The sequence below is a fragment of the Camarhynchus parvulus genome, chromosome 1, assembly GCF_901933205.1.
Source record: "Camarhynchus parvulus chromosome 1, STF_HiC, whole genome shotgun sequence".
Lineage (NCBI taxonomy): Eukaryota > Metazoa > Chordata > Aves > Passeriformes > Thraupidae > Camarhynchus > Camarhynchus parvulus.
In genome coordinates this window covers 90,921,917-91,065,354 of record NC_044571.1, presented here as the reverse complement: position 1 = coordinate 91,065,354, position 143,438 = coordinate 90,921,917, and the positions used below count along the sequence as shown (strand labels likewise).

Below are 143,438 nucleotides of genomic sequence, written 5' to 3'. Positions count from 1 at the left end.
TCAGGGCCCCGGCCCCGCGATACTGGGGCAAGGCGGGGAGCAGGGACACGGGCAGAGACACGAGGGACATGCCGGTCCCCGCGCCCTACCCCCGGCGCCGGTACCGCCCGACCGGGGCGGGGGGAGAGCCGGGGGGACGAGTTGCGGCTCCTTCAGAGAGTACTAATGAGAGCAATATCGGGGATAAACGATACCCTCATTTATCCATCCCTTCTCTAGCGTTTGACGGCAGCTTCAGCGCAATATACTTCCTGCCGTTATTCCCTGCGCTTCCTTGGGTCTCGAAACAGGCCCAGAGAGCAATAGATTTTTTTTCCAAGCAAGGTAATATCCAATGTTCCGATAATATGGTGATTCCCCGCCCCCCTCCCCGTCCAGGCCCCCAATTTTAATATTGTCCTTTCTAGCCTGCCAGTTTCTACGTAACTGTTTCTCTTTCGGAAACACTCTATGGGATCCAGGCTACAGACATGATACTTTTAAATACACAGCTCAAGGCTCCACAAATATAACAAGGCCAGTGGGGAGATTTATTTCCCCAATCCCTGCGGGATCCGATGTATCTGCTAGGCTCTTCCCTCTGCTCTTTCCTCTGTGCTCCTTCTTTTTTTTCTTTTTCTTTCTTTCCTTTCCTGATGCTAATCGTGCAGATAGCGATTTGCTAGTGATCAAATGGGAATGTTTGGAGAGTTTCCGTTTCCTAAGCATCGGATTCAAAAAGAAACAAAACCTCAAAGCAGAGGCCGAACTTTTACATCCCTTTAAATTTTCCCTCCTCTCCCCTCCCTGCGCGAAAAGAGGGGGAGGCTAAATAAATAAATAAATAAATGCGGACGTGCCTTTCAAAAGAAAATTGAATCGTATCTTCTTGCGGCCTCACAGAGCACCATCTGTCATGTAGACAGCAATACAAATCCGAAGCGCGTCCGTGGACATGCCGGCATGTAATAAAACAATACATCAGGCAACTAGTGAATAACCTTGGACACAAATGTGTGTGTGTGTGTGTGTGTGCGTGTGTGCAGCTGGGGTGTTGAGCGAGGTGGGGAGCGAGCCTGATGGAGGAGGGAACATCGCATCCTCCCTTCCCCCGAATTAAGATTGCAAACTATTTCCTCATAAAGTTTCCAGGGAAAGTCCCAGTCGGGCCTCAGACCCGGTTCGGAAAAATAAACTATTATTATTATTGTGGCAATAATAATAACAGCATCCACATGGGCAGAAGGAGTTCTCCCCAGGCAGGGATAGAGCCAAGCTGCCCCAACGGGGCGAGACGCGGGGCACGCGTGGCGGGGCAGAGGGGCTCCGCCGTGGGGGCCAGGCTCAGCTCTCCCCGGGGTGCGCAGGGAGCCAGGACTGGGGAGTGGGAGAGAAGAGCTCTTCCTTCTCTGGGAAAGGGCCGTCTCTTGCCAGGGCCGTCGGAAACGCTTCCTCTTCGATTTTTAATAAGGAGCGTTAATCAGGCCCACAAGGCAGTGGTAGGGGAAAAAACCCCATTAGCGCGCAAGTCAGGTATCAGTGATCTCGTGGGGCAAAAAGATACAGAGGAAAGGTTTAAAATCACCTTTCAACTGGCACCCAAGCGAGGGGGCTTATGCAAAAAGCAGGTTAGAGAGGCAGGATTTGCAGGGCGATTGTACGAACACGGGCAATTAAAGCGGTGATTCCTGAAGAAAGTTGCTTAGAGGTTTCTCTAACAGTGTGTGTTGAATTTTTCGCTTTGATTTGGATTTATCTGTACGGTGAGGTTTGGCGAGCTGATCTGGAAAGAGGCTCTTTCCCCCTTCCCCCTTCTCTATTTTTAAAAAATTATTTATTATTATTATTATTATTATTATTACAGTAAACCCATGCTCCCTGCTACCTGCAAAAGGGAAAGATATTGTTAAGGCTGCTTACCTCGGCGGAGTCGTTTGGATAGCCTCTCTCTCCAGGTCCCCTCGCCCCCTCGGCGATTTCTTTACAGTTCAAATGAACCTTCGGGAGCGGAGCATGGAAAAATTAAAAAATCAAAATCAAATAAAATTAATTACGAGCGAAAAAGTGTCCTGCTCGAATGGGGAAAGGAAGATCTCATCCCTCGCCGCGGCCTCCAGCGCTCCAGAGATGAGAGATGTTATACTGTCGTGTTTGTTTGCGGAGTATAAATATCAACTTAAGTTACTTACGATGCATCAGGGGAGAAAAAGCGTTTCTCCATCAAAGTCCTCCTCCGCCCGTTTGCCCGGGGCAGCGGCTTCAGCGCACCGGCGGCTTCGGCCGGTCGGTTTTAGAGGAGGAAAGTGCCCTCTCCCCCGCTTTTCTTCCTCCTCTTCCCCGACCGCGATAAATAACAAAAGGGATGCGGCGACAGCACCGGCACCGTCCGGGATTATTCCCTCTCTGCCGCCCCCTGAGCCTCTCCTTCCCTGCGGCAGCCCCGCCGCTCCCGGGCCGGGCCGGTGGCGGGGCCCGGGGCGCGGAGCCCGGAGCCCGGGGCGCGGAGCCCGGCGCGGCGCTGCCGGCTTTGTTCCGCCGCGGCCCGGCGCACAGGCACGCCGCGGGTCGGGGTAACAATGCGTCGCTCCCTCCTTTCTTCTCTATTCTTTTTTTTTTTTTTTTTTTTTGGGGGGTGGGGGTTGTAACGTGAGGTTTTGTTAATTCACCGGTCCGGCGGAGAGGGGCAGGACCGGGGAGACGCCGTCGGAAAATGAATGTTTGGTTTAGTTCTTCTTCTGGTCCTTCAAGAACTGGCGAGGGGAGAAAAAAAAGGATAAACGAAACCCCCATCCGTCCCTGAGCTTCCTAACTCCTCCTGCATCTTTCGAGTGAAAAATAAAGGAAAATATGCGAACGCTGAAAAAGAAAAACAAAACGAAATAAACGAAAATCTCGGCGCGGGTTCGGAGCGGCTGTGAGAGATAACGGCGGTGCAGGACAAGATACGCTCACATGCATAAAAAGAAAGTGCAGTTCCTCCTCCCACCCCTCCCGGAGTGGCAAAGAAGCCAAGGAGGGGTGCGGAAGGTGGCAGGGGCGAGACAGACAGACGGAGCAGAGATGCGTGTGGCTCCACTTCTGGTACCAAAGGGTTTCGCCTAGAGATGGTCGGAAGAGATAAAGGCTCGGAGAAAAGGGGGCGGCATTTTTTCCCTCTTAAATTGGTATTTAATGGGAAAGCCTATTGGACAGAAACCTGGACACGAGTCACTTAATTGGACTTGACATCTGTCACAGTGTGGGAGTTTTCACAGCCCAAATATTTTCAGCAGATCAGATTCTCACTGAATCTGTGCCACAAATTATAACAGTCGAGAGCAGCCCATGATATAAACCCTAGCCTCTGGATATACAGTCTCTAGCCATGCTCGCTCCCACTGCCGCCGTCTCCCCCCGCCCAAATATTGGATACCCACTGATCTAGAAAAACACCGCTGGCATTTCACATGTAAGCTAATAAATAAGCTTTAAACATCAATTTGCATCACGTATACCAAGCTTGTGGAGAATCATCAGACTGGTTTCTTAGTTCGTTTATTTTGGCGGTCCCCCTGCCCTGTCTCCCACCCACCCCCAATCCCAGTGCGTGGCAGGCATGGACCTGTCAGAGCCAGAGGGACAGAAGGGCTCCCTCACTCCCTCTGCCTCCTGCCCTCCCTGCTCCAGTGCACAGACAATGAGGCGAGGGAGTCAGCCATGAGTCTGTGGCTTTTCTGCTCTCAAGAGACTGGATGGAGCCAGGCCCCTTTGTGCCTGAGTCAGGGGATGCCTGTGACCAAAGTGACTCCTCTTGCTGTCACCCTGCTCCAGCCCCTGCCAGATGGCAGTGCCTTCTCTGCTCTGATTCCCATTACCCTCTCTGCAGATCCCTTCAAATGGGTGCCATAGCCACTTTTCTGGTGTAATCATCTTCTTCCATGGGGACTTTTCTGTGCCAGGGGCCTGTACTGGTAGGCTCCCTTTGGAGCCCCCAAAAAGGGACAGCAGGAGGGGTGGGTAAGACAGAGCAAAACTGATTCTGCTGCTCACCAGCAGCTCAGTCGGTGGTTCTGGGTCTCATCAGCAGGAAGCATGGGGGAGAGGTGGCAGGAAGACACTTGCAGGGATCCCTGAGGGTCATCCATAAGCAACAGGCTGGAAGATCTCGGAAAGGGGAGAGATTCTGCACTTGATAGGATTTACAGGACCTTAACAAGAATGAGTAACATACCTGAGCAATTTTGGGTTTTGTCTATTTTTTTTTAAATGGTGGATACTGTTGCACAGAATATACCCCTTGCATGACACCTGGCCCACAAGGGAAAGAAATGTCTGAAAGTGGATCCTAGTGAGCACTTCTCCCAGGGAAATTTGGGGATTTATCTCTCTTCCCCTACCCATAACAAGTCTCCAAGGCAGCAGGAGGCTATCACTTGCTCTGACCCCACATACTGGCACTGGTTCCATGGATATCCAACATGATCTCAGCAGGGCTTCTGGAAATTCTTGGCTAATCTATTCTTGTCTGCAGTGGGACATTCCAGGAAGATTCAGATGCAAGTCACTGGGGCTGTGGCACATCCCCAATCAGCCCACCTTACTGGTAACCTTCACAGGTGCTCTTTGGAGATCAGGATCTGAGCTGTTCAAGGTCACTGTGCTCCACATTCCAAGACCCAAGATCCTATTCCATCAAATGACCATGATCCCAGACTTCAATGAGAAAGCTGTGGAGAAGACCTTCTCCAGCTCTTTTTTGACTGTGGCTCAGTGCTGGGGGCTTTGGCTTGCAGTGCTCCCCAAGGTGTAAGTCTGAGGCCTCAGCCCACAGAAGCTGCAGGTGATGGAATAAGTAGCTGGCTAAGGCTGCCACAGATAACAGCCAGGAAGCTGCTAATTCATGCAAGCCACCCTGCTCTCTGCTACAGATGCTGTCATCATATGGCTTGCTTTTTAGTTTGAATTTTCAGGAAAAGACCACACACTTCCTTCACAAGGCTGTTCGGTTATGATGGACATTTTCGACACCTCGTAAAGCACCGGTTACTGCCCCTGGGATTCTATTACCCCACTGCTCCACTACCAGATATGTTAAATCTAGAGGATCCCAGTTTGCCCTGGGCATGCCAGGCCTGGGGTGTCTTCCTCTTTGCTGGGATACTGCAAATCTTCTCACATCAACTGCAAGATCCAGGGTGTAGTCTGTATCTTTAGCCTTAAAATGCCAGTCAGAAATGCTGGAGCTGACAGCCTGGCTCTTCTTTGCCCGATTAAAGCCCCAAAGCCCAGAAGCAGGACCAAATTCTCCCAGCAGAGAGCTCTCCTGATTCTCACCATTCACACCTGGAGCAAGAGGCTGGTTTTGAGAGCTCAACATACATGAGGCCAACTGGCCCAGGCATGGAAGTCACCTGAAACAATCAGAAATTGAGGGACAAAAGTGCATTTGATGGAAATGAAAAGTTCCACTTTGACAAAGGAAGAATGGCTATAGCTCTCCCTCAACCATTTTTTGTCTTTTCCCTTGGAAATAGCTCACAGCAAGTGGAGACCTACATGCTGGCAATCAGTATGGTCCCAAAGGAAGCTGCATAGATGCAAAGTCACCTTATGATTGATATCCCCAAATACACACAGAGCCAACCACAAGTCTATGCTTGGCCTCTTCACTAAGCAAGCACCTCACTGGCATCAAGGCAAGCTAAGATTCCCGCACGGTTTCAAAGATGCCCTCAATGGCATGAACAGCATTGATTTGGCTTCTCCGTAAAAGGTGGAACTGCAACCTACAAGCTGCACCTGCTGAAGAGAAGGTGAATAGGAAAAACAGTCTCACAACAAGGGTCTCCAGTCTGTACAATGAGCATCCAGGGGTATTGTATGGCTGTGGCCTTACTGCAGACTAAATCCAGGATAGTGAGCCTTGCAGCACAGGTGGACATGAATCTCCTGAAGGAGAATTTGGGATTTCATTTTACCATGCTGGAAGGCTGTAAGGGAGTCATTAACATCTCTTCTTCTTTACCTGGCTTGAGATGTTGCCTGGCTGGAGGTACAGGAGAAGGGGAAGTGGTTTCCTGTGGATGGCACTGCAGCTCACACTGCTCCTTCCCAGCGACCTCTTAAGTTTAATGAGAATGAAAGATGTCCAGAGAAAGACTCAGTATGAACAAAGCCACACCCAACCTTTGTTGGGGCCATCTCACTGAAAAGCAAGACGAGGATCATTCTATTTTGACTTCCAGTGCTTGCTGACAAGCCAGTAAAACCTTATGAACTAGACTGCTCCCTAGGTAAGTCCTAACACAGAACTAATATTAGTTAATTCATTAATGATAGCCAATAAAAGTTGCTCACTCCTGTGAGACTTACAGTAAAGTGTCACAGGCCACCAAAGAATATCAAGTCATAGGTGGTACTGAATTTGTGACAGAGACTCACAACTCACGGTTTTTCAGGCTTCAGTGGAATCAGACTTTGGAAAGGCAAGATTCAGAAGAGGATTGTCTTCAGGATGTAGTACAAAGAGACAAGACTGAAAATAGTGCTACCACGTGATGGTATTTTATGAAAAGAGAGCACTTTCTTTTGTGAACATCTCATATTCACATCAGACAATGATTTGAAGGTGATGTCATTTGTGAGAGCAGCCTGGTTTGGTGTGTAGCCTCTGAAAGTCTAAAAGGGTGAAGCACTGACACCCTGAAGTGGCCATATGTCCCAAGTAGATGTCCTTCTGGCCCAGAAAAGTAGAACAATGAAAGAGTCCAACTGCTCTCTTCAGCACTGGGCCAGATATTAGGTAATAATTTTTCACTTTCAGCTTGAGCAAGTCTCTCAGGTCTGTCATGGGGAGACATCAAACATGAGAAGCCAGGATGCTGCTTTTATGGTGTTGCTTGTCAGAGCAGAGCTGCACTTCCATTACCTCCATGTCCTCTGTCTGCTGAAAGGACAGCTTTCCAGGATGCTTGAGAACATCCATTCTCTTTTATAGCGTACGCCATTCACGTTGCTGGCATATGCTGCCCATTGAAATAAATAGAGCTTGTCACTCTTGGATGTGTTCCTTGGAAATAAACGGTCAAACAAATTAGAACACTGAGCCATGAAAATCCTTGTCCTTTTGAAAAATCTGTGCTGGATGTAGCTCATGGTTTCCTTAGACATTTGGGTGATATTTTTTGTTTTTCCATTGGTCATTTTTACTTTCTCTGAGGCTGTTTTAATAACAGGTCGGGAGCTTTGAGGCTGCTGGCAGGAACAGCCTGCAGCTGGGTAAGGGGAACAAAATAGAGTGTCCCATGAACAGAGGTACTAGGGCCACCAGGTCTGGATGTGAGTTCACCCTGGCTGAGGTCTGCCAGTGTCTCTGGGACAGGCAGGACCCTCAGCTGCTCCATCACAAATACAAGTGTGACTTCCCTGGGAGCGGCTGCTATGTTTAAACCAGTACTCTCCTGTTGAGATGCATGGCTTTTGGACAAAACCCTATTCTTTTTTGTCTGATTGCAGCTTTGGCTTATGTCTCTTGGTCTCCACTTCCAGTCTTTTCCTGTGCTTGTTGGACTAGAGGAGACATGGCATTAAGATCCAGGTGCCACTGTAAAGAGCCAGGTATGCTCATGAGGGTGGTCATGCCCCTTCACTGTCACATTGTCTTGACCTCTCCAAAGAGGTCCTTGTGATGTCTGTGAGTATTCACAGCTCTTCTGAGAGAAGGGTATTTTGAGAAATGGAGGATGATGAGGAGTTTTTAAAGGCAGAAAGAACCACTGTAGCCTTCAACCACTTCACCGCAGGTTGAAGGCTACAGGACTTCCCTATTCATTTCCTTTTGGAGCATTTTTCAGAAATAATACCCATTCATGGTTTAAATATTGATGGTGGAGGATTCCCAATGATGCCTGGAAAGTTACTCCACCAGATGTTTCTCCCCACTGTTGAAAACACTAATGTGAAAAATGAGTATGCACACCTGCAGCGTCCACCTGTAGGATTTTCTTGGCCCCTGGATTAAGAGTTATCTTTTATTATGTTATCAGATTTAGGTGGGATTTTGTAAACAGGTATATGCATGTGTGCTGTACTGCTGATATGTCTGCATATACTAGTTATTAGCTTGGACTTTCTGGTCATGCAGAGCATAGCTACAGTTATTGCTGCTGCTCAGGTCAAATGTCTGGGAATTTTGGACAAATGGGAAAATTCCACCTGGGCAAACATTTCAGACAGAAAGACAAGACATGCCTGAGTGAACCCAGACATCTGTTGGTCCTTCCTAGGTCAGTATTCATTAGTAGTGGTCATATCAATTCTGCAGCCTTCTTTTTGTTAAACTGAACAAGATTCAATGCCTTGTCATTATGCAGAAGAGACCAAGTCTCTTCTATTTCTAAGGCTGTTCTGATAATGGGACCTTTTCCATTCTTCCTGTCCATCTTCCTGGACCAAAAATGTGATGCTTAGCATGCCAAGCTCTGAATGTAGAACAAGAAATACTTACTGTGCTCTACAGAGTGTCTGCAAGACCCTAATGCAGTCTGGATGCTCCTAGAACAGATTTATTAGGAAATCATATCACACTAAAGTCATGGAAAACACATGTAAAAACCTAAGAATGTCCACAGTGGCTTAGATCAAAGGTATCTTGTTTTCAGCATTACCAAAAGAGGGAAACCTGTAAGAATAACATAAATCTACAGTGATACTGCCCTCAAATAGTGCCCTGACATCCAGTTAATTAAAGTTTAATGCACTGGATGAATTTTCCTTTTTTGGATTTGTCAAGTTGTGGTTTGAATGCAGGTGATTTTTCAGCATCCATAATTTTCCATGGAAAGGACTTCTCTGTGAACCATGTGATTTAGGTAAATGCATAAAGGGATGCTTGTAAACATGTTTGCAAATAAAATAGCCAAATTTGCTGAATTACTGTGGCTTCTACTGCTGATGAGCACATGAAGACTAGCATTGAGTATGTGGGCAGTAGTGCCTTATGTTTTCATTGAATGAATTTGGTTGGAAGCATAAACAGTGGGTGGATTAATGCCAGTGAAGAAAAAGAGGAGAAATCTCCTGCAGTCTGGGTAAGAGGAAGGAAGCAAGACCAAGACCTGTTCCTTGAAATTGATCAACTTTAACTGACCTGGGCCAGGGTCTGAAAGTGAGACCAGTCATGTGCGAGCACACACAATCATTATATAGGTTGGAGCCATGGAAAGTGTCCATGTGGATCAAGCACTAAAAGAGTTAACAAAACAAGCCAGAAACAGAGATGTGTTAACCTTTGCAATGAACTCGATAGCAATCCCCACACATAAATGACTAGTGAGGAATTTGTGAATTAAGTAGGAGAAATAGGAGGAACTTGGTGATTTTTACACATGCCTGATGCACTGAATGGGGAGTGTGGGTTTATGTGGCTCCCAGACACACACAGCTGGCAGGCAGCAGTCAGTGAATTGAGGGGGAGGCAGACACTGTGTGCTTTGCCACTGAGGACCTTACCTGTGCACATGTGTGCAACTGCTGGCTGCCAGGGTGAGGAAAGAAAAAGTAGATGTCAAGTCTAGCTGGCAGCCAATGCATCTGTCTTCTGTCTTTCACTCACCCACAGTCGAGGTGGAACTTGGCTATTTTTAAATCTGATGTCTGTGTGTGTAGCCATGGGGAATGCTCTTTCCTATGAAAAAGAAAAAAAAATAGAAAAAAGAAAAAAAATAAGATTTTGCAGCCACCTGCATTCCATAAGCAGATGTTTCTCCCTCTGTTGATGCCAAGCACCCCAGCCCACAGGATTCCTTTCTTCACTTGGAAGCAGAACTTGTAGAACAAAACCCAGTGATCATTACTGGACTGCTTAGGACAGTAGACCAGGGAAGTAAAGCTGCCATGCTTTTCTTACCTTACATTCAGGGTAAGAAGGGCCTCACAGGAGGTTCCTCACAGGTACTCTGCCCAGTTCGGTGTCTTTTCCCCAGACATGGCCAGCATCAGCATCTCCTGGAATGAGCAGGAAGGTTTTCACCAGCATGTGGAGTGTTCAAGACCATTTTATTTCTACTTGTATAGCTTAGGCCAGCTGTAACTGGCTTTATGCTGGCTTCTGTGAGTTGTATGGTCATTCCTGGTAAAGGAGGAAAATTGATTTATTCCAAGAAGTCATTCAGGCCTAACAAATTATTTTTCCTATCAAAATGTTTCCAGGGAATACAATCAAGTGTCTGAAAAGCCACTCGTTTCCCACAGAGGCATACACCATATCCTAGGCTCCATCCCTGTGCAGCTTAATGCCCTCCAACAGCTGCTTCTCCCTTAACTTCCAGAGCTCTGGTTCTCTGGTCCTGAGCATGTGGAAGGTGGTGTTGGGTTTTCTGTGTTTTCAGTCATTTCCACTGACCACCTTCTCCATTTCACTGAGGCTATGTAGCACTGGTGTCCTGATTTTTGAGATTCTCTCTGAACTTAAACCAACTAGGTCACTAACTGCTGGATGTTCCTCTCCTTCTATTCCCATAATTTTGAACTCTGTCTTTTGGTGTGGGCTCTAGAGTGGTTTTGCATCGTCTTCTTGGACAGGTTTCCTCGTATCTTTCTCAATATGAAATTTGTCCATTGGCCACTGTTATCCTTCCTGCCTGGACCCACTATTTTTCCTTTTGTTTCCCCGTGCTGCTATTTGTTATTGTTCATCATAAACTCTTCTCAAACTACCTGGTTGAGTGGTCCCTTGTTTGAAGGGGAGAAGTCTTAACAAGAAGACTGGCTGGTGAGAACTCAGTCCAAGCAAAGAACACAGCCTCCCTGAAGGATAAAATAACCTCTGCTATCTTTTCAGGATTTCCTCATGAACTGAGACCATTTCTATTTGTATGTATGACAATGCTTGATGCTTATAGGAGCTCTACTGAAACATCCTAGTGCAGTAACTCATTATATATATGAATACATATGAATTCAGATAGGCACATTTGTAAGGCAGCTTCTTTAGATTCTTCTCAGGTTCCAGATTTTCTGCTTGTCTTCTCAAGAAAAGTCCACTTTAGGGCTTCAGTTAAAGATAAAATAAAGCAAAGCAATTGCATGTCTAGGAAATTTCATGTTTTAATTCACATTCTAATTTACTCATTCTTCTGCGGCCTCTCTGTTCATGTCTGCAGGGTTAGTGTGAGACATATCTGGTTAGGGAGTCTGGATTTTTTCTGGAGTCATGATTATGTAAAATTACAGCATCCCCTTAGAAAAGTGCTTCTAGCCCTCATGGTGTTGAGATGAATTTGAAACTGTGCCTGGAGAGGGTTAGACGCAGAGAAGTATGAATGTGTATGAAGAGTACTGAGGTCAAAATTCTATGCGATATGAACTATCTTGCATCATTGTGATGGGGCACAATTTCATCGTTCACAGTTACTGACAAGATTTTTAATAAGACTAGAGTTGTAGTAGGATGCTGTAAAGCACTTGAAAGCCCATATGGCTTAGCAAGTGTATGAATTTCTAGGAGGTGAAGAGTGCCTGATGTTGAAGGCTGTGAGATGGAAGATGTTTCCATTTCTGCATATTGTAATGAAATGTTCAGCTCTGTGTAGCTCCACTTCAGCAGTCTTTCTTATCCCTGCCGGGGCTGTGCCTGTTGCCCCAAGAAACTCTCACTAAATGACTGGAAAGGGACTTTTTACAGGTGTAGTGACAGGACAAGGAGGAATGGCTTCAAAATGAAAGAGGGTAGGTTTAGATATTAGGAAGCAATTCTTTACTCTGAGAGTGGTGAGGCACTGGCCCAGGTTGCCCAGAGAAGCTGTGGATGCCCCATCCCTATAAATGTTCAGGGTCAGGTTGGATGGGGCTTTGAGCAGCCCGGTCCAGTGGAAGGTGTTCCTGTCCATGGTGGGGGCATTGGAACTAGGAGATCTTTAAGGTCCCTTCCAACCCAAACCATTCTATGATTCTATGAGCCAATTCAAACCTGTCTTCACCAAGACTCAGATATCAGGAGCTTTTACACAGAAGAACAGTCCCCTGCTTACCTCCATGAAGTGGCTTAGGATAGAGCAATAACTAATGGTGCTCTGCTAAACCAAATAAGCTCACACTCTCAGGTCTGCTGATGTTGTCATTCTGTTATCCCAGTGTTCGGAGAAATTTCCAAGGGAATTATTCCACGGACTGGTGGTACTTAAAGTCTCCATAGGGTCATTTACAAAGCATCACATCTCTGAGTCCTTGGTTCCAGAAAAAAATGAAACCTCTGAGCTGGTTTTAGTCTGCAAACAACCTTGCTTGCTATTGACCATAGTTTGCTTGTATTCAGGGTCCAGGTTTAAAGAAATAAAGTTAAACTTTCGACTGTCTTGAAGTCCTTTTCTGGTTTTCTCAGGTAAGGTCTCTCCACTGCTCACTTTCTCCAGAGTCTCTTACGATGAGGACTTAGTTCTGAGTTGTCCCCCTCTGTGTAGTGAGCATGAGGTTCCTGACAACTGCTGCTCTTCAGTATTGAGCAGAAGATAATGCAGTTTGATTCACCACTCAGGGTTGACAGATGAACTGGCCAATCTTTTTGTGGCAGTTTAGGCTACTTTCATATCCAGCTGTCTGCCCCCTCCACCAGCCAGAAGTTATTGCCTCTGTGACAGAAAGTCTCAGCAGCTCCAGTTCATCATCTGGTACCTCAGTGCTTTTAAGCTAATGCACCAAACTTCACCATGGCAGAGCCACAGGAGGATGCACATTCCCATCTGCCAATTCTGCAAAGGGAGTAATGGGAGGAGGGTCACCAGGAAGTTCTTAAACTGCTGCTGTGGGGCTCATCAAAGCTCATCTGTTGGAACACTAGAGTGAATCAAGTTACTGGTAATTGAGATCAGTATCACTGCTCTGTGCCTGAGCAGACTGCAGCTTGCAGGGTATGGAGGCTCCAGCCCAGCCCTGGGTCCTTAGAGCCTTAGGTCCTAAAAGGAAAGGTCTTTGCTGTTTTTGATGGATTCAAGATTTCATGACCATATCCATATTTTATATGCTATAGCTGGAAAATGAGTACACTGTTCATTCAGAGCTTGTCATCTCAAGGAAAATTACAAGATGGGTCACAGAAGGAAGCAAATTATGGACTGCAGCTAATAAATGGCCATTTACTAAGGCTGCAAAGACTCGAGAGATGGAGGGTCTTCCAAGGCTGCAGTTTCACAAGCAAAATTAACATTGCTGCATGGAGTTTGACAAGTTTATTCAGGCTCTTTATGTAAATCCCTCAAGAGAAGAGAGATCTCCCTTTTTGTGAAATGGGGGAGCATGGGCAGGTAGCTGGGGACGAGAGAAAGATTAGAGGCTACCAATTGAGTCAGGCAAGGCTTGGTTTTGTCCCTGCTCAGAAAGTTTGGAGGGAGACTACATTAAGGAATGTGGCCTGGCTCTGGAATCATGCCCTCCTAAAAAGCTCAGCCTGGCTCACAGTCCATTTGCAGGAAAGCAGGAGGTGGGCCTGCACCCGCTGCAAGCATCAGCACCAGTGTGGCAGGTGGCTCCAGTCCCTCTTATGGCTGCTTGGCCATTTCCCTGTGACATATCCCTATAAAACCCAGAGGCATCCCAGAGCCTCAGCAAAGACTGAGACTTTGCCATAGTGCAGACATTGGTGCTGGGCTCCCCCTCACCAGCTGGACTGCTCTTCCAGCAGCCAGGAAAAGCAATCATTGGCAAAGGTAATGAGATGGAGTCAGGCACACTATGTAAATACTGTTTGGGCTACATTCATAATCCCACACCATGAGCCACATTTCCATGAGAGAGGCAGTCTGGCCCCCTTGGATAAGTTTAATCATCTCTGACATGAAGACTTCTTCTCCTATTTCATGACTTATTTCCCCAGTATCATTTAAATGTATTAAAACACTGTTAGTGTAGAAAGTAGGCATCATGTTAGCATAATATCTAATCAGAACTAGTCTGCCTGTCCCCGCAGGGTTTATTTATTTATTTATTTAGTGTCTGTTTGTGCTGTTTTCTTGTTAGATTGGAAAGCCCTTCCTTGACATACTCATTTGTTCTGCTGTGTAATAGAATAGGATCCTTCAGAGCTGCTGACATCTGCTTTATTTTTGAGATCTGCAACTCTCAGCCCACAAAGCAACAATGATAATAATAATAGCGATAATAATAATCATAGTGCTAGGAAGCCTGAAAAGTGAAGTTAAGCATGAAGAGGAGAAGACAAAAAAATGGATGAGGAAAAGAATGGTGTGGCAAAGAATGTTTCGATCACTGGGGGTGTATTTTTATCGGCCCTGATTCTCCCCTGATCCACTCATGCTTTATGATTGCACCGCCCTGTGGACTGCAATTAATTTCTTTGTGACTTGCAATATTGCAAGAGAGAGGGGATCAGGCACCGTGGTGTGTGTGATCAGGACACTTGTTCATGGGTATATTCAGCTCTGCTCTCACTCAAGTGCATTGCTTTGATTTCTCAATGGCATTGCAGTATTGATTTTGAAGGGAATTAGTTTCTTCAGAGCTCCTGAAGATCTGGCCACTGTGATTTCTCAGGGACTTATTCAGCCTCCTCCCCCACAACTTTATCCTCACATGTCACAGCTGAAATAATTGGCATTGCACTATATCAAACTGGCAGGATGCAGTCCTGAAGGCTGGGGGAATCAAATCCAGAGCAAGCCTTGACAAAAAGCTTCATAAGGAAGAGAGTTGTTGGGCTAAGCACTGTCCAAAATAGTGCCTGACTGCCCACTCCAGGTCATCTTGTCTGAATCCTGCTCTGTACAAAGCTTGCTACTAAGGAGAGGTGACTGTACTGCAAGGAGTAAATGGCAAGGAAAGATATGAAAAGGAAGAAAAGAAGAAAGGAGTAGGAAAAGAGGAAGGAGAAATTACTAAAAAAAAAAGGGAAAAAATGGAAAAAAAAAAAAGAAATACTCTTAGCAGTAAGATCCGGTCACGTTGAGCTTTGAGCATCCTTGAGGGTGGTGAACTTATTTGAGTGTGTTAATCTAAGTGGTTGCCACACCATCCCCTAATGTAAATTATTCACACTTAGGAGTTCTGCATGATTTTTGACTTGAGAAGGAAACAAAACTTAGGACTTGTGGTATTGAAAAGTTAGGTTCTAAAGACAAGTTTCAAGGCTGATCTCAATAGTTGTGGCCAGTCGATAGGCAGACAAACCTATTGCTTGAAATTGGTGAATTTACCTCATCCTGAGCAGCTGAGAGGAAATGGCTCCCTTGCTCTTTAGCCTAAGGCCTTCTGTAGTAAAAACAGGGTGGCTGAGCAAGCACAGAGACCTAAAGAAGCCTAAATAGCTTCATTAGCAAAGGCACAAACCCCCCAGGCCCAGAAGCAAAACTCAGGCTCGAACATTTTTTGCCCTCCACCTTTCAGAGCAACAGTCTGGCCTGAAGACTCTCACTAATAATGGTTTTACTCAGTCCTACTTCTTCTGGCCCAGAGCTTGGGTATCCTCAGAGCCCCCAATGCACACTATTACTAGCACTGGTGGCATTATTTTTTACACCAGACATAGGTGTGACATCTTGCAAATATTGGTAGGTTCACCCTTCTGCTGAGTTCCTTATGAATATGACATGGAGACATAGGGTACAACAAAATAGGAAATGGGCTTATAAAACTAGAGATGGAAAAGATTTATGAGGTCCTGCCTGCTCCCTTCTTCTCCTGTCATATGCTTATAAAGGATCATGCCTCTCTTACTGTTTTGCCTGGTTTTAAATACTCTAGCCACAGGATTTCTGTGTCCCATGGAAGGCTTTTCCATCTACCAGCAGCTCTCACATGTACAAAAGGTGCTTCAGGAGACCTTCTCCAGCACCTCACCCTGTGTCAGACCCACAGAGAAGATGCATGTTCTACAGCTTGTCTGATTTGCCACAATTTGAGCTACATCAACCTGTGGCATCTCTCAGACACTCAGAAGCATTTTAGTACCATTCCATTCCATTCCATTCCATTCCATTCCATTCCATTCCATTCCATTCCATTCCATTCCATTCCATTCGTGACCATTTTCTTTCAGGAAGCACTAGCAGGAGTGGTTTTCCCAGGAAGCTGATGGATTCTTACACTTCTCATGAGTGACTCTGTGCCACCAAGCTGTATGGGCCAGCAGAGTCCTTCACTGGCATCGGACTGTGCTCACCACTCTTTCACACATCATGATTCTGGCCTGTGGGAGTGGCAGCCTCTGGCAGCCTCTGTCTTTACAGGTCCAGATCATGTTTTCCTTCTGCTATGTCCTGTATGACTTCTTGTTTTGCTCCTTAATGCAGTCCTACAATACTTTCCTTGTTCTTGTGAATAATCACTGTCTCTGCTCTCTACTGGTTGCTGCCAAGAGCTGCTGGTCCCATGCTCTTTCTTCAAAATAAAACTGTTCTTCCCAAATTTAGAGTTATTTCTATTGTTCATCAGTTTCTCATTGCTCTTGTGTCTGTGCAAATCAGGCATTTACAATTAGTTCACTAGGCAAAAAGGCCATTTTGAAGATATTTAAATTGTATCTGTGCTTGTATTCCTTAGTGAGACAATGCTTCTGAGTTTGAGAGCCAGAAGATGAAGTAATAATACTTTTCTTCTCCTGTTCGTTAAATAAGACTTAGAAAAGCTCTAAGAAATTTGAATATGCCAGTGGTTCTTGGCATAGGAGAGTCTGGAGTGGGCCACAGTCTCTTGAGGCAGGTGGGCTAAGTGTGCAGACAGAAAATGAGCTGCAAGATCAGGATACAAATTTATGGCAAAACATCGAGTTTGGCTGAAATGGAAAAAAAAAAAAAGAAAAAAGAAAAAAAGAAATAAAAGTGGAAGGTATATTACCTCCACTGAAGGGAGGAGAAGCCTTATGGTTACAGGCTGGCTGATAGTCAGCAGGAAACGAGGGCAGTTGATAACAGGCTGTAGGAAAGTACTTTCTTGTAAGAGAAATCTGCTACCTTTCCCAGTTTAACCAAATGGGAAAATATTATCTAAAGAGCAAGAACAGAGAGCTCTGTTTGATGAGAGCCATAATGGGTGTCATTTCAAGAAGAATCCTCACAAGCACTGTTAATTACCTATCCAAGCACAGTGGCTCATATTTTTATACCTGAGTGAATAAAATTAATCTCAGATCTTAACATCTAAATAAAAGTGTCATTTATCTCCCACAGCAGCTAAGGCTAGAGAATTTATGGATGTACAGGAGCTCTGAAGATAAGGCCCTATTTGTTTCAGTGTGTCTTCATTTTTGGGAACTTAACTATGGTCACCCAAACCAAGATGTTCTGTGCTCTGTTCCTATGGATGTGCTCATGTAATCCACAGCAATTTAGCCAAAACAGCTACTCAGAATTTCTCTCAGACACCAAACATGCCGGTTTTCTTGTACTCCTGTGTCACATCATTATGGGATATTGATTTCCATTACCGTGTATTTCAGAAAATTCCCTGGGTAATGCTGTGGTGATTTGCTCCAAACAGGGCACCTCAGTAATATTTTGGCAGGCAGGAGAAACTGTCAAGCAAAACCCTGTCAACCCAACAGACCAAACTGAGCCCACTGCCCAGTTCCTGTTCCTCTTGCAAAATCTCTGAGGTGGAATTGAGCTGGTTTTCATATTTGTTCAGAAATCAAGTGAGATTTGGGATAATTTGCTTAAAAATGCTGTATCACATGTTGCCACCTCTCGGTGTGATAGCTCAGTGAGAAAACACTGCAGTAATAATGGTGCCCTCCAGCCCTGAGGATAACAAATACCCAGTTCTGCTGGGAGATAGATACATTGGTAATTAGCAAATGTTTGAGCATGCTGTGCCCTGCCAGCTTATACCCAACCTGATGCTAGGCTTCCCATTTATGTTTTACATCTATCCTTGCTGCTGGTGAGGAGCCCTTAAGCATCTCTTACTGTATGATCAATGTCAGTAAAGCCCTGGTACTTCTCTTAAGCTACATCAGTTGACATAACATGGGGAAGGTAGTGGAGAGCTAGGAAGTTTGATATGAGCTCCAGGTGGACTCTTAACAGAGCCAGAACCATCAGTTCTGTCATAGGTTTTGGTCTTGTTATCCCAGAAAAAAATGTCATGGGAGCTGGCCATGAGTACCAAACTTGTTTAAACACCAAACACTATTGAAACTCTTGCAGGAGAGCAGGAAGACTGAAAAGTAGACAAAGACATGAATGTTTATGGGGGTTGTCATTCTGGTCATATAAGGTCAGAGAACATTCTGCTTCTAATCGAGTAAATGGAACAAATTTTATCTGAGACAATACTTGCCTTTAGACATGACACTACTCTAACAGTCCTGGAACTCAGCTCTTTCTACATGTGTGATCCAGTTTCTGTTCAACAATCCCACACATGATAGCTGCACTCTTAGCCTTCTTAGGGCAATTTTGTCCCTCAGCTAGTGACACTAATCCAGTGTCACTGCCTTATACTCAGAGAGATGCAGGACACTCCTGGTGAATGACAAGGCTTCAGAGGAATAACCAGTGTGGTCAGGGGGATTACATTAGACCTGATCAGACTGCCATGAGATGACTTATGTTGCCTTTTCAGTTTCTTCATTGCAAATCAGAGCAACTTTATTGTTGCAGAAATATTCCATGTGACTTTTTACAGGGGTGGCTGAGAATAGAAGATGACTTTGTGCCTTCATCTTCCTTGAAGGCATCTAGAAAAAAATACTTGCAGAGCAGTAGTTCACCGTCTCCAGCATCTTCTTGGCTTTCTGATTTACTTCCCTTCTATGCTTCCTTGAGGAGAGGTAAATAAACCTTTCTTTTAAAAGGACTTATTCGGAGAAGAAACCAGGAAATCTGACATTTCTGAAAATAAGGATTTGGGCTGCAGGCCATCTTCAGGATTTGCAGAACTATTCTCTGAGTTTGATAATGCTCACGGCTATTTTTCTTTGCTGAAGTTTGGATTGTTGTGTCAACTAGAGCAAAGGTCAATCTATGAAGTAATGCTGGATATCAGTGGGGTCAATATCCTGTTTCGAATGTTCCACAAAACTCCAGGAAAGAGAGATCATGCACATGACTAATCTTTATGAAGCATGAATACAGATCTGGTCCTCTCTATCCACTCCTTAAAGTAGAGGCAGATTAACACCTTCTAGAAAGCTGGTCTTTAAGAAGCCCTACTTCAGACAACCATCAGTCCCCTGCCCTCTCCTGCCTCCCCTGACATCAGACAGGTACCGTATTTAGGAAAGGATGATTGTCATTTCGGTATTTCAACTAGATATGGTTAACTTCAGGCACTGGCAGTTACCAAATTTTCAAGTTGTCCACTGTTCCTGAGAGCAATTTTCAAGGTCACCTGAGTCCCCATGTTCTGAACATAAGCCATTTTCCTCACCTGACAATGTCTTCATAATGAAGGTATCATCCTCACTATTGTTGACAAGCATCCTGGGAAGGGATCCCTAGGGACCAACTCCCATTTGCTGAGATGTGAATTCATTTGTGTCTGTAGAAGAACAATGGAAGGGATAAAGATGAGCTATTTAGCAGGAGTCTTGGTGCCACTGACATGCCTGGAGTGGGGTTTATCCCTGCTAACTTCTTATGTCCCCACTTCATCTGAGATAGTTCCTCCTGGCTCACTTTATCCTCACTGGAGAAAAGACATGATGAAGATGTGATACATCTTGCCTATTTTAGATGTTTGTGGTAGAGGGATGTGAAATACTCACCAGAAGGACCTGTTTCTCCCCAGTAAGATTAGTTCAGACTGATGACTGGAGATGCTCAGCACTGATCACATAAATCCCACCCCCAGCTTCCAAAAGTGGCCCATGCAAGTCACACACATAGGTCTGGCCTTCTCCCCAGCTGTGATTTTGCACCTTGCACCTCCACGCTGAGCCTATTCATTCTCAAATCAGTTCATACTGGAACTGGAAGTCCATTTCTTCTACAACTGACAACAGCAGAAAAAATGCACACCCTTGCTGCAAGATTTCAGAGAGGCTCTAACCTGTCTCATTTGGTATCTCCCTACCAAAGTGATGGTACAAACACCAATATTTTTTGAGACGCTGTTGGGATCTTAATCCAATCCTTTGTCCTACAGTTCCAAGACCCCTTTGCAATTTCTTTGGTTATTTGGCATTTCCACAGGGGCCTTGGAGAGACCCAGTTTTTGTAAGTGTTGTATAGACACAGGAGTTCCTGCTGGGAAGGATTTCACCAGTTTTGCTTGTGCCAGTCACCTCCAGCCTAGTGAGAATGTCCAGACATGCACAGGTCCTCAGAGGTAAGCTGCAGGTGAGGCAGCTCCTCTGGCTCCATCTCTCACATCCCTATAGGATGTCCAGAGGGTAGCTGCAATCCTCTTGGTGGCATGGAGCTGGTGCTGGAATTCTCAGATTGTACCCACTCTGTCCTGGGGAGGGGTGAGAAGCTCTGAGTTCTGTTTAGAGCCCTTCTCACATCCTTACAGAGACACCTTGTTTGGCTGGACCAATTGCAAGGAGGGGTCAGCTGTCACAGGGGCAGAAGCACGCAAAGGCGCATTTACTGCACTTCTGTGGGCTTTCCCTTGGTATTTTTATACTTCTATTCCTTGATCTCTCTCAGCCTCAATCTTCACCCTCAGAACAAGACAGACTTGCAGGCAGTGTAAATGATTGCTGGATTGCTGCTCCACACAAGGCGGTCCCCCAGCAATCAAAGCAGCTGCGGACCCTCTTCTCACCTCTCCCTCTTTCCTTTCTTTCTCCTGATCTCTCCACTTCTTTGTCTCCCTCCTCCCCACTTTTTCTGTCTTTGTTTTTTTTACCCTGTTCCCTCATGATCTCCCTCTGCCTGTGTCTCTCAGTCCCTCTCCCCAGCTCGCTCTCTCTGGAGACAGGTCTAGTGGCCTGGTTGCCATCTGCTGCCTGGGCTGTTTTTTGTGTGAGTGCGTGCGCGTATGCGCGCGCGCGGGTGCACGTGGGGCTTTTTTTATGAGGTTGAGATCAGATGGCATCTAATCGATCGTCATGGTCTCCATGGTTACCTGGGTGACAGAGTAGTTGGGAGAGACACATACTCCAGCCTGGGGCTGTCAGACCATTCCTGAGAGAAATAATAAAAAAAAAAAAAAAAAAAAAAAGAAAGAGGAGAAAAAAAGAAAAAAAAAAGAAAAAAAGAAAGAATAAAAATCAAAGCTCTTCCATCACATTTTACGCATTTACATCTTCCTCGGATCCAGGAAAACGTAGCCTGTGCTTCTGTTTTACATCATCACCCTTTGACTTGGCTCAAGGAGGAACAAAGCAGACTTGTTTTTCTTTCTGCATGGCACAGGCACAAAAGTGAACCACATCTTTGGGAGAAGCTTCCCTTTCCCCTTCTGCTTGTCTGAAAGGTTTGATTTTTTACCTTTTTTTTATCCCCCCCAGTCACTGTTGTAACCATAATGATTATTTTTATTCTTCTAAATTGGTTAGTCTCTTGAATTGACTAAAGGCAATTTCCCAGGTATTCTGGGAAAAGAATTACAGTTCATTAGTATGTACAGTATCTTTTTCTCCCTGGCCTCAGCCCCTAACACTACACCATCTTCAGCACTTGTAAAAGATCAATCAATCTGTATATTTTTTTTTTGTTTGGAAGCAAGTGGAGTGTGATCCTAAGGATGAATTATGGTATTAGGCGAGTTTCTTGTCTTTAAAAGCAGATTGAGTTGGGCATGGAAACATCTTGGACCATGGCAATTAGTGTGTCAGGAGCATGGGAACTAAAACCACACAGTGCAGAATATGAACCTGCATGAATCAGGGGAGGAGAAGGATACTGCTGCCTTTCATACAATCCCATTGTGGCAGACACCCCTCAATAATTCAAGAATTTCACATAGTTTGCCTATAGTGCACCACCCAGGTACACCCTGTCTGGCTCCTTGATAGACATATTCTGCCTGGTCCAACACAAATTGTGCTTGATTTGACCTCAGCATGGCCCCCAAAAGGCAATCAGGTTACATCTTCTGTTGTCTGGCTGCAGCCAAGGCGTTAGTTCTCATCAAAGCTCACCCATTGCAGTGCTGGGGCAGCTGCTGCCTGGCCATGTTCCTGCTCATGGTAGCACACAGGGCTTTGGAAAAGGCAAATGTAAACACAGCCAAAGGGAGATAATAGCAGCAATGAGCACGGCTGTGATGGGCTGAGAGGCTGGTGACCCATCAGAGTTCTCCAGAGATCCAGAAGTGCTGACTTAATGCTGCTAACTATGGAATGCATCTGATCAGAGCACTTCTGGACGAACAAAGATTTGAGAGCTGGATATGCCTTTACTTTTCTCTTTCCCAGTTCTGAATTAAACTGACTTTTAGTTGGAGCCTGTGGTCTTGCTTTGCTTTTTTGCCTTCCTGGTAGAAGCACAAGGTGCCCAAGTTGGGTCGCTCAGTTCAGGCTGCAGATAGGCACTGAGGATGGTATTAAGTTGTCTAAGGGGTGTCATTGCTGGTGACATCCTATCCAGTGTGCATGCACCACCCCCAAAAGGCACAGGTCTTAAACTGTGCTTATGTGTGATCTGCCAAACTCCTTTGTTTAAAAAAAAATCCACGATCATGCCCATTTGAATTCTGATTCTGCTCCCTCCCAGCAGCATAACATCCCTGCTTATAACCAGCAGGGTGGGAAATCCTCTGCTCTTCAATATTCCCTAATGTTAAATAACATGAGCCTCCTAGATTTTCATACTGTACAAACACAAACTAATTAAGGTCGTACAAACACATCCTAGGCAGAGAATGAGAATCTGCTCACTTGAGGGAAGACCGCTGGCTTCCATGTCCCAGGGAAAGCTCCCTCACAGTTTACATTGTTCTTTTTGCAAGGGATAATTTATGGTAAAGCCAGTTTCCACTGAAACAGCAGACATGCACAGAGAGGGGAAAAAATGTAAACACAACAGCATCTTTGTGAATGCAGCAAGGTGCTGGTGCCTGCCTCTGCATGCTCCATAATATATTAATACACACTGGCTGGCCAATCCCACTGGAGCATTCAATCATGCCACATTATAATAGAATTTAATGGAGTTGACAGCTAAGACCTAGTTGCTGGAGACATGTGAAAGACCTTTGCAATGAGGATAACAATTAATAAAGGAAAGTGCCATAGATTTTTGGAGAACCTCATAAAAAAGTAAAATATCGACATTGATCACGGCATGCAAGGATATTAGACACGTAAATCGAGCTATTGCCTTTATTTATTTATTTGCACATCTTTAATATTATAGGCACAGGTTTCCCCAAGGCCAAAATGCAATTTCTCTCTCCATTTCTCAGCAGGAGCTTTTCATCTCCCTATTCACCAGGTTTTGAATTGCACATTTAATAAGCGATAAAGAATTCCTGTCTCTTTTCCTTGGGCTTTCAGCCCACAGTTTTTCCCTCCCTTCTGTCCTGTGATGGAAACAACAATCCCCTTTACCTGGCAGTATGTTGCTTGGGGATGTGGGGGTGGTGTAAAAGGGGACCTGGAGCCCACAGGGAGTGTCTGGACTTCAGTGCCTGCTGATGTGCTTTGTATGCCAGGTTGCACTGGATATGGTAAAGAGTGCATGGGATCAACATAAAAAGAGGGAGAAAGAGTCTACAACACTGTCTGTAAACCAGCATTTCCCCATCTGCCTCACCAGAAATTTTTGGTAGGAGGAACAGCTCATCCCTGTTTGGGAAGAGACACTCTTCACCCTTCATGGGATATTGTGGTAATTTTAAAGAATCAATCCTGTGGGTAAACTGCACCTAGCTCAATCCTCTCACTAATGGAGGTGGCAAAAATTTCATCAGCCTGCAGCTGGGAGCATTGCTGGGCTCCCACAGGCTCAAATCTCTCTGGATTTCCTTGGCTGTGCTCAGTTAACACACTCCTGAATCAGGGCTGGCTCCTTGCCTCGGAGAAGTCCTGAACAGCATTTCCAAGAGTATTTAGGTGTGAATTGGTACCTGGTGGGATATTTAGAAACACACAGGCTCCCCCCTGCCCAGAGGGGCTGCCCAAGCCCCTGATGCTCACAGTCCCTGCATCTGTAAATGCCCATGTAGCTCTGGAGAACTGCCCTCACAGAATGACAGGCTTCAGCTCCTCCTGGCTTCAACTTTACACCACTACAAGCCCACTCATCTCACTGGGCTTCCTCTTAACCTCCCCTGATGAACACCAAGGACAGGATCAGCCCCAAATGAACCCAAGCTTCTGCTAATGTAAAGGTAAAGCTTTCTTAAGTTAGACTCAGTGGGATCCTTGTGGGATCTTTCCAACTCACGATTGCTTCATATGATTCTACGAGTCCAGCTGTGCAACCTCAGCTGCCCTGCAGCTTGGGCCATTGACCTCACATCAAAGCCCTTTGGAGCAATCAGGAAAAAAACTCAGGGGTCAAATCCATCCCTGGTTTAGGACTGTAGAGGCTGATGGTGTTATAAAAGGGATGACTTCAGCATTGTCTTAAGAAATTTAAAACAACTGAACAGGTACTTCAGTAGGCATGGTGCAATTGTAAAAAAGGGACTAAATAATTAGATACTTCCGTTTTACAACCAGCTGCAGTAGGTTAATTTCTTGTCAGGTAAATCAACCTTGTTTTTCTTTCACTTACCTATGCACAGATGCACTTCCTCAGGACAGGTGACGTCTTGCTTGGAACAAGAGGCCATTTGTCCATATCACAGCAGCAGCGACTGCACCATGTCATCTCATGCTCTCTTCCAGCAAATTGAGTTTGTCAGTGCTCAGCCACGCAGCTGAGTGGAGTGCTGCATGATGCCTCACCTCTCCTGGGAGAGAGAAGTTGGCATAAGCCATATCGTAATGGGATCCAGAAACAAAGAAGCGTGAATGAAGTGCTAATTGCATTCATAAAGATATTAACAAAGGAATTAAAATGGCAGAAGCTTCCTTTCCCCCTCAAGGTTCATATAAACAACCAAAATTATATTAATAATCACTGAGGTTTACACTACTTTGAAGGGATTATACCCAGATAGGGCATCAGGGCTTGGAAAGCCCATTTCAGGGGTCTTTTTTATGGGATTCTGTATCAGAGATGAGACATTCCACTGCTTCTGTTTATCCAAATTTGTTCTTTTCTTTCTGTCTTTTCTCTTGTCCTTATGCTCCCTTTAAAGAACAGGAAGACTGCTCATTTTCCCCTGAAACTTTGAATATGCTGTAAAAATAATGACATCATACTAAAACCTGTAAATTTTCCTAAAAATTCCCCAAAACAAAATGACCCCAGAAGTTTGACCAATGGCACAATGGAAGTTTCTTGTATAAACAGCCTGAAACATCCTACCTGGGTTTTTAATCTCATTCAGTTCTGCTTACTTTTCCATGGAAAAAGGAAAAAAATGTCATGCTTTCTGCTTTTTTCTCAGTGACTTTCTACATGATTTAATCCTTCCATTACCAAACTCTAGCACTCTATTCTTATTTGCATTGCTACTACTGAGAAAAAACATTTCCTGTTAGAATTCTCTCCAATCAATGGGGTCTTCCCCCCCCTGCCCCCCACCATGAGAATAGTACTATTAACCTTAAACATGGAAAGAGCTCATTTCACAGATCCTAAATTCTGAGGCTACTTTAAATCGCTTGTATCAGCAAAATGATAGCTCTTGCTTTTTCAACTACTTAGCTGTATTTATCACACCTCTCCGGCTCCTGCACTCACCTCCTTTCCACCTGCTGATGTGGGTGTTGTGCTAGTGACAGCTACAGCTAAAGTCAGCGAAACAGTTTGTTCTGTTCACTAATCTTCAGTCACTCATAACTTTCTAAAATGTTTGTTCTGGAGGCTGCAATCTGCCCATTTTTCATGACCACTCAAAGGTGGATTTCTCTAGGAAAGATGACTGCAAGCCATTCAGCAGTTCTGTAGAAGGAAGCACTTCTATCACCTCAGTACTGAGGCCGAAGCGCCTGAAGAGGCACCATGCATGGAGAAGAGGACCCTGAACCAACACAGGGAGGTTGTCAGCCCTGTGTCTCTATGTTTGTTCCATCCCCAGCTGAGACTCAGGACTTGTAAGTGCCAGGGTTGGTGTTTCCAGCTCTGGAGGGCAGAAGGCAGGGAGAATTAGGGAGCACATCAAGGGAGATGAGATGGGATATGCTACAAACACCTGGAGGAACGAAGCTCAGACCTTCATGCATGTGGGAGGTGTATGGGAACATGGGCATGGGGTCCAGGATGGGGTTATGCACCTGCTAATACCCCAGCCCCTTTAAAGGATCTGAACCATTCAGGGAAGTGTCCTTGTTTCATGAGCATTCCTCTTTCCATGGTGTGCACCGTTCTTTCCATGAAAGCCAGATTTGGGGTCATTAGGACAATGAGTACTATTGGAGCTCAAGCAGAAACAATGGTGCGGTAGTTGGTATTAAATCCTAATTCTGAGGTGGATTTAAAGCCTGTAGACCCTCCCACACTAACATGATATTTCCCACTCCTCACTTCCCCCTCTTTGCCTCCCTTCTTTACTCCTGAACACAACAAAATCCCTCAGAAATAGACTCATAGCCCATCCTTTCTCCTTTGCCCCTGTCCTGTCCCCCACAAGGTCCTGCCAACACCACCAAATGGAACCTCCATTTCTGGGGCTCTCCTGGCACCCTACTGCACTGCATCAAGAGCTCCTGAGGTCATGTGCTAAAAGCATCATGGAAGGAGTGATAAAAAGAGCTGGTGCTAGGATGAAGAATGAGCAATGCTCCCACATTAAATGCAAAAACTGAAATTAAAGCAATTTTCCACGTTTCAGACAGCTACAGAAAAACTGGTTACCAGTTAGCAGCAGCAGGAATTTTCAGGAGGTGCTGGGAGTCAGGATGGGGCTCAGCTATTCTCATCTCAGTACCTCCAGCTCAGGAAGGAAACATACCCCTGGCTTTGACTTCAGTGCAGGTAAATGGAGTGCAAGCCTCAGCCCAAGTCTTGTTTCTGAATAAATGAAATGTGTATCTTCCACATTTTCAGCTGGGAGGGAGAAGGCTATCTCAGGAGTGATGGCAGGTGCTGCTGAGCTATTTCCATTTTCCAGCTCTGCAACCTCAGGAACCTCTTTAATCCAAACCACCCACCAAGCTCCTTTCACTGGCCCTGAAGATCAGCCAGTGGATTTGGATTCATTTTTAGGGCTGTCTTTAATTTTTTTTGAAGTATCTTGCCGGCGGATTTTTGGTCTCACCTGTAACTCAAGAAGAGATTTGCAAATCTCATTCTCACATTTTCAGCCACTTAAAGGGGCACATCACACCAAGAATTTAGGTTCTGCTTTCAATGGAGGAAACACAGGGGTAAAGGTATATGAAAAGAAAACCAGGAGGTACAGAAATACTTTGACAGATTTGTTAGAGATAAAAACATTCTTTATTTGATTTCTGCATTCCCTGGGGCAGTGAGGGGAACCCATATGCAATTGCATTGAACTAAAGTATAAAAATCAGAGAGCGAATTTGACAAGAAGCTCCACCAAACCCACCCAGAAGCTCAGTGAAGTGCAAAATGCAAAGCTAACAGAGGAAAGAGTGGTGTAGCTCAGGGGTAGGATTTTGGTTACTGTGTTCTAAGGCGTTGGTAACAGGAGCAGAGATAGGAAAATACACAGAAGGTACAACCCAGTGTGATCTTACCTGGGGTTATGCTCCACGGGGTTGACAGCTATTGAGAGATGTCAAAGGTAGAGAGCAATCTTTTAGTCATTCAGGCAATTTTTTTAGAGAATAATGCAATTTTTTAGTCAATTCTCAGAAGGAAATATGCACACATGGACATGTGTGTGCTGCTACTGCCCAAGTGCCTTTTGGTGTCTCGCTTACTGAAATGCTTTCAATTAGGGTTTGGAAGCAGTTGACTCAGTCAGCCTATGTGACACTTGCCAAAGACAAAATTAGTTTCAGTCATTGATGTTTTCCTTCCAAAAAACCAAAGCATCACTCTCCCCTTCTCTCTTTCCCTTTTATTGTGGGAGACTATTTCTCAGGTAGGTGTTTAGCTGATTTTTAATGTCATGGAAACTTCATCTGCAAATTCGTTAGAAACTCTGTAGTAAAGCAGCCTAGTAAAACAGATGATTAATATTGGTAAGCTCCTCATTTGCATATTAATTAGTCTCTGTACTCAACTAATTAAAACAGGCCTGCCTGTTTGTAGACTTTCTGAATTCCAGATTGTTGCTATTGCTCCCATGTAAGTGCATTTAGTGCAGCTAAGGCAGGCCATTGATACTACAAACAAGGCACCCCAAGCAGCAGTAGCAATATTTAAGGCAGTTAAATCTATAAAGGAAGTACTTTCAGTGTTTTCTTAAAAAAAAAAAACCAAAAAAAAACCCCAAAACCCAAGACTGATGCTTGAAATGGCAGGATATCATGACTAAGCAGTGCTTCTACTTCCTTGTTATGCTCTTGCAGAGCAGAACAATTCCAGAAACCAGACAAATCCAAGGCCAGAGGGAGAACAGCACTGCAGGGCACAAAGAAGCCCAGGCTAAGCTGCCCTTAAGCCTTGCAATACTCACTTTTCTCCAGAGATGCAGCCTAAAATTAAGGTCAGGCTGATGACTCAAGATACGAAAATTCGAGGTTAATTCTGACCTGCATTGCTCTGGCAGAATTCTGTTCAGTCCTCCAAGGCCAGGGATGGAACTGGGGCTTGGAGTCCTTGCATGTCAGCTGGATTTGCCCTTGCAAGCCTAGTTCATGGCCCCACATGCTCTGCAGAGATGCTGCAGGGGCCAGGCACTGGCTGAACTTTTATAGGTAAAGAGCTGCATTTTCCCCATCCCACATTTCACTGCTGGCTGTGTGGATGGAACAGCAAAGAAATTCCCCTGTCGATTCCTTGCTTTCAAGCTTTAGCACACAAAATACAGCCCTCCCATCAGCCACAAAGTCCTCCTCCAACCTAGAGCCAGACAGTGCTGCCCTCTCCAACAGGATCCTGCCTCCTCCTCCCTTTGCCTGCCTTGAGTACACACCATTTCCTCCTCTGCCATCCAGGCCAACAGGCAGCCCCCTCGTGTTTCTCAGCCAACACACCAGCTGGTGCCATGACACTCCTCTGTCTTCCTACTACCCCTTCTAACTCCTCCTGCTGCTCTTGCTTCTGGACTTTGGCTCTTCATCTTCTTCACCTTCTTGTGTGCCTGCTTTTTGTTCCTCCCAGCTGTTAGCATTCCCCTCTTTGCTATCCCCACAGTTGTGCTGGACTCCTGTAGAACTTCAGGGACTGAGGATAAAACACGCAGGGCTGAGAGGTGCTTTATGATGTGTATTTACTGCCATAAAATATTTTGCATGGCAGTGACAAGTAGGTTTTCTCAAACTGTCTGTGCACTGAGACTTTTCCTCACCCTAGCTGCCAATAGCAGTTTGACAGGTTTTATTATACTCCATTATTCACAACAAGCCAGGTCGCTGTGCCATATGCTGTCCAGTCCTGCTAAAGCTAACCATGTGCCCATGTTGGCTGCAGACCAAGGCTGGTTAAAACCTGCTCCTTTTTTGCATGCTATTTGTTTTGAAAGAATTGGAGACGGGCTTCATGTCAGATGTTCCAGTGTGTCTTATCACACACTTTGCTCACTCTCAGCAGCCTAAACATCAAAACAATTGGAAAATCAGGGATCCTGGTATGGTTTGGACCTGGGGTTCTTCTAGACACATGCACTGTTCTGGAGCTGATGGAGTATAAGGCAGGAAAAGAGCCTTAAATGTCTCTGGGGGCACCGGCAGAGTGTTCAGCTTGGACTGTAGCTTTAGATATGGCTTCATGCACTGCTTAGTAGGACCCACAGCACAGAAAAGTGCAATGTTTTTAAGAGTAAACCTGTGCTTCACCAACACCAGCTGTTTCAGAGGCATTGTAGCAACAGCAGTCATTGTGTCTGCATGTGGCTGGACAGAGTTCCTAGTGCATTCTTCAAAGACCAGTCTGCTCCATGCCTGCACTCACAGCTCCATGGCCCACACAACTTGCTGTTTCTTGCTTTTTAGCTGCTTTTGTTGGTCTGTTTTGTTTGAATGTTTGCTGCCTTGCCAAACCCTGCAGTTACCAACACACAGACCCATCTAGAAGAACATTTATTGCTGCCTTTCAAAGCTGCCAGACTTTGGATCCCTCTCCTACTCACTGTTTGCACTGTTCCTGTTCTCAGATGGATGTTTTCCTTCCTCTTGCTGCATCCATTTAGCTGATTCTTCTTGCTGTTCCTTTTTCTTCCTAACTGCCCATCAAGTAAGCTGATGGCAGAGACTACTTACAACTGCACCCATTTCTGGACATGGCTCTTGTCTCTTTGGGTGTGCTGTCTGCTGGTTCTCTTGCATTGCCTTTGATAGTGTTTCTTGTTTTGGGAACTGAGCAAAAAATGGAAAGGTTTTGCAAAGTGGTGCATTCCTTTCACCCTGCTCCATGTCCACCACCAGCCTATGATTTCTCTGATCACAATTACCAGGGACCCTTGGGGTGTGTGGCACTTTGAGGATCAGAGGTCTCTTCTGCCCAACACTGTCCATATAGTGTCACTGCGATGGTACAGGTGAATCGTGGTGGCAGCTTCAGGCTGGAAAGTGTGTGTCCCCCATTGCCCCCAGTGAAGGCACACTTAGGTCTGTACTGATGACATGAAGTATGTTTGATTTAATTATATACCCAGATTTGCACTTGAAACTGAGTGTGAGGCCTGATTCTTGCATCTTCTCATAAGGTCCTTGATTTCCATCACATCCTTAATGTATCTCGGTTTCTAAGAGTCCAGCCATTTGCAGAAATTATAATTTTAATCCTGTGTACGAACATGAATCGTAACAGACTGCATACTTCATTTTTGTCATACAGCCAGGAATCTTCTTGCCACTGTATTTTTCTCTTCATGTTGTCAGAAAACATCTACAGATGTTCTTCATTGTTTTCTGGCTTTATAGTCAAGGCCAGCAAAACTCTCAGCTTCATTAGTCTCACACATGGCACAAAGGTGTTACTATCTAACTTTACCTTAGTGTTGAAGGGCTTTCACCTTCTTGAAGTATTTTGGTACAGAGCTAGATAAGATCTACAATAACCTCTTCATCCTCACATATGACAAGGATGTTCTGACATTCCCCCATGATCTCATACTGAGTACCAGCATGTCACACAGCCTTTGTTAGGCTGTCTACCACAGACCCAAGGTAAGCTCAGGGCACAGATGCCCAGATCTAGACTGAGCTGTACCTCTGCCTATCCTGCCTTGCTGGCTGGTTTTCCAGACCTGTGTTTCCAGACCAGTGTTGCCCTAGCTCTGACCCCATCTCTTACAGCTTCTGATTGAGCTCTCTGACCTCACTTCATCTTGTCTAGGCCAGGCAGTGGACTCCAGAACTGTGAGACTATGTGGGTGAAGGTGCTGTTTGGCCTATGTTGAGGTCACCCCCAGCTTCCTGCCTGCCCTCCTTAGCAGAGCAGCCCTTATCATGCTGCTCCTGGACAGGTATTGTGTTGGTCCTGTCAGGCACATCCTGTTCGGTCAACTCCATAGCAATAAAAAGCAGCCAGCTTTCCAGGAGAATGGAAGGAGCCAACTTATCAGGAAAAATGGCCCAACGTTGTTGTGGCAGATCTAGAGAGACAATTAAGTCATTATGCCTAAAACCTTGAGGGAGATGTTGGCACCCAGGTCACCTTGGTTTAGTACACTGCACACATCAATACTGAAATTCTGCATGCTGTTGTGGGTCTGCTTGACTCTTCTAAAGCATGTTGCTTTCTTTGAATCTTTCCTGAGATCAGGATATTTAGCTGTTTCCAGCAACTAATAGTTTGCTGTTTCTTGTACAGAATTATGCATTTTCTGCTATGAATTGCATTTACCTTCCACTGGCCAATGCATAATCAGCACACAGATGTATTTCTGCAAGCTCATTTTCCTGCTTATCATTTTTCTTAGTATTGCATGGCAGCTGGGTCAGCAGTCCAGCAGAAATCACATTGGCCATTGATCTCAGAGCAGAGTTACTACAATGGAAGTTGAATGGCAGCCTTCAGAGATGTGCCTCGCATATGTGAATCTCCCTGGCCCTGCTGTCACACTACAGAAATCCTTTGCACTGGAAGTCTGTGTCATGTACCTCACCATCCATTATACAGCTTTGCTTTCCTTCTGCAGAAGAGATCCCAATGGGAAGTGAAATGGTGCTGTTTCTCCAGCTTCTTCCACACCTGCTCATGACCCGTATGTTATCCACCTTATCTCTTTAATTGTTTCTGTGGGATGTGTCCTGGATTATGATTTATTATTTGGCTTTCCTGCTTAATGAAAACTGTCAGCTCTGGAAAATACACATGTTCTTCTACATCAGCCATGGTTTTGATGCTGCTTTTTGTTCAGTTCAGCAGCCCATGCTACGCTTTCTCTGAATTGTCTCTGAGTTTGTATCTTTGGGCAAGCTGGAGTTCTCTCAGTTCACAGGTAGGATCACTTGCAGGATCTTTGGTGAGGCTCACTGAGAGTTTTGTTGTTGATGTTTCTTCCTCTGCCTCTGTTTATTCTGCATGGTATGTTTGTATAAGCACCAATACATTGTAACCTCCCTAAAAGCAGCTCTCTCAGTTCTTATTGCACTGGGTTACTGTACTCACCAAATATATTGCAGGCTTCCCTATATCATGGGGGTATGGGTGTGTTACTCTTGTTTACAACAAGAGTATCTCACTCACTATTTAACCTTTTACTACAGTGAGATGTGAAAGGGATTGCTTTGACTTCTGTGTTCATGTGCCCCATAACCAATGATGATAAAAAAATCAAAGCAGGAACACTTCCTTGCAGGCTAGGGCACATAATTTTGAGACTTGAAGCAGACTACCCCTGCACCACTTCTGCAAGCTGCTTTCTTTCCATGTAGTCTCATTCTTGCTGTAGATCTCACAGGACTGCAGGCAGTCATCCTCTTCTATATTGCCACATGCTCACTGGGTAAGAACCAGAAAAGTTCCAGCTATAAAAGAGATGATGACATCCTTAGGGATGAAAACGTCTTTTTACAAATAGCATTAAAATACATGTGCAAACTGACTTAGCAGTTGCTCCAATATTTCCTTCCCACTTCGACATAGACTGCTACATCAGAAAAGATGTCTTTTGCTGGATCCTCAAAATCATTCCAAATGCTGCCCAAGGAACTGTGAGCCCTCAGCCCCAAATAACAGATGGATAGGTTTCAAAGGCTGAAGTCTCCACTTTGTCTAGCAGCTATTTTATTAGTGCCAAACAGATGTGTGTGCAAATGCCTCCTGCTGGATGCAATGCCTTTGATCCCTGATATCTAAACTACTCACTGGTGGAAGGAGTCAACAACACAGGTTTAATAATGAGTTATTGTTACCCATTTCTTTCTTATTCCCTGGATCCTCTCCAAGATGAACCAATGGCCTTGGTAGATCACTTGATAGACAAAAATAAGACATTGGCAGCTTCTACAAAATATCCCAGGCTACAGAAACTGAAATCTTCAACCTCTGCCTTTCTACCTTCAATGAAGAATGATGCAACACACTATTGTAAAAGGATCTGAAGATGATTTTGCTTATTAACAGATCACAGAAATGTGCCCTAAACCCTATTGATTTCTGGCCTTTATCTGACCATAAATGCTGCCCCTCTTGCCCAGCCCTGGGAAACATCTCGAGGAGCGGCATGATTGACCTTGCCTGCTTATCCACCTGACATGGTGCACTTGCACGAGCTTACAGAGGATTCTCTGCACATGACACCACTTCTAGGCCAGAAAGAAATGTCTGTTTTGTATTGTGCGACTCCAGAGTGGCAATTCAGACTTGGGAACTCCTACCTCTGTCTTGCTTTGACAAGCAATATTACAGGGTGAGCGATCCAAAGAGCTTGCTGAGTCTCACACACAGGTCAGTGCCTTTGTTTAAACATTCAACACACTTCTTCCAACTGCCTGGCAAAAGGAATGTGTTTGGAGGTGTAAATGATTTTGACAATTCAAGTGTTGTGTGTTAATACACTGATCAAAACGCTGAGAATTTTCGGGTCAGGGCACATCTGTTCATCTCGGCGATCTTGTTAAGAGGTAAACCCTTATAGCCTGGGAGACACCGAGGAAGCATTGCAGGGTTTCTCTGTCTGGCGGGATTCCTTTCCAGTATTAACTAGTGCTGCATCTTCACCACAGAAAGATTCCTGTCAGGGCCTTAAGCACTAAACAGAGACCTCAGCAGATGAGTGTTAAACCAAATGGGACCGAAAAGGCCAGAAGCGTCTCCACACCATTTCCCAACCTCAGCACTGATGAATGGCGAAAGTCGACAGCCATTCATCAACATGGCTAAATGAATGCAAGGAGTTTAGACAATGCTAAAAGAAGGAGCAGAGTCATGGGGCCAATCTGCAGAGCTATTCTTGCTCATGTGAGCTCTGGGTCAGTTCCCTGCCTGTGCTGCCAATTCATTAGATAAATCTGGGCACTTCTAAGGCTAACGGGAGGTTTCCTGTTGTCTGACAGGAGTTTGGCTTTAAACTGTCATTGCCTTCCCTGCTTAGGAAATACGGATACTTCTGCTCACTAGGGAAGCTCCCTTTCGGCTTGCACCATCTAGGATGTAACAAAAAGCTGAGTCTCCCCACCTGGGTGCAATGCAGCTTGTCTATCAAGAAATATCCCTGAGAATAAACACTTCTGTTGAGTTGCTACACTTCATTCCTAACAAAGCAGAACAATTTGCATTACAACTCAGTTGTTTTAGAAGACAATGGGTGAAATCTGGAGCTTGACTCTTGGCTTTCACTCAGTCTGTCTTCTGTGGGACTATTGCCAGCTAAAGAAGGGACTGGAGATAGTGTAAGATGCAGCAGCACCAACGGTGCATTTTTACAGTGCTGTTTGTCCAAAGGCTTCAGAGTGAGTATATTTATAAACTAAGGTAAAGCTCAGAAATCAGCTGAAATCTTTGCATTGACCTTAAGTAGCTTTTGGATCAGTGACAAAATAAGGAAATATGCGGGTTCTGGAAAATCCTAGCATGTAGGCAAGAAGAATATCCTGGTTCCTCTTGAAGGGTATGAGGAGGAATGGAGGCACAGAGGTGAAATGGCTTGTCTGCTGCTGCTTGGATAATCTGAGACTGACACTAGATAAATGCATAGATCTTTTAAGTATTGAGAATGGCGTGAGGATGTTTAGTTGATGTGAAAAGGGATAAACTTCAAAATGAAAATTCAAATTGCTTCAAGAAACTTTTCAATCTAAAAAAATCCCAAAGTCTCATGTGGATGGATGGATGGATAGAATGGGTGGCAAAAGCTACGTTCTGACATGTGGGGTGAAAATATCTTAGATTATCTAGATCTGACCCCAGACTTTCCTGGTATAGAGAAAAACTAAATCCCCAGACCTAAAATCTAGGATTGACTTGCTCAAGTGTTTTGTAGAAGATTGACCTGCCTCTGATCACAGCACTCAATTGATTCAATTGACAAGTCTTTATTGACTTTCAAATAACTGAAAATATAGATCCTTGTTTCAGTTATGGAGTGTGGTTCCTTCTTTTGGTATTAGAAATATAACTTAACTGATCATATATAATGTAACTGGTAATGTAATTTAAGTGGGCATGATGGGCCAGAAAATGACAGAGGAGAACACAGGACTCTGGTCAGATGACTAAAGTTACAGCACGTTTTGAGGAAGGGGGTGTTGCATTTTACCTCAAGGGTTGCCTTCCCTTTCCTGGGAGGTGTTTCATCCATGCTGGCTGATTGTTAGTTTTCCTGTCCTCCCCATGGGCAGATCTGTGGTTCTCACCTCTTGACTATTTGCTTGTAGGTTTAGCAGTGCATCTCTGCCAAAAAAAAAACCTTCTGAATTTCCATTTTCGCTTTTTCTCTTTCAGTCTACATAGACATAGATGTAACTTTTCTCACTTAGCTTCTTTCTGTTGATTTCTTTATTAGCAAGTATTAAACTATAGAGAAGTTTGTATTGAAGTCCATATGGCACACATGATAAAGTTGTTTCAAGTGGCACTGTGGACTAATCACTTTCCAACTGTTCTCCACTCATGAAGAGCAAAATCAGCTCTGCCTGTATTCTTAGCAAATCTCTCCTTGCTTTTATTGGCAATGCTTCTGTTTTGGCAGCAACTTGTCAAGTTTAGAGCTGGCAACCACAGTTTTTTCGCATTCTCAGATGGAACGTAGGCAACATGTTTTCTATGAAAACACCCTTCCTTCTCTTCATTAGTGCTTCCAACATTATTGTTCTCAGTACAGAAAGCAAACATTGGTAGCTTTCCCTCTCTCAACACTGTAACTTGAATGGAACAGGGCTGAAATGACATGAAATTTTTGACTGAGAAAAAATGTTCAGTGAAGAAACAACAATCAAAGTCCCGCTTAGCAAGGCCAGAATGGCTGAGTCTGGTGTGCAAGTGCATATCAAGTCTAAGAGTTGTAAACTGGCTTTGAATGAACTGCCAGGTCCACACTGTGCCATGCAGAGAAACTCGATTCAGAGTGCTGGAAATGCTACGGTGTGTTAACTTCATTGCACCATGTTCCATTCATGTCCCATGCATCTCTTTCAGCTCCACAAACTGATCCTTAGAAACACATTTCACAGGAAGCAAGGCAAGTCAAGTCCAAGAAGTCAGGCTTCTTTTTCCACTTGGTATAAAAAGTGTGGCACACATCTGAAGTATCAACAGGATGAGAATACTCTAAGATTGAGAAAGGAGCTTGTCCTTACAATCTTTGTTTGAAACCCAACTGGCTCCCTGTGCATCTCACAAATTATTTAAAATCAAAATCCCAACAGGGACTTTATTTTATCCTCCTAGATATCTGTTGTCCTAATGTGTCTATCCTGTGAGTTTTCTACCTTTGGTCCCCTCCTTGCAGGAAGGTTGCTAGCCCAGTCTTTGCAAAAAGACCTGGGATAGTGGCAGTCCACTTCACAGCTGGCAAAAGATCTGGAAAAAGATCTCATAACATCTTCCAGCACTTTGCTGACTCTCTGTGCATCTCACAGAGCTTACAAAAATCAGCTTTGCTTATGGCCTCCATTTCTCTAAGACTCCTAAAACTGATTTTTGAATTCTTGCTCCACTCTAGCCCCTAGGGCATTTGGTAATTTAGGGTGGGATTCAGTTCCCCATACTCACACATGAGGATTTGAAAAATAAACTGGGAGGCAGTGAGGAATTTTATCTCTGCTGAGAAGCTCGGAGCCCTTGCTCTTGCCCACCCTGGGGTTAGGATGGATATCCCAGCCTCACTGAAGAGTAATGCAGCTGTTCACACTTGTGCTTCCTTTATCCCTCCAAATGGAGCCTTTGCCCCCTCGACACAATGCACTTCAGTGACTGCAACCATTAAAGGCGTTGGAAATAGGGTTTGAGACTTATGCAAACTCCTGCCTCAGGTGTCATGACCAACGAACCGATCAAAAATGCCAGCTCCTCTTAGAATTCCATCCCTGAATTCATACCCCACGGCAGATCTGTCACACAGTAGCCAAACATGTTAATACAGCTGAAGCCTTTAGGTACACTTGTACCCTCAAAACTCAGTGGAGTTGCTGTCATTCTCCAACTGTTCAGTGGCCTAGATGAAATGAGTTAGAAGTCCAAATGCAGCAGCTAATAAAGACACTGCATTTCCACCTCAGAAAAGGCACCACCTCCCTTTGCTACCAGATGTCCTCCTTGGCAGTTTGAGTCAATGAGGAGCTAAGTGATGGAGAATGAACCCAGTCTCCAAGAGGAGGCCTCAGGCCCTGAATGCCAGCAGTGGAAACTGAAGAAGGGAAGTTCTCTATTACTGCTCCCTACTGGGGCTTGGAGTTGATGTCAGTTCCTACTGATGCTGTTTGTCACCAGAATCTAATATAGTTGCTTGTGTGAACTGTCCCCTGCTCAGGAAACTTCTTTCCTTGGCTCCACACAGGTCTCCTGGAGATCAGTCTGAGGGTGAGCAATCCTCAGAGCAAATCTGCAGAGCAATCCCATCAAGAATTGCAGGGTCTGAGGCCAACTGACAAGTACAGCTTGTGGATAACCAGATTTTGGGGAGAAGAAATTCAAACTTGTTACTACCAGAAAGAATTAGACTGGGAGACCAAACTCAGCTGGATGGATTGTTCTCACAGTCCAGAGCTCCCACAGAAGGAGGAAATCAAGCAGGAACATTGTCTGCAACCTCTTCTAGAAGTCTGTAGATACGAAGGCTCTGCATAGCTTGAATTCAGCATTGCCTTTGACAGCAAAAGTGCTCTCCTTCACTTTTACTTATATAAAGTGCTTTTACTTCATTTATATCAACAGTCCTAAATCAGATTGCTCCAAATGGTCAGCTCTGGACTGAAAAAAATACTTTGGGAACTGGTTGCAGAAAATCACACATCTGAGAACCTTTTATGCACTTTCTCCCTGCATTTCCAGCTGAGGAGCCTTCCCAGGTAATCCTTTCTCTGTGCACTGTCCCAAAAGAATAGCAGATGTAACAAAGTAGACAATCTCAGAGAGCTGGGGCTGTTCAGCCTGGAGGGCAAAACGCTTTGGGGAGACCTTCCAGTACCCGATGAAGGGGGCCTAAAAGAGAGCTGGAGAGGGACTTTTCAAAAAGGCATGTAGTGAAAAGCCAAGGGAGAATGGCTTTAGACTGAAAGAAGAGAGATTTAGATTGGATATTAGGAAGAAATTCTCTATTCTCAGGATGGTGAGGCAGGGGAACAGCTTGCCCAGAGAAGTTGTGGATGGCCCATCCCTGGAAGTTTCCAAGGTCGGGTTGGGTGAAGCTCTGAGCACCCTGGTCTAGTGGAAGACCATGGGGAGGGGGTTTGGACCTACGTGATCTCTAAGGTACTTTTCAACCCAAACCATTCTATGATTCTGTGAAAGTTTACAGAACTACAAGTGGCATGGAAGATACAAAATCTCCTCCAATTTCACCAAATGAAGAACAAGGCATTGGCAGGTGGTGGGTGTCAGGATAACAACAGGAGGTCCTCTTTCAAAGAACATGCAGTGGACATGGTGGAAATCCTTGCTACAAGACACAATGAACAAAAGAGTGGGCAGGACTTTCAAAAGGGACTGGACAATGGAAAAGAACCTATCCAGACCTACTAGGCACAAAGGCGTCAGCTGTGGCTGAACCAGACACACATTGCAAGAAGACTGGGAAAGGGGCCTGGGAAATGTTGTGGTAAACTTTCCACCTTCCCTATAGTCTTCCCTTGGTATCTGCAACTTGTCAGTGGTAGAGACAGGACTGATCTTTGTTGAGACACTCTACAGCTACTTCTATATGAGGTGCATACTAATGACACTGGCAAGGGTCAATGGGATTAGTCAGGTCTTAGAAGGAGCTCCTTTCCAAGCCAGACAGCCCACCCTGGTCAGCATAGGTGGAGTGGGCTTTCCCTTTGGCCATAAGACACTTACAGGAACTGAAGTGGCTTTTGACTCTGGATTGAGGAAGACATCCAAACCCACCCCCATAGAGCTGTGTAACAACTTTTACTGAAATACACCCAGAACAGCAACATGATGCTTTGGAGAGGCATCCACATTTCCAGCAGACCTACAGAGTACAGAAACTGTCCTGGAATGAATGCAGCAGAGTCACCATGTTTGTTCAGGAAATCACCCACAATTTTACACGATAGAAATACTAGTGGAAATAAGATCTCCCTTTCCTTTATCATACAAATCCAGAAAGACCAGAAATGTGGTTGCCTCTTGCTGAATGTATTTTCAATTCCTCTAGAACATGTTGATTCACAAGATCATGTATTTTTAATGTGGAGAAATCCTTCTCTAATTGGAGGACAAGAATGACTCAGATTTTAGCATCATCCAGATTTTCTAAAGAGTCTTTGAGTTTGCTGCATAAGACTTGGATTCTACCATTTCAGTTTTCTAAAAGGATTTCTCCCATTCAGCCTACTAAGTCAAGATAAAATTGCTTCTGTGCAGTAGCCCAGAGACTTAAAAATGTATAAAACTGCCACATGCATTTACCTTCAGAAATTCAGCTATGTGATTTAGAGTTGGGAAGGGTCTCATTCTGCCCTTCTCCTACGTTTTGCCAACAAAAACAAATTTTGCAGCTACTCTGTACCTCTTATGGCAATTTAAAACACCCCAGCAGTCTGGAAAACATGAGCATCATGGCCAAGAGACAATATACTGGTAAGACTGGTACTTATCATTGCCATGTTGTGGAAGTCAACCCTTTGCAGAGCAGCTGCTGCTCTCACCTCTGGTAGAAAAATGTTCTTTGGCTTTTGTTGTATATCACAGATCCATGCTGGAATAGCGTGATGTAGTGATGGGCACAGTGACTAATAGTCATGGCAATTAAGAACTAGATCTTTACAAGTCTGAATGGCAAATTTGCATGTCTTTTGCCAGAAACATCCGACGAGACCACTTTCATATTCTGTCAAAGATTAATCCAGGCTACAGCATCCAAGCCCAGATTTCAGCCGTGCCTTATTTAAATAGCACATTTAAGCAGCAAGATGTGCAAGTTGCTGTCATGCCCTATGCTTCAGGAGACACGCCAAGAGGGCTGATGCTCGAGTGCCGCCCTGCATAAGGGGCTTGCAGGGAACTAATTAGCAGTGCCGCAGAGACCCGCGCAGCGCTCCGCGCCCCTCCGCGGCTCCGCCCGGCGCGGCGGCGCTCGGCCGCCCCCTGCGGGCTCCCGCCGGCGCCGCAGCCGCTCTTTGTTCGCGGCGCGCAGGGAACCTCCGCCAGCTGGTCATTTATTGATGGGTTTTGTCCCGAACTGAAAAGAGATTTAGGCATCTTCCTCGGCTCCTGCCTTCTGTTGGGTGGAAGGGTTCCGCCCTCCCGTTTGTTCCACCCGCGTCGGGCCAGAGTTGGGGGCCGAGAGGGAGTCTCTGACCACAGAGGGGCTCACTTTTGCCTCCTTCCCACCCTGCTCTTTTACCCTAAGTGCCAATTGCTGAGGGTGCCGAGCAGAAACATGAGAAACGTGGCACCAGGGTAGGTTTAGATTGGATATTAGGAAAAATTTCTTCGCTGGAAGGGTGGTCAGGCATTGCAACTGGCTGAGCAGGGACCTGGAAGTGTTCAAAACCTCTAGAAGTGGCACTTGGAGACATGGTCTTGTGGTGAAGATGGCAGTGCTGGGCTAATGGTTGGACTCAATGATCTTAGAGGTCTTTTCCAACCTTAACAATTCTATGATGCTATGAAACTGTGCCCTGTGTGTCATTTTTTAACCCATAAATGAACTGCGATGTCAGAACACAAGGATGACTTGAAACCTTTTTCGTTGGGTAGCAAGGGAAGCACCTGGGATTATCTTCTTCCACTGCCTAGATGCATAAGTTTCAAAAGAGTTCTTTGCTGCAAAACCCAGATTGTGTTACTGTCCCTTCCTGGTATTATTGAGTGAGGGTCTTCTCTTGCCGACATCTTTTGCAGATGCTCTACAGGATCACTTTGAGAACTACAGTTCTTTGGAGAAACAAAGTCCACAAGACCTCTGTGACTTTGGAACTCTCCCAAATCTTTTAGCTGGAGAAATGCCATACTACTACCTATAAAAAACCTCTTTGTGGAATTCTGTTTATTCACATTATGAGTATCCCCCACCTCCCACATCTAGAGCTAAATATACAGAATCCCATCATCCATGCATGCTTCCTTTGTTTCATGCAGAAGCCTAAGGTACATACATCTACATGGTTCCTTAGATCATACTTTGGATAGCCCTGAGCTAGTGCCAGCCAGAGCCTGGCAGTCCATATAACACAATCTGTGCCTGCTCATCAGGTCCAACAAGCAGGTCCTCATCAGACTTTCCATGGTGCTGCCACAGTGTTTCTAGGTCTCCAATATTTTGACTATGAGCTTCTACCTTATACTCAGCAACACTTGCCTGGTGTCTGGCTGACTTTACACCTTCCTTTTTGAGGGGTGCTCCTAAATTATCACACTTCTTTTGTAAGAGCAGGACAAGAACAAAAGCCTTATTTTTTCAGTTTGGAGTTGCTGTTGAAAGTAAATTACTCCTGTGATAACTTGCAGCAGAGATGATTAAGAAATGTAATGGGAGGGGGTCAAACATACTGAGCAGAATACCAGTACTGCCCTACATGGCACACCTGGGATAGAAATAGCTGCTGAAATGGATGAGGTTATCCTTACTTTTTGCATTTTGAGGGAATTGTGAAAAAGCTATCGCTTGCTGAATGCCCTCTCTGCCTCCAAATCCAGAGCGCTGTTGCCTCTGCCAGACAAACCACCTGTAAGTGCTTCTGCTTACTTCTATGGGATCTTCATCAGTCTCCAGAGCGAGGCATGGTCCAAACAAGTCTTTTGCATGCTGATGATATGGCAGAGAATGAATGGTGTAAATGTCAAGATTATGAGCAGTACTGCAGCCAAATGATGACTGCTTGGAAAGAAAAGAACCTACGGAGAACACATGGGTTCTCTTAAAGGCAGCGTGGCTCAAGTGTTCAAGAGAGCCATTTAGAGGTACAAGCATTCACCTTTATGTTCAACATTGTTATCTCTGTCCCAGTCAGTGCTGGGAGGCCACAGAGGCCAATCCTGCTTCTTAAGACTACCCCCTGTTTTTTTTTTTTTTTTTTAATGTCTAAGGTTTTACTATGTTTAAGCACAGAGGTGTACTTCATAAACTCCTTTGCTCAACCTGAAACCCCTCTCAAACCTGAACCCCCCTTTTGTGATGAAAGCAGCGCTCCCACCCCAAGATGGACACTGGGCAATGTTTAAGTGATGGGAAACTGAGCAGGATTGTGAGTTACAGCAGCTTCTGGCCAAGAAGGTGTTGGTCACAGATGTGCACTTTGGGGCATGACCAGGGGAGACATCCTGAGAGCAACTATCCCCTGCCAGAGATACACGATATGTAAGCAAGCTCAGATTTCTCAGGAACCTGAACTGGATCTGTTTTGCAACAGACAACTGTCCATCTAGGAAGGGACAGGGAATCAGCTTTTAACATCATTCGCAGTTCAGACAGAAATTCAGTATCCCCAAGCCTCATCTAAAATTGAAAAGTGCCTCCAAAGGAATTGTTTGTTGCTTTGTTTGCAAAAAGTGCAAACAACACATCAGAGAAGCAAAAATGCCTTGGTGGATTGTTTGGCTGCACACTTAGTCAGGGTATATTGTAATGAGCCATATGCTAGCTTTGCATAGTATTATGGGGTAAGCCAGCTGCAACGAGCAGCTGATTAGTCTGGTTGGAAAAAATCTTCATTTTCTGTAACAGGGGGCCAGCAAAGGCAAGCATTCTGGCAGATACTGTCAACCCTCTGCTCCTGTCATCGTGCTGTGGACCAGATGAAGTTAAGAGATCAAGAGAACCTTTGCTTTATTTTCATCCTAAAGGAGAGACCCCTTCTTAGCCCTGGACTTGTTTAATAGTAACAGGTTTTATGAACCACAACCCTTTTATATTCTTGTGCAAGAGATTTCCACCACTCTTCCCACAGCTGCCATTCTCACTGCCACAGTCAGAGCTCAGTCTTTTGCCATTCAGTGTTCAGCATTCAGCACAGCTGATGTGGTGGAAACCTCCTGTGAGGTGGGGGTGGAGGCCATGAGGAGATGAGAACCTGATGAAGAGCAAGATCGCAAAAGTGGCAACAGGACTGCAAATGTCCTTTCTGGCCCAAATGCTGTCTCTTGCTGTGGCCAAAAGCTAATGCCTACATAGGAGTATCACAAGAGAAGGCAAATATTTCCTTCAGATATCTGCTTTGAACAGTTTGTCTCCTGGGGACTTTTCAGAGTCAGAGATGTTTCCTTTTTTAGATACACCTCTGAGGAATTTTGTACTGTTTAGTACTTGTTGATCCTTCACTTGAAGCCACTTACCTTCTGTCATCTACAGCAGCCTGGCTACAGAGTTTCATATCTAACTCACACTATCCACTCCATGGATGACCTGAAACTTCCTCTATCAGGAACAGAACTTCTTTAGATCTCACCTGTGCCAACTGCTGAATCAACAGTTTGTGTGGACACCTTTGAATGGGTAACCAATCCCTAGCCAGAAGGTGAGAACATCAGAAGTTCTTTTAAGGTCTTTTTTAAAACTACTATTGCTTGTGTTTCCAAAGAAAAATTACTGGCCATTATCAGAATCTATTACAAATGAATATAGCAAATCTGGAAACACAACATCAGTGAACCAGAATGAGTTTTTAGCTCTAAAACTCTGATTTTACTATTTTTTTTTAATTTTAAATTTTTGTTTGTTTGTTTGTTTCCCAGAGAGAAACATAGCTTAGGGTTATCCCTTTGCATTTACATATATCTAGTACTTTGAATGCTCTGGGTCATCATTACACACAGACAGAAAATGGCAGAATGTATCTGGAACTATTATTTCAGAAAGGCTGAAAAAGAAGCCATGCAGCTGTCTCAGTTTTGGGTTGCTCAGATGAATTTGATGTGTAAGCCTCTAATGGAACAAACCCATGAAGCAGTAGTAACAGAGAAAGGGTTGGGAGCAATGTGGAAAAACCTAGAGGGCACCACATTTATGGCTCAGTAAGAAGCCTGATTTGCTCTCATTAAAGGAAAAATTCCCCACAGACAGGATTATTAAGAGTATTCTTATTTGACATGGTTATTAATGAGGAGGAGGAGGGAGCAAATTGTACATTAATGAACTTCACAGACAATAATTCTCTGGGAAGATCTGAGGGCTCCAGCAAGGGCAGATCATTGGCTAAGTGGAGTGCAGTACTATTGTTGACTGAAACCTCTAAATATTGCATCCAATCCTCTCCAAAACCACTGGCCTCATGGGACACTGGCCTTTCATTGCCAGTGAGTTTTTTTTAACTTGTCCCCATTGGCTCTTGTCCTGTTGGAAGGTAGCACTGAGAAGAGCCTGAACTCCTCCCCTTCATTCCTTTCCATCAGGTTATTTACACACATTGTGAAGTTCTTCCGTGAGCCTTCTTAGCGTTAGGCTAGACAGTCCCAGCTCTTGGCCTTTCCTCTCATGACAGATGCTCCAATCCCTTAATCTCCTTCACAGTTCTCTGCTGGACTCAGTTTGGGAAGCAGCAGCACAAGAGGAGACAGTTCCCTGACAGCTGTTTCCCCCAGGCATAGGGCATTGCTGCACAGTGTTGATACCTGTAAGGCCAATGCTGTAACTTCACTATGGTCAGGACTGGAAGCTGAATCAGAGGTGTTATCTCAGCAGAGGCGTGGCAGGAGCAGAGCAGAGGCATCATCTGGAAGGCAGCACCCCATGGAGGGGAATACAGGAAGCTGACAGTTCATAATTGCTGCCCCTATAGCAGGCAGAGCCTGGAGCTTGGGTGGCTGTAAGCAAGCAGGGAGCATAGGGAGGAAAACCCCTAGGCAGGAGTGCTGGAGGTCCCCAGTGAGACAGAGATGAGAAGTGCCTGGGGAATGCAGGGTGCACACAGCAATTTGGGGGGCAGTACAGTCCTGACACATACCACCTCCTTCCCTAGGGTCTGTTCACCTTGGCTCAAGAGCCAGGGAGGAGCTGGGTGTTGCTGGTAAAGCTCCCTGTTACTGGACAAGCTGGAATAAAGCTGTGGTTGCCACAAAGTGTGACTGAACTGGCAAGGGTGGGAAGGATGCAGGGGAAACAAGTGCAGAACTCCCAAACACAAGGACATGTCCTCCACATCTTAGCTGAGCAATAAAATGAGACAAGTGCAGTTGGGTGAACAGCAGAAAGGTCCTGACATTTCAGAAATCCTTTGCTGTTTTGCCTTTAATCAATCTGTACTAAGCCTCAAATATGAAAAGAAGTGCTTAGGGCAAAGGTGAATTTCATTTTAAGAGTAAATTGCTTTGATGATTGTCGATTTGCCAAGATTTTTTCAGCACAGAAATGGTATTATTTCCCAGGCTCCTGGCATGGTCCTAAAGGTCACAGCTCATGACAACTCTCTTCCTTTCTATTGTTCGTACAATAAAAGCTACAAGCATGAAGATGTTGCTGCTGCTTCACGGCACCGCTACGTTAAAAAAGTCTCAACAATATAAGTTGTTTCGTGTTCCTAGAGCTTTATTGTAAAAGTGTAATGAAAATGGACCATGAAAAGATCCTTGCCATTTTGCAAGATGCCTATTTCACTTGTATTTATCTCCCTTCCCTTCTCTATGCAGTAGAGTTCACGCTCCTTCTTAAACCAGTCCCATTACTTCTAAGCGAGAACTTCTATCCCATGTCAGCTCTCAAATTTTTTTCCATAAAATACACTACAACTACAATTTTGTGGAAACTGGTGTAACAAAGACAGGCACATCCTCACCAGGCATTAAATGAAGAAGAGTAAGATTTGTGTGGGTGCCGAACTGACCTCTAGTGGCACCTACATAATAGCCTTACGGCAGAATGCAGAATGTCAGATTAGGCTTTTTCTTCCCCCCCCACCCCAAATATCGGCAGGCAGGCTATGAAACATCATTACAAAATATTTTGGGGTCTGCTGTGAACTGACAGAACTCAACTCTGTGGGTACAGCTTCCCACGGTGCAAAGCCGCTGAGCGCACACTGTGACTCCGCTGTGACTCTGCTGGATGAACCTGGACGGCGGGAGCGCAGCTGCTGCGCGGACAATGCCATAAACCGGGAACACCTCGCCAGTGCAGTCCTCTCGCCCAGCCCGCAGGGCCAGCGTGCTGCCCTGGTCTGGGCAAGGGTGCAGAGGCAACATCTCTGTGCCCTCTCCCCTTGCCAAGAGCCGTGCCCAGCTGTGACCGCAGGAGGCACATCCCCTAGTGCCGAGCTCAGTGTGAGGACCCGGCCCGAGGCCCCTCACGGCGCTGCCCCCTCACGCCCCCATCCCAAACCGCTGAACCCCGGCCCGCGCGCCTGCGCTGAGGCGGCGCGCGTTTCCGCTTCCCCGCCGGGCGCCCGGGAAGGAGGGAGGCGGCCGCATCCCGGCTGCTCTCCCCGGAGCCTGCGCATGAGCGCCGCATCGCGCCTCCCGCCCTTCCCTCCTTTCCCTCCTCCTCCTCCCTCTCCTTCTGCTCCAGCTCCGCGAGGGCCCGGCCGCCGCTCCGCGCCCCGCCCCGCCCCGGGAATGCGCTGCTCGGCGGCCGCTCGAAGGAGCTGCGCGGCGGGCGGGGAGCGGGATGGAGGTGGAGGAGGCATTCCCGCTGGTGGGGCAGATGGGCCCTTACCAGGTGTACCTGTGCGTCCTGCTGGCCGTGCTCCTCCAGGTGAGAGGCCGCCCTTCCCGCCCGCTCCTGTCCCGAGGGGGAAGCAGTGCCGGGAGGGGGATGCTCTGGGTGCGGTGGACAGCTGTTCCCAAAGTGTTGGCTGGATGTCCCTGCAGGGAGTGCTGCCCTGTGCGAAGGCTGGTGTGGGAGGGCTTCCGCTGAGGGCTGCTGGTGGCACTAAGACGTCCTCCCCTCTGGGTCTGTCCTGCAGCAGCGTGCTGCGCTCCTGGGACACAGGTGAGCTCTGCCCAAAGGCAGCGCTCAGGTGTGCAGAGTGAATTTGGGGCAGGCAGCTGATGCTCTCTGCGCCGCATTTCCTGGGCGGGTACACCTTGTGCCACTCGTGGAGCACTTTAGGAGCTGGTCAGGTGAAGGGCTGGCTGAGGTGAAACGGAGGTTTCCGTGACGTGGACTGGAAGACGTGGAGTTTTGTAAGAGGCTCTGCTGGGAATCCTGCGCAACCTGGAGTTAATGGGCTAGACTGGGAATTTCTAGGTTGCATGTGGCTTGATTGTCACTGATAAAGTGACAGGTGGCCACTGACACCTCTGTGTGCAGAAGCTCTCGTGTAACCAGCTGACAGGTGATGATTGCTTATGGTGCTTTGATTTGCCCTGACTTAACTCTTAGAGTACAGGGGCAGCGTCTCTCTGTTAGGTATTGGATGAGGCCCTGCATTTTGGGTAGTCAGGTTTGTGAGATACAAAGCTGGAACTCTCTTAAGTTTCGTGATAAAAGTGGAGTCCAAAATAACAGTAGAGGACTAGAAGAGTGCTCTAGAAGAGACAGGCTCTCTGTAGAGAGTTTCAGAGCCAGCATGTACAAGTGATGAGATCTGCAGCCATGTTTGTCACCTTTCAATTTCGTTTCATCTTTGTGCATTTTCCTGTGAGGACAGGAAAGGAAGACAAGAATAATACGTGAACTGTCACAGTCAGGCGTAGGACTGAAGTATGGTTTGAATCTGACAGAAGTCTGGTTTACCCCACGTTAGCATCAAAAACTTCATTGTCGTGAATTCAGCTAGGCTGACAAGTGCTGGGTTACTTCCATCGTGGAAATTTAATAGTTGCAGGAAGGAAGAGGGGAACGCAGATGTCCTCCCTCCTCTGCTGACCCGTATTTTGTACTAATCAAGAACTTTAATCATGAGCTCTGAGACTGAAGATGTCTTTTTGTGTCTACTTCACCTAGACTCATCAAAATATTAAACTGTATGAGATGACCAAAGAAGATTAACATGCCCAGTCCTGTTGGATGGGAGCTCTATACTTGGTTGCAAAGTTTTGATGATAAACAGTAAAAGCTTTGTAGGTTTCTCCTTCCTTCCTTCCTTCCTTCCTTCCTTCCTTCCTTCCTTCCGTCCTTCCGTCCTTCCGTCCTTCCAATTTAGCTGATTAATTCCTTAAAATTAGACATTGCTTACTGAAGATTAAGAATTAAGGAAGCATTAGTTACTTCTTTTTCCAGTGCTGGTCATGTTCTGGAATGAACGGCAAGCCATGACACGTGCTCTGTGTTTCCAAAAGTTTTAGTATGGGTCATCTGTTCTGTAATGTTTGTGTTCGTTTGTTTTGTTTTTAATGGATTAACTTGCATTTCTCATGGGAGAAGTAAATAGAAGAATCTTTGCAAATTCTGGAACTAATTCAGAATAAATAAAGAAGGATAGCAAGTTTGCAGGTCTGCTTTTTTTCTCCTCATATTATCTTTAATTCTTAAACTGTACCAATGAGTATCATCCCCTGACTCGTAGGCTTTCTTTACTTCAGATCATGCAGGCACAGGAGTCTGTAAGGAGTTTAGATGTGAAGCTTGGTGTCTTTCAGTTCATGAGTAGATTTGGACTTATTCATCTGGTTCCTGCTTGGGTGGTTGATTGCTCTTTGTGTTCCTTTATTGGTGCCAAGTTACATAATGTGTCACTGGGAAGTGCGGGAGCAAGACTGAAGGCAGGTTCCACGACTGGTGTTATAATCTTTGTCTGGTTTATCATCAGCCTTTGGAGGATGGACCCAAAGGTACGTGGTGTATCTTATGTGTGTGATGTAGAATGTAGATCTAGGAAATTGTGGGCTCCTGTAGTGGATTAGATGCAGCAGAATGAGAATTCCTGGTACTCTATATCACTGGCTGTGCTATGATTATTCCATTTTGTTGCTAGTCTCCCTGTCCCTTTCCATGTGCTCCCTCAGCTGGCCTATATTTTTATGTTAGCCTGTTGGTATAAAAAATATTTCTACATTCTTAAAAGTAAGAACACCCAATGTGTGAAAATATTTGTCTGCTGTGTCAAGTCCCTTCATCTTTGTAGCCAATATCCAGAGCTTAGACTCTGCTTTCCCTTCCCAGTAAGATTCCCAGCAGGTGCACTTGCTTTCCTTGTAGGCTTTTATGCTTTCTCATCTCTGCATGCTATTAATCTCTTTGAGTTTCATACTTCATAAGTATTTTCCTTCATTTTACTGGGTTTTTTAAATATAAATTTCTACATTAAGCTACTTCCACCAGGTAGTGGTGGAAGTGATATACCAGTGTATCTGGTCTCTGAAGTCTAATTACAGGCATAGTTTAGTTCACAGAACTTCTTTGATTCAGGCTCTACCAAACACTTCTGTCTGTAGGGGTGAGACTTTCCACATGAGTCAGTTTCAGGTGAGCTTGAGTGAACTGGTACTTGATATGTGGAATGAGCTTACTGACATTCTGGGAAAAACCTCCAGGTTGCTTCTAATTAGAAAAATGTTTTTCTATGTTATCAGTGTAAAACTAGATTAGGTGTGAGTCTTGTGGGCTCCTTCTTTCATCTTCCCTGATTTCTATTATTCCTCTGCTACCTGCTGCTGTTACTCATTAACCTCCTGAGTTGTTATTATATCAAAGTATGTCTGGCTTATTCACTACCAAGTTAATAGGAATTTGGAAGATTTTTAGGTGTATTCTATAGCAATAGTTGCTGACTTTATAATGGACTGACAACACAGAAATGTTTTTCCAAATGACATGGAATTACAGAAAGACCAGACTTAGCTGAAGAATGTGAAGATTGACTAATGATGTGAAATTAAGGCTGGATTAGTCTGGCATTTCTAGTATATCTTTAAGAAAGTGAAGAAGAAACAAAGGGAGCTGATAACTCTTAAAATACTTAGGACTTTATTTTGAGCTTAAAATAAGTACTCAATACCTGTTGATTACTGGAAAGGTTGTCACAACGTTTTGAAGAAATTATACTGAAGTATTATTAAAGAATAGTCTTTTGGTGTTGATTTAGTGTGTATAGCAACGTGAGACAAAATCCCACACCATGATCAGATGCTTGAGAGCACACAAACATACTAAAAAATAAAAAGTTTTTTTGTCTCTTGTGGTTCAGCATACCTGGTTGAATGAGTCTGGCCTGTGCCAGTGAATCAGAGCTACAGGATTGCCCAAGCCCAAACAGAATGGAAACGTGCTGTTACTGTATCTCTACTAAAAGGCTTTAAAAAACATGTTAAAATTCAGAAGGGAGTTCTTGTTTGTGCAGCTGAAAAAGGCTTTGCCTTAAGTTGAGTAATGTGCTTTGCCCAGTAGTATGGATAATTACCAAGGGTGGTTGTTCCCATCCATCTTGAGAACTCCTTGCTAACTGAAGGGAGGATGTAACAACAGTTAAGATAGTTACATCAAGTTGCTTGAATGATACCTTTGCCTTAAACTGTTAGTGAGGCAGTGCAGCTGTAATGGGTGGTGTTGCTAACGTCACTTTACTGTTGACAACAATATCATGTGTGACTTATGTCATTACAACATCCCAGTGCAGAAAGATGGTCTTTAATCATCCCATCTGCACAAATGTTTTGAGGGAAAACGCATTCTGGGGCATGTGGCTTAAGTACATTCCAAATCTCTAGAAATAATTCAGAAGAAATAGTGTCTGTCGTCAGACAGGATGCAGATGTGATCCCCTATGTAGCCTTGCTTAACTGTTTCTTGACATTTCTTATCTATGCCGTGTACATACTCTACCTCTTTTAACGGCATGAGACATCAGTCTGTAGTTGCAATGACAGTAATGAAATACTCGGTCAGTGAATCTTCTTTTAATACTTACATTTGCTTGAATCTTTTAAACTTTTCTTTGAACCAGCCAGAACTGATTGTATATTGAACAACTTATTCCCAGTCCTTGATGATGTATGCTATTTGGACTTTATCTAAATAGGACGAGCAAAACAAATTGGAAATGTAATGAACAATTTAAAATTAAGAAAGGAGAGGGATATTTCACAAATTGCATTCCAGCTCTGGTATAGCGTGCTGCTGTTGTTCCGGGGGCATCATGACAGGTACAGTGTTTCCCCAAAGTTACTTGCACTGTAACTTAGACACAGTTCAAGTACAAGTGTCTGTAAGGTAAGTGAGCAAGGTGGCAGATATAAAAAGGATTTTAGAATTTCTGTGTAATCTTTTTTGAGTTTGATTTCCTCAATGTTTGTTTTGTTTTCAGTATGTGGGAGAAGTATGAGTTTTAAGTCTGTCTGACTCTCAATAAAGCAGTTGCAGAATGTGTGTCAGACATGTGCAGCCACTTCCGTGGAGGAGAGGTTTCAAATGTGGCATGAATACAAACATAAAATGTGAGGACCCAAATGTTTTTCTTGAGGAAAGCTTTATATTCTCACATCTTTTTGTACATTGTATTCTCCTCAGAACATCCTTATTCTGAAGTATGGTGTTGTTTTCCAATATGATAAATATGATGAAGGCTTTTAGAGTACTTGCAACACTGAATATAAATCCTTGTTCTGGTATGGCATACTTCTGTTTGGGAGGACAAGTAAATGAGGTGGGTGTGAGTATGTAAGCTATTGATGCATAAAGATGTGCTGCTACTCATTTAGCTAAGAATATTTCCATCTGAAAGTTGATGGAACTGCTAAGTGAAGACAAATCCTACCATTTACTTCCATTGGGTGGGGGAAGTCTTTCAAGAAAAAAGGTAGTTCTTGGTTTGCACATGACATTTGATTTCAGTGGTGCTAACCAGCAATCCTTGGTCTCTTTGTCCTTCTTTCAGATCCATAACTAACTTCCTTAAGAGAGACAATCACCTGCCTTTAATGTTATTATATTTATAACCTTAAAAATATGAATGCAGCTGATGCAGACATTGTAGTATTTTCTGCAGAAAACCTGAAATAACAATGCTGGGCTGTGACGTGCCTTATTAGCAGTGGGGTCCTTAACTCTCAGATAGAGTGCAGAAGTCTGGATGTTAAAAGTTGCCTCCTTACTGATTAATTTTAAAAGGTTAACTTGCTTCTGTTTGTTTTTTTAAAAAAGAATCCCTAGTGGAGGGAAGTTAGGAATATGTAATCAGCTGCCTACGCCTTCATTTTCCCTTGAAGTTATGTTGTGTCTTAATCAAACCAGTGCATCATTCACATACATTTATCTGTTCTACATTTATCTGCAGGAGTATGGTCAGAGCAAGCTTGAGGCAGAGAAGAAATGTGAGCTGTAACTTCAAGACCTTCCCTTCTTTAGCTGTATCTGAACTGCAAAGCACATGCAATTGAGCTCATATTTAGGTGTTTTTAACTGCCAGTTGCTGGATATTCTTACTCTTCTAATGATCACAGCATTCACTCTGACACTAAACCACACATTCTCTATGCTTTCTGACTGTATAAACACCTCTGCTCAGCTTCTGCAATTTAACTTACAAGGCTGACTTCAGCTTCAGTCCAAGAAGATGCCTGTTCAATGTGCTGTTGTGAAGACCTTAGCAGAACTACTGCTGATGGGCATACCAAGAAGCATGAATTTTGGGAGAGGTACAGAGCAGGCATGCTGAAGGCTGACCTACAGAGGGAATGTAATAGAGTGTTCTGCCTGTTAAAAAAAAAAAAAAGGCAACCCTAAAAGCAAACCAAAATCCAGCTTTCTCTTTTTAAAAAAAGAAGAAAGGTTGCTGGCTACATGGTATGGAGAGTGAAGTTGTCAGAAGGAACTTGCTCTGGGGCTCTTTGCTGGAGCTGTGGCTGAATGCCTTGATTTTTTGCAGTCTTTTTAACAATGGGGAATGGAAAGTACCTGCAGGCACAGTGTCAGTAGTGATGGTCATCTTTGTGTGGGCTGTGGGTACATATAGGGAGATATTTTCAGCTTATTAATAATGAAGTTGTTATTATACAGAATATTTGGTGCTATGGGATCATATTTGGACTCAATGGGAGCTGAAGCAATCTCATCTTCTGCTGTTTGCCTTTCACTCTGGCAAACTACAATCCATCCAGCCAGTCTGTCCTCTAAGCACCTTTGGAAGAGCAGCCTGGGAGTTAACAGGCACAATTCTACTGGGTAGCAAACACTATGGGTTAAAAATATTGGTATTACGACACATTATCTCCCCTTCCTTCTTTTCTGCCACTGTGTACACACAGTCTCTAACTTGCCATGTTTTGTGGGCAATAAATTACCTGTGTTTTTCCACTAGCAATATCAAGGCACTCCTCACTGACATGTCTCCATTTTAGAGGCTCTAAATTCCTTTCCTCTTGGGTGAGAGAATTAGTAGGTGTGTAATTGAACTCAGAATAGTTGTTTGCCACTTGCATAAGATAGTTGCTCTTTATTTTTGATGAAGTTTTGTGTTCTCAAATGTTTTTCTTATTTTAACTGGAGTAGTTAATATAACTACTTCTTTAAGACAGTGCTTCTCGCGTATTGTTTACATTAAGCATAACTTGTTTGCTTTTTCAAGTGTTAGCCCAGTGGGACTGGAGTCCCTCTGGAGCAATAACATCTGTTTTCTAGGTCTTCTCTGTTTACAATATGATCTCTGACTAAGTTTGCAGTTTAACCTGGTTAAACGTTGTGTTTACCTGGTCATTTTCCCAATCGTGGTGGGCTCAGTGTGAAGGGGTGTTAAGAATTTGCCTTGGAAGGCTTGATGAAGATTTTGAGATCCTCGTATAAGAAAAGATGGACCAAGTTGTGTCTATAGCTTGCAAAACTTTGTGGTGTGATGTTTAGTTACTACCGTCTTAAAAATGTATAAATACCAGAGTCCTTTAGTATCTTTCAATTTGTAGACCCTTGACAGACTTCTTCCTGAAGAGGTTATGCCTTTTTATAATAAATTTAAGAGTGCTGAAATAGTTTTGTAATTCTTAATTATTTTTCTGAGCACTTTCAAGAAGTAATTCAGGGAATTCTGAGGCCGGTAGGCTGTAAGCTGAAAATCAATGGTTTAGCAAGTTCCACAATGAAACTGTAAAAACATTTTTTTCAGTTCTGGAGCATCATGTTGCTCTGAGATAGTAGTAAACAGAAGACATTTTTCAGTTTAAAAAAACCCATAAACAAAACACAAGTAGATCTAATTGCTTGCCCTCAGACAGGTCCTTAAAATGAATAAATAAATGAAGGTAGCTTATACAAATGTCAGCATTGTCTTTTAGTCTGGTTACTTAAACAAAAACTTTGGAAGTAATCACTAAATTACCAGTTAAATGTTTTAGCCAAGAATATGCTTTTCTTATACTCTTAGCAGAGCTGCCTCTCTGAGACCAGGATGCTCACCCAATATTCCTTGGCAGTGTCCCAAAATGTCATGCAAGGGTGAGGACTTTGATCTCTTAAAATACTGCCTGTGACTCAGATAAGTTTATAGCCAACACAGGCTGGAAAGTATGGAGAGAAAGAGGGGCAAACGTGAAATGCAGACAAAAGAATAATCATGCTTGTGGAAGCAGGACTAAACCCTGCCTGATACTTGCCAGCCCACAGTTCCTGCTCTTTTTTTGCCAGCAGTTGCTGACTTTTTTTCATGTTACCCTATAATACCATTGGGATGGTCCACTCCTGGGCTGCTTTGCATTATATTCATAAACTGGAATAGGAACTTACAGCACTTCTTTGCTTTTTTCTTTTCTAAGTCCTTTTCCTCATAAGAAGAGTAGAGTGGCACTTTTGATGTGATATTGGTGGAACTATGTAGCTGGTACTTGACTGAGGAGTTGTGGCATTTGATTGCACATTAATGTAGTTTGCCTTCCTTGAATATTCCTATTGAAGCAGAGGTAATATTGATAGTGCTTTTTGTAATTTTGGTTCATGTGTATTGCCTTGGTTTTTTAACTTACCAATCCGTGAGCTTTCTTTTTGCCTTGTGTTTCTGAAGGCAGAAAAATAACTTCATTATTCATGTTCAGAGATGTGTCAACCTGTGTTGTGAGTGGGGGTGCTGTGTTCCCATGGCCCTGTCAGACAAAGGTGTGTACACAGAGATGTTGCCAAAGCTTGTGCAATGAAGGTATTTGCTCTTCAGACTGTGTATGGCAGCAGTCACCTGGCTCTTGGGCACCCAGGCTGAGCAGGAGCAACAAACACTGCTGCTGCCACTGCCCACCAAAATAACACTGAGAATGAAACAGAGCTGAGAGGAGTGTGTTTGGATATTTGGAACGGGAGGGGGAAGCTAGAGGGGCATTTTCCACAAACCTGTAGGAGGTGAGGCTCTAAGAGCTGTGGTCTGCTCTGCAGTGTTTGTGTCCGTTGTGGATGTTAAAGAATTTCTAGGATGAAGTTATGTAAGGTTTTGGACAGACTTTGGACTTCTTGCTGTGGATTCTGGAGGCCAGCAGTTTCAGGCTTAAAAACTCTAAAATGTATAGGTTTTCTCTGTTTGTCTGCAGAAACCCTAAGTTCTTTCAAAATATGCATCCACTCTGTCATTGGTAAGTCACAGGTTATAACAACCAACAATGGTTATTACATTCTGCATGGCAAATACTTCCTGTCAGAGTGGGTCTATCCTTGGTAAGGAACTGAGATGCACATGGTGATTCTTTGCTTTAACTACCAGAGCTCTTCCTCCTGTGTTATGATGTTCTCCCTCTTACCATGCCACCAGGAAGGGGAGGATACTTTCATGGAGGAATGTGGTGTCAGCAGCGGAGAATAATTTTGAGGCATGAAGATGTTGTAGGGCTTTTCTACATAGGAGTTATTGAGGAGAAAAAATAGTGTGGATTTAAAGTCAAATCACCCTTTGGAGATGACTTGGAGCAGATGAGATCATCAGATTTTCAAAAATTAGGTTGCCCTCCAGCTTTTCAGCTGCTTGTCATGGGTTCAGAAGAAATTAATCCTGAACTGTAACCATCTCTTTATCAAAAGCTTCTGCCAGAGCAAGGTCATTCATTGTTCTTCCTTAATTTCTGTCTTTCCTCAGGGTGCAGTTTTAATGTTTCTGTATTGGAAAGGTCAGAAGTTACTGTCTTACTCATTATTTTGTTCAGCGATGAATGCTTCCACTGATACTTGTCTAGAATGACCAAGCCAGTTGAGAGTTGCTGATGAGACTAAAAAACATTGAAAGCTCCTCTTCCTAGAATCGAAGTCTTGCTTTTGTTTTTTTATTTGTGCTTCATAATGGGTAAATTATGAGGTGTAAAAGAGTTTCTTAAATTATTTTTGTGCTCATTTCACTATACACAAATGAAACTTTAAATTCATTCTCCTCTTTCCTTGCTAGTCTCATTGGAGGTTCTGCATCTTTCTTGGATGTAATTTATTATGAAAACAAACATCTGGAAAACTGGTCACTTCTATTAATATTAATTTTAAGTTAATTTCAAAGTCTATTAGTGAAATAGCTTTAACTGGCTAGCTAAAATCCCTTCTACTTAGCAGGGAACATGAAAGTTTACAGGTCATTAGGGCATTGCCTTTTAATAAATTCCCTTACACCACAGTCTTCTAATTTAGGCAGACTATAAAATTTTAACCTAAATAGAATACTGACAAACAGGAGAAACTTCAACTAATAGAACTCTAAGCATCTCATCATCAGTGACAGGGAGCTGGTGCCTTTCCCCCTGTACTTGGTATTTATCCTGATTAATACAGATCAGTGGAGGGAATTTGGTAGGGAGCTGTTAATATCCATATAGAGCCAATTAAAACATTTTATGAATGGGAGCTATACACTAAATGACATATATTTGACTTGATTTGGGTTATAGAACAAATGAAAAATCAAGGGCTTTGTTTGCCACAATGCATATTATGTAGTCATTTTATATTTTACACAGTTGTTATATAACATTTCTATTTGATTTGTTACTGTTTTATGTTGTTCATCAGTCTGCACAAGTATGTTACTAATACTAAATGCAAGCATTTAGAGTTCTTAAGGGAGAAATCTTCAGATTCATTAACACAACTCTTACTTAAATGAAAGCTTTATTTTGTAATTAAGTCTAGAGTTTCCTTCATCATGTTTTTAAAATCACTTCTAGAAAATGCTTCTGACCTTGAGAATTGTCAATGAATTTTGGGGGGTGTTTTGTGGGCTTTGTTTTGTTTCCACAATGAGATTAATAGGGTTTACTGTACCTCTTATCCAGAATACAAGGCAGGTGCCCATTAGGAAAGAGAGTTTTGTGTCAGCAGTGATTCAGTGAACTTGAGTATAGAACAATACTATTTGAGAATATCAAAACACATCTCCATCTTCATGTGGTTTGCTGAGTGCACAAATCAATTGAGAGTGTTTCTATCTTTGTGATATCCTTAGCTGCTGCACCCACTAGGATGTCAAAGGCTGATTGTTGGGGGTTTTTTATTGAAAAAACCCTGTAATGTTTCTGCATGTGCCTGCAATCACTTATTTTTCTATTCAGTTTTCTGTAGCTGGTTTCACCTCATGTAAAAATGGAAAATGTTATGTTTTCCTTCTTGAAACCAAATGCCTTGAGGATTTCACTTCTTGACCTACTTCAAAAATATGTTTATTATTTCACAGGACAAAAGCAAGGATGTTATCACTTAGCCCTGGCACATAATTGTCTGAGTGAGTCAGTGTAGGGGGATGCACCATACATCATGACCTGTAATTCTCATTTCTCAGTAATTTCAAGCTGTTCTTGAGAGTACGGTATCCACACATCCCTAGCAACATGGTCACTCAGCTTTTTAAAACCTCTTTTCCCATGTGATCTTAGTCATTGCCTTCTTTCCCAGATGAGTTCTTTTACCTTTCATTGTTGTCGATCTAGAAGTTGTTCTTAAATAATAACAGTTAACTGGTTTTTTTTCCCAAATTTCTTCTGAAAATGGAAAATTGAAAGAGAATTGTTTAAAAAATCTACCTCCTGCCACTAAAGTAGCAGTTTATCAAGTAGAATACAAAGAGGAACTAATGGGAAAAATTGCTTTCAGATAATAACTTGGGGCTCTGTTTTAGTTTAGTAATAATTCTCATTTAGATCTGGGTGTAACTCCAGCTGCTCAGCTGTTGTACAGAACAGAGCAGTATTATCTGATGTTGCATGCATGAGAATTCAGAAGTCCTCAGGCTGCTTTTTTTGTACCCATAGTTCTCCCAGTTTTGTGAATTATTTGTGAAGCAGCCTTCTGAGAGAACGCACTTCCTGTGGTACGTTCTTCCTAAGAACATGGGGAGGAGATGCTGGGAACAGAGCAAGGACTGTTCAGGAGGTACCCAAGTAGGGTTTGAAGGATGGACAGGCATGAATGAGGGGTTTTTTGGAGGAAGGGGTTTGTTTGTTTGTTTTATCAGGAGCCACTGTGCTGAGTACAGTTCCTCAATGAGGGATTGAGATGAAGCAGTTTTATTTGGAGAGTGTGGGGCTGTTACTAGCAATGCCTTTTGTTTCTCTGAAGATTTTATGATCTGTCTTCTCTTGCAGAATTTGTGCCACTTCTATGTTCAAACAGGTCTCAAACCATGGGGTTTTAAGCTGTAGTTGTAATGTGACCTGTGAATATTCTTCTCAGCAAACAGCAGTAAACCAGCTCTGGACCAGACTTGAAATGTCTGGGTTTCCGGCAGTTTTATTTATTCTATCTTAAACAAAAGTGACTGTTGATCACTGTTTAGACCTTGTGTGTATCTGTAAATATTTAGGTATACTTAAAAAAGTGTGTTGTTTCTGTCTCTTCTAAAAGTAAAACAGGTCCACAGAAGTTAGAAAGCCAGCAAGGAATTAATTTTGTCAAAACTGGGAAGTATTAGATATGAAAACACGAGGAGGAGATCTAGCCCAAATACCAAATTAGAGGAGTGAACAATGCAGGTGGAAGGAGAGGATAGAAGAGTAAAATATTGCATTAAAGAATAGGGGGTTTCTCCTTAGCACATCTAATAGCTGTAGGAATATGCCCCCTGTTGACGGAGTGACAAAACTATCTTTGGTCTCCTAAAAAAAGGAAAAAAGCCCGAAGTTTGTCTCCTCAATTAGGTAAAAAGACACCTCATAGGACCTTGGGGACTTCACCTCAAACTTAAGGATAGCCAGTTGGACAGAAGCCCGAAAGTCCCGCCTAAGCAATTTACTAGAAAAAGAAGAGAACAAAGGAACTAATCGCTTTTGTGAGATGTTTTACTAGGAGCAAAAGCCTCTTGCCCTGGCTCAGTTTTTCACTGTAAAGAGCTTTGTTATTTTACCTTTTATTAAAACTTTTCTGTTTCCAACACTGCCACAGAAGCCATCCTGCTGATTTTATACCATCTGAGGTGGCTGAGCTATCTCGGGTGTGATATAAATCTCCAGGAGCTTATAAGACCTGGCTCAAGGAGACCCCGCATCAAATAGCTTTTCCTCCATCCATGATCTGAACCTTCTGTGGGTGGGAATTTGGGGCTGTCTGACTGAGGGAAAGACGTCAGGAGGGAAACTTCTTTCAAATATCCCACACATAAAAAGTGCAAGAACTACTTTGTTAAAGCTGTGGTTCTTCAGTGTGTGCTGTTTGGTAGACAAGGGCTATACATGACATCTCATAGTGGTAGAAGGCAAATACAAAAACAGGAATGTTTTTAATACTGATTCGATCTGGCTGTGAAAAATGTGTATTTTATGACTGGCTTTTCGCAGATATTAAAATGACTATTATATGTGTTGTGTTAGAAAGTAATGCTGTATTAATTCTCTTAAGTAGTGTGTTAAAACAGTTTTAGGTTATAACAAAATGTTAAAATAGAAACTATACTATGTAGGATACTTTTTTTTAAAGAAAGGACTCGCACTAAGATAGCAGTCACAGGACACCTAAATCTTTCAGAGAAAGGGAATTTATTGCTCTATTGTCAGGAGAAACTAACATCTTCCAGCCTTGCTCGGGCAGGATGATGCCCTTAGGATTATGAGGAAGAAGTTGATGATGACCAGACAGAATCCTGTATTTGAATGGAATTTATGCATCATGTATGAAATGTATGAATATGCAACAGGCTATTGTTTTTAAGGGTTAATCCTCTCTTAACGAGTGTCCTTTTCCCGGCTCAGGCTGCCCAGAAAAAGGTACCCGGACGTCTGTAACTCTTTGTTTCTATTGTCTCATATTGTCCTAAATCAAATTGCCCAAATTATTATTACTCTAATTGTATTACTATTTTTATAACTATTTTATTACTATTAAACTTTTAAAATTTTAAACTCAGTGATTGACGTTTTTCACACAGCTGTGCAGGAGACATTACTTGGATTCAAGCTGAGCATCTCTGATATTTTTTGTCTTTCATGCCAGCTCTATGTGGCCACTGAAGCCATCCTCATTGCATTGGTGGGTGCAACTCCTCCCTACCAGTGGGATCTCCAAGGGCTCTCAGCTAATGAGAGCCATGGCAACCACTCAGTGAGCGAGCAGGGAGCTTTTGGGGAATGGCTTCTGACTGCCAACAGCAGCGAGGTGCGTAAGCACGTACACTTTGGCAGCAGCTTCACATCCATAGTCTCTGAGGTAAGTCTGAGATGTGTTTTGCAGCCTCGTGTGTGAGTAGTAAATCTTACTGAGATGGTTTTGGGGGTCTCTTTGTACTGCTTTTTTCTTGCATACTAATGCATGTTTTGATTAGCAAATGAAATGTCCTGCCTCCAGATAGAGCCCAGGTAATGTGCTCATGTCTTTACTGGCAACAAAAGCTAGCTTTATATTGCTATGCAGATCTTGATCAGTGTTCTGCTCTAAAACTTCCCACCTTTTCTGTGTGGAAGTTATATATTGCATCCTGCAGCCTGGTTCCACATTTGAGCTGGAATCATGACATTAATTTTACTAATTTGCTCAAAATCCTTTATGGACTCTGAGCTGCTTTCTGGCCATCCCCTTGCTGAGCTCCAGTGCATGTAGTGCATCCATCATGCAGTTAGCAAGCACTGGAGGAACTGGAGAGGAAGTGGCTCCTGCAGTTTTTGCAGCTCCACATGCAAGAACATGGGCAGTAGGGAGTCAGGTGGACAAAGCAACTCCCTCACATTCTATTCCAAAACGAGCTTTGGCTTCGTTGGCACGACCTCTGTGTTTTTTAAGTGATTTCTTTCCTGGTCTAGCCACAGTCCCTACAGGAATGATTCCAGACTCTGCATTGATGTGTGCAACACCTGCCCTTCCTGGGTCTGTCAGTATCTGTTAATGTCAAATTTCTCTTTACAAGAGCCCTGAGTGCATTGGTTACAAGGCCTGAATGTAGAGCTGAACTGTGGAGTCAAGTGTAGTACCACTCAATAGTTTGTGGCTATTGTCCTGAGGTATTAATGTTATCCAAATTATTCCTGTAAAGCAGTTTATTGGTTAGGAGCATATTAATAAAAATGGCCAGCTTTGGAATAGTACCATGTCTTTGTGTACAAAAGGCATTGCTTCTTATTCTCTCAGTAAAGAGGATATAAGTACTTATGATACCATTTAAATTAAAATTTTAATGGATGCTGGATTTCCTAAGCATTATTTAAAACTCAGTAAGGTTTTTAAATTTTCTCTGGAGTTTTTCTTTTTTGTTTTTTTTAACTTGCCCAAGAATCTTTTGCTCTCTTAAGCTTGACAAGTCAGACACGCTTGTAGAGCCTAGCATATGACATAGATTTTATACATATCTTTATATATTTCGGTTGCATAAATAAGAAATACAGGTAAAGAACAAGGCCTGCTTGAGCAAGAAAAAACCCTAAAAAACTCCCCAGCCAAAAAAATCCAAAAAACCCCAACCCCAAGGCAACTCGTGTAGAGTCTGCTTTATAATTCTTTAGCATATGTTTCAGTAGAGGCTCATTTGAATAAAATCTTCATATGTCTTCTCTTTCTCTCTATTAAAGTACAGTTTTAATGAATTTTTTCATTGACTATTTGGTATATTTGGAGGTTATGTGCTAAGCACAAACATTTCGAGAGAGAACGTACATAGCTGGAGAATATTTCACCACTAATTCATTATTAATCTAATTTCGTGATTGATTGTAAAGAAGTTTTTTCCTATATTTAAAGAGGATGTGTCAGTGCTTAACCTTGTGATATCATTGACAGCATGACCATTACAAATTTACACTGAAAAAGATTCTGATGTAAAAAGCTTGATTTCTGAATAAGCATATATGTAGCAAGTTTTTATGTAGAAAAGCCTTGAGCTCTCTAAAGGGCTTAGACATTGAGATAAATCTTGAGAACAAATTTTGCTTTACAACCAAATTATCCCTTAATCTCTGAATGAATCAGAAAGCATCTCATGTCAACAATTTTCATGTTGGCAGCTTTTTTAATTTTTATACCAAAATTTAGGACATGTTATAAAACAAACTGACCATGTTATTCCAGGATAAAATTAATCTCATATGCAATTGTTTTACAAATGCATTTTTCTGGCAATTGTTTTTGAAGTCTGCAGAAGCTTCAAAAGCTGATTTATGGTCATATGGTTGGTTTCAGTTGAATTTTGTCAGCCTTGGCACTTTATGGATGCATTTCCTACTATTATCAGTAACTACCTTCCTGTTAAAGTAACAATTCAAAATGAAGCAAGATATAGAAAGTAAGCAAGTTATTTTCTTGAAGCTTATGAATGATGTTTTGTTAGCATCCTAATCTTTGTGAGGTTTAATTGCATGGCTCTGTTCACATGATGAGGTAGTTTATAACTGAGCTTTGAAATAATATAAGCTTTGCTAGAGAGGATATTTAATGAGATTTTCGTAGAGGAAGAGGAGATTATGAGGAGAAGATTAGAGAGTTATTGCAGGGATAATGACATAATCACCAGCTTACCAGCACAGGAAGAAGAGTTGGTTGTCACTAAAAGGAAACATTATCTCAAGGTGCAAGAGGAATGGTAAAAGAAAAGAACAGAAGATGTGGAGTGTTTAGAATACAAAAGAAAATAACTTTTGAACATTGAGAGCATGGCATATTTTCATTCTGCACTTCTGTGGGCCAAAGAATTTTGTCAGGTTCAACTTGAGGCATTAAGTCTGTAAGAATCAAACATTTCAAGATGTATTTGTATTGGAATTGAAGAGAACTGGAAATGATGAAGTACACTGTAAAAAAGATGAGTGTGTGCAGAAAACCTGACTAGCCTGTCTAATGCTACCAAAGTATTGCTCAGGGACAAGAGAGTTCATAAAGAGGAGCATGTGCAGGAGTATCTTCAGACATAAACCACAACTGTTTTTTCACTATGTGTGTTCTACACACTGCAGTGACACATGCCAGTAGGTAGAGCTGAATTGATTTAGGTAAACAGCTTTATGTAAAAGAAGGCAGAAGAAGGGAAAGTGGGAGAAAGATGCAAAAATTAGAGTATTGTGAGGAATCTGTTCTTGATTTCAGAACCAAAGACTGCATTTGATTTGGGAGAACTGTGATTATTAGTATCCTGCAAGGAGTTTGGGAGACAGCAGTGGGGACTGGTGATTTACTGAATATGATGCTTAGGAGATTTGTGAAGAGTTTGATCTTCTTTAAAATTTGTAACATCCCCTCCAGCTATTAGCTGTTGGTGAACTGTTCGGATTCTGATTAATTTGCCTTTTGCTGGTTTGCTGTTTCTGTTTTTTCTTTCCCCTCCATCCAGTGGTTTTTAATTGGCAATGCATCATACAAAGTCAGTGCTGCCAGTTCTTTCTACTTCAGTGGTGTGTTTGTTGGAGCCATCTCCTTTGGGCAGCTGTCCGATCGCTTCGGGAGGAAGAAGGTCTATCTCACAGGTAACCCCTCAACAGAATGAATGGCATGAAGGTGTCGTGTCCCTGAACATCAGTGGCAACGGCCCAGTTTCTGCTGAGAGCTTGATATGCAGCTATAAATCATGTGCTGTGATTTTGTTTGTTTTGGCATTCCAATATACTTGTGGCATAGAAGTTGAGACGACAAATCAGTATTTCACTGTTCAGTCACCATTTGGGTTTCTGCGAGGTGTTCTGGGTTTGTGAGTCATGCCGTAAAAGGCTTTCACTCGTGCAACGTTGTGCTCATGGGATCTCTGCAAGTTGCAATTAGTATGTTTAGCAGTTTTATAACAGCAGTCTTACCTGTATAACCTCTAAGGATTTTGTTACACGTTTTATCCCCTGTCTGCATGATTTAATTTTTATGTATTTGTGATCCTCATAGTGTTTTGAAGCTCATAAACTTTCTAACTGTCTCTGGATGAAACCGCATTTGAAACTGCATGTTTTGTGTATGTATAAATTTGTGTGTCAATGCATGAGCATGTAGAGTTTAAAGAAATGTTTTATGCTTTTTGTTTTTCTTTGAAGGAACAGCACTCGTTCAAAGCACAAAAAGGTGGGCCTGCTCTCTGTGCAAACCCATCATGTATTTTCCCCTGGTGATGTTTCTTTTCTCTGGTTTCTATACACTGCTCTCTAAAAATGAGGAGGAATATTTGGTCATATATTTAACCTGTGGCTTCTGTATCAGGGATAAATATAAAGCCATCTTTAACAGGAGTCAGACAATGGTTCTGACTGTATAAAAAAATGCCTGCTATGAACTGAATTTAAAGGTTCAAACTGCAAACTATGTATCAAAAAACACTCCTTCTTTGTCCCCTCCTTTTTGATACTGACTCTAGGTATTTAAATTTTTTTCCAAACCTGTGGTGGTAGTGTTCACTATGATGCCTTAGGACAGATGCCAGTGGGCATCAAGTAAAGATACCAGTAAGTGCTTCTGTTTCCTTAGGTATCCTTCTAAAATGAAACTTTTTGCTTTGTTTACCAGGTTTTGCGCTTGACATCTTGTTTGCCATTGCAAACGGATTCTCACCCTCGTATGAATTCTTTGCCGTTTCCCGATTCTTGGTAGGGATGATGAATGGTGGGATGTCCCTGGTAGCCTTTGTTCTACTGAATGAGTGTGTGGGTACAGCCTACTGGGCATTAGCAGGTAAACTGCCTTTATTGTCAGAATTCATAGATTTCAATCTCACACACCACTTGAGGCACACAAAGCAGTTGCAAATTTAGCATATCTGTGATCACAGCCTTTGAACTCTGCTTGTTTAATATGAACCATGGACAAGCAGGGCAGATGACTTGGGGCCATTCAGATCTCTGCATCACTCAAGTTGACAAAGATCCAGCTGAAACTTCTCCCATGAATGTTTCCAGCTAAATACTCATCCAAGGTTTGTCATAACTGAGCTCTGCTAATCAGAATGTTGGACTCTCCTAAACAGAGCCAAGTGTTCGTATGCTAAATGTAAATTCTTTCCTTCCTGGCAGTTCTTAAAAAGAAATCAAAGGTTTTTTTATATCATAGGAGGATGAGAGAAGTGCTGTTTATATGTTATTAAAAAAAGTTGTACCATGTAGTAATTACTGTTAGAATTTATAAGATACAGACCCCCTGAACTGTCTTGATTGCTCATGTTGGACCTGTCCTTCAGAAATGTGTGTAACCTGTACTGCTACTGATGCCTTGTGAAGGCTGACCTAGAACAGAGGCTAGATGGAATTAAAAAATAAAGTAGGCATTTATTAAAAGGCCTCAATGGATGCACCTTGGGCAGTACAAGAACCCAGCCAGGGCTACACCCAAGATGAACCAAAATGATCACAAAAATGGATGACCGGTCACGGGGTCTCTCACTTTTATAAGTTCTGATCCATTTGCATATTGGAGTTAATTGTCCAACTATAGCTTTAGGTTATAAGTCCCATCTTGGTTTTCTCTCTTCAGTCCACATTGTTTATGCTCTTGGGCCTTAAATTTGGATCAGTGGTCCTCACTCCCAAGCTAGAAAAGAAATTGTTTTGTCTAGCTATTCTGTGAAGAGAGCTTACCATCCCTTAATATGGAGTTCAGAACTACACACTAAAGCAGCACAGAATCAGAAAAAATATGAAAGCTAAAACCTAAGGCATCACTAGAGCTCCAGGGCCTGACTTACAAAGCCCAAGAAGTGCTTTGCTGAGCCTGTTTGAAAATAGGGTGTCTTAGAAATCGTGGGAGCTATAAATGAATGCTACATATTCCTAAAACTCCCAGTTTTTCAATGTTTTGTAGTATTTATTTTTACACATAGAAAGGTGCATACTTATGCTGCATACGCATACTTGTATTTGGAATTAGAAGGCTTCATTTTTCACAGGGCTTTGTTGGGTGTGGAGGATGTAGAAGGGACTTTTATTGATCTTTGCAATTAGATGTAATACTTCTGCTCTGCATCAATGAAGGACGGGGTGTTTTTTGGTCAAAGAGTTGTGGTTCTGCCTGAATTGCTGAATTAATTTTTGAATTTTTAGTAAAAAGTTAGTTCTTGTCTGATCCCATTTGTTGAGATTTACTAGTGTTTCTCACAGAAGTGATAATGTTTTGTTTTGTTTTTACTTGTGTGTTAGGTTCTATTGGTGGCTTGTTCTTTGCTGTTGGAATTGCCCAGTATGCTTTATTAGGGTATTTTGTTCGTTCCTGGAGGACTCTGGCTGTTGTGGTTAATCTGGAAGGAACAGTCGTCTTTCTCTTCTCTCTGTAAGTTGTTCAAACCGAGTTTCATAAAGAAAGATGTCAAAAAAAAATAAACAGAGTACCCAAACTATTAAGTCAAGTTGCCTTTCTAGGATGGCATGAAATTATGTGAATAAGGTATTTCTCTCAACTTGTATACATCCCCTCCTCCCCACATGGTCTGTGGTTTCTTCAAATAGTAGTGCTGCAATATCTGAGCCTGTAAGTCTACACTGTACTGTGTGTGCAGTATTCCTGTAGATGGGAACAGTCTCTAGGGTGGAAGAGAAGCACATCCTGTTCTTTAGCTGGTGTGCTGTAGATGACCTAAACTGGTGTGCTATGAGGCACTATGAATACATGATAAAAAATACAGGAATGATTTCGTATTTATGTGATAGCATGATGCTGGTCCTGTGTTTACACAGAGGGAATAGCATCAAAATTGCTTGCCTGTCCAGTCTTAAAAGTGGCATGCAAAAGAAAAAATGGGCAGCTCCCTATAATTTTTCAAATGTCATCTTTTTGGAGATAGTAGGGGCTTTGTGAATTTCAGCACTGAAAGCTCTGTGATGCGGTGTGGTCTTCTTTTCTTACTTGCTTTCTGACATCTAAGTCTCAGTAACTAAAAGAGCAAAATTACTTTAGCTGCTGTTTAAACTAGAGGTCTTTTCCTTTCCAGCATCTATTTCACTTCAGAAACTCTCTGAATAAAGCTTTTGCTCCTCAAAAATCCACACAACCCTTTCAAAGGAAGCATCAGAACTCAGTGAAGGGTCCTTGAGGCTGTTCATGAGGTGAAAGGCAGAGATGACACTTTGGATATTTCAAGACCTTGTGGTGATAGGCACCCTTGGAAAAAAAATTAACTTTCAGATTGATATGTACAACTTCTTGAAGTAAGTTATGCTGATGACTCCAGAGCTATGCTCAGAAGCCTGTCTTTCCTGTAAGAAGAGGGTTTTTTTAAATTCCAAATTTCACACTGTGTCCCTGCCGCATTGCTTAAAAAATACTCAGTGTGGAAAATACTATCAGATTTTTATCCTGGGGAAGAAAGTATGTTCCTTTCTAAGCTCTTTTTCTGTGAAAACACAGAATCACATTCTTTTAAACTTAGAGGAAAAATAAAATTTTTGGTCTGAGGCAAAAATCTTCAAAAGCTTCTGGCCAAAGGCTAAAGTTTAAATGAGTTCTGGAAGCCTGAAAATAATAGAAGATGTGTGTAGTAGATATTGTTGGAGTTACAGACCTGTCAAGTGAAGAGTGCACACAAAGGAGCATGACCTTTGCACAGTTTCTGCCTTCTTGTCTACAGGAGAGAATTTGGTAAAAAGCTGAAAACTCGGAAGTGGAAGTTGGTCTTGTGGAAAATGAGAAATGGAACTAGTGGGTCTTAAAAAGCATCCTGTGTTACTTGTAGTAATGTGTGCCTCCTTAATTCTGAATTCTCCAAAGACAAGATCCTAATCATACTTGTGTGTATATGTATATCTATATATATATGTATAAAATCATACTTGTAATGTTGTTCTTTCTATGTGTGTATATATGTATACACTCAGTGTAATTCTTTGGTATCTAAATTATGTATGGCTTACGTTTCCTTTCAACATGCTTTGTTTCTGTTTCAGTACATGAATTTTATACCTGAAGGATTGTTTGAAAACTCTTTATTATAGTGAAGTGCATTTCAGCCTTATTCCTTTAGACACGTCCAGCCTCATAGAGAAGAAAACCCCTAAAGGTGTCTGTATGTGTGTGTGTTTCAGATTCATTCCCGAGTCCCCCCGCTGGCTCTATTCCCAGGGCCGTCTGAACGAGGCGGAAGATGCCCTCTACCTCATTGCAAAGAGGAACCGCAAGCAGAAATGCACTTTTTCATTAAAACTCCCAGCAGAGAGGAGCTCCAGAGAGGCTGGCAGCTTTCTGGACCTGTTCCGATACAGGATTCTCCTGGGACGCACCTTGATCATGATGTTCACCTGGTACTGGAAGAGCTTTGTAGGCCCAGCTGTGCTGCTGTGACCTCTTTAAGTCTTTGAGTCAATGTGGTGCTGAGAATTGCCTCATCCTACAGATTGTTAGGGACACTGTATCTAAAAAGGATCCTTTATAGTATTTAAGTATCTATTCCAGTATTTCCTCTGTGCATTTCTAGCACAAAGCCATTTTTACAGTCCAGTTCTGAGGTATTTTATTTCTGCATTTCTGTCTTGTGTTTTGAGTCTCAAAATAGTTGAGAACTACCCCTTCTGTTCTGACCCACAAGGCTGCTGAGATTAGTCACAGTGTCCTCCTCTTAGGCTCACAGCAGTCAGTATCTCTTCTCATGGATTATTCCTTGTTTTGTGTGTAAGGAGCCCATTAGCAGGTGGGTGACCTACCTTGTCTAATGAGTGGACATTGTAGGCAACAGTTCTTAAGAGAAAGTGCTTGCTGTTGCTGCAGTGAGGAGCAGGAGCCCCTGATGCTCCCTCCAGTTACTAGCAGAAATTTAACTCCAAAAGTGCCTGGTTTTTTTCAGATATCTTGGTAGCTCTGAGGTCTTTTGCTCAAACCTTATGTGTGACATAGTATGCAGGTCCTTGGGCATGACTGCTCATATAGTTGCTTTGATAATGCATATATTTGGGAAAGATGTATCAGTTAAGAATAAAACAAATGGTTTTGTCAGCATACAGCACTGAGCTGTTTTCATGTTGCTTTTCAAAGTGCTTACTGCAGAATAAATAGTTGATTATTCTGTTCCTTAAATGAGAATTGCTGATTTGCTGCAGAACAAATTAGTGACCGGTTTCTTTCCTCTCTGTAAAGACAACTCCCTTTTACAGGGGTTAACATGACAATAGGGTTACAAAAGAGAAGTTAAACAAAGTTGGAGAATGAATAAATGAATAAAATGGGACCGGGGTGTAGATATTAAAAGAAGGTTGTGCGGTTGTCACAAGGGTTCTTGGGTGACGGAAGAGACGAGATCCTTGACTCCATTATCAGAAGGCTTGATTTATTATTTTATGATATATACATATGCTATAACTATACTAAAAAGAAAAAGCAGGAGAGCTTTTCAGAAGCTGCTGCTAAGAATAGAAAAGAAAAGAATGATAACAAGGCAACTCTCTCTGACTCTGTCTGAGAGAGTTCCCTCCCCAGATTGACCATCAACCATAAACATCCAAGCTGGGCCAATCCAGACGGACCTGTTGCATTCCACAGCAGCAGATAACCTATTGTTTACATGTTGTTGCTGAACTTCTCAGCTTCAGCAGGAAAAATCCTAAAAGAAGATTTTTCACAAGAGATGTCTCTGACAGAAGGTCGAAGTGTTGTTTGAACTGCTTGAGAAATTTGGTTTAGACACAATTGGAAAAAGTGTGGATGAAAGTGTAACCTGATAAAAACAAAAGGTACAAGGACATTTCTGAAGTTAAATAATACAGTCATGATTGCATTGTAACTTTATACTGGTTTATGCACATTTTTCGTGAGTGTAGTCTTAAGTTTTACTCAGTAGTAAGTCAGGAATTGGGTCTTTGCTGGGACAAAATGGTTTATTTGCCTAGAAGGCATCATACACTTACAGAGAAACATTTTAGACCTATCTGCCGAAGCACTAGATATAGTTTATAGTGTATTGTGCCAGACCAGTGCTTTGATTTGGCAGGCAAAGTGTCAGCTCTGATTTCACTTTTTTTTCCTCCTGTCTTTTGCAGGTTTGTGTGCAGCTTGGTTTACTACGGTCTTACACTTAATGTGGGTGACTTAGGTGGAAATATTTATGCGAATTTAGCCCTGTCAGGCTTGATAGAAATCCCAGCGTACCCCATCTGTATTTACTTGATTAACCAAAAATGGTAAGTATGGAATTTATTAACTCATTCAGAATTTCCTTACAACTTTTCTCAAAGATGGGTTTTCTGTGTATCACACCTCCTAGCTTGTATCTGTTGTGTGGGGCTTCCCGCTTCAATGTGAAAGTGCCATTGATTTATGTCTATTTCAAATAGCAGTTTAACTTGTTTTCAGTCGCTCACCTCACAGTGAGCCATTCCTCTGGCTTGGGTGGGGTTGATGTAGCTCTGAGGAAGCTGCGCTGCCTGCAGGCTAACACTAGATAGCGTCCTTCCCACCGCTGCCCCGTGATCCCATCCTCACTGCTGGGACAGAGCTATCCCTACACCACTAGGTCTGGGCTGTCTTGTGGTCCCCTGCAACGGCAGTACCTCTGTGAGCTACTGTGAGAGCGGAGCAGATATTCTGCCTTTTCCTGAACCATGATACATTGAGAGACATTGTCCAATGTCTCTCAGTTTTTGTAGAATTTCCTCCCAGTCTCTGCTCTCTGTCTCCTGAGGAGTTTTACAAATGTCACAGCGGGAAGCAACCCCAAATCCTAGAAATTGTCAGTCGCTGTATAAAGTTGGCGCTCATTTTGTTAAGTGTGCAGCAGAAGCTTGTTTAAAAACGGTGTGCGAGGAGGTGTTGGTGGAAGATGGGATTCTGAATTCCCAACTGCGATGAAAGAGTCAGTGTGAATTCAGAGGATTCATTACTCTGCAACCCACAAACCTAATGCAGAATATAAACCTTTGTTATCTTTGTGTATCAGGTTTGGTCGGAAGAGAACGTTGAGTGCATTTCTGTTCCTGGGAGGATTGGCTTGTCTTATTGTCATGTTTCTGCCTAAGAAGAGAGGTGAGTAGTTTTTTGTTTCTGGAGTATGTGATAAGAACTGGTAAAAGCAGCATCCTACAGCATAACAATTTGATGGCTGCTGGAAGATTAGGCTCATACCATATGTGAGTCTCAATATTTGAAGCTGGAGAAGCTCATTTTTCTAATGAGCCAATTCATTAGAAAAAGAACAATAAGCATTAACCTCCCTAAGACCTTAGAGAAAACTTGTTAGTAAGGTTTGGATTTTAATTTTTGCCTTTGGATTCTGCCCTTTACTTCTGTTCATGTCAGCTGCTCCTTTCCAGTGTTTTTGACATAATCCCAATGAATTATATTCTTGTGGTATCTCCAATAGCTAGATGACAGCTTAGTGTAAGTAGTACCCATGCCACTTGGATATAACTCTCCAAGTGGATGCTCAATGTCAGAAGATCTGAAGAACTGAGTGATGGAGCAGGTTGCCATCTTTCCCACACTGCTCTGTAATATTCAAAAGTAGTGTGCTTGTGGTAATAGTAATGTGGCCACATAACTTATGGCTCAGGAGAACATTCTGATAAACTTCTGAATTGAGGAGTCTTTAAAAAATGTGAAATTAAGCTTTTTTTGTGTAAAGATGCACTAATGTTAATTTTCAGATTACATAGCTTTTTTTTTTTAAACCAGATAGATAAATTCACCTTGCTCATAAGATCTATGGATGTATATTGCCTTTCATAAAGTAAGAGAATGTTTCAAATGCTTGAAGAGTGATTCAAGAAATTAAAAACATCTATGACAGAGTACAGAATTTGCTCTAGATGGCAGTGGGTCTAATAGGTGAAGCTTTTTTAAAGGGATGCAACTTAAGTTTTCAGAATTATTCCAGCATGGACACTTGGAAATATTCTGGTTTGTCTGGTACCAGTCACCAAGTATTTTTTTCATGTCATTCCAAACATAAGATGTGAAAAGAGAGGACAGAACCATGAGACCCCAGAAAATCAGCTGTGTACTGAACTGCCCAAGTCAGGCAAGGGTGAAGTGCCTGGGGAAGTGAAAGGGCTCATTGGCCAGAAGGAAGCACCTGTCTTCACTGGGCATGAGCTCTCATTTGCCTGTTAAAAGCAGATAAGCACTGGCTGTTCTGATAAACTAAGCTGGATGGGAAATTTAGTGTGGTTCTTCACAGCATCTTCCTTTCAAAGTAATAATATTAGAAGAATATTGTCATACTATAGAAATGACAATGAATAGGACTCTTGTTAAAAAAAATGTACTCACTTTTGGAAGAGATATCTGTTATACTTTTGAACTTTCTGATAGAACTCATTTAGTATTTAATTAGTCATAGACTGAAAATACAGTGTTGTAGCTTCAGCTTTTAGATTCTTCACTAGATTCCTTTTCACACCATACTCTCGTGTGATTGAAATGCTTCGAGGTGTATTGGAGTGCTCAAAAGCCTTACAAGGGTCACATTTTCTCTCTCAGATACTGGAGTGTTTGCAGTGGTGAATAGTCGCTCTCTGTCTTTGCTGGGAAAACTGACAATCAGTGCTGCTTTTAATATTGTCTACATCTACACATCAGAACTTTATCCTACAGTCATAAGGTAACACAAGTTAATTTTAAGTCTTCATTGTTCTGGTTCTCTTACATGATCATCTTTTATTTCTCTTGGTTTTTTTTCTATTAACTATAGTTTTTAATTTGATTTTTTCAGTTACATATAATGGTTAGATGTAGTTTTACATCTGAAATTTCTTCTCTTATCATCTTCTCACTCCCTCTTCCATCGGGTTTGCAGTGTTCTCTTCAGACTAACTGTATTTTTATGTAACAGTGAAATAGACCCTTAGCTGCTTGGCCTGCTTACAGCTCCCCTTCTACTAATGAGGATAACTATAGCACTGCAGATATTTCTTTTAATGAGTGCTTTATAAAACCATCATACATGCTTAACCAGGAACACTGAAGATGACTAGTCAATAAACTTTGTAAAAGTAACTTGATGCTTCACAGGCAGTGTGTGAGCAGCAGTAGGGACAAAAGCACCCCCTGCTTCTGCTGACAGAGAAGACAGAAGCTTCTGCCACATGAGTGCATATGATGGTCAGCCACCAGTGAAACCATACTGTGGTGTTTTTCATGAGTGGGTAAATCTGATGATAAGTAGGATTTGAATAAATGAATTCAGCCAGAGTTTCAGACACGGGCAAGATGTATGAACTGAAATCACACTTGTTTTGCCTATGTGTGTATGTAAAAATTCTGATTGTAAAAGGGGATTTTTGCTTCATTTTAATCACAAAAGCCACGTTTCATTACTGTCTTGGGATGCTTTCACTTACATTTGACTTTTCTTTGCCAGTTAAAGTGCTCAGGGTCATGACTGATGAGTCTTTTTTCTTGCTCAGTAACACTTTTCAAAAGATTAATTCTGTCTGGTTTTTTTCATAGGAATGTTGGAATGGGTGCCTGCTCCATGTTTTCCCGTGTTGGTGGAATCATTGCGCCTTTTGTCCCTTCATTGGTTTGTCTAAACTTCTGTTACATATATTCTTGTTTTGTGGTTCTGGTGTATCAGGCTTACAGAGATGGGAATGTTTGGGATAAATTTCATTTATAAATTAAGATACATAAATTGCCTGTCTTAATGGTATCACGGTAGGCCAAAAGCATTGCAGTATCTTCTGTGTGATTAGACAGAACCTCAGTATTATTTAATTTAGAAGGTATTTTAGCTTTGTAGGAATTTTGGGACCTATCTAGTGGGGCTTAAAATATAATTATTTCAAATCACCAAGATGGTGATACCAAATTTTAAACCCTGCACAAGCAATAGCAAAACACCCATGTGGTTAAAAGAACTACTGCATCAAAATTAAGCATATGGGCTCAATAACTCATATTTTTGAGAAAAAGTTCATTTTAGTGTCAGTACACTTCATTAAATATCCATGGGTTATAAATATCAGCAAAGCAGTTTGCCTTTCAATAAATGAAGGTGATGTGGAGATCTGATACACTGGCAAGGCAAAGAAAGATTCTAAAGAACAAAAGATGGGGACGATACCATTACTTTCCTGTGCTTAGTATGTTATGTCTATGCAGGATAAAGTGTGCCAGTTTTTCCCAGCTGTTTGCTGAGGCCCCATGACAATTCCTTTAATGTGACAGATTCCATCTCAGGTAATATTCCTCTCTGCCATTTGCCATTTTACATGTCAGGCAGAAGGTTAGCAAAAGGGCAGGTGAGCACAGAGAGCCTTTTAATCTGCAGAACGAAGCACTGGGCAGGTGAGAGTGTGAGCACCTCTGGGAGCAACAGGCAAAGCCAAGAGTGCTGCCAGTCTACCAGGTGGATTTAATAGGCAGTTTTTATGCAGCAGTTGGGGCATTCATTATATTGTGTCTGCCAGAGATTTGATACTGCATGAGACACAAATCTTGGATCATGATGTTTGAATGGCTTCCATGAAAATGAAAGCAGTTCTGGTTGCGTAACAAATGAACCCTGATTTGAGAAAATAATCAGTAATTTTTGTGTTTCACCATTTCTTCCAGTATTTTAAAGAATTTTCAGTGTCTTTTGCCTGGAGATCTCATAATAGTAAAATAGGAGAAGTTAACTGCTGAGATAAGAGATGAAATATTGGTCTTTTATTTGATCACAGCCTGTTATTTTCATCAATTTAAAATTGCCCTCTACAATGTGAGTTTATGAAACAAACAGCTAAACTCTTTCTGTGTTTTAAAATAACCCTTCTTTACTGTGAAAAGAGGGACAGGCATCAGAAGAGAAGTATAAACATTGCTTGGGCTGTCACAGGTGATGCCAGGAATGCCAAAGCTCAGTTGAAGCTAAAACTAGCCAGGAGCATAAATAGGGATTCTGTCAGCTAAAGTAAATATGCCTGTGGATGCATGGGAGGGGCATCCCATTGGTGGGTGACATGGAATAAGCTGAAGTACTTGTGCTTCAGTCTTGAGAGACCAAGCTTCTCTCCAGTACTCTGCCTGTCAGCACAGTTGAGGAAGCAGAAGGCCAGCAAACAGTAGGAGGAGCAAAAGGTTCAAGAAGACTTACAGCTGAAAGCCTTCCATTCCATGGGGTAAGATTCCTGAAGAATGGCTGGGAAAGTGGAGCAAGTGTTTTCATCATCTGTGGTAAACCACTATTGTAGTGAAGGATCACTGGTAGCTGTGGGAGGAAAAAGGCTCATCCTGTGTGTGTCTCCAATATCAGAAAGTGTGACCCAGGTGTTACAGGCTGAGCACTTCTAACTCAGTCTGTGGGAGGATTGAGATATGATCTCCCAGAATCTGTTTATAAGCATGTGAAGGCAAGGAAGATAATTGGGATCAGTGAACGTGGATTTATTAAGGACAATTGCTTCTCAGCCAGCTTGATTTGGTAGTCAGCCATTTTATCATGGAGGGCAATAAGGATGAGGAAAGGGAGGAGAGCAGGGAAAGCTTTTGTAAGGCTATCCCACATTGTTATCATATGTTTATCACAAATTTTGGCTTGGGGGTTAGATTAGAAATTTGGAAAATAATGTTTTTGAGAGGCTTAATGCAGCCTGGAACAATCTACTTGGAGGGGAAATCTCCATCCTTGAAGATTTTTTGCTATTTGACTATGTGAAGCAGTGATTGACCTTATCTAATTGAGGCTGTAATTGTGCTTAGAGTTGGTGGTTGGCCTAGATGACCTCAAGAGATCTCCAAGCAGCATGTTTGTGTTTCTGGGGTATCTATTCCCTTCTACAGAGGAATGTTACATTTGTTAAAAAGTACATACATTAGAGGCAAGAATTGAGTTCAAATTCAGCAGGTGTTTATTTTAAAGTTCATGACAAAATCTGTGGTGTTCTAATATTATTGGCAATACTGGTAAAAAACCCAAACAAACAAACAAAAAAAAACCCCGGCAGAAGGATTGGTGACTTTTGTGCTAAACAGGAGCACAAACACTGCCAGAGGGAATGGTTGTAAAGGCTAGGTCCTTTAATATGCAATATGGACTACAAGGAACCAATCTCAGCCTAACTCTGTTATTTTTTCCAGAAATCTGTACAGTGGTCTCTGCCTTACATTGTGTTTGGAGCAACTGGTCTGTTGTCTGGGCTCTTAAGCTTGTTGTTGCCAGAGACCTTAAACAGCCCTTTGCTAGAAACTATTTCAGACCTGCAGGTGTGCTCCTATTGGAGGCTGGGTGATGAAGCCATGTCACTGCAAGCCCTAGATGGCTCACAGGTATACTAATTTTTTTCCTAGTACTTTTCTGTTGTGTTTATTTCAGCTGTCAGCTTGAATCTGCTACTCTAAATAGGTAGGATAGTGATTCTTGGCCTGTGGAGGATAGGCCCCAAGGAGAAGATAGTGTAGCAGTCCTACCATCATGTCTGAAATGTTTTCTGGAAATGCAGGCTGAAATATAGCTGGATTAATTCATCCCTTCAAGGCCACAAGCTTACAACATTTCCCTTTGGGATAAAGTGATGTCTGTGCATCTCTAATCTCTAAGACTGATTGCTATTCAGCCAAAGCTGGACACTGAAGCTTGAGAAGCGTTAGATGTTAACAAAACCAGAAGCCTGTTTGTGAAGGGCTGCTCTCAAAGGCAGCACACTACTTCTGACCTGCCCCAGCTATTCTGCAGTGCCAGTTACCAGGTCTGTACTAGGCAGGCTCTGAATGGGTTAAAGCCAGACTAACCCCTGAGATCTCTCCCACTATTGACTCTGGGAAATGAGATTCATTGAAAACACTGGAACTACAAAACTCCCAGGTATAAGCATAAATAAATGTGGCAGCAGGATGTTTTTTAATGAGGTTTTCTTGAATTGTGATTTTCAGATCACTTTATTTTATTAAACTCCTGGACACCTCTCTGGGTGTCTGTATCTTCCACTCACATGGAGGTTTTTTGACATGGTTAATTGTCTGTGAATGAAGTGGGATTAGAAAGAAGTGGCTAGAGAGCTGGGAGTGGATGTTTGGATCTGGGTAAAGTTTTAAAGTTTAAATCCTGGTCCCAAAACTTGAAGTATGGAGGGACTTAGAGAAATAGAATAAGTGGTCAGAAGACTTGAAGGGAAGCTCGTAACAAAAAATGTTAGTTACCCAATTAGGCTGAGATGAGACAGGATCATTTGAACACCTTTACTTTCATTTGAATTAGTTGTTGGTCAAGCATTCTGACATTCACAGGTAGTCATATTTATTTTCACAGAAATCACGTACTTCTAGAATAGGGACATTTGCTTCCTATCAGAAACTTCAATGCATTGCCTTGTTTACCAAGTTTAGCTGTAATAGTTCTTGATAGGACAGCACAGTTTAGTGACAAAAGCACCCTTGAAGAAAGGCTGAAAAAGGCAGCCCTGTAACCATTGATTTTACGCTTTAGCTACTTTACATGCTTATTTTATAAACATTTTCAACCATACTGGATAATGTGTTATGGCACCATGTTCTTGCTGACTACACAAATCCATCATATACGTTGACATCAGCTGTTATTTTGGTAATTACACGATTATTACGTCTTAATTGTGCAGATGGTTTACCAGCGAAAGCAATTTTTGTAAGCAGTGCAGGTGTTCCAGCTTACAGGTGGGAAGTCACATTTTTCATTTCTTCTTTAACCAACTGCAGTCATTAGTTGGTTACCCTTTGAGGTAACAAGTATTGTCTGTTAGTATTCCCACAGATTGGTTAGCTTATGTCAGTCAGCCCTCTTAAGTTTAAATCTTTTTTGCTTGTCCTTCTGTAGGCTTCTTAAAAATCCCAACCTGAACAGGAGCCATGAAAAGGGGGCATTGTTCTGAATGGTTTTCAGAAAAATTTTGCCCAGGATGGATTAAAATTACTGAATCTGAATGTAAAAGTCATTGGTTCAGGCGTTAACTAATCCTGTAACTTCAGTGAAGTTATATCTGGAATTCATTAGGGATTTATTTTAAAGCTCACAAAGAAAGTACTGATAAAATGGGAAGCTGTTAGACATTAACCCTATTTGACAAGGCCATGTGAGGTCTTATGAAGCTGTTGTGAGAACGATTTAGAATTTATTTGGCATACCCTGAATTCCCCCTGTGGAATCCATTGTCCTTTTGTACCATTTTCAAGATAACATGGGTTCTGATTGCCCAGAACAGAGGTTTTGTTCCTGTTAACATACATAAATGTGATATTCAAGTTGGACAGCATCCAGTAATAGCCTGACTTTCCTCAAATAGTTTTAGAAGTCTAGGAAAAAAAAAAGCCTAACATGATTCCCTTTACATCTTCTGACAGGTCGTAGTGCTCAAACTGTTTGAAATTCCTTTGCAGTTAACGCACATTGCTGTAGCAAAGCTCCTCTGAAGAGAGATCTAAAGCTACAGATTTTGCTTGCATGGTACTGTCAGTCAGGAGCACTATTTCCATTTCTCTATTTTTCACCCTCTCTCTCACCCTTCTTAGCATATGACTAGGCAGGCAGAGTTCTTAGGATGGATGCAAGTATATTGGGGAAAAAATCCTAAATAATAAAATTAGATGGAGCTTATACTAGCAGGAGAACCTTTTTAACTGGAATCGTTTGTGTCAGTTCCATGGAAAAATGCTGCACTGGCCAAATAAAAATCAATTAGCTGTAATGGCTGACTTTATTTTGGGTATGTGATATAAATTATGTTGTGGAAAGGACTCTGACTGGAGTAGGTATGCCTATAATAGGGACTTTACCTTCTGAACATACAGGATGGTAATGATTTTCCCTTTTCCATAACACTTTCATTAGTGTTGCAGGGGAATCTTTTTAATTCAACTTGCACAGTAAAATGCCCATGCTAGCCAAGGAAAAGTATGAATTGGGGATGGAGAAGCTTTACCTAAATAAGTGATATGTGTGTTCTGAGCTGTGGTGAGCTACTATGTTTCCAGTAGCTCTCCACAGAGTAGGCACCTCAGACTAAATTTAAGAAAATTTAGTAGATTACCACTTCAGAACCACTCTAGCCAGTCTCTCCTGCATGTATTCTCTAGTGTACTGGTGGAGCAGAGAAAGTCCATCCACTACAACCCCATGTCTTTTAAAGATATTTTGAGGAACCAAGGATTTGAATCTGAATTCACATAATGTCTTTTATAAAGTTTTAATACAGTGGTTTGACCTGTATTTTCTTACTTTTTCTATACCAGCATTCCACAGAAGTGTAATGGTTCATGCTCATGTATGTTGAGATTGATTTAGTGGCTTCAGTCTAACAACTTCCTTTTTGCTTCTAGTCTGGAGACAAAGACAGCTCTACAGGGAGTGGAAGTGAAGATGAGGAGTTCTATGATGCTGATGAAGAGACTCACATGATCAAGTAATGAAAAGAAGAAACACTGGCCTATTTTATGCCTCTTCTTGCCCAGTCAGTCCAGCTGTCTGACAAGTACTGGGGACCTTGCTTGCCAGGCCATGTAATTGGGCAAGTGTCTGTGTTTTTCCTTACTTGGAGAGGGATTTGGGTACTGTTCAGACTGATGACATCACTGATGTTCTCCATATGAGGCAGCCATTCCAATTCTTGTGGTTCAGAATACAGTGCATGGACTGCATTTGAAGCCAGGTGGGACAGCAGGAGTGAGATGATGTATTTCAGAAGCCCAGGAATAACCTAGGCTTAGACAGATTTGGACAGATCATCAGTGTGTGTGTTAGTATTTTATTTTCAGGGTGGTTGATTTTATTTCAGTACAAATTGGTCAACTTGGAAACAACCACTGTGTTTTCCATAAGGGTGAAAGTGGTCAGAGAATGTGCTGTGTGCTACTCCAATGGGAACAAATTGCTGAAATTGTATGTTTAAATGGCTTTTGCATATTCAGTAGAGGAGAGGCAGCTGTGAACAAAAGGTTTCTGTGTGCACACCTGCAGGTGGTTAGTCATGAGCTGGGCTTTAACTTAGTGATAATGGAAGGCTGGGAGGAAGGACTACACAAAAGAGCAGCCACAAAGCCTGCCAACATAAGGAAAGTTACTGACTTTTTTCCTTCTTTTCATACACAAAGCTTTTTCTTGGTCTTGTGTATATGTTTGCCACATGTTCCCCACATCTCAGCATGGCTGTTTATAGCTTTGCCTACTTTTACCTTGCCCTCACTTTGCCATAACTGTTGAAGCTCAGCAACTTCTCTGTGGAGTGAAATAATTCTGTGATGGCTGTAATTTCCTGGGTGCAACAAAGGTGAGGCATTTATCACATACCGTGTGTGTGGTGTGATAGAATGTATAGCTCACTTTTGTGGACTTGTCTGGGTCTTTATTTCTGGAAGAGGCTTAACTCTGAAGTGGTAAGAGGAACTGTGGAGTGCTTTTATATTTCGGGTGCTGTTATCAGGAAGCTGCTAGTGTTTATTTTAAAATCTTGTGTATAGCTAAGGTTTTAATTTAAAAAGACAGCAAATCTCTTTGGACATTTTTGGTTACTTGATGTTTTCTAACCAATGCTTGCTCAAGCACTTGGTTACTTGACCTTATTAAGGAAAACAACTTCACTTTCCCATTTCACTGAACTTTCTGTAAGTGCTTCATAAGATATATATGGAATCCTGAAGTGTGGAACACGTGGAATGTTCCAACTACAAAAATGAGGCCTTACAAACAATCAGTTTTCTTGATGACATTGTCATCTTCATCCTCTAACCTGTGGCTTTATCTTTGTTAAGATTGGTTTCCATAAAACGTTAGTCTTCCTACTTTGAGTTCCTAGCAAAGTGGCACACAATGGCAGTAAGTACATTTTCAGGCTCACGAGTCATTTTTGGAGATCTTAGAATTAAAAAAGGTGGGTCTAAAAATATCAAAAAGCTGTCTGCTGAATATTTCCTGGTTTAAGTGGGAAGTTCCTTTACTTGCAAGGAAGTGAAAGTAACCAGCATCTGACGTTTGCAGCTAGCTGCTTGAACTTTGTTCCCTGGGAACTGTAATGCTGAGCAAAGTGCAACTGCCCTGGTTGGTGCAGAGAGCAGCCCAGAGTCTGCAGTTTGACACATGCAGTATTCCAATTGGGTGTGAACTTGATCCAGGTGTTGACTGTGAGCAAAGTTGGGAACTTCAGTCCCTATGAACAGTCTGTCAATATTGTTGTGCTTTTTGCCTGTATTATTCTTCACTGGAAGAATTCTCACTCATCGTCTTCACTTCCCCCCCCCCCGACTGTTGAGTAGTTGTTGTAGATGTGGCACTTTTAAACCCAGATGGGTAGCCTTTCTGCCTTATTTGGCCCTTTTGTGTATAAAGGAAATTTCACCAAATAAGGTACTCAGAAATAGTTAGAGAAGTTGGAGCTATTCAAATAGTTTTAAATTTTTTACTTGCACTTTAATTTCTGGACAGCTTGGAAAATGACTTTTTATTGCTGATGGTGAACAGCAGTAAGCCTGGCAGTAATAACATGTTGCCAAGAACCAGCAGTTGTTTTTAGGTGTTTGTTGCCTCTGTCCCTCTCTGGGTATTGGGTGGAATAAGTCAGGAGCTGTCATTACCTGCTCCTCACAACCCTGTGTAATGCCACAAGACCCTCAACACAATTTTCATTAACAGTAGGATGCTGTAATGGTTCAGGTGGAGATTACTCTTTGCAGGACCTGAGCTAGATTTTGTGAGTCTTCAACTAAAAATTAAATGTACCTCTCCACTCATGCACTTTTATATTATTGGTATACGTATGTAAAATTGCAAAAAAAAGAGTGAAGACAAAATTAGCAATTTTTTTGCATAAGAATTGCTGCTCTTTTTTTTAACCTTAAAATCTGTCCCATGTTTTCACCTTTGGAATTTTAAAGGGAATATTTAAAAAGGAATTCTAAATCTTCCGTTGTTACTTTCCCATATCAGTTAATTCAGAAAGTTTAGAGGAGAGAATCCCTGCAGGAGAAGCTCAGCAATGTAGCATCAGACTTTGCTCTCCAGCTTTGTGTTCTGAAGCTCAGATCCATTAGGTGCATTAAGTTTCTTTTCTGAGGCTGTTCATTTTTAGTATGAGCTGGCCTTCTGGTACAGAAACCTGTAGGATCACTTTTCTTCTTACCCACGATATGTAATGCTTTACAATATTGAGATAGTTGTATCTCAGTGTCTGGGTAGTAAGTTTGCCATGAAAGTAGAACACTGGGTACCTCAGTCTACTACATGTTGTAGTGCTAGGAGTCTGAGACCAAGGTTCTTGCTGTAGTTTAGTGCAGTATGATAATCTTCTGCCCTATTTTTTGCTAGAGTAGCCAGTACTGTTAGCCATTTTCATGTTGTGCAGGCACTAAGATACCACTTTTCCCAAGGTGGAATTTTTTCACTGGATTCCTTTGGCTGTGATTTTTTTTTTCCTTTTTCTTTTAAGGTAGCTCATTTAGTGGGATTATGCTAGAGAGAAGAGAGGTTTTCCCATGGTGCTTATAAGTCAGGTCTCAGCAGAATCCCAAACACACCTCACCTTCCTGGGGAGCTCACAAGTGATAAGTGAATACACCTAAGAGTGAAGGAGAGTGACAGGTCATGTGGGGCAGCATGGAGGAGAATGAGCTGGAAGAAGTGAAAAAAAAAAATGGAAGATTCAACTGAAACACTTTAGGGCAAGGGTAAGTGAAAACACAAAATAGCAGCTGTTGGGTAGAAATACCCTTTAATACAATACAGTTTTAAATTTCTCCTGAAAACAGAACTAGTGCTCTCTAATTAGGAATTGGGAAAGTTCAGAGACCCCTGACATACCAGAAACATAGAAGCTGTATGTTCAAGGAGAGCCAGAGGTGACTCTGTGTTCAGGTCAGGATGCTGAGTAAGGAGCCCCTCCAGAGACACCCAGCTAACATGGAGCAGGTTGCAGCTTGTTTCCACCATAGTTACAGTCAAGGCTTTAAGGATGGGAGCCATGTGTTCATTAGCTCAAAGTGTGCAATCCATGCCAGCTTTTCCAAACTGTGTGGATGTTCTGAGGTTAGTAGGATATGATTTACAGAGCCATGGGGAATGCAGTTGAGCCATACATTTTACAGTGTATTTCACCTTAGCATATAAAAGCAGTTTGCAAGAGAATGTTTTTCTTGTACTCAGGAAAAGGGGAAAGTGAGGAATTTTTCCTGGAGTGTGTTAAAGGGAACATTAGAACTAAAACTCTTGTTCTTGAGTCTTCTGAATGCAGATGATAATCGCTGAATGCAGACTGGGTGAGCAGTATTTTGTTTTAGCTGAAGGTTGTGTGCTATTTATCCCTTTTCCCACCCCATGAGCACTTCTCTGGTCCAGCTCTTTGACACAGCTGAATCTGTGACTGCAGACTGTGAGCCTTGCAGTAAAGATGTCAGAAAAGCCCAAGAGCAGTGCTGTCATTTGATGGTGGAAGTTAGTCTGGCCTGACACAATGCTTGTTTCAGAAATGTCTATATTCAGCTGTTTACCAAACAGGAGACTTAGGGTATAGCTGTATTTTGAGTCTCATTTGTTGTATCTTACTGCAAGATACGTGGTAGAAAGACATCTATATAAGAAAACCTCTCTGGGAGATCTAAATGTGGAATTGGAGGGTGAACAAATTTATACATAATTTTTCCATGCTGTGTATTTTAATGTATTTTAATTTTCTCTAGTCTGTTGTAGCCTTCAGATTTTCCAGGTGCTACTGTTATTTAAGGCTAGTAGAGCTGGGTAAAAATTTTACCCAGGTAGTCTGAATTTGCTGAACTTTCTCATCCTAATTTTGGTACTATTCTCTGTTTCTGCCATTCTGAAAAATGCTCCTGTATTGCCTAATAGGGAACAGATTTTTTTTTGTTCTAATTTGAAGTGCCTGTTTTGTGAAAGTAGTCTTTAATTTCCTCTGTCAATTTTATATGGGACTATGTGTAAAGTAGCATCACAGAATTGGATTATATGTGTGCCAAAGACAGTTTTTGCTGGAGAGCAGTAGTCCAAAACTAGTTCTAGCTGCCTTTATTTAGGCTTTATCCATGCAGAACTGGTCCACAGAACTGGTATTTACAAGCATCTCTGAAACTATAGGGACAGAGAGTTACCTTTGTTTGCTTGTCTTTCATTGCTTAGTTCACTTAAGTAGCTTTTGTTTCTGGGAAACCAAAGAAATTAAATGAAGGATTAAAGTCTTCTTTTTGTAGAACATTCAGAGTTTATACCATGTAGCCATTACAGAGAAATCTGCAGAACCTGTTTTGATTCTGAGTTGCAAGTGTCAAAGTTTACTCTCTAAGACTGATAAAACCTGGTTAAAAACTTCACACTGGAATTTGTTAGTTTATTCATCAATCTTACAGATTAGCATTGCTAGTAAACAGTTTGCCTGGAGCTTCATGGGATCTAGCAGGTTTTTATAAAATGCACACTCTGTTTGAGGCATTGCTAAATAATAATGTATGGATTTTAAATCCCTACTACAACTATATATTCACTGCAAGTCAGCCTTGTCATAGCTGCATGTTTGTCAGCAAAAAAGCAGGTGGATAAAACTTTCTGTAGCAAGGGCTGATTAAGCCCAGAAGAAAGATTATTTCTTTCAAGCCATTCTCTGCTATGTGTACAGAATAAAGGGGGACCATGGGGCATATACATTAAGATTGTAGGATGGAATATGTTTAAATACTTGCCTGCCCTCATTCACTAAAAGTTTCTAGAGGAAATCTGTCTTTATCATGCCTGTTTCTGCTTCCCACCAACACATCTGAGGTGCTCATTTTGTACCTACTTTGTCAGGAGCCAGGCAAAAGTATGGTGGTAATAAAACCTTTGCCAGTATTGAAAGTTGTATTTACTGAAAAATCTCCTGGGAGAGGTATCTGGTACATCTGTTTCTAAACAAAATAGTTTTAAATTATGGAAGCCTGATTGGGAGACGTGCATTTCTGATGTTAATCTCTGGGAAAAATCAGTTTTGCAGATACTGATGAAAACTGTTACAGAGCAAACAACTGCTAGGTGATTTGTGGTGAGAGTTGTATATGCTTTGATTTCAAATATGCCTCTAAAATACTGGTTTCTAGTATTTGATCCCTTTTGCTCCTCAAAATCCAACCCAGATTTTATTTTATTCTTGTTAAAATGTGAGTAATGTGGAAATGGGAAGTATGTTTTTCATATGGATACTTTTATTGCACTACCTTTGCTTCCTGAATCAAATAGTATTTTGATTTTTTTAGGCTACCTCTTTTATGTTGAGCTTTTTGTTGTCACTTTTGTATCTAAATGATTTTGGAGAAACAACAAAATATTTCCTTTTTCATTTGTGTGAGAATCCGTGACTTAGTCCTCAAGTCATCCTTCCCTTTTCAAGGTTTTGTCAAAGGCTTTTTAAATTTAGTTAAAAGACTTAAAACTTCCGAGAAGCTTCATAATTACACATTTAGAACATGGCTTTTCTGTATATATGGTTTGCCTTTAAAAGGGACAGAAAGCCCTTAATTTTATACTAATGTCAGCTGAAGACATAACTTTTCAGGGACAGTAAGTTTTGAGTTGGGGGGCTTTAATCAATTTAAGTTATTGCCAATTAGAGGTTGTTTTTTTTTACTGCTTTGATATTGGAATTCAAAATAATGAAAACACTTAAGGAAAATACTGCTGCTTTTCTCCAGACACTGGTCTTCCTTCTCTCTACCCATGCCATCCCCCAGTTCCTTGGCTGCTTGTCATGCTCAGTCCCTTCGGCAAGGCAGCAGGCAGCGCAGGAGACTGGGATCAGTCTGTTGTGCTTCTGCTTATTCACCACTCTTTGTTTCTTTTTCTGCTGCTCTCTTGCGGGTTCCAACACCAGCCACAGTCCATTTAGAGTTGTAGCTCCTTTTGAGTCTACTCTCAGCCTCTGCTCAGGCTGATTTTCCTTTGGTGTTTCTCCTGCTCAGCTGTCTCTGTCTTGTGCTGATGTGGACTTATCCTTTTTCCTCATCCTGTTGTAGCACTGTAATCTCTTTTTCTTGGCATTTACAGCCTTACCTTAAACATGCTTTAGTCCAAGTGCCAGCAGCTCCTCTGGCAGTGTTGGAGTGCAGTGGGTCAGTGCTCACTGGGCCCAAGAGGCAGTGGCCACTACCTGAAACACAGGAGGATCCATCTGAACATAGGGAAAGCACCTTTTTAATGTCAGGGAGATGGAGCACTGGCACAGGTTGCCTGGAGTCTCCATGTGTGCAGATACTCAGGAGTCAATGGGACATGGTCCTAGGCAGTCTGCTTTAGTACTTGGCTCTGCTTGAGCAGGGAGGTTGGGCCAGGTGACCTCCAGAGGAGGGGCCTGCCTTCCTCTGAGGATGGAGGGCACTGCCAGAGGTGCCACCTCCAGAGGTGCCTTCCATCCTCAGCCATTCTGTAATTCCTGTGCTGGCTGATGCTGAGCTGTCTGGGACCAGCACAGGCAGTCCCTGGCATTTTCTCTCACAGGACACTCTGCCCTGACAGCCGTGCTCATACACCACTCCACAGGGTTTTCTTGCACATCAAGTCCTTGGCCTGGGCTGACAGGTGGCTGGTAATGTCTTGCCTTTCTGTGTTGCTGTTGTCTTGAGTCAAATAACTGAAACTCCTAAGGACATGAACAGACATTTATAGCCAAGCTCTGTCTGTGTGCATTTACATCCTTGCTGATTTCAGAAGACAGAACTTAGACCTCTTCTTGACCAGAGGGGTAAATTACTTTATTTGCTGCTCCACCTTTCATCATCATGAAAACAAATCTTTGTGTATTCTCTGTATGCTGTAGACTTTTGTATTGTTTTCTCATTCCTGTTTAATTTGAGCTAACAATCAAAAGTCCTTGCCAGTTGAGAGGAAATTGGTAATGGGGGCAGGGGGAGCAGAATCAGTTCAAAAATGAAGCTGTATATAGTTGATGCGTGTACTGTTAAATATTTAATTTGGATTAATGGAATACTGAGTGTTACAAGCATTCCCATGTTAAAATGAGGACTGATATATTTCAGAAGTACTTTCTCTTCTCTAACTGTATTAATGTGCTGTTGTTAACTCAGAGCTGTACTGCTGGAAAGTCTGTTTGTAGAATACTTCATCTGAGAAGTCACAACTGAAGACAGCGTAAGCTTTTTTCCACAGTAGACCTTTTATGGTGATATATTCATATGTTCTGTGAACAGCTGTTGGATCCATCTTTTTAAGATGTTCTTTGCCATAGTGAGGGGCCATAACAAATGTTGAAATATTCAGAATAATTGCACTTATCTATTCTGTTTTCTTAATGTATTTCCTATGCATACTGCCTTACCTGTATGTATTGTATTTCACTGGAGGTACGAAAAGTCAATACCAGGTTCTTAATTTACAATGAGTTTTTAAAATAATTCTGTAATACTAAATATTTTCCAGTGATCTCTGTCTACTAAGAGAGGGTGATGATGGGTAAGCCCAGGTGAATTTAGTCAAAAAGTTAATATTGGTTGTCTTTACTGTCTCTTTTAATTTCTGAATTATTTCAATAATTAAAAATACATATTTTCTTTTAAGAATTTTATAGAGGCTAACCTATGTTAGTAAGCCAACTTTTAGGTGATTTGTAACAGCTCTGATACTGCCTTTGACTCGTACAGTTCATCCAATGTCTTTGTAACTTATTTTGTGCCTTTTCTTCCCCTGACACAAAATGTCTCAATAAAAACAAGTTCTTTTGCAACACCACAAACCTATTTTATTGTACTGATTTTTTTACTTGCCTGACCCTTTTGTTTTGTTTTCTGGAGGGACATGAAGCTCTCGGAATAGAATAGATATTTCTAATGGACTCTGCAGAAGAAAATTGACAAGGTGGAAAGCAGGTCATTTTGGAAAGGCAGTGCTACAAAGCGCCTGGGAAACTGGGACTGTCAGTACTAATCAATATATTCCACCATATCTATCACAAATCATTTCTAACAAAAACTGGCACCAGTGGAATGTGAGAATCAATTTACTACTGGCTTTGGTTGTGCTGATTGATGTTGAAAGACTGGAAACACTTTGGGGGGTTTAGCATAGCCGAACGTCTGTGGTGGTGTTTCTAACATGTACTGGGGGGGTTCCTATGAGCTCTAGTTGTCTCTTAAACACCCCTTCTTAAAGTGGATGCAAATGCGCAAAGCCATGGTCCCTGTCCTCAGTGCTCCTGCCAAAACATCTCGACAGGGAATGGCAAAATTTGAACATTTGTCTTCATTACCTGGCAATGAGGTGATAAACAGCTTGACTGCATTTCCTGTCCCCTGTCCAGTAGCAAAGAAAATATTGTCAGAACCTGGAAAAAGTGACTGTAGGGGAATAGGGATCTGTGTTCTGTTCTAAACTGTCCTTTCATTGTTTTCTCTGCCAGCCTTTGCTTTGTTAAAGAGCAGTTCATGGAGTCCCTGGTAGCAGAAACTGAATAGCGCTGTGCTCCTGTGAATGCTGTTCTTCCCTCCTGCCCCAAACTGTCCCTCTCCCACCAGATGACTGGTAGCATTATTCACCCCATTTTCCATTTGAAGCACATCTGCTTGTTTCCTTCCCTCCATGAAAACTCAAGGAGCAGAGATGGCTTGCTCCTTTCTGCACTAGCCTGGCCAAGCAACTTGCTCTGGTTTTATTCCACTATTTTTTCTCCTCCCCCACCCCAGTTTTCAGTGCCCTTAATCTGCATTTAACTAGTTCTAGCCCTGAATATCAGTCCCGTGGCCTGTCACTGCCTGGAGCAGATACAGCACAAACGATTGACCCTCTCCCTTTGGCAGTTTGGCTTTGACTGCACAAATAGCCAATAAAGGGGAAAGGGCTGGGCAGCTGATGATGGGAATTAGCTTGATGCTGTATAGTTTTATTGGTCTGAGATAAAGGAGGAAGTGTTTGCTTCAGAATTAAATTGCTTGCTTGCTTGCTTTCTCTTGCTACCTGCTCTTCAGATGACAAATTTTCAGAAGTTATAGACCAAAAGAATAGCATATGTATTAGCCAGACATAGCTTGCACTGGAGGCTGTTAGCTCATCTTCTAGTGACTGAAGCTGGAGTGTGTAGCTATGCAGGTCATTATCTGATCTGTCTAGAAATTCTCTGAAAATACCTGACTGAAGCCTCTGTAGAGATTCTGACAAGGCTTGTTCTCACTAGTTTGCTGATTATCTTGGTCTGCTTTGTGGTGCATACATTATGCTTCTAATAAATAGCAAATTATTCCTCACTTCTGCCGGTGCTCTCATTGTACAGTAATTGTTCCTGCATGGCAGTTGTTACCCTCTGGGCCCATGCATGGCAGAGTCCCAGTGATTCTCCTCCCCTGCTTTCTTCCCACACAAAGCATGTAGTTGTCTGGGTCTTCCCCTGTGCTTTTCTTGAGACACTTCTACAGGAATATCTGCAAAATCTGCCTTTAATCCTGACTGCTTCTTCAGCTTCTCCTTTCTGTTCTCTCCACAGTGCCACATTAGCCCTAGGACACAACACAGTGTCCAAGTTGACATATCCTAAGGATCACCTGGGAAGTTTGGTATCTTTGACCTTGTGTATAGGGTGGCAAGCTGAGGAGTTTGGTCAGACAGCTTTTATAGTAGTTTGGCAATACTGCTAACCAAGATCATACAAAAACACATCTGCTTTTCATGTGGTTCAGACAGAATGTGGTTGTCAGCTGTCTTCACTCTGCTGGGGGCTTTTTGTGGGTTTTTGTTTTGGGTGGGAGAGGATGGGAGAGTTTTGCTTCATTGTTGTTGGTTGTTTTTTTGGTTGGTGGTTTTTTTTTTTTTTTTTTTGGTTGTTGTTTTGTTTTATTTGTTTGGTTTAGCTTTTTTTTTTAATCTCTCTCTCCTCCCACACGCATATTTCTTCCAGCACACCAAAGCAGCTCCCGGGGACCAGGCTTTTTTGGGCCTGGAGACCCTTCTCAGTTTCCTTGCTCAAGCTGACCTGTTTGTTCTGCAGTAATTGTATTTTGATCAAGAGAAGGCAATAGATCTTAACGGGTGTGGAGCTGTTGTTGGTCTGTGATAGATGAGACCTAGTTTCTAGTTCTGGCTCCAGTGAACTCCTGTACATTTTTTATTAGTCAGTGACTGGATGAAGCACATAAACAGGGATGCCAGTCTGAGTCTTCTCTCTCCCAAGTGAGTTTGTGTTGGAATGACTGTTCTCACTTAGCACTGGTAATTTACTCAATTTACTTCAAACTGCTGTGGACTCAAGCAATAAGTTCTGAATCAGGTCAATTTGGACACAACAGCAAAGTGTAAAAATAATGCAAGCTAACATTGTGCTCTGAGAGCAGTCATGAAAAAAATCACCAGCTCCTGGAAATGCAGTGATCCAGTCTCATTCAGCCTCTTGTTGAAAGAGCATCATTGCAAGCATGCTTCTTGGTTTGGCTTTTTTAAATCTTGGACTTGGTCTCTCTGTCCCAAGTTACTGTGCCCTAAATTTAAAATCCTTTTTTTGACACCTAAAAATAACCAGCAACCCTATGCTGACATCAAAAGTGAGGCAGCTTTTTCTCACCTGAAAAGACTTCCAGTGCTAAAACTTTTTCCAGTTGCATTGTGCTCTGCCAAGCATGTTTTTTCCAGATGCTGTTTTTCTAACCATGTATTTAAATCAGTGGTATCAAGTATTTCCTCTGGCATGCAGGCTATTTACGTAGGCATATAAATAAAAGTGCTGGAAGGCTCTCATTTTTGTGGATGTTGGCTGCAGGTAGGTTTTCAAGATGGTGGGACATCCTGATTGTAACAGCAGAACAGTAGTTGTAGTTTAGTGATGGATAAAACACAGAGGAAAAATATCCTTAGAAATGGTCTAGTGGAATATTTTATGTTTAAATTATGATGCACTAAACTTACACTATTTCAGTGAACTTTCAGAGGACAGTACATGGATTCAGAACTCAAAATGCTATTTTCCCTGTCCCACATCTCAGTAAACTCCTCTGGAAGCCTCAGAGCTGATGCAGCCAGGAATCCCAGCTTCCTGCCTCTCCTGCTGTCTTCTGAGCTGACCATTTTAAACTTGGAAATTTCCAGATGCTGGGCACATCACCACACTTGGTCCCAGTGATGTTGGCAATACTAGAAGCACTGCTGTGTGATTTATATTTGTTGCCCAGTGGCTTGATGCTTAACAGCAGCTGCAGAATGGACTGGATTCTGATGAATGTCCTAGTTGAGGCTGGTCGTTGGTGGGTAGCAGCATTATAATCTCAGCATTTTTCAGAATTTCCCACATCCTCAACTGCTGATCCTGGAGTAATCACTTTCTTTGGAAATACTACACTGCAGCCCGAAAACGTTCAGGTTGCAAACAATTTGGGGTTTAGAATCTCTTCCCAGATTAAGAGAACTCATTTCTAGCAAAAGCTGTCTGCCTTTTTCTGATGTGTCTGGTATGACCATGAATGGAAAAAAGGTACCAGGTTTTATAAATGACTGGACCTGATCCAATCCTGTGCTTAGTTTGGAAAGGATATAAACCTTTAACTTGGATGATGGGAAGTGCAGGCCCAAGGCTAATGTGAGAACGTGTGGCAGTGAGAACAAGCACCATAGGCATTTGGAGCATTTTTGAGCCTGCCAAGTATTGATTGGTAATGGGAGGGAATGAGTGGAGAAGCATTTCAATTTGGCACCCATATGTGATTCTGGTGCTGTCACAGTGAATTAGCAGGACCTTCTTTTCCCTCTAGTCCATCCCAGGCTTTTGTCATTGAAGTATCCCCTTTGCTCATATCAACTTGTTAAAAGACAAAGTGGAAAAAACCCCAAATAAATTCCCAGAACTTTTGCCCCCAAAAAGCCTGATTATGTTATGCTGCTATCCTCTGAATGGAAGCTGAACAGTTCTAATGACTGTCACAGCATAAATGGTATAGGGGATTCGAGCTACAATTACTCATTTTGCACAGTCACTTAATCCACTAATGGGGAGAAATGGGACAACAGTTTAAGAAGGCAAGAGAACTGTCAGAGATTATTAAATCTGTTGGGATCATTTGGTCTAGTAGTCTGTCTTGACCCAAGTACATGCTTCAGCTAATGCAACAGACTTAATGCCTCCAGTAATTAGGGCAAGAAGAGATGGGTCATCATTAGCAACTAGAAATTCAGGGTTGTATTTCGTCTGGAAGGCAGCATCTTCAACAGGGCTTATTTGTTGCCACTGCAGATCATCTGTGAGTCACAAATGGTACATTGGTCTGACTCATTTGTGTGATTTAGCAGAGGCTTTTTAATACATGCTCACTGTTCCATATGAATAGTTTTTCTAAATAGTTGCCCAACAGAAAAAGGCACAACATTGGACAACCCTGTGGAGTTAATACTGATGCTCTTATTTACAAGATGTTGGTGATTTCTTTATTGTTGTGCAGTTCACAGTTCATATTACTTTTGATTGTAGGTTTGAAATATCTTTGTCATATCTGTGAAACTGAAGAGTGAAGAAAGGGAAGCCAAGCAAGCATGGAAAGCATCAGTAATTGGCATCTTCAGAACGTACAAGAGCCAATCTAATACCATTCAAGGCATATATTCACAGAATACTTTCACAAGGGTTTCACAGATCCAAAATCATATTCAGTCCTGCACCTTGCCAACAGCATGAATGAAAATTATATACCACAGATTCAGTGTTTTTGCAGATACTAGGAAATTTCTAAGTCCTCTTAAAAGAGTACTGCTAAGTAAATGAAGATGCAGGTAGAAAGGAAATTAGCCACTATCTGAACCCCATTACAATGCACTATGAAATGGGAACTGAAATAATATAAATGGGGTGATGTAATATAGCTGAGTCATTCCATATGATCTTATGCAGATCAGCAGGCAGGGAACTGTGGCTTGAGAAAACCAAAGTATTGAAGTGTGGCTTGAAAATATTTGAGAGAAGCTGTATAAATCAATGGATGGTCATCAAGCAGAATTTGGGTGTCTGTGGTTGGCTAATTAGATATGTGATGCTGAAAACCCCCTCAGAGACACCACCAAAGAGGGAAGGAAGGTTGTAGCACTTCAGCAAGATCTGTCTGGAGAAACTGTCTCTCAAAAATATGCCCAGACCCTAGCGGGGGCTTAAGACACTTCTAACAATCACTAGAAAAGAAAGGGATTCAGAGGTGTCAAAAAGATAGCCATTCTCAGTGTGGATGGGAATCTCCTTAGAAACAAGTATACTTGGGAGTTTAATTTGCCAAATTAATCAAGTTCAAAAGCTCTCAACAGTGTCCGTGATACCTGATGGATTGTGAGCTAACTAGAACTGAAGAGACCTTTTGTGGTTTTGTCTTCATATGGTTGCCTGGCTTCAGCAGAGTGCTTTTTATCTCCATGAAGCTGTTGTGAGCTTTTCACAAAAGAATGGGTCATCTGGTCCAACCTCCCTGCTTGAGCAGGGTCATCCCAGAGCACATGGCACAGGGTTGCATACAGACAGTTCTGGAATATTTCCAATGAGGGAGACTCCACAACCTCTCTGGGCAACATGTTCCAGTGCTCAATCAGTCCACATTCAAGAAGTTTTTTCTCATATTCAGGTGGAACTTCCTGTGCATCAGTTTCTGCCCATTGTCTCTAGGCCTGATGCTTGAAACCACTGAGAAGAGCCTGACTTCATCCTCTTCATGCTCTCCTTCTTTCCTTCTGTGCTTCTTGAAGAGCGAGGAAAAAAATAGCCATTCTTCTCTCCCTCTTGCTGGTGTGCCTGAGGAATTAAATTGTTGTAGGCTCAGAGGAAATATTTTCTCAGGAGACTGTGTTTATCAGCCGTTGGAGCTTGGATCCATCTCAGATTTTCTCCACCTTAGTCTTGCTTTATACAGGCACTGTCATGGTAGCAGGTTCCTGAGAAGGACACATCTGCTGGAGGTTTCTCTGCAGTACCACTGCATCAGCTCAGCAGACTTCTCTGGGGAAGCCTGGATTCTTCCCACTTTGTATCTACATCCTCTTTTATCTGTTCAGATGATCTGATTTCTGCTCTGTCCTTTCTATTTACTCTTTTCTTCTGATGCAGGCTTTTCCCACTGTAACATTCCCCCTTCACACATGGCCATCTGCCTCTACTTTTCTGCTGCATTCTGTGCTATCTGGTCCTCATGTGACAAACACAAGTTCTTGTGAGGTCAAGACTGGCTGCTGCCTCCCATACCACTCTAACCTGTATTTTGCTGGTGGTGTAAAGGCCTTTATCAGTTGTAGTATTTACTGTCAGCGAAATAGTAGCATAATATGTGCTACTTAGAGGATGGAAATAATGGATGGATTATAATAATAATAATTATTATGAACATAAGGTATGTTATTATATAAAAGAAAAATGACCAAAACCACTTCATCTCTCTGCCAGCACCATGTCTCTGGACAGTTGTCATGAGGAGAGACCTTACAAGTGCAAGAAAGAGAGACCCTTGAATCTCTCCTTCCTTCATACATATCCGGGGTTCTGAGTATTAATGTGTGGTGGTGTGAAGAGTGTTAAGGAAATTCTCTGGTGTATGTGCAGCTGACTGTCTGAGGGGGCACTTAATGTTTTAGGGGCATGCTTATAATGGAATCTGACCATTTAAAAGGCTAATTCTCCTCTCTTGTACACTCTACGTGGATATAATCCCATCCAACCTGCCTCTACAAGTTCTGTTCCAACCTGTTCTTTTCACTTACCTTCTTTCAGACCCTGCCTTTTATCTGGTTTCCCTAGCAGAGCTCACATAAACTGCTGACTCCTCAGAGGAAAGATAGCCAGGAAGTCTTGAAGTGGGCAAGAATGTGACATGAGTCACTAAACACTGGGGAACCAAGAAAATCTTTTTCAGTGCCCAACTCTAGTGGAAGCTGGTTTGGGAGGTAAATGCCTACATGTGAAGGAGTCCTTGAGCCCCTCAGCAAAAAGACAGTGGCAGCTATCTGGTATAGAAAGGTTTGCTTTGTAGGTGCTGGAGAAACAGATGTCCTGCAGGTATTTGTGCTCCAATCAATCACTTAAATTAATGTACTTCATATTTGACTTAATGTGGGACATAATGAAGGATAACTAGCAGCAACAGTGCCTCTCCTGAGATAGCACCCAGTGCCCACCCAGGTGCTGCCTTTGCCAGCTGCTGCAGAGACAGTAAATTGGTCAAGGGATGTCAAAGTTCATTTTCCAGGGGGAAATAGTGATCTTAACCCAAAAGTGGAGTGTGCCTTCCTTAATAAGGAATGCTTAGCAGCATGGGATCTCATCTCTGTACTCTGTCACTCCCTTCCATGTGATGTACCCTTCTTTCTAAAAGCCAGCAAGCTTCACTGGATCAATGAGGCCTGATCAATTGTTTTTGCCTCTGAATCATCCATATGGGGTTAGCTGAGCTGCTGGCAGAAAACGAGAGGCAGCTTTCTGTCTGTTTACTGTAAAGAAAACGAAGCAAGCTACAGGAGGGGACAGGCTGCACAGTATTTACTGTCAATACAGCCAGAGAGAGAGAGGAGATATAAGGAGAGGGGAGGAGAGGGGAGCAGGGGTTGCAGACTGCAACCCCAGTGAATTATTTGAGTGTAAAAATACCCATGCATTTTCAGATGGAAAGAGAGTGGATTAGTCAACAAGGAATAACTGAGAGCATTTAAGAAAGAGTGTAGTGAAGGTCTAGTGAGAGTAATAATGCTGTGCATGAATGTACTGAAGCTGCACTGCAATCTGAAAAGCACTTCCAGATCTGCCCTGAGACAGAGCAGTTGCTGGGGTCTTTTTGTGTATGCCTGCATGCACGATCCACCATTTAAAAGTAATACGATGAATAATAACAATTGAACTTAAAGAATAATATTTGGAGATAGTTTTCTGAATGAGCTGGATGTCACCATTGTAGCTCAGACCAGAAAAAGAAAATTATTAAAAATAGGCATGCTTCCGTGCTTCTCTCTTCTCTTACTCATACACAACACAGAGATATTAGGTGACTTGAGCTTCATAGGGCAAGAAGGCTCTGAGCAGCTCTCTCTGAGTGTTCCTCTACTTCCAGAGGCAGGTGAACAAGTGAAGAGTGAATTCACACTTTAAAGAGCAGCGAAGACCATCTTGCCATGAAACCATTCACAGATGAAGATGTAGAAATCTACATCCAGAGCAAGGTAAGACTTTATCTGACCAGATTTTCTGTCTCCCACACTAGGTGTTGATTCTGTAGGGTGCCAAATTTGACAGTTAGTTGCTCGCCTGCTGTCTGCATTTCTGAGACAAGATTGGGTGAAGTTTCATGAGAACTGTATTTCTAATGAGATTTCTAGGTTTCTGTTGCAGAATTTTATCTGCTGGTAGCCTAATTTTTGAAGGTGCTTGTCCTCTTCTTCTAGGTATCCTGAATTTTTGTTCCTGATCTGAAATTCCAGATGTGAGGCTAGCTGTAATTGCCAGCATTTAAAGCTAAGGAAATGTCCTTGCCTCTCTCCCTGTCTGGTGGTCTTGGCTTGACCGAAACAAGACCAACACCAGGCGTTGCCTCTAAGAAATATTCATGTAGGAACTGCAGAGGCAGACCAATATTGTTAGAATTCAGTCATCAGTCTGTCACCTCAGCTTAGGATACTTCTCTATATACCATGATTAAAATAACATGTCTCATTAGCACATGCAGACTGGAATCTCATTTTCTATTTTATGAGATATTCCAGCACTCAATTTTTCCCCCATTATGAAATGAAATAAAACAGAATAAAATCTTCTGTGAAACAGTACTGTTTAATAAAAGCTCTAAGTGAGCCATAACATTTTTTAAAGCTGACATGTTTCATGGCAGTACTTAGCTAGATCCTGTTTTATAGTCTGCTTTCCCCAACAAAATGCAAGATACCAAAATGACAAATAATTTCAAAATCAGAAAGTGTAAGGCTTTATTTTCTGTAAAGGGTCACATATTCTGGTACAATGAAGGGGCTGGTAAGAAAGGTTTGTTTTCTCTATGGAAATGTTTTGGTGGCAAGTATGAAAGTTCTCCCAGAAATATACCTTCTTCAGGCATGCAGTGTTGTGCACAGGAAAATCATTCCATGAGAATCTGTTCAGTGAGCTATAACAGTGAATGCTTCTCTGAAGATTTAAAAAGAAGAGCTCCAAAGGAGGGAACAGAGGAAAGCCATGCACAGGAAAATGCTCATATGACAGCCATAAGTACAAGGAACAGAAGTAGACCGTAGTTCAGTGAGGCTCACAGTTGCCAATATTTTAGGTTATACTGGAAGTCTGTTTTCTAGCAGCCCTCCAGCTCTGATGGATTCTTAGTTTCTGCCTGCTCCTGAGTCTCTTGTCCAACTTCAGGCAGTTCAGCTTGTCAAATGCTGCCTGTTTTTGGAAACAGATCAACCACCTGGTACAATGAATCTCTATAATACCAGAGATTTCATCCTTAAGCCACTCATCAAAGGAAAAATTCGAATGTGTATGGAGTGGATGTGGCTGGGTAAATAAGAAAAAACCCAAATGTTCTTAACAGTTCATAATAAATCCCAGTCCTGCTTCCTTCCCCTTCAGTAAAACCTTAATTGACCTTGTTATACAGGTTTTGTGCATTTGTTTTAGCACAATTCCCTAAGTTAAGACCTGGTAAGGGGAATACCAGTAAGTCACAGAAGTGACTGTCCAGCAAAGCCCTGACAATGTCTTTTCTCCCAGTGTGTCTGTGCTGGTACCTGAAGTATCTGAGATAAATGCCTTGGCTCTTCAGACTCACGTTCTGTTTTCTGATTTTCTGCCCTCCCTTCTGTAGGAAGGTTATATTTTACAACAGGATGATTAGGGAGCTAATTATGGTTAGCTAATTATAGTGAGCAGACTCTGTCAGTCACATGCCCATTGTTCTTTTATCCCTGCTCCAGTGATGGGGAGTACACACTGAAAGTGGAGTTTAGTGGTACTCCCTCAACTGGTTTTTTTTTTTATTGTATACTCTTATAAAGAACTCATGAACACTGCTGTAGCTCAGCCAGTAGGTGATGAAGGCAGAATTAAATTAGGGCAGTCTGAGTTGAATGGATTGTCCCTGGATACTGGAGGTGGCAAAAAATGTTTCCAGCAGGTGCCCCTTAGAGAGAACAGAGCGTGAGCAATGCATACAGAGGGCACTCTGAGTCTCCATTTGAGCTGACCGACTGTATACTTTTTATTCTCTTCAGTTTAAAAAAAGTCTGTTTTTTGTCTAAAAGCTCTTAGACATTAACAGCTTTCTCTGGAACTCACCATTCACTTGCTGGAGAAACCATTAGGTATCTTGTCAAGCTTATTGGACTGTTCTAAGGAGTTGTTCTGGATGAACAAAAATAAGGTGGAGAAAATAGATACAGTATAGATACAGATGGAGAAGTGCCATAAATGAAAGCTGAGATGAGGAGGTGAAAATGAATATGGGCTAAAATCTTTCAGTGTTTTTTTTTTAAAGTACATGTAGGTAGCTAAAACTGCTCTTAGAGAAAAGGATGACTTGGAATGAGGGGGAGGGTGAATTACTAGGGAAATTAAAGGATATTATATAAACATAAAGGACTACATGGTGTTAAGATAGCAAAGAAGCAGGATGTCAAGGGTGAATGAGAGCCCAGTCAAGGGAATATGGTGCTGTTGTCTGATGTATTTCCCATTTCCAAAAGCTATTCAGCTTAGGAGAAATACTGTTAATTTGTTGTCTGAGGGAGGAAGGTATTCAAACTCTGCTCATCTTCAAGTTCAGTATTAGTCAATTGCTGTTCATGGTTAATGGATGTGAGGCAAACACTAGTCCACTTTAGTGCATTGAATGATCCCTTTTTGTGAAGAAGTGAATCTCTTTATCCCCTTCCAGGCCCTGGGGACACATTTCAACACACTTGAGTGTTTTGGCTGATAGTTCAACGTTTGACATAAAGGTGTCCAAAAGGACTTTTAAAGAAGTACTTGTCAGTGATATTCTTAAAAGAGAAAAGAGAGTTGTTTAGGTGCTGAAGAAGATGCTGAGTGAAGAGGACATGGGAATTTTAGAAAGCCATGGGCTGGTTTGGGTTGGAAGGCACCTTTAAAGATCATACAGTGCAATTTCCCTGCTGTGGACTGTGATGCCTTCCACTGGACCAGGGCTCAAAGCCCCATCCAGCCTGGCCTTGAACACTCCCAGAGATGGGGCATCCACAGCTTCTGTGGGCAGCCTGTGCCAGGGCCTCACCACCCTCACAGTACAGAATTTTTAACTTAGGCTTTTGCTTCCTTTCGGTCTTTGATAATAACAAAAGACTGTAGCAATTATGTTTGACTGACAGTTACGCTTTATCATTCACTTTAGTCAGATGATGAACTCCATTTCTGATTTTTTTTTCTTGCCTGCAAACAATAAGGTTTAGTAGAATATGGTGAGGAAAAAAGAATCAAGAAGAAAGCAAAAGCTGCAACCAAATGAGATGAAGCATAGGATCCAAAAAAGAGCAGTAAACAGTCTTAATATTTCACTCTGCATAAGTAATTCTGGTTGCATAAATAATGACAAATATGTTCATGAACTTCATTAACAGTAGTTGAATCTCCTCACTTTGGCACATGTGTAAGGATATTTGGGAAATATTAAATACCCTTTACTAACATGGTTCCTTCATGTTTCTCCTGTTGGATCTCCTTGTTCAGATTGTGATAGTCCCCCTATGGTCCCTTTATTTTTAGTCATAAGTGAAGGTTCAGGTTCATCTTATATTTTTCAGAGTTGTCCACCCCTCACCTCAGTTCTCCCAAGACTCAGACATTTCACTGAAATAATTTTCAATAATTCATTATGCTGCTCTTCTTGAAGAATTACCCTTTAAGCCACACAAACACCTAGTTCCCAATGGGAGCAGCTTTGGAAAGATGCTTTCACACTATCTAGGAATAGAGTTTCATCTGTACTTCAGCCATAAAGACAGTGTGGATACTTTCAGTGTATAAGGTAGGCATCTAAATGATGCCCCATACATCTGCCACCTGACTAATGGACAGATCTGTAACTCTTGATGTCCTGTCAGCTCTTGGAATGGAACATATCCTGACTTTGAGAATGGTTACCATATGAAGGGGAGTAAGCATCAAATGGATAAAGAATTGAGACTGTAGTTGCAGTTGAAAACAAATTTATCTGTGTAATGAACTCCTTTCCTTCCATCCAATGGTGTTGGCATGGAAATATCAATTAATGCTCAATAGTCTTGAATATTGACCCTTTGGTGTTCACAGCTCTGTCTCATGGTAAATTGGTTCCAATACACAGGGAAACAATTTTTATTCTCAGTGCAGCACAAGCACAAATGTTTCAGGATGCTTTAAGCTGATTTGTCCGCTTCTCACTGGAGACAAAGACTGCAATTACCTGCAACATGAAGTGTCTTTCCTGGAACTGACAGGTGGAAAGGCGGCATTGCCTGGTTTCCAAAGCAGTGGAGGAGGTGCAGAAAATCATCCAGCAACTGACTGCAGAAATCAGCTACAAGGCCGTGCGATTCCAGGCTATCTCCAACTCTGGCATTCACAATGAGAACATCAAGGTATGAACAAGAGCTCTAATGCACTCTCTGGCAGCCTGTAGGCAACCAGAAAGTGATTTCTCCATTATGTAAGTGTTTGTATGGGCAGGTACCTCACCCAAAACACCACAGATGATGTGCTGACACTTCACTGTGGAGTTCTAGAGACTGGGTCGTTGACACTCACTCATGGACATCTCACAGCCAGAGGAGCATTGAAGAGAGATGGGTAAATCAAGCAGAGCCTCTTAGAGCTGCTGTCTTTACAAACAGCATGTATTGCCAGAGCTGTCAATCCACAAACAGAAGCCAAAGCTCTTTGGGAGACAGAAAGAAAAAATTACGCAGCAGCAACGTAAGAAAAAATGCTCATGCCTTCATGAGCTATGACCTATATTTTTCACAGGTGGAAAAGCTGTCAACTCACTAAAACAATAGAAAGAAAAATTAAAAGTCCTTCTTCTGCTATGAACATTAGAAAGCTTATTCTGAAAAATATGTTTTTTCCTTGTCATGGATCAGAATTTCTTTTTTATTGGGAAAAAAATACTTAGTAGTGGGAGAAGTTAAATGCCTCCCTGTGTTAGACCTTCAGACATGAAAATAATAATGCCCTGTCCCAGCTGTGACAGAAGAAGGCTGCTTATTTCTTGTGACTCCATTACACAAAAGTAATGAGTAAAGACACAAGAAACAGTCATAACAATGGCAACTTCAGATGAAAACAATTTTTTCCATCTGAATTAGTTGAAATACTAATGTCAGCCATTATACTGAACCACAGCCATTTACAGATCAAAACACAGCAAATACATAAAAGCACGAGGCAACTTTTGCAACTCTCTGGGACTGAAAGGGAAGAAGTCTTTGTGTGAAGCTGCTGGAAGGGTATGGAGGTGGAGGCAAAATATAATGCCCTGGGACAAAGACATTGAGATTCATAGCTTTTCTGGGATTTTGTGTATCCCAGAGCACATGGTCTTGTCAGTAAGTATGGCCACAGTGACTAAAACAGTGCCACATCCTGGTCCACGAGTTCCTGAGTGCCAGACTCTGCCAGCCACCTCTTGTGCTGGAACAAACCTGCTTGGCTAATGAGTTTGGACAGGACCAGGGTCAGGGTAAAATTGTTGTTCTGGAAAGCAAAGCAGAACAAAACCACCAAGGCAATCTATTATGAGCAGCAACTTGGTATTATAGTATGCAGATCTGAACAAATTCTGCTTGAAAGAAATCCTCAAAATCTGTTTCCTTAAAAGTGGCAGATCTGTTGTTCATGCTTAACTGCACCCAGTGTTACAAATCTGTGGAGGTAACGCTCAGAGGACCTGACTAACTGGCCTGTATGTATGGGGAAGCAAAGAACAAGTTGATGAGAAATTATTTTGGTTTGGGCTGTCTCCCTCCAAAAATTGGAAACTCTAATACCGTTGCTGACATACTTCAACATAGAGGAGATTTGTGTCCAGGGAAAGTCAATGTATTCATTATTCCATGTTTCATTTTGCAACATTTTTTTTTTCTGTCAGCTAAATCTACAGGATTTTTCAGAACTTTCAGCTTCTGGCTAAAAGGAATCAATTTAACATGGTGAGACATCTAGATTTGTTGAGAAGCCTCAAGCTCCCTTCTAAATATGAAAGGCTGAGTGGAAAATAGTTAAGAAAAGTCTTTAGGTATGCAGTGTTTCCTGTGACCCAAGTAACAAAAAGTCACACTTTAATGAAAAACTTGAATTAAAATTCAGAAGAACAAAACAGATTATTTAATTTTTAGAAGTTCTAAGTGTTTGTTGTGGCCTACCATTTTTGGAGCAGACAACTGTGCAGGGATGATGCAAAAGCTGTGGAGGCTTCAGTAAAGTTAAAATGAAGAGGTCCAGACTAATCACTGGTACTGCACTGCCCAGTGGCATTGCCAAGTGTTTAATCAAGGTGGGGGCAATGGTGGGATTTTCCTTTAACAAACTCCAAGCATCCAGGGAAGCTTGCAGCTTTGCTCTGTGAATGAATGACCTAGCACATGCTTTCTCTCTGTTCTGTGTACTTGTCTTCCTTTCTGCTTCTCTCAGGATCAGCCAGCTTTACTGGCCAAGTGGTCAGCTATGCTTCGGAGGAAGCGCCCATTCCACCCATCCATCCAGGTACAAAGCCTTCCTGGTGCCTGACAATCCCTGTGCTTGCTTCCTCCTCACACACCCTCTTCTCCAGACAACTGCACCCCCCAAACTGATCCTTCCATGACTGTTTTGTCTTCTGCACAAGAGACTTGCTTTTTTTGTTTCCTCAAAGCATAATTATATTCTTTCTAACCTAATGTTTCTGTCTCCCTGTAACAGCCTGTCCAGGTTCACAAGAATGAGGTTGTATTTAATTTGCCCAGCATACTCTAGACAGTATTTCAATACAGCAGAACTGGCCACAGGTTACACACCCCAGAACTGGAGGCTCTTGTTCGAGCCTGTGACTTTCTGGGGCCTGTGGCCTGCACATGGTGTGTGAGGCCATCGTGTGACAGAGCATAGGTGTGGGACTGGGATTGGTTTAGGCCAAGAAGACACCAACTGCCCAGCTTTACAGTGCTAATCCCAGCCTTGTGCATTCTGTTGTTTTCTGGTAAGCCCCAGGTGGAGAACCCTTGTGACTTGCATTCGTAGGCACTCACATAACAAGTGTGGCTCTTCCCTTTGTAATCTGTTGGGTGCCAGTGCATACAAGACAGCATTTTGGTTGGGGGGAATGGTTGTTTACCTGCAAATGTGGCTGAGGAATAGAGAGGAGTAGTTACTGCACAGTTACTGCATGACAGCCATTGTATTTTTTCCTAATGGAGCCTAGTGCTCTGTTTCTGAGCTGCCCACAGGATTTCTCAGCCCCACTAGACCTGATGTGTGCAGGTTAGCTTGATCTTCAGTGTCACCTTTTAGCATCCTCCTGCCTTTATGGTTTATATTTGACAAAAGAGCAGCATCCTGGTGTTTTCCTTGCTATTTCTGTGCTTCTGGCTGGCCATCTTTTATTTTCCAAATCTCTTGCCAAGGAGCAGAGAAGACCAGCTGCTGCCTGTGGAGAGAGAGAGAGAGAGAGAGAGAGAGAGGCAGGAGGTGAGCGTAGCAAGGCAGCCCCTGCCCTATGCTCCCTGAGTGAGACAGACACAAGGAGGGCAGCTGGGCCAGCCAAGAGTCTGGATCGTCAGGAAAGTCTGCTGGTAAGTCAGGTCTGAGGTCAAGCCACTCCCCCACTCAGGAGCCCAGGGCTAACCTGAAATGGGTTATTAATGTGGGGTTCTGCACAGACCCATGGGCAGTAGGTGTGGATAGAAGTCCCAGAAAGGCTGCTTAGGGACAATAAAGCTTGTTAGTGCCTTCAGGGCCCTGGCATTTACATCAGCTGAGCTGAGCTGAGGAAGGCTACCAGAGTGTTTTGGATTGTTACAGGAGAGTGACAAGCGTGTTTCATTCACTGTGGGTGTAACCACCTCACAGCAGTGACTGTCACTTCACATCCTGCTTATGCAGCAGCTTCACTTTACTTATGGCAGTGTAAGTTAGGCTTGGTGGCAAGTGGACTTGAAAAGCTCCTAAGCCAACATGGTAAAAATCTGAAGGAATTTGAACACCCCTTCTGGAACCACAACTGCCAGATGCTTCCAGAGTAGCACTTGGACATGTCTAGCTATGCCCTGGACCAGACAGATGATGTTTTGTGGTATTTGAGTCACCTCATTCTTTCCTTGCAAATACTGTCTCAGAGCTGGTTTTTATTGGAAAATGGTTGCTCCCCAAGTGAGGCAAATGAACTGGCTTGCAAACAAGCCTGTTTAAGGCTTCCCTGTCCGTTGGTTGCTGCCTCCATCCTTACACTGTTTCTGTCATGCTCATCAGGAGATGCAGTTCCATACATTACAACAGGCCAAGACTTGGACTTGTTTCTGGGAGTGACACTGCCTCTGCAGGCTCAGGCATGTCCCTTGCCTTATGTCTCTGTCCCTTTAAATGTCAGTCAAACAGAGGGAAACACTTGCAAATTTAATGGGCCATAGCCTTATTTTGCTAATGTCTGTAGTGCATTTTCAAAGAGATGAGAAAGGTGCACTTTTTGCCATAGTTATTACTAGTATTGGACTCTGGGCTTATCTCAAGTAACAATTCTGAGACAATAACTAGCACTATTTGGGTTTCCCTTGGCTGGATCTCAAAAGATATTCTCTCATGCCTTCCTGCTCCTTGGAAGCTCCTGGTTATTACATCTCATGTCATTGCAGACTAGAAATAACAAGAAAATGGCAAAAGCATGGCAGGTACGGTGGCAAATCAGCCAGTGAGCTCTTATCTTCTAGGAGCTTCACATCAGACACCTTCTAAGACAATTTCCTTTTAGTCTGCATGCCTCCAAGGTAACCCTTAGACAGGTCCTGGCTATGTTCAGTTAGTCCCATCATACCATGGTTTATCCTTCTTTTCAAAGTCCCCAGTTTTACCTAGTACTTCCTCAACCCTGTTTTCCTTACTTTAGCTCATGGATCTGCCCTTGTCTCCTCTCTCAATCTCTCTGAACTCTCCCAGGTGTTAGCACCCAGCCAGTTCCTCATCACAGTTCCTCTGCGTGGCCTGACGGGTTACAGGGAATGCCAGGTACGGCACTGGCGCTATTACACCGTGCACGGAGCCAAGCTCCTCTCCTCCGTGCGGGACCCTGAGGAACTGCATCAGTGGCTGGAGGTGGAGCAGTTCTCAAAAAGCCTCCAGCAGTGGCATGAAGAGGATGTGAACATCGAAGGTGATCTGGTTCCGGCCAAAGTCCTTATCGTCTTCCGGGAGCTGGTGGAGAAGTCAATTGTCTCCTGTAACCTCTCCAGTGAGTTCGGTGGGGACAGGTGTGAGGGAAACCATCACACACACACAGTGTTTGGCTTGCATGCTCAGAAGCTGAGCAAAAATCTCCCAACCAGGAAGCCTTCAAGTTTTGCAGTGACAGACACAGACCTGCATTGAAGATAGAATTCAGTAGTTCTTGGGCTCTTTGTACCCAAGATGTTACTCCTTTCTTAGGAATTTGTGTAGAGTCTCCAGCCACATCACCCTCTTCAACTAAGAGGCAGCCCAGATTTTTAGAACATTTAGGAATTTTGGAAAAAAATCTTTCTCTACTACAGCACCTGCAATATATTTAAATTATTAAGGAAGGTAGTATAGGAAAATTGGATACTGGAAAGATGTGTACATCTGAGAAGAACGTATTTGAAGATATTTATAGGGCAGATAATGCTTTGGGGAAACCTTAGCTGCCCACAGCTTTCCAGCATGGGATGGTGAGAACCAAGTAGAAGGACTTCTACTGAAGCAAAGTATGTTGGACAAATGCTCTTTTCCCCAGTGTCCAAGCTACTCCTGTGGTGCCTCGTCCCATAGCATGTTTCCAGAATGACTTTATTCATCAGTAGCCTAATGAGTCTTCTGTATTTCAGAGCAATAGAAGCCATTGCCACTCATCTCATTGCACTCTTAATGGTAGTCACAGGAAAAAAAATGTTAAAGTAAAGCTCTGCTAGATAATGGCTTTTTTTTCAGGAAATACTTATTATCATAGGAATGGAAAAGTGGATAGGAATGAAATTTCACCGTTGAGGCTGGAAAGACCAGCTGGAACAGGCTTGCTTCTGAGGCTTTACTTATGTGAAAGTTTTTGTTTTGTGCAGCACATTTACAGTCACATCAAGTTTTTGAGTGACAGTTGAGTGTTGCAGGAAAGGTACTTGCAAGGACCCCAGAGAGTGGTGTTTAGGTTGATAATTCTGATGCCTTTTTTGTAAGCTCTGCTGGGAGGAGATGAGTTAAGATGAAGTCAGGAGAAGCAATAACCATTTTTGTTTGTTTCTGTGAAGAATGGACTTCCTTCATCCCACAGTATGGCTAAAGTTACAGAAAAACTTCACTGATTTCTTCGCTTCCCTGTTTTTTAATTCTTTCACTAGCACTAGCAAAATCAGTTTTTGAGGTGTCTCACTTTTCATTAGTGGGAAAATAGGTATAAGCATTACAATGCTTTTGGGAAAGCCATGAACATATTTACATGCTGACACAGTGATTGCTGTAACATTTTTCAGCTGCTAGAGATCCTTGTTGGGAGCTTGGGAACAGAACAGTTCCTGCTTTGATGCCAGGCTTGGCTCAGCAGGGAAATAGCACATAGATTTTCGAGGTTTATGAGGTTCTGGTTGGGATGGACTCTACTCTTTGAAAGGTAATTCACCCATGAATTTCTTAGCCCATGCCACTCAAAATGAGGTGGAATAACACTCTGCTTCTTAAACTGCTTATGTTCATCTGCTCAGGCTTTCACTTCATTAGGTTAGAGGATGAACATGCAATTGGCTCAGATGGCAGAACTGAAGGGACAATGATCCTGCCACAGTGACCAGGACAGAAACTTCTTCCATGAACTCAACTGGACCAACAGGAAACATCCCACAAAGTCCATTAGTTGCAGCTTGCTTTCCTTTCTGTACTCTTAGATTGTGTTGTTCCTGGAGACGAGCCACTCTTCTTTCACACTGAGGACACTTCTTTCCTCCAAATCACCTTGGAACTAACTCTTTTAAACACTCAGCACTTGCAGTGATGTAGAAGTTAGCCTTTTCTGGGTGACTGCTCTGCACAACAGACCATAAGTTCTGGTATTGTCCTCTGTGCAAGTGCATCTCCAGAAACAAACTTTACAGATACGCAACAAAACATTCTGAATGACTGGCAGTGGTAAGTGTGATCTGGCAAAGACCTGATCTCAGGTTCTCTGAAGGAAGAAGAACATCTTTAGATAGGAAGTGTTTATCTGGTCCTCTCCAATCTGCAGTGATCTCCTTGTAGTGTACCATTAGAAATGCTAGGTTGCACCATTTGTCTAGCTTTATTTTTAAGAACCTGATCCTAGGGTTTAAGAGGACTCACAAAGGGAAAAGAAAAAGGCATTATAATTGAGTGTAAAGTTAAGAACTTTGTTCTTTCATCTTCCTGTTCTCGTTCCCCAGGATAGACTTACATAGATTTAAGTTTTTCTTGTATTCTTCATATTATTGAAGATAAAATGTTAAGACAGACCAATAGAACTGCAAGGTCCTTGACAGCCTCTTGCTTGGCTTGTGGAAAAGGACCTTTTTATCTATATTTTCTTCTCTTGTTGTCATTTCACAGATAAAGTGACAGTGCTGGAGAGCTTCAGCTCAGTGGTCCGTGTGGCTGTGGAGACATCAGAATCCCAGGTTGAGGTGGAGCTGGTCCCTGCTGTGGAGATTCCAACGTGCTGGCCTGAGAAAGCCCGGTGGCCTCGTTGCCTTAAGCGTTGGCCTTCTCAGGAAAAAGTGCAATGCATCAAGGTAAACAGTGTAAAAAACATCCTTAACTCTGGGATGGAACTTACCTCTCAGGTGCCTGACAGTGTTTTACCAAAGGAAGAACTGCATGGTGATGGCAGTAGGGTTAGAAGATGTATTCTCTAAAGAGAGAAGCAATGTTTCAAAATATTCTGTCAGAATTTATTTGGATTTTGTCTTCCCCCCCCCCTTACAGTGGTGAATTCTATAGAAAAAAATCTGAGTTAACTTTTTATTTTGTGAGTCTCTAGCAAGCAGTTCTGCCTGCATCACACAGCTCTGACGTGCATCATTCTTGCTCTGCCTCATGTAAGACTTCAACAAATGGGCTGGTTTCTTGCAGTTTTCCTTCCAGCTCAATCCCATCTTTCCCTACAACACTTATGGCTGGATTCTGGCACTTCAGTTCAGCCCCAGCTCCCAAGTTCCTGCAGGTCCCATGTCACCTTCCAGTCCTGCTCCCCTCTTAGGCACAACCTCCTGCTCCACAGCAAAGTGCCTGCAGAGCTGCACCTCTGCTTTCGTGGCGCTGCTGGTACTGTGCCTGATGGCTCTAGAACAGGATCTCCCTGCAGTAGCTGATACCAGCACACAAGGAAACAATGCAAAATGCACGTTTATTCAACCAAGAATTAAGATGGGAGCGTGCCTCATATTTGCTGCCTCTGCTAACCCCGTTTAGAATAGGCTTTGAGGGATGTCACACATGCTTTTGTAACCTCAGTCTGCATTGCTGGGAGAAGTTTGCCTCTGATGTGCTGTCCCACTTCCCCTGTCCTTCCACAGTCGCTGGGATTTGACCTCCTAGCCCGCTCTAATTATCACTGGCAGCTGTGCTTCTCCCGTGCTGAGCACATCCTCATGGAGGGACTTGATGAAGATGGTGGCTGTCGCAGGAAGTGCTTCAGGGTCATGAGGCAGATGAAGGAAGATGTCTGGTGTGCTGGCAATAAGCCTGTCATCACAGCTTATCACCTTCAGGTAGGCATCACCCTGATACCTACACAGAGTCATGGGATCTGTTGCAGTGGCTTCCATCCAGTAATGCCAGAATGTTGTGGTGTAAATCAGTGTAGCACCTGCGTAACTTCTAAGGTAACTGTCAGAACTGCTGTACCTTTTCATTGCTTTGTGGTGGCAAGGAGTTCACTAAATATGTGTTCCAAATGTCAATAAGAAACTAAGGCCTGTAGGAACATTATGATTGCAGCAACATAAATGGAGTCGAGGCCCCTGCTCTGTTCTGACTTCACATTGTACTGTTGTCTGTAATTGCACACTTACCTCCTGCTTCTTGACTATCCCAGCCGTCTATATCCATCTCTCTCTCTCTCTCTTGTGGAAGATAGTGATTATTTTCTTTGTGGATATGCACCAAACAAACTGTCTTAGGTGAGCATTATTAATGAATTAGGTGCAAACTACAGTTCTGGTGGTGTTTCACTTGGGGTAGGAAGAGAATAAAGAGTTAAAGGGGTGGTGGCATCGTCCCTGCACCTATTTCAGGGTTCAAGATGACTGCAAACAAGATTTGTGAAGAAGAGAGAGAAGACTCTGCTATGAGTGTGTCCCCACACCTGACAGCTGCAGACACCAATGGGCCACAGGCAGCACCATTTGTTAGGTTATAGATTAAAAATCCTGTTTTCTGGGACTTCTTCCTCCTGGAGTTGCCAGGCAGAGGCTGTATTTTTCCCACCTTGAAGCCTCAAGCCATTAGGTTCCTACAGTAGTTACTGATCTTTTGGTGTCCAAAACCAGATGCAATGCTACGATTTCTCATAAAGAAAAAGCTGGTGACCATCAAATGCTGTTACAGTCAGGGCCCTACTCTAAGTCAAGATGGAGTAAAAAAATAATTGATGAGGCTGATTATAGCTTAGCTGAATGCAAAACTCCTTAGTGCCTATAAGAACAACTTGGTGGGAAAACTGTCATATGTAAGACAAAGTGGAAAACCATTTAACCATTGGGAACAACGTTTTTCCCTGGCTGAAGGAGCAGATGTGCAGGAAATGCTGTTGCATGGACTCTTGATTAAAGTAGGAAACTATTCAGAAGCTCTTCAGTTCTTTACTGTAACTATGGTTCTGGCTTTTATGGCAAGAGAGGATTAGTTTACCAGACAGAAAGAATTTTTCAAAATTATTCACATTAAAAAGAAAAACAGGAAGAAAAGAAAAGAAAAATGAGAGAAACAGTCAGTGGTTAAACCACCAGTTGAGCAGAGGCTTAGTGTTAGGTTTCTTCACATCCTCAGGTTCCCCTCATCAGAGGTATCCAGCAATTTGGATTAAACAAGATCCTCTAGCACAGAGGAAATTTGTATCCCAGAAGCTCTGAAAGCCAGAGAGGACCACGTAATTGCCCTTCTTTTGCTTACCTGCATAGAAATTAAGTTTGAGATCTGGAATTTCAAAAAGATCTAGGTACATTCTGAAAGCCAACTCTATGCTGTTGGTAGAGAGCTGGCAGTTAGGGACATAAATGCTGGGGATAAATCCCTTGTTTGGGCTCCTGACTGAAAAAGCAGCACTGTTTTCCTTGCCTCCAGAAACTCCACTGCAACTGCTGCTTGCTGAAGTAATTTTAGTGTGTCAGAAGATAACTGCTCTGCATGTGTTCAAGGAGCAGCTCTCAGAGAGTTACAGATTGAATTCCTCACTATGTCTTTATTCCCTGGTGACATTCAAGAAAAGGCTTTGTGGTTATTGCAGCTCTGAACAAAAAATTTTTCACATTTGAAAAACTGTTTGAGAAGAAATTTGTCAGCAGTACAACCATAGGTGAAATTCTACCTCTGTGGAAACAGACAAGTTGAAGGCTGTGGTTCTGCCACCTCTCAAAATCTCTGAGAGTCTCTTTCTGGGTAGCTGAATTTGCAAAATAAAATTGGGATTCAGAGGACAGATAAGGGACTTAGCAGAATTATTGAACACCAAATAGGTGATTTTGTACTTTTAAAAGTTATTTCAGGCTAACCAAGGCAGTCAGTATGGCTTTTTTGGTACAGCAAGTCTAAGTTCCTTGAGAAAATTCTTCTCAGTCATGGGAAGGTCTGAGAAAATGCTACATAGCAGTGTAAAAATAATACTATAAGAGCAATAATCGTATGCATTTTGTTATTTTAACTATGTATTTCTCAAATGTTAAATTGCATAAAATAATTTTAGAGGAATGGAACATAAGACATGAAATATCACATGTCAGAAAAAACCAGGCAGCATTTGACCAGAAAGCAAGCCTTGCACCTGCAATGGCTTCTTGGAATCTCAGTCTGTTTAGGATGCAGATCTTCATGTATCTTCAGCACAAATACAGCTGAAGCTAACAAATAATTATGTTGATCTCATTATGCTCTGTCCCTCCTTGCATCTACTGCCTTCTACCCTTGCATAATAGGCCATTTTCTACAGCTTAAAATGCCTGGCATTTCTACGGAGCCTCCTGCTGAAAGATGTCAAAGAGGCCAAGAGTATTTAAGTGAGATTATTTTCCTTGGGCTGCTGGCTCAGTCAATGGAGAGTGGCTCCTCTGGGGAGAGATCCTAACCACGCACCTCCAAGCTGCTCCTCCTGGTCACTTGGGATCCCCCCATTGCAGAAACCTTAACACAGGGTGGTAGCAGCGTGAGTCTCTGATTTCCAAGGCTGTCAGCCACTTACCAGCACTAAAAGTGCCTTAGTAAGCTGTGTGAGCCCTCGACAGAACCTCTAACACATCTTCTCTCCCATCTGCTTCTTGCAGACAGTGCTATTCTGGACGTGTGAAAAATACCCACGCACCAAGGATTGGCGCTGCTTCCCTGAAGCCTTTCTGAGGCTGGTACAGAAGCTGCACAAGTGTGTAAGCCAGCACTTCCTCAAGCATTACTTTCTCAAGAACACCAATCTGCTCAAATATGCCAACACCAGTGACCTGGACCTGGTGGCCAGCAAGCTGGCAGTCTTCTTGGAGAACCCTGTTTTCTGCCTGGACTAAGGCAGGCAAAGGTCATACCCCAACCCTGAGTGGATCCCCCAGCTCCTCTCCCCACCTGTGGTTGCTCCCTGTGTCCTTCCAGTCGATGTTGCAGCTGGCTCTGTGAGACAGTTGGCACATGCAGCGCTAAAGAGAAGTGTCAAGCTGGCAGCGGTGGGCGTTGAAAACTGATGGGAGGTATCACTTGATGCCCAGCTGATCTAATTTGCTTTCAACAGTGACAGCCTGCCTGGAAGCTACAGCCAGTGAAACCCAACTTTGTGTGTCAGTCAGAGCAGGCAACTGCCTTGTTCTGTGTCTCCAGTCTTGTGGCACCTAAGCTGAAAGGCAGCACAAAGGAGTCTCGCTCTGCTGCCTCTGTAACCTAGCACAGGTATTGTTGCTGCACTCGCCTTTCTTACAAGGACAGCGGGTTTAATTGCCTGCTTACCTCACAGGCCAGCTCTGCAGAGGGGCAGAGCAACATTTCTGAGGTGTTCTGGAAGCTGGAAGCTTTCTCAGAGGAAATTCAATTCAGTGAGGCCCTGCTCCAGTAGGAATCCAGTAGGAATTTAACCATGCTGCTAGTGTTGAAGAGCTCAATGGAAGCAAGAAGAGGAACAGTGGGTTTTGCCTCTTCATTTTTCTCTTCTCCACATATATTTTTCTTCCAATTGCTTCAAATATGTCTTTTTCATGTTTGCCTTGGCCAGTTGTGTTAGTGCCATACAATCAGGCAGGTTTCACTCCCATCCCTGGGTCTGCCCAGCAGGCTGGACAAGGAACAGGTCTTTCCCTACTTCTTAACACCAACATATTTTTGGGTGCAGTGCAGAAGGAGAGTATTTTTCAAAGGCTCTTAGCTCCAAGACTCCCAGTTCTTTTAATTTTGTGGATATTTCAAAACAAAATGGATTTTAGTATTTCAAAAGAGCAGAGCTTTAGAATTAATATAAAGAATGCTGGATTTAATGTTATTAAATTGCTGAAACTAAACAAAGATAGAGGGGATTTTGGCCTTGGTTTGGTGGGGTTTTTTTGTCACATCTGTGCAGGAAAGTAAACAAGTCCTTTGCCAAGGGGGTTGGCAGAGGTGGGATGTGCATCCCGCGCCCCAGGGAGCTGCATGAGGCGCATCCGTGGCGCGGCATCTCCCCATTGTGGCAGACTCTGGTACAGCCACGGGTCTCCAGCACAGCCTCTGCCTCTGGAGCAGGCTGTCTTCTACAGTTTTCTGAGCAGAGCAGATACGGGTCAGGAAGGATCCCAGCTGTGTGGTCCTGGACTGGTCGTGGTCCTGTGTCTCCTGCATCAGATCTCACCATGTATAGACCCGATCCCACCATGTAAACTGGCACCCGTGTTGCTCCGACCCTTGAATACCCTCCAAGCCACCTTTCCACAGGGAAACTGCATTGTGTGGAACTGTTTCCAACACTTAACTTCTCTTGCTAAACCTTTGTTCTCCAGGCCCCCTAAATGGGACACAAGTGTCAGTTTCATGATGACACCTCCTGTTCAAGTGTGGCTTTCCTGTTTCCTGTGAGCTGAGCTGTTCCTGTAACGTGCAAGGAGATGCCAATCTGCCAGGCAGAGTCAGACAGCTGTGGCAATGAAGTAATGTCTCCTGTTTCATCTTGATTTTGTCTTGTGGTTGAAGGGCTGGCTTCTGAAGTTAGAGGAGGGCAAAAACAATTCAGACTGTTTGAGGACAGTGCAAAACATTCAGAGCTGTTAATCCCAAATATAATATTTTACTGCTCTGATATATGGTTCTTGTGGGATTTAGCTGTAACTGTTGAAGAATTTATCTCCCTTTATAGCTGTGTGGAAAAAAAAAGTTTCAGTGGTGATACCTTAACTTGGGTGCAGCTGTGTATCAGAGTCCTCAGCTGCTGGGGTTCACAGCCTGCTGTGAAGCAAAACCTCGGGCACGCAGCATGTGCTGCACGGCTGTGACATGGAATGTTCCCCTGCTCTGCCAGAGTGGCAGCCTCTTACAGCCAGCAATGACTCAGCAAAGCCAGGAAATAACCACAGAACGATGGACTCCTGCTCTGAGCCAAGTCTGATCAGTTTTTGCTCTGTTTTCTTCTTGTTTACACAAGCAAATGCATCAGCTAGCATATGCTGCTGCAGAAAGTATCCTTGTCACCCCTGAAACATGGAAGGTACATTACTGCTGACCACAAAGACACAGGAACAGTCCTGCAGCTTTTTCTCCAGAACAGCAAGATGTGATACAGGTGGCCACTGGCAAAGGGAAAAGGCTTGGAGGAAAGGACTAATGTGTTCATGGAAGCAGTTGAATACAATAATTAATTCCTTTCAGAGACATTTTTGAGATACTGTCTTACATCATCTTGTGCAGTCTGCTTGGGTGTGTGGGGTTTTGTTGTGAGGCAGTTTTCTGTGGTTGTGGGAGAGTTGTGCAGGAGGTCACTTACTAAAAAATCCAAACTTGCCAAATATATTTATCACATTTCTTACCACAGTAAACTTTCTGCAAATAGCTTTTCACTTATACACCAAGCCTGATTGCAAAATCATGGCCTTATCCCAAGATTTTCCTCCAAAAAGAGATACCACATTGTGTTTTGGCTACAGAATAAGTTTTATGTGTTTCATATTTATAATTTTTCTTTTTAAAAAGTGGGCATCTGGACAAATACAGACTTTCTTGAAATAAGTTTAATCAAAAGTTCTTTGTTCAGAATGTCTGGAAGGAATGTGATGACCGTTCTCTCTCCCTCTCTTTTTCATTGCTTTCATGAGTATTTGCTGCATTCTCAGCCCTTACCACAGTCAGCATTGCTCCATCTGTCAGAAATTTCAATTGAATGTGTTGCTGTGACATATAAAACTGTACAAAACTCGTGATGTTTTGTCTTTTTACACAGCCTGCCTTTTAGTCACTAGAGGGCAATGTCTCTCTGAAGCACAAACACCAATCCAGGACCTTGCTCTTAAAATCAGCATCTTGTTATTATCATCGAGCTGAGACAAATGAGCTTGATTGATTTAATGCTGAATTCTCTTGTCAAAAAGGAGAGAAGAGACCACGGGGGAGCTTTCTAATAAATAGCAAGACTTGGGTAAAAATCTCTAAATTCTGGAAGCTACTCTAAGTGCCAGAATATGGATTTATTGTTTCTGATAGGCTTGCAGTAATTCCCAACAGCCTTCGATTGGGAAAGCACCAACAAGCAAAGTGCAGGCAGGGTTCTGGGAAGGAGGGAACTTGCAGGAATAGGCACTGCCCTGCTCCATTAGGGTGCTGGCCTCTCTCCATGGGGCTAGGCCATGACTCCCATGTGTGCCTACCCCTTAGGATTCTCTGCCTCCCTCTTGTTTTCTCCCTCCTCCAGAAAAAGAAAAAAAAAATTCTTGGAGCAGGTTTTGTGATGCCACCCCTTTGGCTCTGGTGGGAATAGTTATTTTTCAGTGCACATCAAAGCTCTTTTAGATCATGGGACCCAGGTGTAGACAGAGGCCATTACAGACCATCCACTCACCCTCACTTATGCTCCATCTTCAGTTTGAAATGGTGCCCAGCAATGAAGTTAGATCACCTTGCAAGCTATGTTCCCAGGGGGAGCAGCCTGGCCTCTCTGAGCAAAGCTGGGACGTGGACCATGATAGGCAGGATAATTCTGCCTTCACTCTAAATATTTTTCTGCTTACCAATGCTAGGATTTCTGGTTTTGAGGAGAAACATATTTTTTATTATTATACCCCACCCCCAACACTCATCTGAGGGCCTTGCAATGTCACGTGAGATAGTGACAGCAGCCAGTGCTCAAATCAAGGTAAGAGATCCCACTCTCCCTATCAGGGCAACCTGTGCCATTACTGTAGAAGGCCGTGGCGCCCTTGACCTCCTTGGCATCTGACTTCTCTGGCTGGAATAATATGCACCATTTCAAAGGAAATTAAACAGCTCCAGGTAGCAAATGTGTTTTAGTCTGTTCTGACCCAAACCATTGCAGCACAGAGAAATGGACGACGCTTTTGTCCATTGTACCTGTGTTACAGGTACTTGTCAGTTCTGCTTCAAGCAACATCTTTGAACTGAAAGAAAGGGCAGGATCAGCACCTGACTTTAAAAGCATCTCCTGGATGGGTGATGAAGAATGCGCAGATGCCACCCGAAACCAAGCTTATGGAGAGTACAGAATGTATTTTTCACAGGAAAGATTGTCTAATTTACCATTAGCATCTTCACAAATACAAATTACAAGGAAATGCATTAAGGAAAGAATTAATGAAATTGAAAGGCTTTGTAGTAATTAGAAAAAAGAATGGCATCTTCCCAGGCTCCCCTGGGTGGTGGTAATTACCAGCTGCACAACTGTGGCTTATGCCACTTAAAGATTTCTGGGCTAAAAATTTCTGGGCTGAAAATCTTAATATCTTTTTGTTTCCATTCTTAGAAAAGCCACTCTTGGAATCAGGCAGCAACACAAGCCAGCAGCTCTGAGAAGCATGAACTGAGCCTGCTTCAGCCTGGGGGACGGGCACCACTTTATGGGCAGGGTGGTCCAGAGCCTGATCCCGAGCCATGGCTCACTTGCATCTGGCCCAGCACATTCTTCCTGTTGCCTTGGAGGAGATGGGCACCATTTGTTATCCAGCAACTTGAACAGCCAAACCTCTTGTGCCACAGCTGCAGGCAGCCTTACACCCGTCTGCTTCTGCAGCACATCCCAGCAGCAGAGGGCAGGCCATAGCCCTTCTGGTGACAGCACTGTCACCAACACAGCTGGGGACCTGAAGGACAAGGCTGCATGCACTGCAACTCCTGGAGGCTAGCTAATGCATTCCAGGGAAAATGTTTGGTTAATTCAGGAGAGCTGAAAGAAAGTCCAGGTACAAGCTAGTAGTGAACCAAAACAAAAATGAAGCTCAGAGGAGATTTTAAAAATCCATGGTAAAAATTACTAAGGAAATGAACATCAGTGCATTCCCAGGATCCCATTTTAAAAAGATGAGGACTGGGAGGAATGTCATCAGCCACCAAATCCATCTGCTGCTCTTTCTGGTCCTTTCCCCCAGATTAACTGGGAGCAAAGGTAGGTAGATACTTTCAAAGGTAGGTAGATACTTTTCCCCTGGCTCCTGAGGCAGGCAGATTATTTCAGACCCACACAGATCATTAGGAGCTTTCTTTGAACTTTCAGCCTAGATGTGCTCACAGCCAGTGCAGTCTGGTTTGTACCAGTACAGATCAAGCTGCCAGTCACCCTCTGTGGGGTTTGCTGTCTGTGCAACCATCACAAGGGTAATCATAAGCTCCCTTGTCTTCAGCTGAGCATGACTAGATGTGCCAGACTCTGTGGTCTCTTTCTCTCTGATAAAACCTCTGTTCCGGTCTTGCTCTGCACTGAGTGTAATTCATGTCTGCACGGATAACCAGGCTGGTTTGCAGCCTTCCAGATGGAGTCTCATCTGTATCTCCTGCAATGGCATGTCACATTGATAATACTAATCCATGCAGTATAACCCCTGTGCTGAGGAGGAAAGAACACACAAAGGTCAAGTTAAACAACTTAAAAAACAACTGCAACTTCAAAGGAAGAGTGACTATCATCAGTGATTTCCTTGGCAAACCAGGTTAGGCTGGTTGAAAGGCTTGCTGTGGTCTGGTTGTCTTGGAAGTGAACCATGTTCCTGAGGCCATGGGCCAACAGCTTCATCATCTCCATAAGACCTGAGCTCAGGCCAGAATCAATGAGTCTGCTCCATCCTGTTCCTCTCTGCCTTCCCTAGGCACCAACCAGCTCTGGCCTGTAGTTCTCCCACACTTGAGTTCTCCCCTTAAGTTAGTGGTAGACACCATTCCTCTTTGTAGCACATATCCAGCTTTTACCACTAAGCTGAAGAGTTTGGCTGTTTTCTAGCTGTGTCATTAAAATGCCATAGACTGGAGAGGTAACAAATCAGTGACCAGAGCTAATAGCAGCAAAAAGGATTAAATGAACAATGGATCTTGAGCGTAATTTATGAATGCCATTAGCCACTGAGAGGGAATTATGTTTTGGCTGCAATTCTGAGGGAGAAGGGTGGGTCTTATCTAGGCAGGAAGAAAAAAAAGTGTCTGATTGCATTTGGATTAACAAACAACTATATTGATTTGCCATGTGATACATCTTGGGCTTTTATGTTTGGATCAGATGTAATGACATCTGACTAAAGACAAACTGTATTTTCTCTGTCTTGTATTCAGACCCTCGTGGCCAGACAACCTTGTGGTCACATCTCACAGCTGCCAGTCACGGAGCATCTGCCACCCTGCCTGATAGAGCACGGTTCTCCATCAAAACTCTTGCAGAAGGGCAGGTCTTCTCTTACAGAAGAGACACAACATTAGTTTCATGTCCCATCCTGGGGATGGGACTGAGCAAGCAATGCCTTTGTCTGCAGTGTCTCTTCTGCCTTTCGTTTGGTAACTGACAGAGTATCTCATTAAACCGCTTAGCCTGGCAGCTGGGGCCATTTGTTAGAATGTGATATGAAGGATCATAATCAGATTAAACCTCAGGATCATATTGTGGAGACAGAGATTAGACTGGAGAATGAAGAGGAAGTTTAATTTTGTGTGACAGTGCAGAGTTGCCTCTGCTTGAGGTGGTAAGGAGGGTTTAAAAGTGATTGTGGGGGCTCCATCTTGAGGGTATTTCTTTTGACTGTGTCCCTGCTCAGTTTTGAGCAGAAAGGTTTTAGCTCCCACTTTGAAATAGGGAGTAGCTCTGCAGCCACCAGCCCCTCAGTGCTTCCCTTTCCCAAATGAGGGCCTGAAGAGGGGGCTTGCATGGGAAAGGAAAGCTCAGCAGGAGTAAATGATGCCAGGAGCCAAAGCTGCAGCCACACTGATGTGTGGTACTTCTGGGAGGGGGTTGCCCCGGGCAATGGCCACTTAGTTACCATCATCTCTGAGCTGGAGGCCCAGGTCCTTGACTTGAACTGCTCTTCCCTGGGTCCTTCCTGTTCCAGTGCATTTAGCACAGCATCCAATGAGTCCTCCAGCAATCTGGGGACAGGAGGTACCCTCCAAAAGTCACCAGGAGCCCCACAGTGAGAATATACATCTAGAAGATCTTCTTGTGATCACCTCTGAGCTGGTTTGGCCAGTATTAGAAGGAGCAGTAAGAGAAAAGTTGGCATGTTGAGAAAGGCAGCATACAGATGGATTTCTGATGTCTGTGCCACGAGAGAGAAATGACCACAGGTCAGAGCAGCTCAGTCTGTGTTGTGAGCCCATTTAATAGACAAGTCTCAGGAAAGACTCCAGCTACCACCAGCTTTAGAATCAAGCTCAGACCTCTGCAGCTCTCTCCATGGACATTATCCACTCACATGATCACATCCACGTCCCATCATGAACAGTGAAAACAGTGGGAACATATTAATACACTCATTTTCAAAAATGGTAGCTAGTCCTAGTCCTATCCCAAATGAAGTAAACGGATGTTAAAAAAGAGGAGATAAAAACGGGTGTATAAATTTTTACAGCTGTACCTAAGAGCATTGTAAGTTCTGTTCCTGCACTCCCTCTGTTACTTGTTCTGGAGATATACTTAATGAATAATATATTCTCTCACTGGCTTGATCTGTTGCTCTGATATTGTACCCTCTTTCTTCTCTTTTGTCTGCCCTCTAGTCCCTGGAGACTTAAGTACTTTAGGCCAGGAGCCTGGCATACAAAGATCTTCGGTTTCTTTGAGCTTTCTGAAACTTTAACACAATGCAAACCCTTAGCAAAACCTCAGAGTAACAAAGGAGATGCTGATCTGAACAGCCAGAAAGACAACAGAGCCTTTCCAGCCGCCCAAGAGAACTCCTGGAGTGATAAGGACGTACTTGGGGAGGAGCAGATGGATGAGCACTCCTTGCAGTGCCACAGCCATGCAGATCACTAATAACATGCCCTGGTTTAGGATGATGAAGTGGCAGCATTCAGGGGATGGTGGTGCCAGATGCTCTGTGTATGGCTTCGGGCAACTCACACCCCGTATTAACAACCAAAAAAAGACTGCAGCCGACTGTCTTCCCTCCTGGTGCCTGACAGAGGCTGCAGAAGGGCACTCACACAGAGGGAAAGCACACACCCAGCTGTGACACCCCTCAGCCTTGCAGCAGGGTGGAGTGACTCTCTCTGCTTCCTCCAGGCCATAGTCCTGGGCTGTTCCCGGGACTTCTGCACAGCATGGTGACTTTGGACAAGTGCCGGGACCCACGAGGAGCCATGGAAGCTGCTCAGGAGGCAGAGCCTTTTGATGACACTTGGAGGATTTCTGCTCAGCCTACAGCCACGGTGGGAGTGGCGCAGGGGCAGAAACCCAACCGTGGCTGGCCAAGCCCACCTTGGGTGTAGTGGCAGCTTGAGACAGTGTTGTACAGGATGGCAGCAGCTGTGTGCCCCCAGAAGCTGCTCCCCCTCTGGCTCCACACACTCCCAAGAGCATCCCTGATGATGACAGAGGCTGCTTCCACCAATGGCACCTCGAGTCTTGATGAAGATTTTAATAAGTGGTGATGATCATATGCAATATGCATACAACAGATATTCTATAATGCATGCACCAATCTAGCCAGACCTGGACTGTGTTTTCCTTCATCACTCTCTAGAGGTACATGGGCACCATCAGTTTGGGGCAGAGCCCCAGCTCTGTGCCTCCAGCTGGAACTGAAGGCAGCTGCCTCTGTAAGTACCGTGCAAAAGAAGATGCCCAGAGGAGCAGCTGGTCAAATGTTGTCCTCCTGTCACCCTGGTGACTCTGCCAGCCAAGGTAGCCTGTGCTCAGGCACTGTCCTTGTGCTTAAGGCTCCTAAATGCAGCAATCTTGCTCAAGCCCCATGCAGGAAGGCTCTGGTCCTTATTGTGCCTCTTGGAGCTGCTGTAAGATAAGAACTGATTTGGAAGTGTTTTCAGTTAGGTTCCTCCAGGCACTGAGAGAGGGGTGTCTTGGTTTGGAAAGACAGGAGTCTGCTAAGGAAGGCAGGAGCCTCCCCTGAAATTGAGAATGTAAACCCTCCCCACCCCTCCGAATTGCTACAATTTTAAATTAAGGGGCTCTCAGGCAAAGATATGGGAGCAGGCAATAACAGTTCTTTAATAGGGAAGAAATAAAAAGAATAAAATAAACAATACAGTCCACTGGAACAACACTGACAGAGTCAGAACCCAACCTGACACCCTGTTGGTCAGGGTGCTGGTGGCAGTCCGATTGAAAATGTGGCTGCAGTCCTCTGAAGTATCAGGTGTGGTTCTGTTGGAGCAAGGGGGTTCTGTAGAGAAGGATGTAGGCTTCCTCTGAAGATCCAGGAGGAAAAGGTAGCTGCTGTTCCTCTGGGGAATCTCGTGGAGAAAATAAACTGAAACTGCAATTTCAGAATCTTGGAGTATATGGGGTAGCAGTGCTTGGCTCCTCCCTCTGGGCGGAGCATCTCACAATGGGATGTTATAGTTCTTATCAGTCATGCACCGATATTCAATAGTCTGTTATCAGCGGAGGTCCCCTCCCGAGGAAGGTGTGAATGTGGTCATTCAAAGAGAGAGATAAAGCAAACTGCTCACTTGACAAGGTAATCAGCCATACAGATGGTAATGGAAAACATCTTGCATGCAATCTTCAACATTATCCACCCCTTTTCCTATTTCCATCTGTATCAAAAAAAAAACAAACAAACAAAACCCAAACCTTACACACAGTCCTCACTGAAGACTAGGTTTCCCTGTGGTACACAACGGCTTTCTCCATCTTTCTGCATTACCCACCAAGTGCAACCAGGTCCTTGAGCAAAAACAATTCCACGGATGGGTTTATCTTTGCCTGAGGTGGGAGTAATCCAAACAGTCTTTCCTAAAATACCTTTCATGTGTACAACAGGGACTTTATCTCCATCCACTGTGTGCAGTGGTTCAGACTGGGCAGGACCAGCTCGATTTATGGACCCTCTGGTGTTGACCATCCAGGTGGCTTTTGCTAGGTTCATTTCCCAATTTCTAAAAGTCCCCCCCCCGAGTGCTTTCAGGGTAGTTTTAAGTAGTCCATTGCACCGTTCAACTTTCCCCGCAGCTGGTGCATGATAGGGGATATGATATATCCATTCAATGCCATGTTCCCTGGCCCAGGTGTTGATAAGGCCATTCTTGAAATGAGTCCCATTATCTGACTCAATTCTCTCAGGGGTGCCATGTCTCCACAGGATTTGCTTTTCCAGGCCCAGGATGGTGTTCCTGGCAGTGGCATGAGGCACAGGGTGGGTCTCCAACCATCCAGTGGTGGCTTCCACCATGGTCAGCACGTAGCGCTTGCCCTGGCGTGTCTGGGGCAGTGTGATGTAGTCAATCTGCCAGGCCTCCCCATACTTGTACTTGGACCACCGCCCACCATACCAGAGGGGGCTTCACCGCTTGGCCTGTTTGATGGCAGCGCATGTCTCACAGTCATGGATAACCTGAGAAATGCTGTCCATGGTTAGATCCACCCCTCGGTCTCGTGCCCACTTATAGGTGGCATCTCTACCCTGATGACCTGAGGCATCATGGGCCCATCGAGCTAAGAACAACTCCCCCCTATGTTGCCAATCTAAGTCTATCTTTGACACCTCTATTTTTGCTGCCAGATCTACCTGCTCATTGTTTCGGTGTTCCTCATTAGCCCGACTCTTGGGGACATGGGCATCAACATGACGGACTTTCACAGGTAGCTTCTCTAACGGGCGGCAATGTCTTTCCATTCATCAGCAGCCCAGATCGGTTTTCCCCTACGCTGCCAGTTGGCCTTTTTCCACCTCTCTAGCCATCCCCACAGAGCATTGGCTACCATCCATGAATCAGTGTAAAGGTAGAGCTTTGGCCACTCTCTCTCTCAGCAATGTCCAGGGCCAGCTGAACAGCTTTGAGTTCAGCAAGTTGGCTTGACCCACCTTCTCCATCGGTAGCTTGTGCAACTTGTCGTGTGGGGCTCCATACAGCTGCTTTCCACTTCCGGTTCATCCCTACGATGCGACAGGAACCATCAGTGAAAAGAGCGTAGCGCATTTCCTCTGGGGGCAGCTGGTTATATGGAGGAGCTTCTTCAGCCCGTGTCACTGGTTCTTGTTCCTCTTCATCAGTCAGACCAAAGTTCTCACCTTCCGGCCAGTTTGTAATTATTTCCAGAATCCCAGGGCGATTCGGGTTTCCAATACGGGCGCGCTGTGTGATAAGAGCAATCCACTTGCTCCATGTAGTGTCAGTGGCGTGGTGGGTGGTGGGAACCTTCCCTTTAAACATCCACCCCAGTACCGGTAGTCGGGGTGCCAGGAGGAGTTGTGCTTCCGTGCCAATCACCTCTGAGGCAGCCTGGACTCCTTCATAGGCAGCCAAGATTTCCTTCTCTGTGGGAGTGTAGTTGGCTTCAGACCCTCTGTAACTTCGGCTCCAAAATCCCAGGGGTCGGCCTCGAGTCTCCCCAGGCGCCTTCTGCCAAAGGCTCCAGGACAAGCCATGGTTCCCGGCTGCAGAGTAGAGCACGTTCTTCACCTCTGGTCCTGTCCTGACTGGGCCAAGGGCAACCGCATGAGCGATTTCCTGCTTGATCTGGGCAAAGGCTTGTTGCTGCTCTGGGCCCCAGTGGAACTCGTTCTTCTTGCGGGTGACCAGGTAGAGAGGGCTCACAATCTGACTGTATTCGGGAATGTGCATCCTCCAAAAGCCTATGGCACCCAGAAAAGCTTGCGTTTCCTTCTTGCTAGTTGGTGGAGACATCGCGGTGATTTTGTTGATGACTTCAGTGGGAATCTGACGCCTTCCGTCTTGCCACTTAACTCCCAGGAACTGGATCTCTCGGGCAGGTCCCTTGACTTTGCTCTTCTTGATAGCGAAGCCGGCTTCTAGCAGAATCCTGATGATCCTCTCTCCTTTCTCAAATACTTCCATTGCCGTGTTTCCCCACACAATGATGTCATCGATGTACTGCAAGTGCTCTGGAGCCTCACCCTTTTCCAGTGCAGTCTGGATCAGTCCATGGCAGATGGTGGGACTGTGCTTCCACCCCTGGGGCAGTCGGTTCCAGGTGTACTGCACGCCCCTCCAGGTGAAAGCAAACTGAGGCCTGCATTCTGCTGCCAAAGGAATGGAGAAAAATGCGTTAGCAATGTCTATAGTGGCATACCACTTTGCTGCCTTGGACTCCAGCTCGTACTGGAGCTCCAGCATGTCCGCACAGCAGCGCTCAGCGGTGGAGTCACTTCATTCAAGCCACGGTAGTCCACAGTCAATCTCCATTCTTTGTCAGACTTGCGCACAGGCCAGATGGGACTGTTGAAGGGTGAGTGAGTCTTGCTGACCACCCCTTGGCTCTCCAGCTCACGGATCATTTTGTGGATGGGGATCACAGCATCTCGATTCGTCCGATACTGCCGGCGGTGCACTGTTAAGGTGGCAATTGGCACTCGTTGCTCTTCCACTTTCAGGAGACCTACTGCGGATGGACTTTCTGATAGTCCAGGCAAAGTGTTCAACTGCTTGATGTTTTCTGCCTCCACAGCAGCTATGCCAAAAGCCCATCTGAGTCCCTTTGGGTCTTTGTAATAGCCGTCCGAGGAAATCTATGCCCAGAATACACGGGGCCTCTGGGCCAGTCACAATAGGATGTTTTTTCCACTCTTTCCCAGTCAGGCTCACCTCGGCTTCTAACAGGGTCAATTGCTGTGATCCCCCCGTCACCCCGGCAATGGAAATGGGTTCTGCCCCCACATGTCCCGATGGTATTAGGGTACACTGCGCACCAGTATCAACTAAGGCATTGTACTTTCGTGGTTCTGATGTGCCAGGCCATCGGATCCACACCGTCCAGAAAATCCGGTTTTCCCGTACCTCTCCCTGGCTAGAGGCAGGGCCCCTCTAACCCTGGGTATACATGGTAGAGGTACCTTCCAGGGGATCTGACAGATCATACTCAGCAGCTCGGTCATGGGAGGTTGAGGCTACCTTCACTTTACTGGAGTTCCCTCGATTAGTGTTTCCCTCCTTGAGTTGGCGCACTCGTGCTGCCAGGACAGAAGTGGGTTTTCTATCCCACCTTCCCATGTCTTCCCCATGATCACGCAGGAAAAACCACAGGTCAGCTCGTGGGGTGTACCCTCTCTCTGTAGTTGGGGAACGTTGGACTCTGACTCTGGGGCCTGTGACTCGCACTGGTGCCATATGGGAACTGTTCCTCCTCACCTCCTCCCTCATCTCCCTCATCTCCTCTCTGAGTTCTTGGACTACGGCAGAGACATGAGCCTGCATCGGGCCATTAATCATACTTTCATAATTCCTAAGCTTGTTGGCCACAGAACCCACTGTCTCTCGGTTGGTGTCAGCATTAATTGTTGCAATAAAGGTGGTGTATTGGGATGGCCCTAGATTTGCCAGGGTCCACAACATTTGCCCTGTGCACCTGACTTTGTCGGGGTCATTATCATGCTGTCCATCCCTCCCAAAAAGTACCTCCAACACTGCCACTTCTCTCAGCTGTTGGATCCCTTCCTCAAGAGTCTTCCAGCGCATTCTATGGTGCTGCTCCTGCATTCTTTCCCTGTGAACAAACCTCTCTCTGACACTTATTAAAAGCCGCTCCCAGAGGGAAAGGGACCCTGGCTCCCTTACAAAAATCTGATTGATACCTGAGTCCTGGGTCAAGGGTCCCAAATTCCTTGCCTCACCACCATCCAGCTGGACACCTGTACCCATAAGATCCCAGACCCGAAGTAGCCAGGTTGTATAAGCCTCACGCCCCCGTCGTACAATGTCTTTGTGCAGATTACGGAGACTTTCGTACGTCAGGGACTCGGTGATGATCGCAACCTCTGGTTCCCCTGTGGCTTGTGAGGGCCCTCCCCTATCTGGGTGCTCTGCTTTCATCTTAGATCTCCTTGTTTCTACAGGGGCAACTGCTGCTGGCTGTGATTGCCTTTGCAATTCAGCTGGAGCCTGGACAGTTGTAACATCTGTGGGTTCTGCTGCTGCTGCACTGTTAGACTCTCCCTCTTCAGGGTGGGGGGAAGGCCTCTCACCAGCTGGGGAAGTGTATTCCTTCAGCATCTGGCCTATCTCCTTCACCAAACCCCCCACCCAATCTGGGTAGTTCACAACTGGAGTGGGTTGTGGGGCAGGGTCAGGCTCTGGGGCAGCAGCATCCCTAGCTGGGGTGGACTGTGGGGAAGGGGCAGGCTCTGGGGCAGCAGCATCCCTAGACTCTGGAGGCGTATTAGGTTCTGGGGTAGGTGTCATGGTAGTTATCCAGGTTAGTCTCCCCTTCTCTCTGAATGCTAAATAGAGCAGGCCTATCAGCAACACCAGCCACTGTATGATATCATTAATATTTAAAGTGGATCTGAACCCTTCAAAAACTGGTGGGGTGGACCCAAAGAAATGGCTAAAGGGTTGGGAGAAGATTTCGCCTGGGGTCATTTCCTTACAGCAGGTTCCATTATTAAAGTAACCCCCCAAAACACACACTTAATGTGTGATAGCTGTGAATCCATGTGCCTGCTTTCCAGAGGAAGTTAAAAATCCATGAATTCCTCACCTTATTCACCCATAACACAAACCGGATAACTGACACAGTAGCCTTGGTTATAGGACCCATGTTTAGATAAGGGCCTATAAATGGGAGAAATACAGCCACGATCACGTGCCACCCAAACCAGGGCAAGTTGGACCACATGGTGTCGCTTAATGAGGTTTCTATAGCCACACACACAAGTTAGATTACTCAAGAACTGTTATTCCCTTTTGGTTTCTGTGCCCTCGAGCCCCAGATTGGGCGCCAAAATCTGTCTTGGTTTGGAAAGACAGGAGTCTGCTAAGGAAGGCAGGAGCCTCCCCTGAAATTGAGAATGTAAACCCTCCCCACCCCTCCGAATTGCTACAATTTTAAATTAAGGGGCTCTCAGGCAAAGATATGGGAGCAGGCAATAACAGTTCTTTAATAGGGAAGAAATAAAAAGAATAAAATAAACAATACAGTCCACTGGAACAACACTGACAGAGTCAGAACCCAACCTGACACCCTGTTGGTCAGGGTGCTGGTGGCAGTCCGATTGAAAATGTGGCTGCAGTCCTCTGAAGTATCAGGTGTGGTTCTGTTGGAGCAAGGGGGTTCTGTAGAGAAGGATGTAGTCTTCCTCTGAAGATCCAGGAGGAAAAGGTAGCTGCTGTTCCTCTGGGGAATCTCGTGGAGAAAATAAACTGAAACTGCAATTTCAGAATCTTGGAGTATATGGGGTAGCAGTGCTTGGCTCCTCCTTCTGGGCGGAGCATCTCACAATGGGATGTTATAGTTCTTATCAGTCATGCACCGATATTCAATAGTCTGTTATCAGCGGAGGTCCCCTCCCGAGGAAGGTGTGAATGTGGTCATTCAAAGAGAGAGATAAAGCAAACTGCTCACTTGACAAGGTAATCAGCCATACAGATGGTAATGGAAAACATCTTGCATGCAATCTTCAACAGGGGAATCTGGAGCACGATGGTGAGACATCAGAGCTGACAAAGTCAAACCACGTAATACACATGGATTTGGGACCTATAGCAAGGGAACACCTGAAAACATGGGTACCATGTACCTCTGGCAAAATGAAATACTTCAAGAGCTGTTAAAGAAACCTCAAAACATGATCAAAGACCTAAGATGATCACTGTTCTTCCTGCTGCATGTGAAACATGGCAAACTGGACTGATGGAGGTTGGGATGTGACAGAGGTCAGGATGTGTGGATGGGTGGGATTTGGAGGTGGCAGCAGCCTCATCATGCAGCCTGGGCAAAGCCCCTTAATATGATCCCAGAGAGGCTGTAGCAACTGGTTGCTTTCATCTGCTAGGATTTAACAAGAGGAAAGTTCTTCTATTCGAAGTAGAGGACCATTTCCCTATTTGTGTTCCAGTACTTAACACTCTCCTTTTGCTTAGGAAACCACAGCAAAGGCTACTTTTGGTGTCTAAAATTTAATCTCTTTGAACCTTCAATCTACAGTCAGAACAAGAAAATATAAAATGACATTTAAACAAATAGTCACTGGATTTTACATCCAAAATATATGTAATTTATAAAAAACATGCTAGCATCCAAACCCAGTGCTTGTTTCCTGAGCTCTGTGTAGCACCTGGTTAATGAATAGGAAGGCACTGGGGGCTTGGGGTGTTTTTCTAAACAGGGAACATATTAGAACACAAATAGAAGTCTTGGCAATACTCAGTAGTTGTTGAAACACAGCCTAAGGCAGTCTGGGAGACCCCTAATACTCATTTCTGTTTTACCCAGGGCACTTCAAGCATAGCTCCTTGGGAGGCTGGTCAGGTATCCACAAACTTGCTGTGCTAAACCTTGACTGAAATTTCACACAAAACTCGTGGGCGTGAGCAGGGGCATCCCTTAGTTCACACAGAGACTGATCTGATCTGTGACCAGTAATAAAGGGAAACTGTAATGTGTGCCCAAGTCTAGGTTAGCAGGGAGAAGCACCAATGTCAGCCCAGCAAGCTTCTTGTAATGCTAACAGCAGGGCTGTGTGGGAACAATACAATGGTTCTTACCTACATACACTGGACAACAGCTCAACCTAAACCTCATTCTATTAGAGGCTGAAATTCAAGCTTAGCTTTTATTGATTTTTTTCCAGTGATCTGCTCTTACAAGCTGGAAAAACCTGATCAAATGAAGTGCAGGTGCTGGGGTCTCATCTGATACCCTTGTAAGACAGACACATAGTAGTGCTTTGAAAGACGACCATTAAAATCAACAGGACTCCCTCTTTTTCTTCCTTCAGTTTATCCCCACATCCTCAAAAGTATCTTCAGACCCTCTCCCTGGCCTAGGCAAGACAAGAACCCACATCAGCCCATCCTGAGAACCTGGAAGAACTGGGTAAAACTTGAGCTGGATTTTGCAGGATTTTTAAGGTGAGAGATCTGAAGTTTTTCCTTCCAAGTACGACATTTGGCACAGGTAGAACTGTGCACCATTTTGGGAAGTGGGAGGGAGATGTGATTCTGGTGCTGCATATTCCAGGTTTCTCCTTCCTTGTATTGGTGCATAGGGCAAAAGGATGGCCTGTGGCTTGTCCAAGGTGATGCAGCTGAGGGTGGTACACAGATCTGGACTCAGCTCTCCCAGCCTTCTGGCCTGTACTGAGCTGTGAAACTCATCTGTGGCTGCCTGGCTGCTCTGTAGGTGAAAAAGCTGCTGCTGCTGCTGCTAGTGAGGCTGCATTGTTTTTCCCTCTGTTGATATTTCAGATCATTAATGGTATGGTTTCCTTTCTGTTTGTTTGCTTGTTTAAATCCTTCTCGGTGATTATAGAGCCATCTCTAGCCAAATTGTAGTGCTCCCTCTGCACATTTTTTGTGCCTTGGATGTGAATATTATTTACAATTGTAAATGCAGGATTTGTCATGAGGAGACCATTTTTTATGCCACTGCCTTGGCCTCTGTTTCAAAAATGGTCCCTGCAACAGGGCAGGACTGACTGGCAAGGTTGTGTTCCTCAGAGTGCCCAGAAATAGCAGTATTTGCAGTATTTCTGTTCCTCTGGCTTGGGCAGGAAGCTGTACAAGTATCTGGACTACTGTCAGTGTCTGCTCAGAAACACAGGGGCGGGCTGTGAGTGGATGCTGTCTGCTATTGCACTATCCTGCTGCAGGGAGGCAACGCTTCTCCACCCTCCTTTCTGCTGCCTGATCCAGCCAGCTCAGGTGGGAGCCCTGCCATGGGTTGTCGGTGCCTCAGCTCCACAAAAACTCCAGCTGTATTTGGGAACACTTTCTGCACTGCAGCTGCACCTCCAGGTGCAGGGGGCATTTATTTTTCCCCCAACAGGGGCAGGGCATCACTCTGGCCCTGCTGCTGGCAGCTGGGTGCTCTGGTGCCCATCAGGGTGACGGTGGGAGCTCAGCTTCTAGCTCTGTTCACAGCCTTCCGGGAAGAGCCCTTCTTGCTCTCCTTCCTGTCGGAACCCAGGACATCCCTCTGGCTGTCCTGAGCAGCCAAGACCCCTGCCAGGGGGCTCAGAGACGCTGGCACAGAGCCCAAGACACTTGTGGTTTTGATTATGGCCCATGGAGGAAATTACCAACCTTAGATGAAGATCTGCAAGCCACGATGGTTTAAGTAGAACGATAGTGAATTTATCACGTGGTGAAAAAGTAGATTTTGGAGTTTTTAGAATGGGGGTTCAGGGGGCAAGATGGAGGGATCTGGGCATGTCCAGCCTTTCTTCTTCTTGGCCTCCATCTTCTGCTGTGATGTTGGCACTTTCAGATTGATTTAGAGCAGAAGCTCACTGTCTAACATAGGTGATAGGTATTGGAAAGTAATTGTAAATAGTGTACACATAGTTTTTAGTATAAAAAGATAACACCACCCTGGGAGCAGGCAGAGTGCCTCTGACTGTCTTGCTGAACGGACCTCGGCTGGACAGGAGAAAGAATTTTATAGATAAGATACAATAAACAACCTTGAGACTGAGAAATGAAGAGCCCTGACTCCTTCTTCAAGCGCCAGGCTGGGAAAAGAGACTTTCTAACATATCTCGGGGTCACTCTGACCAGCGAGAGATCCCAAGACTTCCCTTCTCCTGAGCTTGTAGGGTCTGGCGTGTGCGAGCTGGTGAGGGCACAGCTCATGCCCTACATCCAGTGCATGCCAGCTGCTCCCTTCTAGAGTGTCACAGTGCCATCCCCCTGCTTCTTCCCCTGGAAGAGCTGCGAGCACTGGGGAGAAGGGGCTGGGAGGCTCCAGGTTGCCTTGGTTGTGTTTCCCCTTGTGCTCCGTGCCTCTGTGGTGTGTTAGGGAAGAAGGTGCTGCTCTGTTTGCTCATTTTACTCGTGTGTTCCTGTCTCTGCTGCAAGCAGCCCCCAGCTCCCCAAACCCTGTGCCACAGTCCTTGGGCGAGCAGTGTTGCTGCAGGAAGACTGGGACCGAGGGGAAGCAGGATAACGGGAGGCACCAGAGTGGCTGTAATACTAAAATCGTCCTTGAGACAGAGAGCGCTGGGGAGGGCTAGGAACTGTCGCAGTGAGGATGGTCTGAGGGATGTAGGGGGAGCCCGAGGGATGCCTTTCCCCACCAGGCATTCTGCTCCCGGGAGGGAGCTCGGCGGCCGCTGGAGTGCAGTGCAGCCCCGCCAGCCGGCACACGCCTGGCTCCGGCTCGGGTCCCCACTCGGTCCCGGCTCGGGTCCCCACTCGGAAGCCGCCGAGGTGGCCAAGGGCTGCTTGACAATAGCAGTCCGGGCACATAATTGCCTCCTTCCTTCCCAAAAATCCTGATGAGAGGAGCGTGGTTCTCTGCGAAGGAGCAAGCGCCACTGGCGGGCAGTGGCAGAAGGAGCTGGGGCAGGTAGAGCTAATCCTCCAAGCCGATATAAGCAGGGGGCTCCTGGATTTGGGACAGTCCAGCAGCAGAGCCATCTCTGGCAAGGCAGTAGGTACTTGGCCTTCCTGAAAAGGCAGAAGCCAGGGGTGATCATGTCTGACCCCTGGGCAGAGTTTGTTCTCACAGTCAGGTAGTGCAGAGCATTGCTTCGGACATGGGCACCTCCTTATAAATTTTCCTTAAAAGTTTCTCACGCAATTTAATTTCATCTGAAGGTGCACAGGTTGGGGGTTTTGTTTTCACCTGCTCTGATCCAAGCCTAAATTTTTCTCTGCATTATCTATGCCAGCATGACTGAGCAGGCCTTCCCTGGGCAGCAAATGTGCCCACTGCTCCATGCCTGCCCCGTGTCCCTCCTTGGCCTTAGCCTGGGCCAAGAACATTATGTACCTGCTGGTGGGTGGTGCTTGTCTGTGACTCTGCTGCACTGTTATGTTCCTCAAGCCAACACCAAAAGTTGTCCATTTTAATTTCTTTTTTTTTTCCCTTTTAAATGAATGCACTAGATTTATTGAGTAATGGAAACTTTCCATTCCAAATGACTCAAGTTACACTGGGAACTAAAATATTTAAATATTTCTCATCAGCCCTTTACACAGCTACGCAGCTCCCTCATGTTCCTTCTCTCTGGAAGGGCTTTTAAAGCCACAGATGAGCTGAGACCACTCAGTGCCCCCTGCTGCACCAGACCACGGTGCAGACCCCAGGCTGCTGAGCACAGCAGCCCCCCTTGCTGGGATCGAGGTGCCCTCAGGCAGCATGGGCTCCAGATGTAGCCAGGCACTTGGGATGCAGTGGCTGGTCCTAAAGCCAGACTTTCAGCCTGTGAAGACTGCATGTGCCTCCTTAACTGTGCTGGCAGTGAGATCCACTGGGTCCAAATTCCTTCCCACCCGCTGAGATACCAGCTCAGGAAGGCAGTGGGGGCTGTGCCGGTCTGAAGGAAAGTCCAGGCACGTGGGTAGCTGGTGTGGGGGGATGGGGGTGTCCTTTAATTGCTTAGCATGATGCTTCTACACTCCCACTCTGATTTGGGGCACCTCATGGCTCCCCTGGTCACACACAGCAGCCCAGGAAAGTCAGGATGATGCTGTGTGGAAACTGTAGGCAGTACCTTGGATCTGCTTTGAGCTTTGGACATCTCAAAAAGCTTGTCTCTAGATTAAGTTATTTCAGAGTAGAGATAAAGCACTCACACTCCATACCACACATAGTGTTATTTAGGCAGAGTAGTTATCATGCAAATATAATTTGCATGCAAATTAATTGCTGGGCAAGGGCATGCCCTGTGTCAGCAAGTCAGCCCTACCCCGGGTTATGTGGTTTTTCAAGGCAGTGCTTCCTGGGACAGGCAGCCAGGGCACAAAGCGCATTGGCCTGTAGGTGTGACACCTTGCTGGCACTCAGCACAGCTTGGCTCAGCCCTGGAGACAGCACCTGTGCCCTGTCAGCACTCCCCGTCCCTGCCACCATCCCCAAACCTGCAGCAGCCCCTGGGTGCGGCTGGAAAGGGCTGGCCCCAGCAGGGATAGCTCTCCTCCTGTGCACCCTCCCAGCGCAGCAGCCAGCCCTGCCCAGGGTGTAAGGGGATGGGTGTGGGAAATAGGATGCCAAGGGGGCCTGGCCCCTCCATGTGCCTCCCAGACAAGAGTCACAGTAAAAATCATGCTCCCCTGCTCTGGAGAGGACCTCTTGTGAGCTTGACAGCATGCCCCTGGTCAGAAGACATGTGTCTTCTGTCCCATGAGGCAGATTTCCAGTACCTAAAGGGAGCCTACAGGAAAGAGGAAGAGAACTATTTGCAAGGGCACCTAGTGATAGGACAAGGGGGAAGGGCTTCGAACTGAGACAGGGTAGGTAGAGATAGATATTAGAAGAAATTCTTTACTCTGCTGGTGGTGGGGCACTGGAACAGGTTGCCCAGAAAAATTGTGGATGCCCCATCCCTAGAAATGTTCAAGACTGGACAGGGTTTTGAGTAAACTAGTGGAAGGTGTGGAAAGTGTCCATGGCAGGGACAAGATGACCTTAAGGGTGCCTTCCAGTCCGAACCATTCTATGATGCTATGTGTCCCCATATCACGGACAGGTGCTTTTGGCTGCAGCCCTGAGAACTACAGAGGATAAGCATGGCCCATTGCAGCCAGTGGGCTGAGGATGGTGCTGCAGCTGAGCCAGATGTGGGGAGCCCAGAGTGTTTGGCCTTGTCCTGGTGTGACCAGATGACTCACGTCACCCTGGTTTTCTGAAGAAAACAGGCAGCACTGGGCAGCAGGGCGAGGCTGAATCACTGCGGGCAGAGCAGCTGCATGCAAAGTGCAGCAGGCATCTCGGGTCCATTGGCAGCAGGAGCGCTGCTGCAGTCAAATCCCTCTGGCCGGCCGTGGGCTGGCTGGGAGCAGGAGCCGGGGCTGGAGCTGTGCCGCAGCAGGAACAGCATCAGAGCAGCGTGCTGCCTGTTGCAGCGCGGCTGGAGACTTGGCTCTGCCCGAGAGGTTAAAACAATCCCGCCCTGTCCTTCGGGGGGGTTGGATTTCCACTGTGAGAAACGCCGGCTCGGGCAGGAGATTTGGGCAGGAGATTTCTGACCGAAGCGCTGCTTTGCCGCAGGTCCGCAGGCGATGGAGACAGCGAGGCGTGGGGATTCATTTCCTAGCCCCCCTTCTGAGCCCAGGCTCTGTGCATGGCATTTGCTGACTTCCCCTTACTCTGCACCCAGACCTCCTTCTGCATCCTGCTGGGGTTTTATTTGCATTGTGTACAGTGCAGTGTTTAAATCTGAGCAGCTTCCCTCTTGATAGTAATAAAAAGACAAAAGAACCCTAAACCCTTCAATTTCAGCTGTTTAGTACATCAAACCGGTATCAATTATTGTAAATAATTTCTAGGGTTTTCCTAATAAATATTACCTCTCAAAGCCTGAAAGAGAGGATGAGAGACCCCGCTCTTCTCCTTAAATGTAATAGAAACCTTGAATTTTCTGTGTGGGTGGCTGCACTGGGCAGCACTGAAGAACACCCACAGTTACTAGTTATTCCAGTAAAGCTCCATATTTTCATTTAAAAATAATAAAGTAACTTTCCAGGCCTGGGCTGTGTGTGGGGGAAAGTGTGAAAAATGAGCCTACAAGCCTCACATTTTTCATACTAAGCAGCAAATAAACCCCCTACAGATTAATTTTAAAATAAAATCTCAGCTTTTTTTTTAATCCACCTTCATGACACTTCAAAACTTCACATATGGGGTTTTTTTATTAGTTATTTTTCTCCTTCCCACCTCCACCCCGCCCTGAAAGCTGGAGAGCTGGCAATAAAAAGGCAGCCATTAATCCACCCATCAAGTGGTTCTGAAAATGTGACCTGTGGCCATGTAGCTGAGATGGATGGTGGTGCCTGGCTGGCTGTGTACATAGCCAGGGAGGAGCCTTCTATATTTAAAAGGCTCATATGGTGGTCAGAGCAGAAAACAAGACAAGTGAGTCTGTTAATTAGGAATAGAAAGCCTCAGTCCCTGCAGCTCTGGTACACATCACACTTTCCTCTAGCCCTTGACTTCCTCTCCACCCTGGTTATTCTACCTTTCTTGCTTGTCTTATATTTGATTATGAGGTCTTGGAGCAAGGGCTTCTTTGTCACAGCAGAGCAGAGTAGTCAGCTGTAATGACCTTTTCTACTCCTCAAGTCACCTAAAGAATTACTCAGTGCTTGATTCCTGACTCACATGGATGGGGAGCTAAGAACAGTGTCCTGACAGCTCTGGTCAGCTCTTCTGTCCCTAAGGACGTCTTCCCAGGGGATCTCATCCTCTAATTTTTTTAACAGATAGAAGTTCACTCTGCTCCCCACGAGACCCATCTTCCTCAAGATCATGGACTCATCCAGGGCCTGGCTGCTACAGTCCCGACAGCCTCCAGTAAACTTCTCTGATGAGCTCATCAGCACATGAGAGCACCAGGTCCAGCAACACTTCGCTGGCAGGTTTGTCCAATGTCTGGACCGGTAGGTTGTCCTCTAGGCACTCCAGGAGTCTCCTGGATTGCTCTCAGCCAGCTGTACTGCTTTCCCAGCAGATGTCTGGATGGTTGAAAGCCTCCATGTGGTTGAAAATGTGTGGGTGTGAGGCTTCTGTAGCTGAAGCAAGAAGCCTTATCCACCAGTCAGGTGCCTGGAGCAGACCCCACCCACAAGCTGTCCTTTGGTGGTCCCATCCTCGATTTTCATCCACAAGCTCTCAGCCTGTCTCTGACTGTTTCTCAGAGGCAATTCTCCACAATCCATCCATGCATTCCTTAACCTAGAGCACAGAAACCCTCCCTCCTTCCCAGCCTGTCTCTTCTGGAAAACTTGTAGCCTTCAATTGCAGTGTTCCGGTCGTGCTACTCATCCCACCATGTTTCTGGAGTAGCAATTAGGTAATAGTTTTCTAATTGCACCGTGGTTTCCAGCTCCTCTTGCTTGTTTCCCATGCTGTGTGCATTGGTGTAGAGACACTTCAGCTGGGCTATCACCCTCCTTACCTTTTGGGAAGAACCTTCTCTAACTCCTTTGGGATCATTGACAGGTATTTCCCTGCTGCTTCCTAAAGTATTGGTGTTTCACGGTTCCTCTCTGATGCTCTGATAAATGAATTTTGTAATTTGTGGCTCCATGTGATACTTTTTAAAGGAGTCATATTGCAATTTGGGACAGCAAACATTGCTGTGTTGTGTTTGGCCTGCTATTGAAAGCAGGGAGTGCCCGAGGTCTCGGGAACCCAGTTTCCACAAATCCAGCCTAATTTTGGCAAATTCGAGATGCTTGGAAACAACAGCCAGCTCTTATATGACCTTAATCACGTGTAAGTGTGCGCTGATGAGACAGGGAAAGGCTGTTTTGGGCTAATCCAGAAAAAGCAAAGGCTGGATTGTGAATATTCTCAGAGGACGGGGTGGGAGGGAGTACCTCTCCATCACAGGCTCACTGTAACACTCCAAAATGCTGCAAAGGACTACTAAACCCAGTCATTCCCTGGGGCAATAATGGTTTGTACCACACTCACTCCAGCTGTTTGGCTTTGCTCCACAGCTGAGAAACATTCTGTGGCAATCAGGTGGTTTCCCATTAGAGGTCCATTACATTTAATATCATCCATCCATAAAGCTTTCTGCTTCACCTGCAGCCTTAAGAGATCTCCTTAATAATTCAGTGCCTTTAGATACACACAGTAACAATTTGGCTCCTTTCAGTGGGGATTTTACCTCCCAAGCATCAAGCAGAGGTCTCTCAGTGTGATAATGCTGCCCTTTTCCCTCCGGGATTGGCGTTCCTCAGCAGATACTGGCAGCAGAAATGCAGCTTTCCCTTGGTGCTGGAGAGCTGCCATGCCCATCTGCCTTCCTGGAAAAGCCAATTTTAGAAAAGCTGTACCCCTTCAAAATTGCTGTCCTGCTGTGATTGTTGGTGGAATCCAATGTGGAACATCCCAGGACTTCCCAACAACAGCTGATGTGGGGCTTGCTATGGCTGGTGGTGCTGAGCTGATTGATCAGCTGTTGTTCCCTCTGTCCCTCAGCTGCTCCTGGCTGTGCCAGGGCCTGCAGTGAAAGAGCCTGTTGTTCCCCACACAGGGGTACAATCTTGCCAGGTATATCATGTCGTCATTAAGGGAGGGCTGCTTATCTCCTAACCTGCTGTGGCGATTGCAGTGTTCCCTTTGTTACATCTCCATCACAAAGCAGCCAGGGACAGAGCCTGGACACAGGGAGAATGGGGGAGCACACATCCCTGCTGCTTCCCTGCAGCTGGCCACGGACTGGGAGACCTGCACACCCCCCCACCAGCCTTCTGCTCTGAAACATGGTTATCTGAGGAAATCTAATTAGATAGCAAGGAACAAGCGGAAGGCATGAGGAGTTAAATGGGTAGTTGAAGGAAAGAAAAGTAATGAGATTTATTTTGGTTTTTTTTAGCTTTCTCCCATGGGCAGTGAAGATGTCCCCTCCTGCTGCTGTACCTGAGAGGGCTGGCAGCTGCAGGCATTCCTCGCTGGACCTTTAGCTGTGGCTGCACTGATTTTTTTTAATTTCTCTTAAATTAACTGCTATCCACATGCCTTGCCCCAGCAGAAGGAAGCCAAGAGGATGAGAGGGAGTAGAGTTGTCTCTGCCCAAGGACTCAAAGTTCTTCTTTGCAAGGTAACTTGGAGTCAGACCACCTGGCCCAGAAAACATCACATCCCTATGTCAGGGACATCCACCGCAGTCCCCAATTTCATTTCAGTTGCAGTTTTGGAGGGGAGTCTCTTTGGCAAGAGCATTCCTGGGAGCTCTCTTCTGCAGGGGGGGTTTGCTCTTGGTGTGCTGGCCAGGCCTCGCTGAGCTGGGTGGTGGGGACGGAGCCCACTGGGCTTGCTGGCCAGGTGATGTGGCTCTGGTGGCTGTGACATCATGGAGGATGTCTCACAGTGGTAGAAGTCACCAGGAGCATCAGTAGGCAGCCCCAGCTCCACCACAGCTGCACTCATGTAGGACTTAGGTGTTGGTGAGTGCTCGTGCAGGGAGAAAGCTGGGCTGGATGGAGAATAGGGCAGATGCCAGGGGGTTCTGAAACAGAGAGAGAGAGCTGAGCCCCTCAGGACAGGGCACCGCCACCCTTGGGTCTGGGGGCAGAGAGGCTCGGGGCTCCCAGAGATGGCAGGTGCCTAGAGAGGCTTTGGGAATGTTCTGGGTGGCCCCAGCTCCCTCCTCTCTCTCACGCAGACCTGATGAGCCCCCTTTCCTCCCTCCTCCTCCAGGCCATGGCTGCAGCAAATTCTCTCCTCCTAGCTTCAATGGCCAGAGAGATCATCCAGCCTGGCCAGAAGAAGTATCAACACATCAGCAGAGCCACGGCCAAACAGATGCTGGAGCGTGAGGTGTATCTGCACCAGGAGTTGATTCATTTGCTGCAGGAGATTGAGAATAGCACGCTTGCAGAGGAAGCCCGGTTCTTTTCTGGGTGGCTGTTTTGGACTGCTGCAGTTGCCCTGGTCCTGCTTGCTGTCATCTGCTGGCTGGCCAGGCAAAAAAGGAAGCGTCAGGCGTCTCCTCAAAACATTAGAGTCTTCTGTCCTGATCTCCCAGAAGAGATTGCTGAGATTGAAATTGGATTAAGTGTTTATGACCGCAATGGAATAAGACGCAACAACTTGACCTTGGAAGCACCCAGATCTTAAGACTGTCCAGGTTGTCTGGATGGCATCCCTTTCTTCCATCGTGTCAACTGCTTCATTAAGGTTTCTTTGGTTCCATATAGGACTAAAGGAGTCATATTAAAATTTGGGAAAGCAAGCACTGCTGTGTTGGTTTTGGCCCAGTATTCAAAGCAGGACTTGTGCTGGTAACTTCTGCTGCAGTAGTTTTCCATTGAGGCTGGGTATTTTCCAGAAAGTGAGACAGAAATGTTGACAGCTTCCAGGACCCCCCCTAGTAATCAGCTGGTACAGCTGACTCATCTTGTGCCTGCCTCTGTGCCTCTTCCTGTCTCCCCACCCCTGCGTCTATCTCCCTGCACATGTGTACACTGCCAGCATTGCCGGTGCTCCAGGATGGCTCTGACCACTTGTGTGGCACGTGCCATGCAAGAAGCAAGAGCCAACTTGCTCCATCCCTCCTCCCAGCTATGTCTCCAGAAACCTTGCCAGTCCTTCCTCTTCCAGGGCTTCTCACCTGACTTCTCTGCTTCTTGTAAATTGGTCCATCAGGGTCCTCTGCACTCTTCAAAGCCCATAGCAGCCACAGTTCTCCTGTCCTTTACAAACTCTTTTGGAAAGTCTCAACATACCCTTGCTGCAGCATCCTCCCCCTGCACCACCACACTTGTGGGCACAGCACAGAAGCTCCTCATGCAGGTGGCAGTTCATCTGGTGTGTGCTGTGGTTGCCAGTGTGTAGGGAACAAATTTTTAAGCAAGGCTCTGAGCAGGTATTTCCAAGCTATGTCGTGCAGGTCCAGCTGCCTTTTCTCTGAGGGAGGGGTGCACTGTTACTCCTTAACAGCCTTAATTGCACAACCTGCATTTTTCTGAAATTGGAGGATTTTTGCCTTGAGTCTGCCTTTTCCAAACGTCTTGCAGCCCTCCCCTTTTGCCTGATCTCTGATGTGCATCTTTGCCCCCCACCCCTGACCCCCATTAGCCCAAGAGGCAGCTGCCTTGGTTCATACTCGCCCTTTCTTGTCTTGGAGGATGAAGGAGAGCTTCTCTTCACCTCCAGCTTGGTGGCTGCAGGCACTAGGTCATTATCATAGTGAGCAGGCTTATCTGAGGATCTTTTCCATGAGAGCAATGCAAAGGCAACAAGAAGCTGGGTTGTCCCCCAGGCCTTTTCCAATAGCTCTTTCGCTCCCCTTCACTTCCCCCATCCCTCCTCCTCTTCCCTGTCCTTTGTCTTGGCTCTGAGCCAGGGCAGCTCCAGCCAACTTGGGCACATGGGGTTTGGATGCACGTGCCTGTCCTGTTTATCGGGATAAAAAGGGCCAGTGCAGGGAGATGCAAGCAGAGACACAGGCAGGCGCTGGAAGGCGGACCCAGGGAGAGGCACACGAGCATAACTGAGCAGAGAAACACAGATGGACGTGGATGTGCAGGCAGCCCCGGGCAACCTGAGCCTTTACTGAGAGCAAGACACACAGACAGGGCTGCACGTGCAGGCAGGCACATGGGGACAGGACACTGGCACACCGAGGAGGAGACAGATGAGCAGACAAGCAGAGAAATGCCAGGCAGTAATGAGGGACCAGGACAGGAGGAGCTGCAGAGGGCTGTGATGAGGAGAAGCAGCAGGAGCTGCTGTGCAGGGCGTGTGCCCTGGCGTGTGCCACAGCCCCTCTTCCCAGGAGAAGGGGTGAGCAGCTGGATGAGTCTGGCCTTCTCCCTCCTCTCTCCCCTCTGGCTGGATCCAGACTGTGGACATCAGCTGCTTTCAGTGCTGGGACCCCACCCAGAGCAGTTGCCCTCATTTATAGACAGTTACCAGCCCTTGGCTGCCTCACAGACTTGTAGGGAAAAATACGGTGAAGGAAGTTTCTTGAATGTTGAATGCTGACCTGCACAAGGCCAAACCCAGCAGCCCAGAAATGTGGGCTCATTAATGCCACCATGCATAATGAGCAGAGAAAGTGAAATCCTTTCTCAGTCAGGAAATTTTGAGACTGTCTCTTGGCTGGAATACTTGCTTGGCAGCTCCAGACTCTTGCTATAGACTTGCCATGAATAATCCTTTTCCTCTTGGCTCCTTATCTCCCTGACCTGTCTCCCCTCCCTCCACCAAGGAGAAGAATAAAGTCCCAGTCTTCTACAAGATGGTTTATGGAGCCCTTGTAGCAGGGGCTCCAGACCATGTGAGAGGTGCGAGGGGGGCTGCCCAGAGGTGCCCTGCCCAGAGCCTGCCTCACACACCACCACCACCACCACCACCACCACCACCACCACCACCCACCACCACCACCACCACCACCACCACCACCACCACCACCACCACCACCACCACCACCACCACCACCACCACCACCACCACCACCACCACCACCCACCACCACCACCACCACCACCACCACCACCACCACCACCACCACCACCACCACCACCCCCACCACCACCACCACCCACCCCACCACCACCACCCCCCACCCCCCCCCCCCCCCCCCCCCCCAACCCCCCCCCCCCCCCCCCCCCCCCCCCCCCCCCCCTCCTCCTCCTCCTCCTCCTCCTCCTCCTCCTCCTCCTCCTCCTCCTCCTCCTCCGGCACTGCAGATGGGAAACCAAATCCCCGCCACTCTCTCTGAGCCACCAGAGTCTGCTGCAGGTCACTTCCTGGAGACAATGGCTTTATTCCTTGGACCACTGGACAGCTTTTGGCACGGGAGCCAAATCAGTGAATGGAAATCTCCTCTCTGCGAGCTGCAGTGACATCCTGCTATTGTTGGCATCCCTTGGCAGGTTTGTTCAGCTGCTTTGTACCAGTTGACATCTCCGGGCTTTCATCAGTGCGTCAGCATCACCCTAAGGCACACGGGCTTCCTGACCTAGTGCCCAAGGAAAACCCTCTTCTTCTGTTTACGGTCAGGATGCGAAAGTAAAGGAAGCTGAAATGCTACTCAGGAATCCACTCCAGGCTTTAATCACCACTGTCACTGCTAGAAGACGTGGGGAATGTTGAAAAATAATCACCACGCTGTGTAATAGGATGCAGATGTTCAGGTTGTGATCTGTGCAGACACTGTGACCTCCTGGCTACTGGAAGACAAGCCCTAATCAAAACTCTGGAACTGAAAAAAAATTTTCCTGCAAGCTTCCAAGAAATCTGGAAGACCTTTGTGTGTGATCAGTAAATGTACAATGGCTCTGAACACAACTTCGGTTAGGTGAGGACAGGTCTCTCTGTTGACAGCACAAGAGAGCAGAATAGGGCAGACAGGGTTAACTGTGTCTGGAACAGGTTTGGAAAGACCCTTGCCAGTCAAGAAAATTAAAACTACGAGTGTCTTATAAGCTGTAGGGTATTCAGGTACATACACACATGTATGCCTACAATATGCATGCACTCACACCTCCCTGGGGAGCAGTGTGGGCTGATGAAGTCCTTTCCTTTTTGTTCCTGGCTGGCCATGTTTGTCCCATGCTGCTCTTTCCCACACAGGAGCTGGCTGTCTGGGAGTTGCCAGGGCAGTTTTGGGAAGAACAGAGGAAGTAAACTGCCTTTTCTTATGGAGTATCACAGTCCCACCATGCCCCTGGGAGGCAAAATTGTGCAGACCTCCTTCAGCCGTCATGGTGAATTTTCCTGGATCTACAAGAGTGCTGGCATGGGAGAAGAGGTCCCACTGCAGCCAGTTGTGCCATCCATCCCAGTCTCCTTCTCCCCTCTCGTCCGTCCCTCGGCACACCCAGAGGTGTCTATGCTGGGGACTGCTGAGCCTCTGTGGGCATCAATGCTCTCACAAGAGGAAGAGGAGGCAGAGAGATGAGGGGATCAGAACTGCATCTTCCCATGGTACCCAGGTTCCCAGAAATGAGCTCTGCACTGGCCAAAAATATCAGCCAAGCAGCTCAGACGCTCCCCCTTCCACACACACCTCATTGGTGCAGACAGTTACAGCAAATCCCAAAATAGCAGAGTTAGATAAATACAGAGAAAAGGGTTTACAAATTTCCGAGATGGTGACAAACAGCAGTGCTTGCTAAGGAGGACAGCTCTTTTAACTCAAAGGCTTTTTTTCTTTCTGAAGATTCTTTTCCCACATAGAATAAAAGATAAAGTACTTTTCAAGAAAAGTCCCTATAACTTGAAGACTAACTGATAGGAAGTGGTACTGGGGGCTGCACTAAAGCAGAGAGGATGTTTTTGGCACATTTTCTGCCTGCAAGACAGAGAATAGCCTGAACCTCAGGTTTACTTTTTCCCAGCTCCAATGCTTTCTGCCTGCTTAAAGCCTGAGAGAGTAGCTGTTTAGGAAGCATGTAGGAAAATAAGTATGTAACTGGATCTGGGCACCAAGGTGCCTGCTTTTTCACCCAGCTCTGCTGAATGCTTCCTGTATTGCCTAGCGTCGATGTGCTTGCATGGGTACAGATCATGGTACCAATTTCACT

At 44.1% G+C, this 143,438-nt stretch overlaps 3 protein-coding genes across 4 annotated transcripts in view; 2 read left to right on the top strand and 1 right to left on the bottom strand.

The window, feature by feature from the left end:
• Positions 1-2,460, bottom strand: part of NHLH2 (nescient helix-loop-helix 2) — a 4,122-nt gene extending 1,662 nt beyond the window's left edge. Inside the window, 2 exon segments of the mRNA XM_030950868.1 lie at positions 1,900-1,977; positions 2,169-2,460. The gene's annotated coding sequence lies outside the window, so the exon portion shown is untranslated.
• A 44,537-nt stretch (positions 2,461-46,997) lies between these two features.
• On the top strand, positions 46,998-96,655 carry SLC22A15 (solute carrier family 22 member 15). Of its 2 annotated transcripts, XM_030948776.1 has the most exons (13): positions 46,998-47,226; positions 60,775-60,987; positions 64,091-64,223; positions 65,242-65,406; positions 66,864-66,993; positions 68,742-68,957; positions 70,686-70,826; positions 71,582-71,667; positions 73,123-73,243; positions 74,092-74,164; positions 76,705-76,893; positions 79,915-79,997; positions 96,610-96,655. In XM_030948776.1, the coding sequence occupies exons 1-13, from the start codon at positions 47,140-47,142 to the stop codon at positions 96,617-96,619; spliced, it is 1,647 nt and encodes a 548-aa protein (XP_030804636.1). In that variant the 5' UTR covers positions 46,998-47,139; the 3' UTR covers positions 96,620-96,655. The 2 variants fall into 2 exon arrangements, with proteins under 2 accessions (XP_030804636.1, XP_030804646.1); XM_030948786.1 differs by lacking the exon at positions 96,610-96,655 and having other exon boundaries at positions 79,915-80,007.
• A 15-nt stretch (positions 96,656-96,670) lies between these two features.
• Positions 96,671-112,489, top strand: MAB21L3 (mab-21 like 3). The gene is made up of 6 exons (XM_030948764.1): positions 96,671-96,718; positions 100,976-101,116; positions 105,660-105,951; positions 108,285-108,466; positions 109,250-109,444; positions 112,211-112,489. Exons 1-6 carry the CDS (start codon positions 96,671-96,673, stop codon positions 112,442-112,444), a joined length of 1,092 nt encoding a protein of 363 aa, XP_030804624.1. The 3' UTR covers positions 112,445-112,489.
• The last annotated feature ends 30,949 nt before the right edge of the window (positions 112,490-143,438 follow it).

Excerpts from the sequence above, each read along its gene's own strand:
- SLC22A15 (XM_030948776.1), top strand. The coding sequence starts at position 47,140 with ATGGAGGTGGAGGAGGCATTCCCGCTGGTGGGGCAGATGGGCCCTTAC. Across the intron at positions 71,668-73,122 it reads GTTTCTGCCTAAGAAGAGAG|ATACTGGAGTGTTTGCAGTG; the intron begins GTGAGTAGTTTT and ends TTTCTCTCTCAG. Across the intron at positions 76,894-79,914 it reads AAGCCCTAGATGGCTCACAG|TCTGGAGACAAAGACAGCTC; the intron begins GTATACTAATTT and ends TTTTGCTTCTAG.
- MAB21L3 (XM_030948764.1), top strand. The coding sequence starts at position 96,671 with ATGAAACCATTCACAGATGAAGATGTAGAAATCTACATCCAGAGCAAG. Across the intron at positions 101,117-105,659 it reads TTCACAATGAGAACATCAAG|GTGTTAGCACCCAGCCAGTT; the intron begins GTATGAACAAGA and ends GAACTCTCCCAG. Across the intron at positions 109,445-112,210 it reads TCACAGCTTATCACCTTCAG|ACAGTGCTATTCTGGACGTG; the intron begins GTAGGCATCACC and ends TGCTTCTTGCAG.